Here is a 144,179-nt window from a genome sequence, read left to right on the forward strand (position 1 = left end):
AGCTGTTGCAGCAACCAACATGTGTCTGTGTGTAAATTGACATTGCACACTGTTCCGCACACCATGACACATGTGGTATCGGATGTGAGGTGCACATGTATGCATGGGACACGGAGTAGCGTGACAAGGACATGTCTGCATCCTCACAATGAATGTGTGGTGAGTCATGACATGTGCACCTTCATGGCAAGGTGTGTGGGCTGTCCTAGTGTAATGTCATGTGACCTGTGGCTCTAGTGTCCCGCTACCAGTCTCTGCAATCGGCATCCTACTTCTGCTGATGTGTGGGCGTATGTCACTCCTGTCTTGCGTCTGGCTGTTCAATTGCACTGGGACACAGCTATTCCCATGGCATGGCATGGGGAGGTTCTCAATCTCCGTGTGTAGCTGGGTCTTGGTAGGAGTGTCACCTGGCAGCCATACGTGTCCTGGGCATGTAGCACATACCTGACTCCCTATGTAGCATATGTGTATTGACAGATTTACATGTGCTCAGTACATATGAATTGTTGTCGTAGTGCACTCACTCTTCCTTGTCACTTCCTAATTACTGCAGAGCGCCGCCTCTTGCCCGACCAATTCCGGACTTGGCTGCCATGCGGGAGAATGACAGCATCCGTTGCTACCGCTTCACCCAACCGTTGATTCTGGAGTTGACGGCGAGACTGGCACCACACCTGCAACAGCAGCACAGGTATCATACATTTTCTTGCCACGGGTACCTTTCAATATACCATAGCTCATGTTGGTGGCATGTCCCAGAGCATGTTCTGCCGTGTGCTGCATGATTTCTTAGAGGCCATGTTGATTCACCTGGATGACTTCATCAAGTTCCCAACCCCTGAACAGTTGACTGCGGTCAAGCGTGGATTCTATGCCCTGGGAGGGATGCCCCATGTCATTGGGTCCATAGATGGGACACATGTAGCTTTGGTACCACCACACGCACGGGAGGTAGCGTACCGCAATCGGAAGCACTACCACTCCATCAATGCCCTTGTGGTGTGTCAGTCCAACATGGTGATTTCACATGTCTGTGCTCATTTTCCAGGATCAGCACACAATGCCTACATCATGAGGCGTAGCAGGATGCCTGAAATGATGATGCAGCTTCGCAACGAAAGAGCATGTGTTGTTGGTGGGTACAGTCTGTCTGTCCTGTATTTTGCATAGCCTACCAGCACGACCGCTTCCCCAGTTCTAACCATGTCCATGTGCTTCCCATGTAGGGGACGCTGGCTATCCCAACATGCCTTGGCTGCTCACACCTCTCCGCAACCCCATCACGCCGGCCCAGCTCTGCTACAACACCGCCCATGGCCGGACAAGGCGAGTGATAGAGAGGACGTTTGGCCTGCTGAAGAGCCGATTTCGGTGCCTCCACAAGACCGGCGGCGCGCTCCCATATGCCCCTGCGAAGGTCTGCAAAATCTTCATGGTCTGCTGCATGCTGCACAACATGGCAGTTGAGAGAGCTGTGCCACTCATCCTGGATCAAGATGACGAGGACCATCCACCCGTGGAGGACGAAGGGCTTGGCAATGGGGCTAGTGATGTGGAGGATGTGGAGCCGCAAGAGGACATCCGGACTCGGCTCATACGTGACTTCTTTGCTTAGTGGTGAGTACCAGTGTCTGAGTGTGCACGCAATGGTCCCCGTGTGGCATGTGTTGTGATGTGTGTCTCCACCTGCATGTATGGCACGTGAGTCAGAGGTGTGTGTGGGTGTGTCACTGGAGTGATGGTGGCAGTGATGGTTGTATTTCCCCAGTCATAATTGTGACCTAGCATGTTGTCATCCATACATGTGTCGAGTAAATGCACATGCAAGTGGCTGTGCTTTTTGTGGCTGACTTCTTGTGTGTCTCTCTTCCCCAGGTACTTGCGCATGCCGTCTGCTGGTTGCATTGTTGTGGCACTGCTATTCCTCATGGACACGTGATCGTGGGCTGACTCAGCGTTACAGGCACGGACATGTTTGGAAGTCTCCATAGGGTAAGGGATGCATCAGGGGTGTTTTGGGTGTGGCAGTTGTTCACGATGTATGCACACTGCCCCTGTCGATGTTTGGTTCCTCTGCAGCCATGTTGCATCACCATGGGACACGACATGCAGCTGTGTACACCTGAATAGATGGTCTGACTGGTTGACAGTCATCAGTGATGGGATAGTGGATTGTGATGATGGCATCAATGTGTGTGACACTGCCCTCGGACACATACGGTTAGCATTGGCTTGACATGGTGTGGGACTTCCACATCAGCGGATCTATGGTGTATGGCAGGCTCTCCGTGAGCAGCTGTGGGTGTTTAGCTGTTAGCCGACAATTGTGTGCCAGTTCCATGGCTAACACGCATTTGTGCTGCAGAAGGGGGGTGCCAGTGTTGGACCCACATGTTACTCCACAAGATGTGTTCATGTGTACTTCAAGTTGCCTCTGCAATCCCGAATACATGACTAATAAAGGTGTCTCTATGCCTCCAAGGTGCCTCTTCTCAGTCAATGCTGGTGTGTTGCCACGGTGCATCCAGCATGTCTGGCATGGTTTTCCCTGATAGTGGCTATGTGTCAATGTGTCGAGTAGCAAGATGCAAGCTGTGTGTGTGGGCTGAGACTGTGTATTGGGCATGATGTCCATGACTGTGTGGGTATTGTGACATGTGCCATCCCCATGCATCCAACGTTGGCCAGGCCCCCATTCTCTGCATCCACCGGACTCAGGCTTGCAGGACATGGTTCTGCCACCTGTCTACACATACCTGGGTGCCCCCCAGGACACTCCACATGATCCCTGACCTCTGCGCATGACTGTTGCTGTACTCAATGTGTCTGTCAGCACGGTTGTGCGGCCACCCCCTCAGCTGGTTGGGCCCATCACGGGTGTGTATCGTGCTCCATGTCTGTCTTGCCTAATACACTGTGACCCGTGTGTCCTGTGCCAGACTCAGGCCCCAGGGTGTGGATGGTTGAAGTCAATAGAGAACTCAGGCATGTTTAGACTTTACAACACACATATAAGGTAATAATGCAACCAGCAGGCATCTTCTCTTCATGGTGTGATTTTTTATTTGGGGGGGGGGATAAAGTGAGGGGCTTTCCGGGAGTTTGGAATCCAAAGTTCAGTAGGGGAGTTGGTGTCCTTGCCATTGGGAATCCTCATAGTCCATGCCACAGTCTTTGTCAACATTGGTCAGAGAGTGACCAGCAGGGCCATGTGGCAGAGAATGTCTCTTGATGCTGTGATGCTGTTGCTCCAGTGGGCCAGGTGCCAGGCCAGGTGTCCTGGGAGATGGTGATGTAGCGCCGACCCTCACGGTCCTTTCCGTGGACGACCCGGCCTCCTGCGGGGACCCTCAGCAGCAGGCCGTGACGATGTTTGGGATGCTCCGTCGGATGTCTCCTCCTCCTCCTGATCCCTCCCTGTGGGTGGTGATGTTCTACGCCGTCTGGCACAGGGAGGGTTGCCCATGTTGTCGGCCATCCGACGGAGTGTATCATGAATCCCCTGGAACACCGTCACTTGCTCAGCCTGTCTGTCCTCCATCCTCCGTTGGTGTTGCAGTAGACAGGCATGTTGCTGGGCCTGCTGGGTCTTTATCTCATCGAGGGTCCCCTTGATCTCATTGAGGGTGGACACAACCTGGGCCATGCCCGTGGTGTCCTGCAGGTATGTGTCCATGATGTTACGGACATGGGCAAATACTGGTTCCCCCGCCAACTGGTCAGGCTCGCGCCTCCGCCGTCCTCCACTCCCACCACCCCTGCCCACTTGCACCTGGCCTGCCCTTGTGGGTACATCGGGTCTCCGGGACCCCTGAGGGGTGGCATTGGCGTTGTCGCCTGCCTCCTCCTGGGTGCCCGGACACCGTGTCCCTCCTGGCCAGCCTGGCTGCATGGTGGTGGTGGGGCAGGGATCCTGGGTGTCTCCTGGGATGTGGCAGGAGTGGGGGTGGTGGTTGGCACAGTTGTACCTGACGCAGGTGCTTGGACACCAGAGGTGCCAGGTTGGTCGGGGTCGTCCACAGAGTGGTGAGAGTCGTCGCTGCCGGTGGGATCGGGCTCCCGCAGATCCGGGTCCTGTGAGTCTTCCCCCCCAGTGTTGGGGGGTGAACCACGACGTTGACCTGTGTGTGAGAGAGACAATGTTAATTTTGGTCCATGCAACATCCATGTTTCATCAGTTTCACAGTTGGCACTTTTCCTCTTGGAATTAGGATCTGTCTTGCATTCCACTCACAGTGCACTTGTGCATGGGTGTGTCCCTTGGGCACCACTTTGGCCCCTTTAACTATGTGTGGCACAGTCTTACTTGCTGTGTCAAGTGTGACTGCAGTCAGCAGTGGAGTGGGCAGGTGTGGTGAGCCATGCATTGGCGCCTTCCGTGTAGCACTGTACATGTGCACATGGAGTGGATCCACACACTTATATAATGCAGGTAGCTGTCGTTGTGCTCGTGCACAGGTTGTGACATGGCCCTGTGTTTTGCCATGGAGAAGAGGGGGGGTTCTGGCACTGGCCACCCTTGGCTACATGCACGCAGTCTACCTGCTGACGAGCAGACATTCCCACACACCACACGGCTGATGTGCTCTCCCTGTGTCTCCCTCCCTCTCTGTCCCCCTCTCCCTCCCTCTCTGTCCCCCTCTCCCTCCCTCTCTGTCCCCCTCTCCCTCCCTCTCTGTCCCCCTCTCCCTCCCTCCGTGTGTCAGCCTCCTCCCTCTGTCCGTGTCCCTGTGTCTCCCTCCCTCTCTGTCCCCCTCTCCCTCCCTCCGTGTGTCATCCTCCTCCCTCTGTCCGTGTCCCTGTGTCTCCCTCCCTCTCTGTCCCCCTCTCCCTCCCTCCGTGTGTCAGCCTCCTCCCTCTGTCCGTGTCCCTGTGTCTCCCACCCTCTCTGTCCCCCTCTCCCTCCCTCTGTGTCCCCCTCTCCCTCCCTCTCTGTCCCCCTCTCCCTCCCTCTGTGTGTCACCTCAGCCCAGCTTCCTAGGCACACACTTTTGTCAGATCTTTGGATGGCCCTTGGCTTGTTGATGTGAGTTTGTTTCTGATCTCCAGGCACCCATTGGGTGTAGTGTCTGTGTCTGCGCTGCTGCTGTGGGGGTGTGTGCTGCCACTCTTTCACAGTGTTGGCTGTTCATTAGCTGATGTCATGTGCAAAAACGTGCCTTCACCCCCATGTCTTAATGCAAGGCATCCGCCATTTGCTGGCAAGTCTTTCCTGTGTGGGGACACACTGTTTGTCTGGCTGTGACCTAGGCCATATGGGCAGAGGGCATTGTTGTCTGCTTCTGAGTTGCACCATGTGAATTTTGGGGCCCACCCTCCCGCCATCCGGGTTACCGTGTCATGTGTTGGTGTCTTCTGTGGCCTGTGACTTGACATTGTCCAGCTGGGTGCATGGGGCATGGTGGCGGCAGTGGCATGTGCGTGTTCATGGCGTGTGGTTGAGTCATGCGATAGCTTGGGGTGGTTGCTTGTCTGTTAGTGATTTTGGTTCTGGATGACGTTCCCCCCATGTGAGGTGCGTTGTTTGTGTACTCACCCGGGTCTCGGAGTCCTCCTAATCCTTCGACTGCCTCCACCGGCTGTATGGCCATCACCCTCTCCTCCCAGGGCTGGTAGTGTACAGGTCTGCGGGAGGGCCCTCCTCCAGTGGCGTTGGCCTGGTTGTGTTCCTCCAGCATCTTGGCTCGGACCCTCCTCCGCAGATCGTACCACCTGGATTGGCATTCCTGCCTGGTCCTTCTGGTGTCCGCAACAGCATTCACAGCATCGATGATGGTCTGCCACATAGCTGTTTTTGCTGCCATGCTGGTGTTTCTGACCAATGTTCCAAAGAGCTGTGGCTCGACTCTGAGGATTTCATCGACAAGGACCTCCAACTCTCGGTTACTGAACTTTGGATTCTTGGTAGTGGGCATGGTGAGGGGTGTGGGTGTGGATGGTGGGGGGGGGGTGTGTGGATGGTGGGGGGGGTGTGGATGGTTGTGGGTGTGTGGGTGTGGTGGTGCAGGTGTGTGTGTGAATGTGATGAGGGGGTGTTTGTGAAGGTGGTTGTGTGAAGGTGTGCAAGTGTAACGTGTGGTGAAGCTTGTAGTATGGTCCTGTGGTGTCTGGCAGCAGTGAGTCTGTTGCAAAGGCTCATGGTTTGTGTGTGTGGGCTCTTTGCATTGGTCCATTGGTGGGTGTGGCTGTGTTTGAAGTTTGGGTGGGTGTGTTATAAGGAGTGGTGGTGTTTAGGGCCTCTGTTTGTTTTTGGCAGTTGCAGGTCAGTGAATGTGTTTTTTTAGTGTTTGTTGGCCATGTTTAGTGGCTTTGTGCCTTTCGAATAGTGTATTCTTGTGTTGTTTTGTTTTGTCCTGGTTGTGTACGTGCGTTTTTAGCGTGTGTACGGTGTGTACATGGGCCATTTGGTTGTACGGTGCTGTCCTTGTGTGTGGCTTGGTACGACTCGTACATGCGGTTGTGATGTTGGGGCCTGGGGTGCGCTCTGTACTTAGGAGGTTGTGTTGGGGGTGCGACTGGAACGTACTGGGGTGTACATTGACGGTGGTACGACACGTACAGGGGTGGGGGTACGACTGGAACGTACTGGGGTGTACATTGACGGTGGTACGACACGTACAGGGGTGGGGGGGTGTACATAGACGGTGGTACGACACGTACAGGGGTGGGGGTACGACTCGAACGTACTGGGGTGTACATGGACGGTGGTACGACACGTACAGGGGTGGGGGTACGACTCGAACGTACTGGGGTGTACATGGACAGTGGTACGACACGTACAGGGGTGGGGGGGTGTACATAGATGGTGGTACGACACGTACAGGGGTGGGGGTATGACTGGAATGTACTGGGGTGTACATTGACGGTGGTACGACACGTACAGGGCTGGGGGTACGACTCGAACGTACTGGGGTGTACATAGAGGGCGGTACGACACGTACAGGGGTGGGGGTACGACTCGAACGTACTGGGGTGTACATGGACGGTGGTACGACACGTACAGGGGTGGGGGGGTGTACATAGACGGTGGTACGACACGTACAGGGGTGGGGGTACGACTCGGACGTACAGGGGTGTACATACACGAATGGGGGTGTACATACACGGGGGGTACGTCTCGGACGTACGGGGGCGGGGGGGAGTGTTGGGCGCGTATGCGGGCACATGTCTCCATGGTTGCTATGGGAGTTCGGTGCGGACGGTGTTTGTGCCATACGGTTGTAACATCGGACGCACGGGATGGATCGTGATTCCTCGGTCGGACTTCACCTTTCACATTTGAACGGTACATCGTCCGAGGAAGTGTCAGACACATTTTCCGACCCGAGGACGTGTGGGAAATCATTCCCGATGCGGTTCGTATGGACTTTTTACCATGCGAATCGTGATTGCCAGTTCGTACGGCACTTGTACGATTCGTACGGTAAAAAGACCGGATACGAGTCGCACGGGGAAATTTTTTACCGGATCGTAATTGGCACCAATGTCCGGGCAATGTCTTCTCATCCATACATCTATTGCCTGTGCCTTTTGTTTGTTATGAAGACCAATGGCATTTAGTGATATTATCTTCAGCTCCTCTTTATACATCTTGGTTTCTGAAAAAACTGCATGCTCCATCCAGAATACTTTCCTGTGTTATTGACATATGTATCACTAAAAACAAAAAAAATGGCTAGGGAGCTAAGGCTGCCAATATTCTTCCCCCAGCGCGGACAAAGTGCATCGTAGGTTGCCTGCAAAGTGACATGTGCATTAAAATAACTTTCTTACATGACATTACAACCTAATATTGCCGCACTGAGGATATGGAAAATGACAGATATCTCCCATAGAAAAGTGCATTGTACATTGTGCAGTGAGAATGTGTTGTGTGCCTTAAGTTGTCTTTCCATCTTGATAGTCTTGCCCTGTCCCTCCTCTACTTCTTCTTCTCTTCTTGTTATAATTACAATGTTTCAAGTCCCAACATGTCCGATCTCTCTTGACCGCAGCCAACCTTAAAAAATGAATGACCTTTTATACCCTTGCTTACCCCCCCCCATCCCTGAAAGCCCTGACCCCCAGCCCCTGATACCCCTTGTGGAAGGATTGCCCAAACCTCCTTTCCCTAAACCAGCTTGGACTTGGTGCCTTTGAGCTGCACCTATTTGCACTCATACCTAACTCCCCCTGGAATCTGTTTCCAGAAGGGTCCCACGCCCCCTCAATATGCCTACAAATTGTATAGTACAGCACACTTTATTGCCTAGACAATCTATTGAATTGCAATCTAATTAGATATTTTCATAAGAAGTCTCTGAGAATCCCTGACGTCGCTAAACGAGAAGAATTTGCCCTTTGCCAAAGCCTTAAGCTTGGCTTGTTGAACAATGGATGCTTGAGCACCCTTAGCCTTAAACATATCAATAATTTATACAAATTCTCTGCATCTCCACACCGCAATTGCAGACAGATCTGAAAATATTTTAAATTGGGGCACTTCTAGGGTCAAAAAGGTTCTTTTTGCAATAGCCGTGTTTAAAATGGGTTCATTGATACGATAGTCTGCGAAATGTAACACCATTGTACACAGATACTTTGCATTCACATGTTTCTGAGTCGAAACCCTATGAGCTCTAGTAATAGTCAAATCTCCATCCAAATCTGGCATTTCTTTCTTCAAAAGTGTCTCAGACCATTTCAGTACTTGAGTATCCTCACTCCCCTCTGGGATGACCACCAGTCGGAGGTTAGATCGTCTATTATAGTTTTCTAAATCCTGCAATTTATTCTCAATCTGGTTTTTACTTTTCTCCAATTGAATGACCTCCTGCTTTATGCTTGCAGCCTTGTCCTCCCAAACTGAAACTCAATTCTCTGCCTCTTTCAATCTTTCTGGAATAAGGGTCATGTTTTTCTCCATTTTTTAAAGTCTTTTTTAGAAGCATTGCTATTTCATGTGCTTGCGATGCTTTTAAGTCTCTCATCTTTTCGAGTATGGTATCAAGTATGCTTTTTACTGACCCCCCTCTCTTACTTCTCTTGTAATAAGGCTTTATTTAATGCCTTCTTTCCAGTCTCTGAGGAAGGCCTTTGTGTAGCTTCCTGGGTCAGAGCTATAGAGCCTACAGATGGACTAGTATGTCTTGTGGTTGCCACCAGCTGACCCTGTGCTTGGAGAGCTGCCTGGGGCTCTTGTTGTAATTGTGTTTGTGTTAAAAACAAAGAATATTGCTTAGGACAAGCCAAGTTGATGCTTTCTGTTAGACCATTACTATTGCCATGCAGGCTGTCCAGAGATTCTGGATCTATAGATAAGTTTGATAACTGCAGCTCTGAAATTTCCCCCCCACTCTCTGGCTCAGGGCCTTTCTCATTTTCTATTTGGTTAATAGCAAATAGGGTCTTTGCCTCCAGCTCCATTCTCTGTTGAGTGTTACGTTGCACCCTGCGCTTCATCTTTGGAGCTGGAGTCACGGAGTGGACTTGACTGGCTCAGTATTACAGATTTAGTACTAACTGTTTTGTGCTGCAGGGTGTGCATAATATGGTGCTGCAGTATTGAGAATCATTCATTTATTCAATTTATGCCTGCATGCTTATTGCCGGTTTGCTCAGGAATAAAATCTTTTGCAGCAATAATCCCAGTACTGCTGGTTGCTCGATTGCTCAGGATTAAAAATAACCCAACTGGAATTGAGCCCGTCCCGCCTCGAATACTCTCTGCGGTGCGCTCACCTTCACTCCAGAGGGTTACATCATCTCTTCAGCGTATGCCTTGTCCATTCTTTCCAACCCTTTACGTTTTTTTCTCCCATTTGAATCTGGCCTCCAGCAGCATCACCTTGCTTCTCCTTGCTGCTGCTGCTTCTCGCCTGTCGTTCTAGCTGTTTTCTCCAAAATTTGTTGTTGAGTGAATTACTTGACTGCGGGAAGTCATAATTGTGAAACCACAGCTAGAGCGACTAGAGCCTCTGCAGTATGTATGTCCATTGCTTGCACTCGACTAACGGGTTCTGGGGGCGGTGTCGAGGGGGTGCACTAGCGGCAGAGTGTGTGGGAAGCATCTGCCGTCATCCCCCCACTTTTGCACGTTGGTGTAAGTGTTTAAAATGATTATGTCATGTTTTGCCTCAAAAATTTAAATTGGCAAAGCGTGTGTTTTCCGCAGTAGCAATAGCCCTCTGCTCATGTTAGGCAGTTTGCGCAGGCACTGTCAAGGCACCTAACCTGTTAAATCTTCAGGCAACATGGAACCATTGGTGAACACCCGAAATATCGATTCCAAAATATCGACTGCCCAGAATATCGAAGTTTAAATATAGAGTGGACAGAATATCGAATAATCAAAATATAGATAGGTCAGAATATCGAAATTGGGGTACAAAATATCGATTTCCATAATATAGAATTTAAAAATATAGAATTCCAAAATATCGAATTTTAAAATATAGATTACCATAATATCGAATTTTTTTTAGTGTTATGTATGGTAGTATATGTGTTAAAATTATGTATTATTTTTGTAATGTATGTTTAAATTATTTAAACTAATGAATGTTATGTAATTTAATTTTTGCGTAATTTAATTCCGTAGCGGGTTGTGGGTTTATAGGGGAATAGGGTGGGAAGTAATTTAATTATGCTTAATTAAATATTAATTATATTTATATGTTTTGATAATTAATTGATTGATAATTAATTATTCATTGGCAATTAATTTTTATGAATTGGTAATTAATTTATATTAATTGATTAATTGATAATTATGTTAATTGTATTTTTTATTATTAAGAGCGGGTTGTGGGTTTCTAGGGGAATTGGGTGGGAAGTAATTTAATAGTAATAAAGTAAATAATAATTTTTTTATTTATGTGTATCGATAATTTATTGATAATTAATTATTTATTGGTAATTAATTTCTATTAATGGGTAAATAATTTGTATGAATTGCTAATTAATTTTTATTAATTGCAAAATTATTTTTATTAATTGATTAATTGATAATAATGTTAATTGTATTTTTTATTATTGGGAGTGGGTTGTGGGTTTATAGGGGAATTGGGTGGGAAGTAAATTAATTGTAATAAAGTAAATAATATTTTTTTTATTTATGTGTATTGATAATTGATGATTAATTATTAATTGGTAATTAATTTGTATTAATTGGTAATTCATTTTTATTAATTGCTAATTAATTTTTTTCAATGGTAATTAATTGTTATAAATTGGTAATTATTTTTCATTAACTTTTGATTGGTATTGATAATTAATGTAATCTTATTTTTAAAAAAAATCTTTACTTTCCCTACTTTTGCACTCACTGGAGTGGGAATAGTAATTTTTACCCCTACGCTATCCAACGCTTTCTCTACTGTTGCACTCACTGGAGTGGGAATAGTACATTTTACCCTCTTGCTATCCAACGCTTTCCCTACTGTTACACTCTTTGGAGTGGGAATAGTAATTTTTACCCCTACACTATCCAGCGTTTTCCCTACTGTTGCATTCACTGGAATGGGAATAGTAACTTGTACCCCTACGCTATCCAATGCTTTCCCTACTGTTGCACTCACTAAAGTGGGAATAGTACATTTTTTCCTCCCGCTATCCAACGCTTTCCCTACTGTTGCACTCTTTGGAGTGGGAATAGTAATTTTCACCCCTACGCTATCCAACGTTTTCCTTACTGTTACACTCACTGGAGTGGGAATAGTAATTTTTACCCCTACGCTATCCAACGCTTTCCCTACTGTTGCACTCACTGGAGTGGGAATAGTAATTTTTACCCTCCTGCTATCCAACGCTTTCCCTACTGTTAAACTCTTTGGAGTGGGAATAGTAATTTTTACCCCTACACTATCCAGCGTTTTCCCTACTGTTGCATTCACTGGAGTGGGAATAGTAATTTGTACCCCTACGCTATCCAACGCTTTCCCTACTGTTGCACTCACTGGAGTGGGAATAGTAATTTGTACCCCTACGCTATCCAACGCTTTCCCTACTGTTGCACTCTCTGGAGTGGGAATAGTAAATTTTATCCTCCCGCTATCCAATGCTTTCCCTACTGTTGCACTCTTTGGAGTGGGAATAGTAATTTTTACCCCTACGCTAATCAGTTTTCCCTACTGTTGCACTCACTGGAGTGGGAATAGTAATTTTTACCCCTACGCTATCCAACGCTTTCCCTACTTTTGCACTCACTGGAGTGGGAATAGTAATTTTTACGCTCTCACTATCCAACAAAATCTCTACTTTTTTTATTTACATTACTTTTATTATGTTTACATTTTAAGCTTTTTTATAATATATTATGTATGTTTTATTTAATTGTTTTTAATATTTAATTACTTTTATATTATTTTTAATACATTTAAAAAATTCGATATTTTAGCTAACTATATTTTAACATTCTATATTTTGGAATCGATATTTTAGTACTTACCTGTTTGTAGATAGGGAGTTGATATTCTGTCTTTTTAAATTTTGGCGTCGATATTTTGTGTAGTCGATATTTTGTCTCTCGATATTAAGTCACTGAACTGGACCCATTCACTCCTCTTTCAGGCTATCAAGGTGGAACACCAAAAATGAATAGTGAAGAACCCAAGAGCCTCTCATGGGGAAGGGGGTATGGGAAAGGAAGAACCTGGTGTTTAAAGTGTCCCCTTTACACTTTCAGTTTCGAACCTCTTTGGAGAATTGATCAATCTTGACTTTTGTCTTATTTCACTTGCATATGTATTACCCGTTGCATAATCCGTGGACAAACAAATGGAAAAACATTTCCATATTTTCATTGTATTGAGTAAAACATGGCAAACATTCTCTTTTATTTTTGGCTGCATCTAGCGTTCACTGTTTTCGGAACTGGGTTCTCTTTCTCAGAATTAATTCTAAAAAATAAAGTGCACATTTTTTCCTTTCACAATTTGAAGCAGCAATTTTCATGAATCTTAAATGTGTTTTGGCAGTTGATTTTACCAGATAAATCTTTAAATTATCTCAAACTTTTTCCTTGGCAGTGGAGCACTCAGCCCTCAGTGTTGAGGGTGGGAATATAAAGTAGGCTGATGATGACGTGATGAATACTTCTTTAAGCAGCTCAGTTTGGGAGCTGCAATTCTAAAAGGAAGGTCCCTGGAGTCTTTGGGTCAGGATGGACTTTGCTCTCTGTCTGCAGTCAGCTAATTATGGGTGCTCCACTCCCCAGGAGCACACTTGGCTTCTCTTCCTGGTCAGCTTTGCCTACTGCCACACTCTCTCCTTTCCTCTCTGAGCAGGAAGGCAGGCTTCTAGGTGCTAGAAAAGTCCCTCAGCTTCTCCAACAACTCCTTAGTTGACGGTTGCTCAACGCTGGTAGACAAGCTGTCATGCAGACACCAGCCCTGCACATAGAGCTGTTGTTTGATTACTCTGTGGAGCACTTCCATACTTGATCATGAATAATTTAGAATCGGGGGCAAGGGTCTCACATTCATGCACATTTTCCAGATACATATTGTGGATCTGCTGTCTAAGGTTTTAGGATGTGTTAATGTGGTTCTCTTTTGATTGATTTGATAAGTCACTTTCACTGTCACTGCCTTGACTGATATATGTCTTATGAAATGCAACCAAATACAAAAAGCCTTGGTCAGACCCTTTCCTTCGCCGGTGAAAGACCCTTTCTCATCCCAGTGCCAACAAAGTCTGTGCCAACTTGTTCTCAATTTGAAACGTTAATATAGTGGAGGACAAGATTCACAGCAAGATGATTCTAGTTTAGAAATATTCCATGATGAAAAGTGCATGACTCTTGATGGAGCAGGATTTCACAAAAAGAAACCTACTCGATTGAATACCCCCCTAATACGTACTAACAGTAAGTAGTAATAGAAAACTAATGTGCACCTTACATAAACACAAGGAAAAGTTACTTTGCGTATGCATGCACTAACGTGAAATAATATATGAAAAAACTAAAATCACATTTATATCATGCTTCGAAAGAAATGAGAAAAAATTGCAGGACGAGGCCGCATGTGCATTTTGTAGTTTACATGTTGCATCTTGCTTTGAAATAATAAATAATGATGCTTCCGCTTAAAAGCTATGCTATGAGAAATGCTAACAGGGAATAGTGCAAGGGTGGGTGGTAAACAGTGAAAATTACATTGTCATATAATTAATGGATGTTCATTTTCCATTTGCTATAGTGACCTGGACGAGACACCATATTAACTTAACTTGGCCAGAAAAGGGAGGGGCAGGATAAATGAGTGGAATTGATCTGTCAAAGGCACACTGAAGCGCTGAGCACAGCAGAAGAAGAGCAGGGGTTGAAGGCCAATGTGATGACCGTCTGCCAAGTGATGTGCCTGACCATGGTACAAAAGGTCTCTTTCCGCAGACATTGCTCTAAATGATGTACAATTGCAACATAAATAAAAACGTGTGAACGGAACCATTATGAAATCATGGGAATGGGTGTAGAAAAATGCATATGCCCAAACCATGAATGAAGTCACGTGGAGTGACAGAGCCACCTCCTAAACCCTCCAATAATCTGTCTAGTTTAGTGAAATGTTTCAACTGATGTGGCGCAGGCATGAAGGTTTTAGGGTATAACTGGGGTGCCTTTGGGGGTGTGGTTAAGTTAGGCTGGCTACAGAGAGAGAGGGAAGATGCATCGCTGTCCGTCGGTTTGCAGAGAGGTCTAGCTGTTCCTATCCTGTCCTATTCCTGTCCCTGTAATCTTTGTTCCCTGTCTCTATTCAAGGAACCCCCACCATCACCTTGGCCAGGGTAGTGGTTTTCTTCAGACCTTTAGATTTGTATTAATCTGACCCGTTCTTGAACAATGACCTGCAATGTATATTTATCTCTAAAACGTTAGTCTCTTCACCTATCCACTCCGTCATAGGTGTATTGAAACTTAATATTTAGATGAAACTATTGTCTCTTCATCTATCCCCTCCGTTAGATGTATTTTGTTTCCATTTGATTTTGCTGAAACTGATGTATTTTAATCTATCTACTCCTTCATGCATAATGTCATTATTGATTGATGAGTTTGTCTCTATCATATATTTCTGATGTATTTTTTTGTGAGTTCATTGTTTGCACTTGTATCAGTATGCATTGAGCATTTTTACCATTTAATTTGAGATAAAGTTTTATTAACTATACTGAGAGTCTGTGATTATTTAGCTGACTGAATAGTTAGTCAGATAATATTATCATTACCATCGACTATTCACCTAATTGGTTCATCGACCAAATAGAGGGAGAGCTGATGTATTAGCTAGATGAGTATTGGGGGATATATCACATGTGTAATAGAAGAAAAAGAAATCGAAAGTACATAAATTGACCCCAGCGCATCAGGGATTTGGGTGAATGCGTATGAGCCATTGTTCTATCATATTATTGAGTATTAATCCCTGATCGGGTATTGGCCTTGCGCTGGATCACTCTTTAATGGTCCTTTGCTGCTGCAACTAATTACTGAATTTTAATTCTCGTCTTTTCCGATGAGATGGTTTAAACGTGCTTAGTACTGCAGCGCTTGTTCATTGTGCCTTAATTTTCCCACTGTTTAAAACAGTCTTGGAAACTCCCCTCCGTATGTGAGATCCACCTGTCAAAGATACCTTAATAATGAATTCCTTCCATTGTGGTAACAGAGCACGATATGCCTCCATTAAATATTTGTACATAGTCTGTAGCATTTATAAGAGAACATATGTCACTCCGTAATCAATCTCACACTATTCTTCCAATAGCATAGGCTGTCTATCAGATGGTATTAAATTCACTGGGTCAGCCCCTTACCCACTGCTTGTTGAAACTGGCTTTCAAATTTTGTATCAGCCAACGTGACTTCCCTTGATGCTAAAACCTTAGAATCATGTGTACAGGAGAAAAAAGGAAAACAAATAGTAGGTTCCTTAGGGGACAGTTTTTAAAATGTTATCATTTCGTCTTGTGCTACTCTATGCTAATTGCACTTTTATATTACTTTCCTATTAACTTTTTCAATGTATTGTGTGTGAGCTTCTACTCAATGAGTTGAAAATGCTGGTATCTCAGCTACACGAGTTTCATTGTCTCAGACCTTACCAACAGAGATCAAGTGATAGCCTTTGGTTTGTTTACTTCTCCTGCCATCAATAGAACCTGCCAGGTGCCCGAGCCATGTGCCCATCACTGTATTCACCTAGCCCCTAAGCCAGACCAATAGATCCTTTTTATTTGATCAAACTGTCTCCATTTGTACACACATTTGGATAATACTTAACTTCTGGTTAGACTGAGTACCTTTGATGATGATTTTATCCCACAACGCTATCTCTTGGCAGCCAAAGAGTTAAAGGGTACTCACTGGATCATGTTGAACGCAGAACAACAGAAAAGCTTATCAGTGGTGGCGACACTGCTTTCTGGCGCCCACATAAGAATAAGGTGCCGATCACGATCCGGTAAAAAATGTCCCCGTACGACTCGTATCGGGTCTTTTTACCGTACGAATCGTACAAGTGCCGTACGAACTGGCAATCACGATTCGCATGGTAAAAAGTCCATACGAACCGCACTGGGAATATTTCCCCACACGTCCTCGGGTCGGAAAATGTGTCCGACACGTCCTCGTACGATTCACCGTACAAACGTGAAAGGTGAACTCCGACCGGGGAATCACGATCCATCCCGGGCGTCCGAATGTACAACCGTATGGTGAAAAGACCGTCCGCACCGAACTCCCATAACAACCATGGAGACGTCCAAACAGGTGCCCGGTACGCGCCGACCCCCCCCCCAGCCCCCGTAGGTACGCGCCGACCCCCCCCCAGCCCCCGTAGGTACGCGCCGACCCCCCCTGTGTGTACACCCGTGTACGGTGCGTACCCCCCCGTGTACGCTCGAGTCGAACCCCCCCGTGTACGCTCGAGTCGAACCCCCCCGTGTACGCTCGAGTCGAACCCCCCCGTGTACGCTCGAGTCGGACCCCCCCGTGTACGTTCGAGTCATACCCCCACCCGTGTATGTACGGTGCGTACCCCCAGCGCTACGCGCTGGGGGTACGCACCGTACATACACGGGTGGGGGTATGACTCGAACGTACACGGGGGGTATGACTCGAACGTACACGGGGGGCTTCGACTCGAGCGTACACAGGGGGGTACGCACCGTACATACACGGGTGGGGGTTCGACTCGAGTGTACACGGGGGGGTACGCACCGTACACGGGTGTACACACAGGGGGGGTCGGCGCGTACCTACGGGGGCTGGGGGGGGGTCGGCGCGTACCTACGGGGGCTGGGGGGGGGGTCGGCGCGTACCTACGGGGGCTGGGGGGGGGTTGGCGCGTACCTACGGGGGCTGGGGGGGGTCGGCGCGTACCTACGGGGGCTGGGGGGGGGGTCGGCGCGTACCGGGCCACCTACTCTGGTCGATTCACGCCGTACTTCGCTTTTGCGGCACTTTTTGGGTGCCGTGAAAATATTGCCGTCCGGACTGCTGTCGGTTCGAATCGTAATTCCTGGTTCGTGAAACGCTGCCTGAAAGCGTCCCGACGTCACGTCGCAGCATTCCCGGATCACATTCGTATGTATATTTTCGTCGGTCGGTGTTTTTTACGATTCGTACGGAAATGGTGTTTCCGTGCGAATCGTAATTCCATGTTTGTAAAGTTTTACAACCGGGTACGAGTCGGACGGGGAATTCGCTCCGACCGACGGTTCGTACGCGGTTTTTAACGGATCGGAATCGGCACCTTAATGTATTACTTACCTTCTACCTACCTAGACTTACCTTGCGATGAAGTGGTTAGGCTAATATAGTGGATGCATATGATATAGTGGTGGTCTAACTTTGAGGTAGACCCTCCTTCATGGGAAAGTACAGGCAACTAATTGAAACATCTCCCTGGCATTACATTTGACATTGGGGTGAACTAATTCTCATCTCTGCTAATTGGCCGGGTTTAATAGGAAGCATACCTTATAAAATTGAGACCGCTGAGAAATGTTAAAGGAGATTAACTTTGTAAAGACCTAAGAAAAAAATATAAAATAACATTGGGTAGTTAAAGATGGGGTGATTTACTTTTCGGTTTTAACACGAAAATTCTAACAAATTATGGAAAATCAGGTGAAATTATTTGGAAATTCACTTCTGTCATTTAGTACTGTTGCGGTTTTGTGGTCAAAATATGGCGTAAAAAGCACAAGTGGTATGAGCAACAACAGCTAGCATTCTGACCATTTGTGTTATTCATGCGTGCATGCAATAAAAAAAATCCTGTCAAAGCCACGTAATTAGATGATATAGCACAATGGTGTAATTTGAGGAATTCTGCATTACAAGTGCAACATGAAATTTCCCAAAACGAAAATTGTGAAGGTATAATTTAAATTTCACCCAGGCCTTGTTTAGGGGAGTGGAGGAATTCCGCTAAAAATAGATTTATTGAATTTATTTAAGGGATCAAGTATTCCCTGCAGTACATTATAAGGATATTGAAGTCACAAGGAGCTCCTCAAACATATAGCGTAATGATACCCAAGGCAGAGACCTTTATAAGGTTATGGACTCCTTATCAGGTTTATAAAGTTATGGAACTTCTAATCATGTTGTCACGGGGTCTCTCACGTCTCCCAGAACAGCGATCCTGGGGATATGGAGGACGACCCATTCCCCGCTCATGACGTCCCTTCTATTCTCTTGCAGCTGTCTCATCCCTTTACGGCTTCTACCATCCAAGAGAAAGGGTGTAGCGGTGCCTTTAACCCTGAAAACTTCATGGAATTACCACCCGCCCAGAGAGTTTATTCCATTCCAGTGTTTCCACCTATCACGGCTAAGGACGAGGAAACGGGGAGTTTAAATCCCGAAACCAGCGATTGTTACGGCCGAGTCAGCACTCGAGGACATGCCGACAGAACCAGTGGAGAACGATGACCCCTTTGTAGCCTCCCAGTGCCGATCTTTGAGGACCACCTACTTTTCCAGTGATGCCGAGACTCACAGAGCCAACCCGACTCCAGAGGAAACGAGAACACCATCCGAGGTAGGTTGGAGGACAGGAACGACCAAGCAAAGACCCCGTGCAGAAGCCAACCACGTTCCAGGAGGAGCATGGCTCACACACGTACGAAATCGCCTAAGGGGCCTTGGAGGGAGGTGGGTGTCTGGTGCCAGTAAAATCAACTCCTAATAGAGGGGAGGGAAGGGTGACTAGCATGGCCCTAACAAAACCCCATTCACTGGTGAAGGCTTTAGTAAGGTGCAAGTATCCCATCATTCCCCGTCTCATCGCTTCGTAAGCCCCCGAAAGGGTCACTCATTCTAGTCTTTCTTTATCTGAGGCACTCCTGAAGAGAGACGGAGAGAAGCTGGAGAATCCGCAACACCGGTCAAAAGGAAAGAACAAGAGAATCAATGTCTTGTGCATAAACTTTCCTTAACAACTACTTTGAAATAAAGTAGTGGAAGAAAAGAAAGTAACCGCCCCCTCTCATTATTTCGCTAATTTCATACACATGTTTAGTGGGGTACTTTATCCCATATAATACATGGTCACAGCATTACCATTCCAACAAACCACTCAAAACCTTGGTGTGTAGCTCCGTTATATGAAAGAGTGTGCATGTTTGTAAACTTGAAGAATAAAACAGAAAATTAAACTGATCAAACATCTGCTAGATATTTGCTGCAAAAAGATATTAGAAAAAGTTAAATACAAGTCAGTTTTAAAAGAAAAGCTGCAGTGGCTCAGAATGTGTAGAACATGCAGAAAGATTCTAACTTTTCTAGAATTATTCAAGGAGTGCAAAAAATGAACATGTTCTTTTTGCTTGTCACTGTAAGCTAGTTAGATAGAGCAGAAGAAAGAAAAGCAACTTTTTTTTTTACTGTAAACAGCTGCTCAATGACTTGACCTGCCTTTCAGCTTGCTTCTGGCAGCAGGAATTGTGATGTCAGAACTCGACTGTAATAACTTGTTAAAGTTCCGATCTGACATCTTTTCTCTATAATCAGTGACTGGGTGTGTCACAAGTCGCCGATTTTAAAGGAATTAGAGACCTGCATGTATACAGGGATTGCAGAATCCCATGTATTATATGTCGACTTCATCAACCAAATGATAGGAGAGTATATATGGAGCATTAATGGCTTCACAGAAAATGATTAGACACAATGAAAAAATTATCCTTCCCTTTCCGAATTAGCCTGCAAGAATAAAGTGCAATCTTTTCTTAAAATTGGGTGCTTTGGTCGAATGACGTTCATAAGCAGATAAACAGTAAGAAATTGACAATTTGTCCAGGGGGCTGGTCATGTTTGCAATGCTGGCCAATTGTGTTAATTTGTCAGGTCTATGTTGGTTTATCTTTCAAGGTTGTCTCAAATGTTCATCATTTTAGGGCTATACCTCAGACAAAAAAATAGCATACACTGTTTATAAACTCTGGGTTCAGATAGTCTAAATGTTTACTTCAGAATTGTTCAGCATGTCAACCACTCAGTGGGTAATTTAATTGTATCAATGATAGAGGGACGTAATTTATTTATTAGACATTACAAGAGTTATCATCAATAAAATAACAGAAGGGCTAATTCTGAACCTCTGTTGCAATTATAGAAAATAAAAGCAACACTAATAAGGTTAAATGCTGTGCCACTGTAAACTAATAATTCAACTGCACATTTTGATAGCTTCTATTAAGGTGGTGAAATTTGTTGGCTCTCAGAAGCTAGCAAATTCCTTTTTTATCTTAGAGTGATGCAGCCATTAGGGTGATTAAAGTGGCCCTAACATCAGTCTCTTACATTCATAAAAAATGCTTATTTGTACATTTGTCTCCCTGACTAAAAACAAACCTGAGGATCTGAATATGATTTTCATGTGAGGATCCTATATCACCATTACATATTTAAGAACACAGCGGGCTATATGTACGAAGCATTTCTTAGGTCGCAAATGGCCCGATTTGCAGAATTGGGCCACTTGCGACTGCACAAATGCCTTTAGGGATTTACAAAGGCCAAATTGCAATTCGGTATCCTGTTACTGAATCGCAATTAGGGTTTTGCGATTCGGTATTAGGAAGGAGCGTGTCCCTTCCCAATATTAAATTGGAGTGGTATATATGAATATTTTGCAACCAAAATGGGGTCACAAAACATTTGCAATTGACAACCATTTGAAAGTTTTCGGTAACTCATTCACAAATGTGAAGGGGTCCCCAAGGTACCCATTCCCCTTTGAGAACGGTGAAGAGACATTTTTAAGGGCAGTGGTCCAGTGCCTACTCTTAAAAACACAACTTCCAAGTTTTATTTCTTTCTTTTTAAATGCATCTTGTTTTCCTTTAAGGAAAATGGGTTGCGTTTAAAAAAAACAAAATTGCCTTATTTGAAAACAATAACAGACATGATCGTCTGCTGACCCCAGCAGGCCACCATCCCTGCCATAGCTGCAATTTCTAAAGGATCACAAATTGCGACGTACCTCATTAGGTCTATTTGCAACCCACTACTAATTGCTAATGAAACTCAAAAGAGTTTCATACATTGGGAATAGCGATTTCCTAATTGCGAGTCACAGGGAATCATAATTAGGAAAGCGTTATTCCTAACTTTCGTACATTTAGCCCAGAATCCTATTGGGTATCTGTTTGGGAAAGAACAAAACACAGTATTGTTACTTTTGAGGGATAGATTTAGAACACATAAGGATATTTGTTCGCGCCCCCACTGCATACAACAACTTTAATGGAGCTTGTTTTAAAAAAAAAAAAATGACAATCATCTTATTATTCAAGTAATTCCTTTGCATTCCCAGACATTTAGGGACCGCAAAGCGGTACAATGCAGCATAAGCTATTGGACAAGCATCCATGCAACCCATAGCAATTCTAGATCCAATTTTCTTTGAAATCGTGGAGTTTTTGATGTTTAGGAAAAGACATAAGCAGCTCTATAACCAGACCTCTTCCCTTGTGGAGGTGGATTCACTTTCAGAGTATCATTGTCACTTTGGTAAGGCCCCTAATATCTGGGCTCTGTTAATGGCTCGGTTCTTAAAAGTCCACTAAGCCCTTTGTCAACATCAGAGGAAGCTACATAAGATTTGTTTGGTGTTGAAATCAAAAAACGAAAGTACAGTTTCCATTGCTTACAAATTGCACATAAGTAAAACGTTTTAGCAAGAAGAAGTGTATTATTTAACGTTTTAAATTATATTTTTACTTGTGTAGGTACGGAGAAGAATACTGAGTTTATTGAAATTGCAAACGATTTAATTGTGAAGTGAACAATTTTAAAACAGAGTGGATTGTTGCAATCCTTCTTTTATATTCTGTAAAATATGTAGGGTAAGAGCCTGGCGGCTATGCAACAACTATATGAGTAATGACATGCTGGTTACAGCGGGAAAAATAACGATATGCATCGATTTTGATACATTCCTCTAAAGGATGTTCTAAATCAACAAAATATGCAACCATATATGCAAATCATGGATTGAAGTTTGCAATTTATTGATTTATGCATCCTTTGTGAATCAGCGAAGCATGTTTGGCAAACATTCTCTGGAACCATTTGGTGCCCGCAGCTGCCATGGAGGGTGGATTATGTTTTTTGGGCTTCCACTCGGAAGTGTTTCCAGTCTTCACTGTGTCTGAAGTTACTGCTCAGGCTTTCTGAGTTAGGTTTCAATTCATGCCAAGAATAACATTTCCAAAGGTTACCAGTGCCGTGGCTTGCGTCTATGGGATATGTCCCTCTCCTTTCCATCCATTCACAAAACAGGAAGATACCTGAGAAAGCCTCACGTACTTCAAGAGGTCGGACATAAAAACTGCTTTACCCTAACTACAAAAGGTAAAATGTAAATTCATTTTCACCGTTCTGCAGTTTAGTTCCTCTCGAAATGTAAACATGAGGGATGCTCTTGCCTGGCAGAGGCACAAAACATTACATTAATTATAAAACTGGTAAAATAGTTGGACGATTAAAAAGGATGGCGATGTACTAATTCCGACCAGCCAAAGCACCGCATGACTGCAGCAGCAAAGGCCTTTAAGTACTATGGGGCCAGTTAGGGCTTTAAGTGAGGGGGGGGGGGGGGGGGTCTGTGAGGGCCAGTTAGACATACAAACTAGAGGCAAAAAGCCATAGCAAATTTCGTGCCAACTTTGAAATCAGTATTTTATTGTATGACCCAACCTACTTACTAATAGATCTGCTTCCAAAATAAGGAATTCAGGAGGTAGCAGACTGACTTGCCTAATTATTATTCATTAGGTAGATTGCATTTTGTGGTCCACTGTAATTGGCTACAGCAGGACGCCATTCCTGTTATTGTATCGTTAGACGGAAATCTTTTTATTTTAAAACAGAATGATTTCCTAAAAGGAAGCGGGCTGCTTTAAAAATAAAAAATCTGTTTTGGAAAATTTCAACGAGAACAGGCAGTTACCACCTGGACCGCTGATTAATCCCGCTCTCTGAAGCCGCTACCCCTATTTTCAAAGGGGGCGGGTCTCAAAGGGGACCCCATTGTCAATCGGCTACCACCCTAAATTGGAATTTGGTTAAAGATTAATAGTTTGCAATTGAAGTTACAATTGTAAACAATTGATGCCTTTACTACCGACTCGCAAGATCCATTTTGCAAGTAGGAAAAAGATGCCACTGTCGCAAAATAGTTTTTGGACTCAAGCAAAAGTGATTTAGATGTTGCAAGAACTATAATTTTTCAATTTGCAGGATTTGAAAACACTAAATAATTTAGTGTATCTGGCACGTAATGACTTATTTCTGGAAAAGCCAATCAGCTTAAACCTTTTATAGTAATGTAATGTAAACGGCATTTCTAAAGCGCACTGTTACTCCAAGGAATATCCTGGCGCTCTGCACCTCCAGTGGGATGTAGCTGAGAGAGCAACATTAATCTTGCCTAAAAAGCCATGTTTTCATTTTCACATCAAATCATATATCACCAAAAGAAGATATCTTTGACCATATGTGAAACAGTCAGTCATTGGGAAATCCCTTAAGTCCGTAAAACATACCATACTAATAAGGCTTCACAGAGAGTAGAAGCATCTGGGCTCTCACTCAATAAATCAGCTCACCGCTTGCATGGAGTGCCCCGAAAATCTTGAGTAAAAACATACATCAGTTACATAATGCTGCAAGCGGCCTCCCAAGGTCTGTGAATGACCAGTGAGCCAGGTAAAGTTCCGACATTTTTGGTTCTATGGGAACTCTATCATTGAACAAGTAAATAATAGTAATTCAGCTGTGTCAAAGAATGCAATATTAAAATGTTTTTAGCTATTCAAAATTCAAAATGTATGTCGAGTGTGCTAGTGACTTACGCATACGCTGTTATCAACTTTGCTTTAGAGAGGGATCTCGAACAGCACTTTCTTCGAGCACTTACTGTTCTGCACCCATTGTTGGAATCCGAATAGTACAAAAAGTATGGCTGATGCAAAATGTTTCCCTCACCTGTACGTGCCATACTATTATCCCACTGATAGTGTAAATTGCTTATTTATACCTGTTCTACTTATCACTGTACTAAGTTGTAAAACGATCTGTCACCCTATGCCCATGAAATAAATAAACAAAGAGGCCGATTGTGTGACATGAGAATGCTGAACAGGTATCATTGCAAATATTACCCAAATAATAATTCCCTTGGAACACCATAATATAATATAATTTTAATACATAAAAAAATACACTGATATCACTTTCTTTTGGTTAGCTTGCAATGAGAAAGTGTCTAGCCTCCAGAACATTTAACACCCAGAATCCTGGAATTGGTCCCTTGAAGAGTTTGCCATAATGAGAACCAATAGCATGCAGCGGCTGGAAATTGGACTATCCGTTCATGATGGAAAAGCAGGGGCATGGGATGAAAATGTGCAGCCTAAAACATTTTGGACCTGAGGTTTGATATGAAAGGCCATGTACCTGTTTGCCCAGTGTTGCTGGAAATAAGAGGCACAAGAAAGAACATCCCATACTCTCTGTGGCCATCTTGGGTCATTCTGGTTTTGGAGTTCCCACTAGATCTCATCACTTGGTTGAAGCCCTTATATAAGATGACACCTGGAGCCCTTATATAAGATGATGCCTCACCCAGATTAAGACACTTGTCAATGTGGTTTCTTCCAGAGGATAGTAGAAGGTCCATAAGAGTGCTTCCATGACTGGATTTAGACAGAAGCCTGCTTGTAGAATTTGGGTTCAGGACATAAGCATGCTCATTTTCAGGAGACCAGGAAGGTCGTCTCATGTTTGGGAATTGAGACACATGCTACTTTAATTAAAGGTTTAATAGAAGAGAGAGTTTCATTTTCCTGTGTGGTGCCACCAAACAATTGTATATATTGAGTGATGTAAGAAGGTGAGTTTGTGTAGAAAAATATGGAGTCAGCTGAAAGTCAAAATGATTAAAGTCATGATGAAATATCTTCGTAAACTCAGCTGTAGAATAGTAACTTTGTGAACCCTTTTACTGGACTTTCAACCCGGAAGTATTGGCAGCCATCTTGGGACTCAGCTTGAACTGAGAAAAAACATATATATTTTAAAAATACTGCTAAATCAAGATAATCATGAATTTGTGACAACATTTTCTTTTTTTTATCAAGCACAGGCTCCCGCTATTGTTTTAAAAAACTGCTGGGTGGGTCGGGTTCCAGGGGCGTATCCTAAAAATAGGAGAGGGTGCACAGGCCCCCCCGTCTAGTGCTTATGAAAGCCCCGGGGACTGCCACGTCCCCGAAGCACTTCTTGTTATGTATGCGTGCGGGCAAATATGCGTGCAGAGAAACATTGAAAACTTTGGTTTGACAGACAGGGTGCTTGCTTTCAGCAGCCACCTGTCTGTCAAAGAAATGCCAGTTCCCGTATGAGATGGGGAGCTGGCAGGGACCACGTGAACCTTCAGGCTCCCCCTGTGGTCTCCAATACACCAGAATAGAGAGGCTGGGCCTCAGGGATGGGGTCTCATGGGCCGAATTTGGCCAGGGAGGGGAGCCATGCAGGCCCTCTCCCCATCTCTAAATTGCCAGGCCTCAGGGGATGGGGTCCTGGGGGCCATAAATGGCCCGGGGAGGGGGCCGCACGCCCCCCTTATACTATTCTTTTATTTTAAAAGGGCAGGCCCCAAGGGATTGGGTCCTGGGCCAAAATCACTGATAACATCATCCACAGAACCACTCACACACCCACTCACACCCCCATACAACCTCTCGTATGCCCTGTAAGATACCACCACAGCCACTCACATACCCATTCACAGACCCATACCAGTACTCACACACCAACTCACTCCTCCATACAGCCACTTACACACCCACTCACTTGTACAGCCACTCAAACAACCATTCACTCACCTATACAGCCACTCATACAACCAGTCACTCACCCATGCAGCCAGTCGCATAGGCACACACTCACCCATACAGCTACTCACACATCCATTTATTTTCCTACACAGTGACTCACACAAACACTCAATCACCCATGCAGTCTCTCAACACAGCCACTCACTCACCCATACAAGCACTCACTCACACACCCACACAACCACTTACATACCCATTCACACATGCATACAAGCACTCACACAAGCACTCACTCACCCATACAGCCATGCACAAAGTCACTCACTCTCCAATACAGCCACTAATACACCATCTCACTTAACCAAACACCCACTCAAACAGCTACTCACCCATACAGCCACTCACTCATACAGCCATTCAGACGCTCAGCACTCACCCATACTGTTGTGTGTCGATTTAGATACCGTGTATAGGTTTCCCTGTCTTTATATAGGCACAATTTGCATTGCCCATATTTAGGCATAGAAATCCTACCCTTATTTAGGCGTTATCCATGCTAACCAAATACAGACATGGCCACCTATATCCGTTCATCTACGTCACATGGAGTTCTTGGAAAACCAGACTCTTAAGCCTTTAGGACTTCCCCTTGCTTGGATATTGATTTCTCCAAGAACTCATTTATTATGCATGAACATCTATTCCATAGGCGTTCTTCTGCCCGACTTTTACGTCAATACTGGCATTCCTAAACACCTTCAAGGTATAAATATACCTTCACTTACCATGGCAAACCACGGTTCGGCTGCCTACTTGCACGACGCAGCTTGCACGGCAAGTCCGGAAGGACGTCAAGTCCCCGCCTGACACACTGACCAGACGCTGTCATCCTCCTCGCAGCGAACCCAGCTCAGGTGTTTCTGACTCACCTTGCGGGGTGTTAGAGATCGAGACTCAGAAAGAGATTCCAACCTCACTCATTCTAAGGTATGGAGCAGACTAGAACCTAGAGGGACTTTTGGCAAATCTTGGCAACTATAGATAAACTAGACTATAGACAAACAGCACCTACTTCTTACCTCGTACCACACTTAGGTTAGGTACACTGGGGTAGAACTAGCTAGAAGCATCAGATGAGTATTAACATTTTAGCCTGTGTTATTTATGTATGTATTTTTATGAATATCTGTCATAGCTACAAACCATGCTATTGCAGTATTATTTTATCTTACTGCTAACGCTGTACATATTTTACTTCGCATTCTGTCTTACGATTGTAGCAGTTCATATCTCTTGTAGCTTTACTACAGTGATCTAATGAGCAACTAGAGTGCTAACATTCTGAATTTATGGCAAATGTGTGACACATCTGAATGCCTTCTTGATGGAATCAAAGTAAAAAACCGAAAGTATTTCCTACTGAGGAGACTGTAGTGAATGAGGAAATTAGGAAACTTCATAACAAATAAGTCTCCCGAGGTGGCCACCAGAGACAAAAGAGCACAAATGTAGCACAAATATCACCCAGATGTAGCTCAAGTATAGCCCAATGACAGAATGTCCCAGAGTACTCTAAAGAACAACTTGAGCGCTAACAGTCTTATTTATGACAAACATATTGCACACCTGAAGCCATCTTGATTGGAATAAAGTGGTAACTCTTAAAACATTTAATTTAAAAAGGAACAAAATGAGGGGGTTCATTTTGCCATAGAAAGTATGACTAGTGCTGCAGAAAGAAAAATTAGGGTACATTTTGAGTGACTTCTCAAATCCTCTTCTATTTCATTAAACCATTCTGACATGCAGACTGAAACATGCACTTTCAATACCAGCAGCAGACTTCCGTGGTGAGCTGTAGCTTTACTACAGTGATCTAATGAGCAACTAGAGTGCTAACATTCAGAATGTATGGCAAATGTGTGACATATCTGAACACCTTCTTGATGGAATCAAAGTAAAAAACTGAAAGCATTTCCTACTGAGGAGACTGCAGTAAATGAGGAAATTAGGAAACTTCATAACAAATAAACCTTCCAAGATGGCCACCAGAGACAAAAGAGACAAAATGCAGTACAAATATCACCGAGATGTAGACCACATGTAGCCCAATGACAGAAGTGTGCAAAACGGTCCCCAACGTTGTATAGAGGCCCCGGGGGATGGGGTCCCCAGGGAGAATCGAAATTAGTAATAGGTGCAAATTATTTTTTTACGGGCAAATTAGAAGTCGCGTACCCAGCCCCCTGTTGTGCACGCACTGGGTGCGTGACTCCTAACGCGTCGAACACGTATATGACGTCACGCGCAAGCGCGCAAGCGCGCAAGCGTCATGTAAAGTAATACGTATGTGTCGCGTATGCACCTGGAGTCGCGTACCGGTCGCATAGCAATCGCACAGGAAAATACGCACCTATCGCACATCCTACGCAGATCCTACACAACAATCCTAAAATGGCAGCTAGGTTCCGCACAGTGATCGAGAAAGGTAGGCTTTAGGTGCGCAACTCCCCAAAAAAATTTGAAAAAAAAAACCAATAAAGAAAATAATATAAATATATAAAAAAAATATATAAAAGAAAAAAAAATTAGAGTTTCACTATTTGAAAAAACAATCCATTTATATTAAAAATATATAATGTAATTTAAAAAATAAAATATGCAAAAATAAATAGTTTAAAAAATGTAGAAAATCAGTATCAAAAAATAAATATAGCTATTATTACATTTAAAAATTGTCATTTAAGAAATCTTTGAAATTCACTGAAAAAACCATAGGTTTCAGACATGTTATAGTTAGCAATTAGCATTTAAAAAACCTTTGAAATTCACTGAAAAAACCATAAGTTTCAGATATGTTATAGTTAGGAATTAGCATTTAAAAAACCTTAGAAATTCACTGAAAAAACCATAGGTTTCAGGGATGTTATAGTTAGCTGGACATTTCACTCGTACAAAACCATTGAAAATCCTCAGTTATAGTTAGTTCTTCTAACTATAACTCACGCGCCCGCAAACCACTGCTAATGATGTCACATATTAAATCATTCAAGACATGGTCAGTGACATCACTGAAGACATCACTGATGACATCTCAAATGACATCACTGATGACATCACAGATGACCATCTAGTAGATGTAATATGTGACGTCATCAGCAGTGGATTGCGGGCACGCAAGTTACAGTTAGTAGAACTAACTATAACGGAGGAATTTCAATGGTTTTGTACGAGTGAAATGTCCAGCTAACTATAACACCCCTGAAACCTATGTTTTTTTCAGTGAATATATATATATATATATATATATATATATATATTTCCCAAAGTTGTTCTGCAAGTGAAGACGCACTCACGGCAAATCCGATTCACAAGAATCATTTATTCAGAGGGTCCGGTACAGTTGTGTTCTCGATTAATGACACCTACGCGTTTCAGAGCCCCCTGCTCCTTCTTCATGGGTGAAAGCGAACCTGCAGGCAAACTACAAAGTCTTTATACAGTTCCATGCTCCAATCATTGCCCTCTGGTGGGTTTTACAGGTGAGTACCTTTGGTGATGCATGACGGTATTTGTAGTATGGCAGCCTGACCAATTCAAACCCTTCGGTGGGTTGCCTGCTAACTGCTTGCTGTTAATTAGTATATTTCACAGCCCTCTGGTGGGCCTCAGGAAAACAATTGCCCGGTAATTTTCAAGGAAATGCCATGCCTTTCGAAGTTGGAACAATCCCAACTCCTGGCCTCATATTCCACACTGCATGACGGTGCGATCTTCCGCGGCCAGAACATGCCGCGTAAACATTTCCCAAAGTTGTTCTGCAAGTGAAGACGCACTCACGGCAAATCCGATTCCCAAGAATCATTTATTCAGAGGGTCCGGTACAGTTGTGTTCTCGATTAATGACACCTACGCGTTTCAGAGCCCCCTGCTCCTTCTTCATGGGTGAAAGCGAACATGCAGGCAAACTACAAAGTCTTTTTACAGTTCCATGCTCCAATCATTGCCCTCGGGTGGGTTTTACAGGTGAGTACCTTTGGTGATGCATGACGGTATTTGTAGTATGGCAGCCTAACCAATTTAAACCCATCGGTGGGTTGCCTGCTAACTGCTTGCTGTTAACTAGTATATTTCACAGCCCTTAGGTGTCATTAATCGAGAACACAACTGTACCGGACACTCTGAATAAATGATTCTTGTGAATCGGATTTGCCGTGAGTGCGTCTTCACTTGCAGAACAACTTTGGGAAATATATATATATATATATATATATATATATATATATATATATATATATATATATATATATATATATATATATATATATATTATATAGATTGCTGGCTTCGTCTCCACAACATCCAGATTGTCCCAGAAAAAGACGAACATGGACCCAAGGTTTCTGGTGCAAAGATGAGTTTATTGGTTGCCCCGCACCGCCGCCATTACACTCGGACTCTCAAAGTCCTTGATCACATTACATACATATATATATATATATATATATATATATATATATATATATATATATATATATATGTATTGTCTACTGGCGGTCGCCAGTAGATAGTTATAGTTAGGACCGTGTTTCCATAGGAAATCCGCAACATTCTATTTGGAATAACTTTGGCGCCGGTTGACGAATCCTCGCGAAATTTTCAAATTAGGTGGGGCGCTCCGCTCCGCTCCTACCCTGAAAGTCTCGGGGGGATTCGTCAAGCGGGGGCTGAGAAAAAAGGGGGGTCCCAAAACGTGTTTTCCCCATGCAATTTCCCATAGGGACCTTTAGTCCAAGGTAGAGCCCGAACGGCTGAACAGAATTACTTGAAATTTGGCAGAGAGGTAGTCCTCAGCTCATGGATGTGCCTTTTGCATATATGGAGTCAATCTGTTCAGTAGTTCCTGAGAAAATCAAAAGTAAAATCATATATATATGTGGGCGGAGCCTAACCACACATCTCATCCTGAGATCTGATCGGCTGTCAGCACTTCATCCAAGAAGTGTTGGCAGCCATCTTGGGACCAATACACATGATAGCACCTCATTAAAAAGCATTGCAGTTAATAGAAGGTTTTAAGACTTTAGTTACATTATAAATCATTTGTTGATGGTACCATACTCATTTAAGGAATTGTGGTATGTTCTAAGGTGATTTCACCATGTGAAAAAGCCTTCTGCTGGGATATCATGATTGAGAGAAAAATATTTTCTCATGCTTTTCCCACAGAGGTTTGGAAGGTGATCTATAAGCTAAACTGAGAGCTTATTTTCTGTAAATTCACATTATCGATCTCAGTCATGTGAGAATGAAGTCTGACATTCTCAGTAAAACATGTACATCCAACAAGGGCAGAGACTGTCAGTTGATTCCTTTGTGTTCTACTGCAGCTTCCCAGAGTGTTCTAAAGAACAACTAGAGCGCTAACTGTCCTACTTATGATAAACGTATGGCACACCTGAAGCCATCTTGCTTGGATTAAAGTGGTAACTCTTAAAACATTTAATTTAAAAAGGAACAAAACGAGGGGGTTCATTTAGTGCTGCAGAAAGAAAAATTAGGGCACATTTTGAGTGACTTCTCAAATCCTCTTCTATTTCATTAAAAAATTCTGAAATGCAGACTGAAACATGCACTTTCAATACCAGCAGCAGTTTTCCCTGGTGAGCAGTAGCTTTACTACAGTGATCTAATGAGCAAAAAGAGTGCTAACATTCTGAATTTATGGCAAATGTGTGACACATCTGAATGCCTTCTTGATGGAATCAAAGTAAAACACTGAAAGTATTTCCTACTGAGGAGACTGCAGTAAATGAGGAAATTAGGAAACTTCATAACAAATAAGTCTCCCAAGATGGCCACCAGAGACAAAAGAGCCCAAATGTAGCCCAAATACCACCCAGATGTAGCCCAAGTATAGCCCAATGACAGAATGTCCCAGAGTGTTCTTAAAAACAACTAGAGCGCTTACTGTCTTCATTATGACAAAAGTATGGCACACCTGAAGCCATCTTGATTGGAATAAACTGGTAACACTTAAAATATTTAATTTAAAAAGGAACACAATGAGGGGGTTCATTTTGCAAGAGAAATTATGATTAATGCTGAAGAAAGAAAATGAGGGCACATTTTGAGTGACTTCTCAAATCCTCTTCTATTTCATTTTTATTTTTTTGTTTGAGCAGATTGGAGAGATACAAAATAACACATATTGCGAGATTCGAGATAATAAAGCGTACAATAGAGTTTTGAGGATGATCAGATAATAAAGTCAGCGTATTGTATATTCTACTTTCGTTCCTTTAGGGCATTAACATAAGAGACAAAAAGAAAAAGAAGAAGGTTCTTTGAGGTAGGGTAAGTCAAAGCAAAAGAGTTGTATATGTAGACCTTATGTATTAACTTGGAGATATATTTAGGCCCTTTGCTGCTCATACCAATTTGCTATTGGTGCCCAAATTTGCTCCCCATATGACCGTGATTTTTTCCCTCTAGTTCTGTAGATAGCAAGTTCTTGTTTGTATATTGCTAATAGTCTGTTAAGCCATCCATGGAAAGTTGGAGCGTCAGAATCTTTCCATCTTGCTGCAAGAATAATTCTATAAACAGCAGTGCCTATGTAAATGGCGGGAATTTCTAAATTGCTAAGACCTAGGGACTCATCATACCCTAGCAAAAACAGAGTGGTTGATGTTTTTATTTCATATCCAAAAATTTCGGCCCAGTACTCTGTAATGCTTTTTTTGATCTGATCCAATTTGGGACATTCCGAGAACATATGTATAAGGTTAGCGGGTCCGAGTGTGCATCTGGGGCATTTATCATGTGTTGTCTTACCCCAGGTAAATAATTTGAGCGGTGTGTAATACAGATTGTATATAGTTTTGTATATTTGGGCCTTAAGGTTGGAAGCAAGTAGGACTTTAGAAGATAAATGTAGAGTCATATCTATATCAACATTGGCGTTATTCAATTCGTTAGCCCACCGAGTTTCTGTATATTCAAGGTCATCGGGGTGATTTCTTATAAAGATATCGTATATATTGCTGATTCTGGTTGATTGTTTACCTATAAGATCTAGAAGTGGTATGGGCTTAAGATCCATATATAGTTCGGTATGTCTAAGAGTTGTATAAATTTGAATACATTTTAAGTAGTCTGAAGGATGGATTTGATATTTGACATATATTCTGTCAAATGTTGTTTTACCGTCACTATCTAGCAAGTCGCCAATAGTTATAATACCTAAATTCTCCCAACGTCTGGTTATGTTATCGTTAAGGTAGTGTGGTATTACTGCGCTATGCCATAGAGGTGTGTATTTGGTATACTTTGAGATTTTCAGTGTTTTAATGATTCTATTCCAGGTTTTATAGGCGTCTGTAATAGCTTTAAATTTTATCTTTTTAGATTAAGAAGGTTCTACTTGTTTCAATAACAGGCCTCTGGCTTGGCTACCCATCATTAGCTCGTAAATTGATGGTAAGGATGGTGGGGATTGACCTTGGTCGTTATTATTGTTGGGACAAGATGTAAGTAAAACCGTCATTTGTTGTAAGATGGTTGCCCATAGGTAATATGTTAAATTAGAAATTGCTAAGCCACCTCTAGAGGATGGTAATGTTAACTTAGTAAGGGCTCTCCTGATCTTCCCGTAATTCCAAATAAACGAGGATATTGCTCTGTCTAATGTTTTCATTATATCGTTGCGAGCAAGAAGGGGGATAGCTCGAAACAAATATAAAATCTTTGGTAGAATCGTCATTTTAACATAGTTTCCTCTACCAATTATGGAAAGATGAAGGTTATTTACTCTGAGTAGGTCTGTTTTTATTTTTTTAACTAGAGGGTCATAATTAAGCTGATTAATTTCATTAATTTTTGGCGAGATGTTGACTCCTAGGTATTTTGCATTACTAACTCTATATTGGCTTATAAAGGGTGTATTATCGGTACATATAACCATGGTTTTGTCTTGGTTTAATGAATAGCCTGAGTATAGTCCAAAAAATTGTGTGATTTCTTCGATTTCAATTATAGCCTGTGTGGGATTAGTTGTTACAACCGCTATGTCATCGGCGTAGGCGAGAACTTTGGTGCTATAAATGCCTGTTTTGATGGGTTTAATCACAGGTGATGTTATTAGTTTGAGAATTAGTGGATTGATATATAAAGCAAATAATAATGGAGAGCACGGACAGCCTTGTCGCGAACCTCTCTGAATGTTTATATTGCCAGACTCGCACCCACCGGTCATTACTCTTGCAGTGGGGTCAACATAAAGGGCTTTAATAGATTTTATGAATACCGGTCCAATGTTGTTAGTGGCTAATTTTTCCCAGAGAAACTGCCAAGAGACCACGTCAAAGGCTTTCTCAGCGTCTAAAAGGATCATCGACATCTGGCCGCCCTCTATTCCCATGGTGTCAAAGAGGGTGATAGCTCTGCGGGTATGATCTGTGGTACTCTTGCTAGGTATGAAGCCATGTTGCCAGGGAGAGACCATATGTTCGATGATCCCCCGTATACGAAGAGCCAAGTGGGGTGGTAGGGCTTTTTCTACTCTGGCTCCTAAATGGTGGAATGATCTTTCTTTGGATCTCAGGTCGTTGCCTTCCCTACAGAGATTCCGAAGCGCCCTCAAAACTTGCCTCTTCCTGCAAGCCTATGTGTAAGGTGGTATACTGATATTTTTATCTCTTTTTAATAGGCGCCTTGATACCTGCGGGTTATTGTCTTGCGCAATATAAATTCTTTCAATCAATCAATCAATCCTGTTCAAGCGATTAGCAAAAATCTTGGCGTATGTTTTTGAATCTGAGTTGATCAATGATATTGGCCGGTATGAGGTTGTTAGTTCTGGCGGTTTATCTTTTTTTCTAAAAATGGCTATATTCGTTTGTTTCCAAGATTCAGGGGGTTTGCCATGCCATTGTATCCCGAGAAAAAGATCATGCAAAAACGGGATGATTAGGTTACCCAGAATTTTATAGAGGTCTAGGGGGATTTTATCTGGTCCAGCTGCTTTTCCTAGCGCTAATTCGGCTAGAGCTAGCTCTACTTCTGTTATGGAAATTTCTTTATCAAGTTCTTTTTTTGTGTCTTCGTCTTTAGTTCTAGCCAAATTTGTCTCTCTAATCCAGTTATCTAAGAACTTCTTGGTATCGGCAGTTGTCCGCTTATCTTCATTCTGATATAGTTTTTGGTAATAGTCATGAAAACATGAGGCTATATCCTCTTGGGTGGTATGTTTCCGCCCGCCATATTCAATGGTTTGGATGGAATTACGAGACTGTGATTGCCGAGTTCTGAGGGCAAGGTGTCTTCCTACATTCTCTCCAGTCTCATAGATTTTGTTTCGATTTGCTTGGAGAATTTCAGCTTCTTTTTGCGTTAGGTCATTATTAATCTCGGCTTTAAGCACTAAGATCTTACTAAGGGTGTCTTCAGCCTGAGCCCCATGATGTAACTGGTTAGCATGTAGATGTTCTAAATCTATAAGCCTATTTGTTAGTTGTGTATGTATATTTTCTCGTTCTCTTTTGCGGCTAGCTACAAAAGTAGCAGTCTCGCCCCTTAATGCGGCCTTGAAGCTATCCCATACATTATACCGAGATGCACTATATTGGTTGATGTCAAAAAATTCTTTGGTCCATTGTCTGATATGAGTTATGTATTCTTGATTAACAAGACGTTTATGATCAAATGTCCATTGTCGATAAACTTTCTTGTAGCTGGGGGCCTCAAATATTATACAGAGTGCATTATGATCTGATATTGTCTTAGGGGATTTAAAAATGAGAGCATTTAGAGCAATGTCCATGGTTGTAAATATATAATCTATACGTACATATTTTCTATGAGGATAAGAAAAGTATGTATATCCAGGATCTATTCTGTTCTTGAGAGGCCATATGTCTTGAAGATTATAGCTGAGAATCAAATTTTGCACTGCCCTGAATACTCTGGGTTTTCGGCCGTTGTGGGTGTATTGGGTTGATTGATTGAATTGATTGAATTGTAGTTGGCCTATCGTTAGATTTAGGTGACCTCATAAGATTAAAGTACCTGCCCATGATACTAGTTCTAATTCTAGTTCAATGAATAGCATAGGGTCATCGAGATTAGGGCCATTGATAGAACAAATAGTAATTCCTATATTGAGTTGAACAATGGCCCATCTACCATGGGGGTCAGCTTTTTTACGAGTTGAGGTACCCAGTCTTGTTTTTGCTAAGATTGTAACTCCCCTCGTTTTAGAGATTTGAGTAGTTGTGACCAATGTATTAAAGCCTGGAATTTTTATTTGATTTATCTCTCCTATAGGAATATGGGTTTCCTGTACACATATAATATCCCATGCGTTTTGAATCATTAATTGAGTAAATTGAGCCCTCTTTCCCTTATCGTTGAGTCCGGCCACATTCCAGCATCCTAATTTTAGCTTCCCCATTTTGTTATTCTAAGTTTTAGACAGTATTCGTAGATCATAAAAAGAGTTTGGCTGTTTCTCAGTGTTCCTTTAGTATTCTTTCGTCTGCTCATTTTACAATGCATTTTTGCTCCCCCCTCCCTTCCCTCCTTCCCCACCCATGCGCCAACCCGCCGCCCTCCCCAGTCCCCAGCACCCGGGGACCCCCCACCCCCCCAAAAAAGGCAACAAGACTCCATAAGAGTCTATGATGATGGATTAGCATTGTCTGACCAAAACTATCGGAGGATGCAACCCGAAGAGGAAAAAAAGAAGAAAAAAAACCAGAAGAATTACGAGGGGAAGATAATAATCATAATAAAGAGGTTTGAGAAGAAGAAAAAAAAAATCAAGTGGTTCTCTATGACATAGGCTATTGTAGCGTAGTATACAGTTTGATGATTCATTTTAAGCTCTCTAGGTATTCTTTGGCCTTGATTTCAGAAGGGAAGAACTTTATTTGTCCACCGTAAATTACTTTTAGTTTGGCCGGATTGTTCAGGTATACCACTGCTTTCTTTTCTTGAAAGGGTTTAATAAGCTGTCTGAGTCGCCACCTTCTTTCGACTGTGAAGTGGCAAAAGTCAGGGCGTACGAAATATGAGATAGAATCCTTACTACGATGTTTATCCGGCGTAGCTTTATCAGATATAGCTTGTCGAAGCAAAAAATTCCCAAAATAGACTAGGATTGCACGTGGATATTTGCCTACCGCTGCTGTGGGTTTAAAGGTTAGGGGAACTCTATGGGCTCGCTGTATCTCATTGTTCCAATCCCAGGTTGCAAGTTCGGGGAGGGTATCACGTAGCAGCTGTATAACAAAAGATCGACAGTCTTCTCCTTCTGCTTTTTCAGGCACGCCAAGGATGCGAAATTTATTTCTTCGAAGCCGGTTTTCATAATCTTCCAGTTTCCATCTGATATCCTGAAGTTCAGCTTCATGTGCACCCACTCGCTCATTTGTTGCAGCAGCTTCGGTTTCATTCAGCACAATCCGGTCTTCTATATCATTTAATTTTTCAGTGAAAGCGCCCATCGTTTTTGACAGCTTGCGAACTACGCCTTGAACTTTCTGTAGTGCAACTCGTGCCTTACGACTGTCTTTTGATGTCTCTTCCCGATGAGATGCAATAGCTTGTAGTACTGTTTCCATAACTTGAGTCAGTGTAGCCCCAGAAGCCCCAGAAGAGCCAGACTGTTCACTGTCAGGGACTTGGATTGAAGATGAAGCTTGAGGCGTTGTGTTCACATTCTGATTTTGATTTAAGGTCACAACAGTCGGGCTATAGTCCCATGTCAGTTCATTTGCTCCTTGATGGTCTCCCCTTTTCTTTTTAAGTATCGTCCGCCTTCTATCTCGTTTTTCTTTAGGGGGATTAGGATCTGATTCTGTGCTTGTATTCGAGTCAAGGTCATTCTCAGCTTCATCAATCTCATCATCTGTAACACCTGACAGGCTGATATCCTCTGAAAAGGAATAAAAATCAGTAATGTCCTTATCAGCTTCCAATGTCTCGATGGGGTGAGTTGGCTGGTCGTTTGTTGCGCTACTGGATATTTTTGCGCCTTCATTCCAGGTTGAATCTGCACCCTCCTTCTCAATCACCTTCCCCTCAGTCGTTATTTGGGGCGTATTATTGCACTGCGATAAGACTTGATTTAAGTCAGTGGTTAAACCCGTGCTTAGGGGGGTAATATTTGTATTTGTATTTGTATTTGTATGCAGCTCCTTAATCAGCACGGGTATATAGCTACAATCCTTGTTGTTATTGCTGTGGGCGCTGGCAGGCCCAATTGAATCGCTTGGCCCAGCGATAATATCTAGAGTTTGCGCCAAAGTCTCTGGGGGGTCTAATGTCTCTATGGCATTTGTAACAATATCTCTCACCCCCCCTAGGGAAGCACTAGCGCGGGAAACAGAGGCAAAGGCAAAAGCAGAGTGAACCGTTTGTCTTACCGCAGTAGCCGTAGTGTCAGACCCATCAGGAGTGAGAGCAGCCTCTTGCCTCTCTATATATTCCGGTGGATTCAGGTTGTGCGCTGCCTCCGTCTGTTCTGTGGTGAACGTCGAACCATCCGATCCGTCCGATTTCTCTAGCTCAATTCCGGCTACTGGTGTAGCGGTTGCTTCGGCAGTGGGAGCAAGTTGCTCCTTCGACAAGAGTTGCTGTGCTGGGTTACCGTGAGGTCTCTGGCTAGCGGCGTGCTGCATCATTGAGATCACAGTAGGGACAGGGGCAGGGGCAGAGCCAGAGGAAATTTTGCTGAGAGTCGGACCTCTCAAAGCCGGCGTTTTTTTTGTTGAACCACTGGGAGGATACCTGCTAGTCGTGTCTTGTTCGCGGAGGGCTTGACGCGCTGCTCTTGTCTTGGCCGCTGCAACGGCAGCCGCGTTCTTTGGGGCCATTGTACCCTGGGTGGCGGTTCGTTTGGCTTGTTCAATGTGCTCAGTACTGCTCTCGGGGTACAGCGGTGAGAAAGAAGGCTGCGTGCCTGGAGAGCGTGGAGAGGGGCGGTTACCGGCCAGTATCCGTAGTGCAGCGTATCCGATGATCGAGGCGAGCAGTGAGAGCGGCGTTTTCAGGATCACATACCCGGCTGGTACGATTACAGGTTTGGCGGGTTCAACAAGTTCAAGAGGCTGCATAGTTCGGTCCAGGTATTAGCACTTAAAATTCATTCTTCCGTTACGATAATTATAGTTTCTTAGCTACATCCCCCGTAGAGCTGGTCGAGCGCTGATACCGGCGTCTAGCCTGACGCCGCCATCTTGCCTCCCGATAGAAATGCTAATTTAAAAAGGAACAAAACGAGGGGGTTCATTTAGTGCTGCAGAAAGAAAAATTAGGGCACATTTTGAGTGACTTCTCAATCCTCTTCTATTTCATTAAAAAATTCTGACATGCAGTCTGAAACATGCACTTTTAATACCAGGAGCAGACTTCCATGGTGAACAGTAGTTTTACTACAGTGATCTAATGAGCAACTAGAGTGCTAACATTTAGAATTTATGGCAAATGTGTGACATATCTGAATACCTTCATGATGGAATCAAAGTAAAAAACTGAAAGCATTTCCTACTGAGGAGACTGCAGTACATGAGGAAATTAGGAAACTTCATAACAAATAAATCTCCCAAGATGGCCACCGGAGACAAAAGAGCCCAAATGTAGCCCAAAATCGCCCAGAGGTAGCCCAAATTTAGCCCAATGACAGAAGTGTGCAAAACACTTATTATTTTGTGTTTTTGCAGTGCAGACTTGTCAGGTATTGGAGTGCTTTACATGAGCATTGGTTACATCACACAAGAACAAATTCATTTTGGTTGTAGACATGGGGAGACATGGGGAGACTAAGTGATTTGACCAGAATCACAGAATGTCGAGCTGAAGCAGAAACTCCAACCTGGTTCCCCAGTTGCAAAGTCTGCAGTTCTGGAAGTAACACCACATCCTCTCCCCTAAGTGCAACATTTAATCAAGTGGTCAACTGGATAAAAAAACATAAAGATAACAAATGATTTAAAAGTGCTTTGTCGCTATTTGAAAACTCAGAAAATATGTCCCTATTTTAGTCTTTTAGAGCACTAACCATAATTTTGATGCCAATAAGACCCTCTCATATATGTAATTTCTAAAGGAAATGCATTAGGTATTACAGTTTTGATTACATCAAGATGACGTCAGGCGTTCCACACTTTTGTAATAAATATAGAATGTTAGCAATCTAGTTGTTCATTAGGATACTGTTGAGAGGCAGAGGCCAGGGGCACGGACACTGAAAATTGAAGGCAGGTAGGAGGGTGCAAAGGCAACAATTTAACCACACTGAGCATGCAGGAAGGGCCGTGGCAGCACAACAGACTATGGAGGGCAGTGGAAAGGGGGGCAGGGGCAACAAACCAACAATACAGGACTTGCAAGAGAGGCTGTGGCAATGTAATAGACCATTGTGGGCAGAAGGAAGAGGCAATGGTAGTACAACCATACATGCCAACAGACCCGATTCAGCCAGGAAACGTCCAATGTTTTTAAGCTCAAATGGGCTTTATTTGATCAGTCTCCTGTCTACAATCTCCTCTTTTTCAATGTAACTCAAAGGGGAAAATCAATACCCCAGTTTTTTTTCAAAATCTCCCTCTTACCAAGTTCAAAATGTTCGCAAGTATGGTACATTGGATCATGGAAGGAAATGGGGTAGGGACATGGACTTGGATAACAGAGGACAGGAGGGACATGGAGAGGTGCACCAAACTGACACTGCAGGGCAGGCATCAGGGTTTGCAGCAGCACAATACGCCACACAGGGCATGCGGGACGGGAGTGCAGCACAACAATCCATAGAAAGCAAGAGGGAGGGGACAGGACCATGCACATGGACAACAGAGAACAGAGGGGCAAGAGGCAATGGTAGCTAGCTGACCATAATGGACAGACAGGAGAGAAAGCTGCAGCATAACAGACCATAAAGGGCAGGAGGGACGGATCAGGGGCATTACAATGGAACAGACAAGCCAGGAGGGAGGGAGTAGGGGTCTGCACATGTAAACAGAGGGCTGGGGGCAAGGGGGCAGGGCAGGAGCAGCAAGATAGCCATGGAGGTCAGGCAGGATGGGCGCTAGAAGCAAGACACACCATGAAGAGCAACAGTGAGACTGTGATGGCATACACACAGACCATGGAGGGAAGGTGGGAGGGGCTCAGGGGCAGCTAACTGACCATGCATGGCAAGTGGGAGGGTTAGTGGCAGGACAATAGCTATGATGGGCAAGAAGGAGGGTGCAGGGGCATGCACAAAGGACAATGGAGGATAGAAGGGAGGGTCAGGACCTGTGCACAGACAAGAAAGTTCAGGGGAAGGGGCCTCACAACAGACCGCACGGGGCAGGCAGGAGGAGCAGTTGCAGCACAACAGACCAGGGAGGGCAGAAGGGTGTGGCAGTACAATGGACCATGTAGGACAGGAGGAAGAGGATAGGGGCATGGCATGTGGACAGGCAGGGTGGAGGTGGCAGGGACAGGTTACAGTCATCTGACAATGCTAGGCAGGTGGGAGGGGAGTGGCAGCTCAACAGAACACTCAGAGTAGATAGGAGTGGCAGGTCCATGGAACATGGTGGGCAAAAAGGATGGAGCAGGGACATGCACAAAGCCATCGGAGGGCAGGGGGAAGGAGAATAGGGGCAGCAAGCTAAGCACAGAGTTTAAGCAGGAGGTCAATGATGGGGCATAGAATTGGGCAATGGAGGGCAGGAGAAGTGGACTGGTACATCATACTAAATTGAGGGCAGTGGCAGCACATCAGACCATGCATGGCAGGAGGGAGGAGGCTAGTCCATGGATTCACACAACAGAGGATAGGGAGGAGGGGGATGGGGCAGCAAGCTAACTGTTCAGAGAAGGCGGGTATTGGGAACTTTATTGTTTTTAAAATGTGTGTCTGTGCGAACTACTTAAAATATGAACAAGTATGCAGCATAATCTCACTTTTATTCAGGAAGAAGAGGACGTTTGTGACTGTGACTCCGGGCTCACTTGGCAGAAACACCCCCTGACCCTCCACCCCCTATCGCAAAATGTAATGCCCGTGAAAAGGGTAGGTGAACACAGTGTTATATAGAACATAGTCCTGAGAGCACGATTGAAAATGAAAACTAGATATAGTATATGGTATAAACTATGCACCAAAAAGTGTGATATAAGATGAACCGGGCGTGAAATATAATATGCAATACATTGTGCGCAATGACAGATTCATTGGCGAGCGTGAGATAGCACAGGCACTAGCGCGTGCTATGCGATATGCGCCTTGGAGTGTAATATGCACAGGGCAGTGTTGTGTAACCTAACTAGTCTCTAAAGTTGTAATATAAAATATGTGCTGGGGAGTGTAACGTTGCATATGCACTGTGACAAAGATATGGATCCCAGATTGTAATATGTATGGCATAGCACTGTGCGTTATAACATAGGCATCGAGGAAGGCACGTTAGATGGGGCAATATAACCCGTGCGAAGACAAGTGTGGCATGACATATTCACGGGGTGGTGTTACAGTGCACATGGGCTAGAGAGTGTCATAGCATATGCACTAGCTAGTGGAATACAACACAGAGGTGTGTGGCACTCAGCAGGCAATGGTGGGTGTAACACAGCATTGGGCTCTGCCAGGAGCGCGCTGTGACTCTCAAGTGATGTTCGTCCCCTTTCCAGAGAGTAAAATAAAAAGTATTACACATCCGGCAGTGGATGTGTGTTTTATTAACCGTGAGGGGGGTTTCATGCATAGTTTTGGTCGAATTTTTGTCGAATCCCCTTTGAATGGCTTGGTGTGCATGTGTATTAAATGTGCCCGTCAATAGCTACCCATGTTTGTATAAATAAGCGACAAGGGTGTCTACCGGGATTAGGCATGGTAGGGCATCAGACATGTCAGAGCTTCACTAGTGGTGTAAATACATTCCACGTGGATTCATTGTATGCATAGTCGCCTTTTAATGAATATCACGCAAATCGTCATGGTGATATGTATGTACGGTTTGTCCAGCATGTCCTAGGTGTGTCTATAAATATATATTTTTTAAAAATAATAAAAAACAGTGGCCGGCCCTGGGGATTGGGGTCAAAAAAATATAATTAGGAGACAGGCCCTGGGGGATGGGGTCATCAGGGCCAATAAATTAGAATAAGAAGGGGAACCACACAACCCCCCTTCTTAAAAAATTAAAATTAATAAAAGACTGGCATCGCGCCGGAGGCCCCGCCCCCTCCTTGCAGCACTCTGCAAACGCGCCCCCTGGCGAGTTGTAAGTTGGGGAATTAATTCCTCTTCAATACTGAGGGTCCCTGAGGGCCAACTAGCCCAACAGGCATCTCCAGTATGCGCCAGGGAGCTGCGCTGCAGACAGGTGTTCTGAGGCCAAGCCCCTTTTCACACCTCTCTGCAACGCAGCTCTGTGGCGCTTACTGGAGGTACCTAGTGGTCTAGTTTGACCCTAGGGACCCTTAGGATTCAAGGGGACTTCATCTCTCAACTTGTAACAGCCACAGGGCGCGTTTACACAGTGGTGAAGGGAGGGGACGGGGCCTGAGGTGACGTGTGCAGACACGCACTATGGCACGTTTTAAATTGGGGATATAATTTCCCTTCAATACTGAGGGCCCCTGGGGGCTAACTAGCCCACCAAGTGCTTCCAGTAAGCGCCACTGAGCTGCATTGCAGAGAGGTGGTCCAGGCCGTGCCACTTATTACACCTCTCTGCAACGCAGCTCTGTGGTACTTACTGGAGGTATCTAGTGGGCTAGTTGGACACTAGGGACCCTCAGGATTCAAATGAACTTAATCTCCCAAATAAAAACGGACACAGGGCGTGTTTACACAGTGGTGAAGGGAGGGGACGGGGCTTGAGTTAACGTGTGCAAAAACGCCCTGTGGCCTGTTTTAAGAGGTAGTTTTAATCCCCCTGCCCTATTATATACTAGGGGCTTACAGAGGAGGTCATGCTAATCACAGGGGGACCCCAACGCATAATGTTCCCTAGTGTATGTAGGTGTTTTCACTGTATTCTAAGTTGCTTTTAACATAGCACTGGCTCTAGGACTGGTTAGTCAGACTCAGTTACCACCAGTATCAGTCTGAAAAAGTTGAGGGTACAGGATGATTTTGCAACAAGGCTTCTTTCTGCTCTTCTTTTTGTTCTTTCTGCACATTATCCTTCTTCCTGCACTTTTCTTCGTCTTTGAGGACTTCTGTTGCTTCTTTCTGCACTTCTTTTTTTTCTTCCTGGGCATTTTTTCTTCTTTCTTCACATGTCCTATCTCTGTAGGCATAGTTAGAAATTAGCATTTAAAAAACCTTTGAAATTCACAGAAAAAACCATAGGTTTCAGGCACGTTATAGTTAGGAATTAGCATTTAAAAAACCTCAGAAATTCACGGAAAAACCATAGGTTTCAGGGGTGTTATAGTTAGCTGTACTTTTCACTTGTACAAAACCATTGAAATTCCCCCGTTATAGTTAGTTCAGCTAACTATAACTCGCGCGCCCGCAATGCACTGCTGATGACGTCACATATTACATCACTCATGACATGGTCAGTGACATCACTCATGACATCACTGATGACATCTCAAATGACATCACTGATGACATCATCCAGTGAATGTGTGTTTTTCTGAAAATTAAATATGTTTTATATATGTATATCTCAAGGTCGATGGAAGAATAAATGGGTATATAAGTGTCTAAATGGATGATTTGTTTTTGAAAAATTGATTGTGTAACAGACTGATTAAGTGTATCATAGTGAATACATGGCTTAGTGAGTAATGTTTAAATATGTAAATATCTGTATCAGTCTCTCACTTTGTGTATAAGTGGCTGCATGGGTTGGTGAGTAGCTACATGGGTGTCTATATAGGTTATTAGTTGGTTTTTTGAGTATCAGTCTGAGTGTCTGCATGGTTCGGTGGGGGGTATTACATAGTGCATAGGTGCATGAATGAGTGACTCACTGTTTGTATGTGTTGAAGACCGCATGTGTGCAGGACTGTATGAGTGGATGAGTGTGTGTAAGGGTGTGTTAGTGAGTGAATGACTGTCTCAATAGTGTCTTTATGAGTAATACATATGTTTTAAACTAGTATATGTGACTATTGGTGTATAAAAGTGAGTATATGTGAGAGTGAGAGATTGAAAGGGTTCCTGTATGAATAAGTATGTGTTTCCATAAGTGATTGTTTAAAAGACTAAGTATGTGTAAGTTTCCGTAGAAGTAAGTGTGGTGGTGTGTGTATAACTGTATATGCAAGTAAATGTATGTTTGATTCTTTATTAGCATGAGTGACTATGTGTGTGAGTAACTCTATGGATGAGTGGCATTGTGTAACAGGATGTATAGGTGTATGAGTACATATGATGAGTGAGTACATGTATGAGTGACTGTATAGGACTGTTGGTGAATGAGAGGATGTGTATGTGGATCTTAGAATTACTGAAGAGGTTGTTGTAACTGGTATTGGTATGTCCATTGTTTTGAAAATTTTAGTCTCTATTTTTGAATGTGTGTATCAAAGGTTATATTAGGGTGAGAGGAGGTCTGCCACTCTATCACAAGGATGATGTCATCGGTGATGTCATCAGTGATGTCATTTGAGATGTCATCAGTGATGTCATGAGTGATGTCACTGACCATGTCATGAGTGATGTAATATGTGACGTCATCAGCAGTGCATTGCGGGCGCGCGAGTTATAGTTAGCTGAACTAACTATAACGGGGGAATTTCAATGGTTTTGTACAAGTGAAAAGTCCAGCTAACTATAACACCCTTAAACATATGGTTTTTTCAGTGAATTTCTGAGGTTTTTTAAATGCTAATTCCTAACTATAACGTGCCTGAAACCTATGTTTTTTTCTGTGAGTATATATATATATATATATATATATATATATATATATATATATATATATATATATATATATATATATATATTCAATCCCAATCCTGGCGACAGCAAACAGTCAGGCACAGACTCCGTGAAGTAATGGCAAAAATAAAGTTTAATCCAAGCAAAAAGCAAGACGCGTTTCGACGGCGAACCGCCTTGGTCACTATGTCTTAAACACACTTCTGTGGCACACAAATACGTTTCTTTACAGTTGTCAGGGCAACCACAACTATGTCATCATAGACATAGACAAACACTGTGTCGTTTTTGACATGACATAGCAAAAACATAAGAAAATAAATAGCATGACAGTTGTGCTGGAAATAAATAAAAAAGGGAAAGAACACGAGCAAGAGATACATATATTAATGGCATACACATATCGGTGAAAAGAATGATGAAGTAACGTGTAAGGCTAACTGATAACTGATCGTGTATCAGAACGTCCTGACTACAGATGTAGACATAGAAGAAGCATAGGAGTGCCTAAGGGAGCTCAAGGAGTAAAAAGAAGTCTACAGCCTGAATGAAAGGTCGGTTTGCTTAAATAAATCTACAAAAAAAATGTGTGAGATACCCGAGATGGAAAATAAGGACTCTGATTGATAGTTCCCCACCCGGGTGTCTGAATCGATGGTATATATTCCAAGTGAACAGTAGGGTCGAAAACAGACAGGGGGTTGGAAAGAAAGTTATGTGCAGTACATGTGTAGACATAACGAAACAAAGAGAGTCTGTGAATATCAGTATAATATCAGCGGGTAAGTAAATTAGAAAATTTAGAAATTTAGAAAATTATCGCCCAAGTGGGCTAAAAGGTGAGGGACCTATTGAGTAGACAGCCAAGACCTAGTTCTCGGGTCTTAGTGAAAGGTGCTCCCTAGGGCAAAGGTTTATAAAGTGAAAACAGGACGTGGATAAAGAGAGAAAAAATTGAAAAGAAAACATGAGGGTTGCAGAAAAATGTAAAAGCAAAGAAATACGTTAGAAAAACATATATTACATGATGAGAAGAAAGTGTGGATAAAATGTGACAGAATTAAGGACAAAGGACGGGACGGACAGCGAGGGACAGAGTTACAGGTGTACAGTTAACGCTTCATCCGCATTCATTCCATTGGGAATTTTAGAACTGTAAAGGATGATGTAGCGTGATTTCAATCTTCTAAGGGCTAGTTGTCTATTGCCTCCCCTTGGGTTTTTGGGGATGGTGCCTTCCACATAGAAAGAAAGATCTTCTGCCTTGCCTTTGTGGACTGTGTTAATGTGTCTGGCAACGGGATAGGTAGGGTCGTTGTGTGTGATGGCTCTCATGTGTTGCAATATGCGAACATGCACAGGGTGGATAGTGCTACCCACATACTTTTTTTCACATGTGCATGTTAAAACGTATACTGCAAAGTCTGTTTTACATGTGTAATGCCCTCTGATTACATATGGGGATTGTCTAAACGGTAAAGCAACTTCTTTGGTATTTCTGCCATGCTTACATGCCTTACATTTGGCGCATTTAAAGAAACCTTTAGGTAATTTTAGCCAAGAGCTCTCAGATTTAATTCTGCTAGGGGCGTTGTTAACTATTTCCTGTCTCAGAGATTTGGCTCTTCTAAAGGTGATTTGGGGTTTCTTGCTGATGGTTGCACCAAGAACGGGGTCATTCCTGACTGAGTAAAAATGCCTGTAGATGATTTTGCGAACTTGGGCATGGTAGGCATTAAAACCAGTGACTAGTCTCGGGGTGTTGATGGTAGAACACTCTTTAGTTGCTACAGGGGTAGCTGTCCCTATGGCTAAAAGCTCTTTACGGGTTTTGGTTGCTACTTTAGATTTAGCTTTTGCGAGGGTTTCTTGGCTGTATCCTCTGAGAGCTAATCTATTACACAGTTCACCTGTAGTTTCTGCAAAACCAGCATTAGTACTACAATTGCGTTTCATGCGGAGGCATTCAGCATAAGGTATGCTGGCTTTGAGGGAGGTGGGATGGAAACTATGCGCATGGAGTATGGCGTTACCTGCAGTGGGTTTCCTGAAGGTTTTGGATTGTAGTTTATCTCCTTCCACAAATAGCTCAAGGTCTAAGAAATGTATGCTCTCTCTGCTCATGTTACAGGTGAAGCTAAGATTTAACACATTGTTGTTGATTTCTTCAGAGAAAGCAGTAGCGCTTTCTACAGAGCCTTTCCAAAGTATAAATATGTCGTCAATATACCTGATGTACATTTTTACTTGTTCTGAGAAAGCAACATGATGTTCCTCCTTGAGTACCTGCTCCTCCCACCAGCCCATATGCAAATTAGCATAGCTGGGGGCGAAGCAGGTACCCATGGCAGTGCCCTGCAGCTGTTTGTACACCAGGCCATCAAAAATAAAAACATTGTTTTCCAAACATATTTCAGTCATCTGCACAATCATCATGGAATGCTGAAACATTGACATAGGTCCTCTGCCTAGGAAGTGGTGAAGTGCTTTAAGTCTATCTGAATGTCTAATGCTAGTGTACAGAGAGTTGACATCCAGTGTCATCATCAGATAGTCTCTTTCCCATTTAACATCATAGATCTTTCTGAGGAAATCTCCTGTGTCCTTAATGTATGCAGGCAGGCTGCACACGAAAGGTTGTAAGAAATGATCTATGTATCTAGAAGTGTTTTCCAAAAGTCTTCCTATGGCAGCAATGATGGGTCTTCCAGGGGGTTCCACTGGATTTTTATGGATCTTGGGGATCAAGTATAGTTGAGGTAGTGCTGGGTAGTCGCATTTGAGAAATTCAAATTCTTGTTTGGTGAGAAGGCCTGTACTTTTCCAGTCGTAAAGAGCTTTGTGGAATTTTTCTTTGATTCCTACAATGATATTTGGGCTCACACGGCTGTAGCAATCTTTGTCATTCAGTTGTTTGAGGGCTTCTTTGTTGTATTGTTCAAGGGGCCACAGGACAACATTGCCTCCCTTGTCTGACCACCGAACCACCACATCATGTCTTTGTTTGATTTTGTCAATCAACTCATCGTATTTCTTCATTTTGTTGCGGTTGCTACTCGCAAAAGTTTTGCTGCTGTTGAGTGCCAATTCTTTTAGATCTTTGATGACATTTTCAGCAAATATATCTAGGCCATCTTTTGGCATCATGGGTATAAATGTCGATTTGGGTTTGAAAGATGTCTTTATGGTATTGGATACTGGTAGTCCTGATGTAGTTGCGAAGTCAATTAGTGATTCAGGGTTCTGGGTGTTTTCCATATAAACTAGGTCTTGAAGAAGAGCCATGTCTTTGACTGTCAATGAGTAAGGATCAATTGGATTTGAGTTGGTGTTATTTAACTGATTGGAAACCTGAGAGAAATACTTTTGGAGTTTGAGATTTCTAACGAACTGAAACAAATCAACTCTGGTTTGGGCATAGTCAAAGTTGTTTCTGGTACAGAAGGTGAGTCCGAGAAAGAGAATTTTTCTTCGTCTGACGTAAGCTCCATTTTAGTAAGATTAATCACTGTGTTTTGTGTATTTAGGTTGGCACTCATCTCCGTTGTTGTATCTGTGTGTGCGTGTGTTTTTGTTCGGATTGTCTTTTACCCCACCGTCTGTTTTTTCGTCTCCTACTTTTTGACTTGTTGCTGTTTTGCCGCTGTTGTTCCTTTGCGGTCTCGGCCTTAAACTTGTAAGTCTCTCCAGCCGTAAAAAACCAAACTCTTGTACTACTGTTGGCGCTTTCGATTTCTCTCTGCTGGCAAGTTCCGCATCCGATTCAATTTCAGAGCTTAATTCGGATTCACTGGGAATGAGTGTGGTTTGGGGTGTTTCACATGTTTGAGAGAGTTGCTGACGGCAGATGTTTTTGAATTTCCTGGAAAACGTGTAGATTTTGCCGCTCATGTAATCGTTTCTATCTCTCTGAAATTTCACAGCTTTTCTCTCTTTGATGGTTTGCTCATATTTAGAGAGTCTTAATTTCATATCGCTAAGTATTGTGGTTTGGGGTGTTTCACATGTTTGAGAGAGTTGCTGACGGCAGATGTTTTCGAATTTCCTGGAAAACGTGTAGATTTTGCCGCTCATGTAATCGTTTCTATCTCTCTGAAATTTCACAGCTTTTCTCTCTTTGATGGTTTGCTCATATTTAGGGAGTCTTAATTTCATATCGCTAAGTATTTTTTCAAGTTCATCTTGTCGTGGGGATTTCTGCAACTCTATAAATAGGGCCTTGATCTTTAGAAGTAATGCTTCTCTATCGCTTGTAGCATACTTGATTAGGATCTGCAGCATTCTGCTTGATGAGTTGGAGCTGTTCTCTGCCCACTCCTTAAGCATCTCAGGGTTGGGGTTTTCATATGTTGGCGCCACTAAGATTCTAAGGCCTCTCGGGACTCACCCCACATCTAAGTATCTCTGTAGCGATTTACACTCCCACCATTTGGATATCTCTATTTTGCGTAATTTTTCCAGTTCGTGTGTAAGTGTCAAAATATCATTATTAGGTTGTTGCACGGTATCTCCCGTTGCCTTATACATTGATTTGGCGCTGCTGTCATCATCACAGAAGATGTCTCTCGCTGCCTCCTCCCGCTCTTTCTCCCATTCTGCTGCCATTGTTGGATGAGTACTTCTTTTTGCCACTCACTGCTCACTATGGAATAAATATGTATGTGTATATATGTGTATGTATGTGTGTGTGTATATATCTATCTCTCTCTCTCTCTCTCTCTATATATATATATATATATATATATATATCTGTAATGGATTCCGCCTTTCCTGGAAGCTCCGCCCGTAGATCGGTGGCGCGTGAAGCCAGTAAGGCACAGCTGGCGAACAATTCTGATCCAAAAATGCAATAATTACGCGCTCTCAGGAGTACATGGAGGATATTTAATAGAGGTACAGGCTACGCGTTTCGGAAGACAAACTTCCTTGATCACACGAGGAGCCGAAAACAAAACACCCATTACATAGTGAAGGGTACTAGACATAAACATAGGACAGCATAGCAGCAAGTGTACTTCCGTGATTAGAAGTTTGTCGGCCATCTTGTAATGTCCACAGGTACATACATGCATATAATAAATGAAACTGACAATAATGCATATAGGTGCATAGTGCACCAGAAAACATAGGAACTCCTAGTTTACAATAGCTGTGTACAATCTGTTGCTATTTCCTCGTAGTGAAAGGAAAAAGTAAAGAGAAAGATAACGGGATAAGGATAACCGCCAAGTGGCTTAGCGCAACTGCATCTAAAAGCCCTAAATCCATACTCCCAATGTACCAGCAAGTGGAATAAACAGGATAGAAATCCAAAACAAAGCTGAAAGCTATACTAGCTCACACAAGAAGATGTAAATATGTGGGACGACACTATGGTAAATAAAACTATTGTAAATCTCACGAGCCGTACCTTGTCCAACTTAGAGAAGCAAACGCTATGTCTAGGTCTTACCTTTTGCCCCACTGCCATCTTCGATTATTCCGACACGAGAATAGACATTTTTAAGTTTATAAGGAAGTTAAAACTGAAAAAATGGCATGAACTGAAAGGGAATATGCAGGATAATGCCAGGGTCATGACTACCACTGAACAAATTGCCCTTACGATAGCTGATACCAATATGCTGCTCACCATGCAAGAACTTGAACAGAACACTGAAGGTGACAATATGAATGGCAATCATGAAATCCAAGACATTGTTATAGATAGAGCAGCTGTTACACCTTTCAAACCCCGTTCTATCTTTTATCCGAATCTCCCACACGATAGTGTGGATACTTTTCATGAGGTTGTCACTAAAGCTCTCATTGAACATAAACATGAGAAATCCAATCATAATTTTGTGTGTGGTAATCTCACATTTAAACAAAGATCTATTATCTCATCACTAGCAAATGACAAGGATATCGTTATCCGCCCGGCGGACAAGGGAGGGAACATTGTTCTACTTAGCAAATCCATGTATATAACGGAAGCACACAGACAGTTGAAAAACAACAGATTTTATGAAAGAACCAACACCAAAACTTACAATGACAGTATATTGGTTACCTGGGAAAAACTATCAGCCTGGCAAAGAGAAGGAATAATCACGTGGGAGGAATACTTATATTTAAAGAAAGATTATCCCAAACTTCCGATTATATATTTCCTCCCCAAAGTACACAAAAATCCTACTGTTCCCCCAGGGAGACCCATTGTTTCATCTGTGGGAAGTGTTTTCGAAAATATCTCGAAGTATGTAGATTATTTCTTGCAAAACTATGTTACCAAACTCCCCTCATTCGTTAGAGATACTAAAGACTTTTTATGTAAACTTGAGAACATACAATGGCAAACCAACTATATTTTCATCACTATGGATGTTTCCAGCTTATATACCATCATTGATCATGATCAGGGGATTCGTGCGTGTACCCACTTTCTGAATGAGAGAAATATCATGTATTCTGAACATACTAAGATGCTCATTGATATGATGTTACTATGTCTACAGAATAACATTTTTATGTTCAATGGTGAACTGTTCAGACAGACCCTAGGGACCGCCATGGGTACTTGCTTTGCCCCTAGCTTTGCTAACCTGTTTTTAGGCCTATGGGAAGAGGAGGTGAGAAAAGATGTTGACCTCTCTCAGCACCTCAAACAGGTTAATACTTGGCTCCGCTACATAGACGATCTTTTTGTAATTTGGGAGGGGAGCGAAGAAGAAGCAGTCGAGTTTATCCAGCAACTCAATATTAACACACTTAACATTGTATTGACATATAACATCAACAAGGAGGAAATAGATTTCCTCGATGTCAAAGTTAGAGCTGTCAACAATACACTTGAGACTAAACTGTTTCGGAAAGAAACTGCAGGTAACAGTATCCTACACGCTCACAGTCACCACCCTGAAACACTAAAGTGGAGTATCCCTTATGGGGAGTTACTGAGAGCTAGAAGAAATTGCAGTACTGATACGAACTATAAAATTGAAGAAACGATCATGCTGGATCGGTTTAGAGAGCGCGGTTACCCTAAATGGGTACTAGACAGAGCTGTCTCTAAACTTAAAGATATAGACAGAAAGAGTACCCTGGAAACTAAAGAGAAGACTGCAGAATCTTCAGAGACACGAGTTATTCTTACTTACAACAGTAGCTCAAGCAGAATAAAGAAAATTCTCAATGACAACTGGAATATCCTTAAAAGTGACAGTATAGTAGGTCCTGCTATTAGCAATAGACCGAAAATCACATATAGGAAAGGACGTAGTCTAAGAAACATCCTGATGCACAGTGACATATCTGAACCACACCTTACATCCATGCATAACCTCAAGGGTTTTTATCCTTGCGGTCACTGTAAGGCTTGTAAAACAAGTAATATGGTCAACGAATTCAGTGTACCACACACTCCCAAGAAAAATACCATATCACAATTCCTCACGTGTAGTTCCACCTATGCCATATATGTGTTAGTCTGCCCATGCCAGAAATGGTATGTGGGGAGTACTACTCACATGGCCAAGAAAAGGGTCCTAGAACACCTCAGGGCCATAAACAACAAAGACAGCCATTACCCAGTGGCTAGACACTTTGCTTAGTATCATTCATCTAATAGCTCATTACTCAAGTACTTTGTTATTGAACAAGTAGTGGGCAGTGGAAGAGGTGGTAACAGGGAGCTGGTACTCAGAAAAAGAGAATCCAAATGGATCTTAAATCTCGAGACAAAGTACCCGCTAGGGCACAATATAGATGAGGAGTTAGCAACACATCTTATGGAACAGTGACATGTTTCTTTCTCTCTGCGCTCTGTTTGCCACAATTCAAGATGTATAGTTTGATGTTTTTGATGTTCATGAATCTGTATATGCTGCATGATACAACTGTAATTGTCATTTTTCTACTATATTATCTTTTTAACTTTGTTCTTTCTCTTTCTCTTCACAGGAGGAAAGGAAGGGGCCCTTTGGGTATTCTCTACACGTCACGGGTCACCTACCCTTTTCTTCCCTATCCTAAGAAGAAAACATCACCATGTAGAGATAAGATTTACTACTCACTTTTTTTCACTGTATTTTGGATAGTGCTTTCTATCCTTTTGGTTTTGTTGTTGCCAGTACTGAGACTAGTGCTAGACTTGGGTTTGCATCTGTGATTCTATCCTGGATCACTTGCTCTTCTGAGCAGAATGAGTGTTATAACCTGTTGGGACATTTTATCATTACTGCAGCATTAGGCCACTTGGCGCTAGTATAGCTTTCAGCTTTGTTTTGGATTTCTATCCTGTTTATTCCACTTGCTGGTACATTGGGAGTATGGATTTAGGGCTTTTAGATGCAGTTGCGCTAAGCCACTTGGCGGTTATCCTTATCCCGTTATCTTTCTCTTTACTTTTTCCTTTCACTACGAGGAAATAGCAACAGATTGTACACAGCTATTGTAAACTAGGAGTTCCTATGTTTTCTGGTGCACTATGCACCTATATGCATTATTGTCAGTTTCATTTATTATATGCATGTATGTACCTGTGGACATTACAAGATGGCCGACAAACTTCTAATCACGGAAGTACACTTGCTGCTATGCTGTCCTATGTTTATGTCTAGTACCCTTCACTATGTAATGGGTGTTTTGTTTTCGGCTCCTCGTGTGATCAAGGAAGTTTGTCTTCCGAAACGCGTAGCCTGTACCTCTATTAAATATCCTCCATGTACTCCTGAGAGCGCGTAATTATTGCATTTTTGGATCAGAATATATATATATATATATATATATATATATATATATATATATATATATATATATATATATATATATTCACAGAAAAAACCATAGGTTTCAGGCACGTTATAGTTAGGAATTAGCATTTAAAAAACCTCAGAAATTCACTGAAAAAAACATAGGTTTCAGGGGTGTTATAGTTAGCTGGACTTTTCACTTGTACAAAACCATTGAAATTCCCCCGTTATAGTTAGTTCAGCTAACTATAACTCGCGCGCCAGCAATGCGCTGCTGATGATGTCACATATGACATCACTGATTACATCATCCTTGTGATAGAGTGGCAGACCTCCTCTCACCCTAATATAACCTTTGATACACACATTCAAAAATAGAGACTAAAATTTTCAAAACAATGGACATACCAATACCAGTTACAACAACCTCTTCAGTAATTCTAAGATCCACATACACACCCACTCATTCACCAACAGTCCTATACAGTCACTCATACATGTACTCACTCATAATATGTACTCATACACCTATACATCCTGTTACACAATGCCACTCATCCATAGAGTTACTCACACACATAGTCACTCATGCTAATAAAGAATCAAACATACATTTACTTGCATATACAGTTATACACACACCACCACACTTACTTCTAGGGAAACTTACACATACTTAGTCTTTTAAACAATCACTTATAGAAACACAAACTTATTCATACAGGAACTCTTTCAATCTCTCACTCTCATATATACTCACTTATATACACCAATAGTCACATAAACTAGTTTAAAACATATGTTGTTACTCATAAAGACACTAATGAGACAGTCATTCCCTCACTAACACACCCATACACACACTCATCCACCCATACAGTCCTGCACACATGCTGTCTTCAACACATACAAACAGTGAGTCACTCATTCATGCACCTATGCACTACGTAATACCCCCCACCGAACCATGCAGACAATCAGACTGATACTCAAAAAACCAACTAATAACCTATATAGACACCCATGTAGCTACTCACCAACCCATGCAGCCACTTATACATAAAGTGAGAGACTGATACAGATATTTACATATTTAAACATTACTCACTAAGCCATGTATTCACTATGATACACTTAATCAGTCAGTTACACAATCAATTTTTCAAAAACAAATCATCCATTTAGACACTTATATACCCATTTATTCTTCCATCGACCTTGAGATATACATATATAAAACATATTTAATTTTCAGAAAAACACACATTCACTGGATGATGTCATCAGTGATGTCATCACTGATGTCATTTGAGATGTCATCAGTGATTTCATAAGTGATGTCACTGACCATGTCATGAGTGATGTAATATGTGACGTCATCAGCAGTGCATTGCGGGCGCGCGAGTTATAGTTGAACTAACTATAACGGGGGAATTTCAATGGTTTTGTACAAGTGAAAAGTCCAGCTAACTATAACACCCCTGAAACCTATGGTTTTTTCAGTGAATATATATATATATGTACATATATATATATATATATATATATATATATATATATATATATATATATATATATATATATATATATTACCTACTGGCGGTCGCCAGTAGGTAGTTATAGTTAGGACCACGTTTCCATAGGAAAACCTCAACATTCTATTTTGAATAACTTTGGCGCCGGTCGACGAATCCTCGCGAATTTCTCAAAATAGGTGGGGCGCTACGCTCCGCTCCTACCCTGAAAGTCTCGGGGGGATCTGTCAAGCGGGGGCTGAGATAAAAGGGGGGTCCCAAAATGCGTTTTTCCCATGCATTTTTCCATAGGACCTTTAGAACGAGCTACAGCCCGAACGGCTGAACAGAATTACTCAAAATTTGGCAGAGAGGTAGTCCCTAGGTCAAGGAAGTGCCTTTTGTAGGTTTGGTGTAAATCTGTTCAGTAGATTCTGAGAAAATAGCCTTTGAATCAATATATATATCTGTAAGCGCGCAGAGTGCGCGCTGGGTGCGCGCACCTTGCCGTGCGCGAGCGCAATTCTGATTGGTTGTTAGATCTTAGTAAACATTCGAATCGGTGGAAGTCAGGAAGCGGCGGCCGCCATTTTGGCTATCGCATAAAGAGGAGGTGATAATCAAAGGGGGAGCAGTTGAAAAGGGGGCAGAGTGGGTAGAAATAGACCCAGTAGGCATTGTAAGGGGGTCAAAGTAGGACCTTGTAGGGCAAAAAAAAAGAATATTATTTTGTAAAAAAATATCGCCGAGTGCGCGCACCCTGCGCGCACCCGGAAAAAAAAATAAAATAAAAGAAATTTAAAAAAAATTGCATTTAAGTGTTTAGATATAAGGTGGCTCTAAAAAGAGCCCTTGTGTTTATTGTTTGTTTTTCGGTACCTACAAGTAAGTACCGACGCAGAGTCTGAGGTTCAAGAGGAAGACTCTGTTCCCTTCATCATTGAAGTGCACACCATCTCCTCTATAAATGTCTTGCATGTCGTAACGCAAGTTGTTGTGGTAAATGGAACCCATACCATAGTCTCTGAGGAAAGCAGAAATAGATTTGTTGACGTGCTTCCTTGCTTTGTCAATCTGCGGACAAAATTGGTTGGACCAGTTCCACTTTTGCCTTTGGCATATGTTAGAATATACAAAGGCAGTTTGTGGAAAAAGCGACATCAATTGCACAAAGGTGTCCTTAATAAGCATTTCCAAACCTACCCCAGTTAAAGTGCCTAGATCATTACCACCACAGTGCACAATAATAAGGTTAGGCTGTGGGAGATGTTGAAAGGTTTTCACCAAAGGCATTAATTGGTGCCACTTTAACCCTCTCTGACCAATCCACTTGATGTCTACATTTGGCAAAGCAAGGTCTCTCACCATACCTCTTTTCTCTGCAAATTTTTCACTCCAGAAGACATAGCTGTGTCCTACAATCCACACTGTGAACATCTTCAAAGGAGATCTGGATGCACTCAGGAGGTGTAATTCAGTAGAATGGTAAAAAGAAATGAAAGACAGTTTGGAAATGGAGGCATACATATTTTTTATTAAAAAAAAAAGAACTGATTGGCTGTTTCATACCATTCTACACTAAAAACTAGGCTGTATGTGTAAAATAATAGAAGCATGTTTTGTATTGGTTCAGAAAAATGTGTTACCAAAGAACAGTACTATGGATTTGCTGTAAGGTTTGAAAAGTCAAGCACTCTTGCTCTGTGGAATTGAAACATTGTGTGGCGAACTTCTGACCTAACTCCACACAGCAGTGTTCCATGAGCTGTTGCTATGGTAGCAGGCAGAAGTCAAGTTGGGGGAAGGGAACTAGGCAGAAGTGAAGTAGGGGGAAGGGTACTTTTGGAAAAGGGTTGGTTTTCAAGCAATAGAAATGTGTGATTACATTTGAAAAAAAGGGGGAAGCAGTGAGATTTGAAATTAACATATATATGTGTGGAAAAATAGAGGGAAAGATTGCCATTATCTGGTTCTGCTGAGTGCAGAGAGGTGTAGAGAACAGAGGTCCTGGCTCTGATAATGTGCTGTGGGGTTGAGGTTTCAGTCTGTAATGCAAATACATTCAGCATCACTAAGGCTGGTTGCCCTTGCTGGAGTGTAGGCAGTCACCCAGCATACACATGGTTTGTGGTCTGAAAAAGCAGTCTGGACATGTGCATTTAAAAAAATCTGAAAAGTGGATTCATAATGTGTCAGTCTGTAAAAGTGATTTTCACTTGCCAACAAAAAAGAGCAGTAAGTGTGCATTCAAATTGGCAAAGATTTTTCGTTTTGTGACTAATGTGAAAACATGACTCTGTGTGCAAATAGGAATTACAGGAAGAGATTTGTTGCGTTTTGCTCTGGTGATTTCACAGTTGCATTAGTAGGAAAAAGGGGGAGTCTCTCAAAAAAAAAAAAAAAAAAAGAAAAAAAAAAAAACCTTGGGTGCGCGCAGGGTGCGCGCACCTCAAAAAAAAATGTAAAAAAATTTTTCAAAAAAAAAATTTGTTTGGTTAAGTTTATAAGTGGCTCTTAAAAGAGCCCTTGAGTTAATGGAGGGAAACAGGAAGAGAAAAACGCAAAAAAAGAAAAAACATCTATGGCCTAGTGCATGAATGCGCATCAAATTTTCTCTGAAGGAGATCAAGACTGGTCTCCCCCACAGAAATAAGAGAACCGCAATCAGTGCACCGTGTGGACAACCTCGCCAAACAAGGTGGACCAACAAGAGGTAAAGAAACAGGTGAAGGCACCATCGCAGCTGAAGTGCTCCCCTGAGCTGCCGAAGATGTGCTCGGCTGAGCTGCTGCTGATGTTGTCGGCTGAGCAGGTGGAGGGTTTTCTCCAGAAGCTCGACGATAAGATGCTGGGTGCATTTTGTAAACATGTCTCAACATAGTGTGAATGCTAAAAGAATATTTCTTGTTAGGATTCCCACGAGATAAGACTTTTTTACAAAGTACACATGTAACTTTTGGTGCATTTACCTTTTTCTCATTCTCAGGAAAAGTAAAAAACTGCCATACAAAGCTGTCCTTCTGCTTCCTGTTCCTCTGCCTCTCAAGAGTGTCCTGCTCACTGTCTGAAGTAGGTTGCTGTTCAGCCATTGTCTCTCAACAACAGAATAGCTCCTTCTCCAAAGGAATCAGAACTAATAATGAGGGGAGTAGGTGTGGTTTGGGAAGAATCTGGAACAGAAAGTACTTCAAACCAATCATAAGTGATGATTCTTGATCACATGACTTGCCATGAGGGGATTGGGTGTGGTATTGAAACAATTAGAAACTGAAAGTAATGATAACCAATAAGAAATGTTGTTTTATTATGTATAAACCCGAGGTGCGCGCACTGCGCAAGCTCCGTGCGCGCACCCCGTGATGACGTATGCACGAACGCGTAAACGCGCAGGTGCATACGTCATATACGCGCACCTAGCGCGCATACGTTTAACACGCGTATACGCGACCGTTATTGCGTGTAATTTTAGCGTATGCGGAAGTAAACCGCGTCGATGGCGTAGGACGCATGCGTACGTACGTACGCATACGTACTGGGTGCGCGCTCCCAGCGCGCACCAATAAGTATATTTGCGTACGTAAATAACGTACGCCGGAATTCATAAAAAACATACGAAATAGTACTAGGTGCGCGCTCAGAGCGCGCACCCCAAGAATATATAAATAAAAAAAAAAAAAAAAAAAAAGAGGACATTAAATAATTAAAAAAATTATAAAAAAAAAAAAACCAAATTGAATTATTTAAAAAAATAATTTAAAAAAAATACAGATAATATATAAATGAATATAAAGTAATTTTATTTAAATAAAAAAAAATATCTTTAATTAAAAATACATAACTTAGCATATAAAAAACCATACAAATTCTCAGAAAAAAACATAGGTTTCAAAAACGAAATATTTAGGGATTAGCATTTAAAAAACCTTGCAAATTCACTGAAAAAACCATAGGTTTCACACACGTTATAGTTAGGAATTACCATTTAAAAAACCTTGCAAATTCACTGAAAAAACCATGGGTTTCACACACGTTATAGTTAGGAATTAGCATTTAAAAAACCTTAGAAATTCAGTGAAAAAACCATAGGTTTCACACATGTTATAGTTAGCTGGACATTTTACTCGTAAAAAACCAATGAAATTGCCCCGTTATAGTTAGTTCAGCTAACTATAACTCGCACGCGCCCGCAATGCACTGCTGATGACGTCACATATTACATCACTCATGACATGGTCAGTGACATCACTCATGACATCACTGATGACATCTCAAATGACATCACTGATGACATCATCCAGTGAATGTGTGTTTTTCTGAAAATTAAATATGTTTTATATATGTATATCTCAAGGTCGATGGAAGAATAAATGGGTATATAAGTGTCTAAATGGATGATTTGTTTTTGAAAAATTGATTGTGTAACTGACTGATTAAGTGTATCATAGTGAATACATGGCTTAGTGAGTAATGTTTAAATATGTAAATATCTGTATCAGTCTCTCACTTTGTGTATAAGTGGCTGCATGGGTTGGTGAGTAGCTACATGGGTGTCTATATAGGTTATTAGTTGGTTTTTTGAGTGTCAGTCTGAGTGTCTGCATGGTTCGGTGGGGGGTATTATGTAGTGCATAGGTGCATGAATGAGTCACTCACTGTTTGTATGTGTTGAAGACAGCATGTGTGCAGGACTGTATGGGTGGATGAGTGTGTGTATGGGTGTGTTAGTGAGTGAATGACTGTCTCAATAGTGTCTTTATGAGTAACTACATATGTTTTAAACTAGTATATGTGACTATTGGTGTATATAAGTGAGTATATGTGAGAGTGAGAGATTGAAAGAGTTCCTGTATGAATAAGTATGTGTTTCTATAAGTGATTGTTTAAAAGACTAAGTATGTGTAAGTTTCCGTAGAAGTAAGTGTGGTGGTGTGTGTATAACTGTATATGCAAGTAAAAGTATGTTTGATTCTTTATTAATATGAGTGACTATGTGTGTGAGTAACTCTATGGATGAGTGGCATTGTGTAACTGGATGTATAGGTGTATGAGTACATATGATGAGTGAGTACATGTATGAGTGACTGTATAGGACTGTTGGTGAATGAGTGAATGTGTATGTGAATCTTAGAATTACTGAAGAGGTTGTTGTAACTGGTATTGGTATGTCCATTGTTTTAAAAATTTTAGTCTCTATTATTGAATGTGTGTATCAAAGGTTATATTAGGGTGAGAGGAGGTCTGCCACTCTATCACAAGGATGATGTCATCAGTGATGTCATTTGAGATGTCATCAGTGATGTCATGAGTGATGTCACTGACCATGTCATGAGTGATGTAATATGTGACGTCATCAGCAGTGCATTGCGGGCGCGTGCGAGTTATAGTTAGCTGAACTAACTATAACGGGGCAATTTCATTGGTTTTTTACGAGTAAAATGTCCAGCTAACTATAACATGTGTGAAACCTATGGTTTTTTCACTGAATTTCTAAGGTTTTTTAAATGCTAATTCCTAACTATAACGTGTGTGAAACCCATGGTTTTTTCAGTGAATTTGCAAGGTTTTTTAAATGCTAATTCCTAACTATAACGTGTGTGAAACCTATGGTTTTTTCAGTGAATATATATATATTCAGTGAAAAAACCATAGGTTTCACACATGTTATAGTTAGCTGGACATTTTACTCGTAAAAAACCAATGAAATTGCCCCGTTATAGTTAGTTCAGCTAACTATAACTCGCGCGCCCGCAATGCACTGCTGATGACGTCACATATTACATCACTCATGACATGGTCAGTGACATCACTCATGACATCACTGATGGCATCTCAAATGAAATCACTGATGACATCATCCAGTGAATGTGTATTTTTCTGAAAATTAAATATGTTTTATATATGTATATCTCAAGGACAATGGAAGAATAAATGGGTATATAAGTGTCTAAATGGATGATTTGTTTTTGAAAAATTGATTGTATAACTGACTGATTAAGTGTATCTTAGTGAATACATGGCTTAGTGAGTAATGTTTAAATATGTAAATATCTGTATCAGTCTCTCACTTTGTGTATAAGTGGCTGCATGGGTTGGTGAGTAGCTACATGGGTGTCTATATAGGTTATTAGTTGGTTTTTTGAGTATCAGTCTGAGTGTCTGCATGGTTCGGTGGGGGGTATTACGTAGTGCATAGGTGCATGAATGAATGACTCACTGTTTGTATGTGTTGAACAGAGCATGTGTGCAGGACTGCATGGGTGGATGAGTGTGTGTATGGGTGTGTTAGTGAGTGAATGACTGTCTCAATAGTGTCTTTATGAGTAACTACATATGTTTAAAACTAGTATATGTGACTATTGGTGTATATATGTGAGTATATGTGAGAGATTGAAAGAGTTCCTGTATGAATAAGTATGTGTTTCTATAAGTGATTGTTTAAAAGACTAAGTATGTGTAAGTTTCCGTAGAAGTAAGTGTGGTGGTGTGTGTATAACTGTATATGCAAGTAAATGTATGTTTGATTCTTTATTAGCATGAGTGACTATGTGTGTGAGTTGCTCTATGGATGAGTGGCATTGTGTAACAGGATGTATAGGTGTATGAGTACATATGATGAGTGAGTACATGTATGAGTGACTGTATTGGACTGTTGGTGAATGAGTGGATGTGTATGTGGATCTTAGAATTACTGAAGAGGTTGTTGTAACTGTTATTGGTATGTCCATTGTTTTGTAAATTTTAGTCTCTATTTTTGAATGTGTGTGTCAAAGGTTATATTAGGGGAAGAGGAGGTCTGCCACTCTATCACAAGGATGATGTCATCAGTGATGTCATCAGTGATGTCATTTGAGATGTCATCAGTGATGTCATGAGTGATGTCACTGACCATGTCATGAGTGATGTAATATGTGACGTCATCAGCAGTGCATTGCGGGCGCGCGAGTTATAGTTAGCTGAACTAACTATAACGGGGCAATTTCATTGGTTTTTTACGAGTAAAATGTCCAGCTAACTATAACATGTGTGAAACCTATTGTTTTTTCACTGAATTTCTAAGGTTTTTTAAATGCTAATTCCTAACTATAACGTGTGTGAAACCTATGGTTTTTTCACTGAATTTCTAAGGTTTTTTAAATGCTAATTCCTAACTATAACGTGTGTGAAACCCATGGTTTTTTCAGTGAATTTGCAAGGTTTTTTAAATGCTAATTCTTAACTATAACGTGTGTGAAACCTATGGTTTTTTCAGTTTATTTTTTTCGTTTTTTTAAATGCTAAGTTACCTTACGCCATTCGTGGCGTGCGCGCCCACTTAACGCCACCAAAAGCACAGGGGGTGGGGTCAATGTGGATAGTGGTTTTTTATTTCGATTTTATATTTTTATTATAATTTAATGCAATTTTTTTTTATTTCATTTTTTGTAAGCCTTTTTTTAATAATTTATGTACTATATCCTGCATTATCGAAAGGTTTTTTTTTATGCATTTTTTTCCGTGCGCGTACAGTAAGCTGACGCTACGCGCTTGTAAAATACGCGTACGGTAAGCTGACGCTACGCGCTCTGGACGTAATTAGTGCAGCGCGCCTACGTGATACGTGCGTGCTGTACGCGTATACCCGGAAGCAACGTCGCGGTTACGCAGGGGCGTGTAATGCGCATGCGCGATACGTGATACGTGCGTGCCGTACGCGTACACCCGGAAGCAACGTCGCGGTTACGCAGGGGCGTGTAATGCGCATGCGCGAAAGTGACGTAAGCGCTGCGTAAGCGCACCGTAAGCGTCACGTGCACGCACGGTAGGTCATGTGACTTACAAAGAACACTTTTTATTGGTTGAAATTACTTTCACTTCCAGAAACTTCCCACACCACACCCATTCCCCTCTTTACTGCTTGAAAGAACACTTTTCATTGGTTGATACTACTTTCAGTTCCAGATTCTTCCCACACCACACCCATTCCCCTCATTTCTGCTTGTGATTCTCTAGGAGCAGGAGCTGGATTGACATTGGGATACAATGGCAGAACAGCAGGGCTCTTCTGAGAGTGAGGCCAGCAGCACCACCATGATCCAGAGAAGGAGGAAACAAAAGACTTCTTTTGTATGGGAGTATTTCACTTTTCCAGAGGGGGAGAAAAAGGTCAATGCTCCAAAGGTCACTTGCATACTTTGTGATCGTGTTTTATCAAGAGGAAATCCAAGTAGGAAATATTCCTTTGGAAATCACTCTATGATGAGACACCTTCAGGACAAACACCCAAGGACCTTTGCTCGACATACTGGAGAAAACTCTTCAGTAAGTCACCAGAGCCCAGCCTCAGATGCTCAGCCGAGTACATCATCGGCAGCTCAGCTGAGCCCTTCCTCTGTTGTTGGAGCATCACCTTCTTCTTTTCCTTTGGACATCAACCCTCGATTTGCGAGTGTTGAAATGAGGTGTACAAAATGTGGTGGTCTTATTGTTTTTGGGGAGGTCAGTCTTCCCCTTATTAACAATAAGATAGACCAGCATGTTTGTAGACGCTCATAATACTCCCATTCTTTCTTTCCTCCATCCCTGTATGAACCCAACGGCTCTTATAAGAGCCAACCTTACCTCACAATTTTTTTTATTTTTTTTTAAGCTTCCCTTTTCGCAAAAATTTTTTTTCCGTGCGCGCACGGTACGCGTAATTCCGCAGGTCGCCGTGCGCGTACGCTACGCGCATACGGCGATTTTTCGAAAAATATATTTTTTTTATTTTTGCCCTTGAGGGTCCTTCGGGGACCCCCTGACCAAGGCTAGGGGGTCAGGAACTGTCGAGCCTGCCCCCTTTTCACATTATCCACCTTTTTTATTCACCCCCCTGACAGTTCGAGAGAGAAAATGGCGGCCGCCGCTTCCTGGTTTCGACCGATTCGAATGTTTACTAAGATCTAACAGCCAATCAGAATCGCGCTCGCGCACGCCACCGTACGCGTACCGTAAGCTTACCGTAAGCTTACCGTAAGCGCACGGTAAGCGCACCGTAAGCTTCCACAGATATATATATTGATTTAAAGGCTATTTTCTCAGGATCTACTGAACAGATTTACACCAAACCTACAAAAGGCACTTCCTTGACCTGAGGACTACCTCTCTGCCAAATTTCTAGTAATTCTGTTCAGCCGTTCGGGCTGTAGCTCGTTCTAAAGGTCCTATGGAAAAATGCATGGGAAAAACGCGTTTTGGGACCCCCCTTTTATCTCAGCCCCCGCTTGACGAATCCCCCCGAGACTTTCAGGGTAGGAGCGGAGCGTAGCGCCCCACCTATTTTGAGAAATTCGCGAGGATTCGTCGACCGGCGCCAAAGTTATTCAAAATAGAATGTTGAGGTTTTCCTATGGAAAAGGGGTCCTAACTATAACTACCTACTGGCGACCGCCAGTAGGTAATATATATATATATTCCATCAAAGCATCCAAGCATTTAGGGGCGCACTCTCAACAGACTGTACCATCCGGCATTCACATATTGAGAATATCCTGCAATGCTGCTCTGATACCTTTCACCGACCTGACGCGTTTCGAGGCTTCCTGCCTCTTTCTCGAAGGTCATATGCATTTGAAAAACACAGGTGGTTCTCATTTCAATATTTATTAGCGCTAAGTGCGCGCAATGCAGGTTGGACTTCGTAGTCCTGGACTAAGTAGTCTCTGAGAACAAATCCTGTAGTAGTTTCAAAATTTAAAAGCATTTTCTTTACCCTAAGTGGGCTCCGGAGCAGCAGGCAGGAATAATTCGTCACAGTCTGTTGTGCCGCAAAGGGGGGTCTCGGACAGTTCCGACCCACGGCCTTCCTTTCTCTCTGGAATGTTGCTGCCCCCCACGGTAGGATTGACCGTGTAGTAATATTCCATCAAAGCATCCAAGCATTTAGGGGCGCACTCTCAACAGACTGTACCATCCGGCATTCACATATTGACAATATCCTGCAATGCTGCTCTGATACCTTTCACCGACCTGACGCGTTTCGAGGCTTCCTGCCTCTTTCTCGAAGGTCATATGCATTTGAAAAACACAGGTGGTTCTCATTTCAATATTTATTAGCGCTAAGTGCGCGCAATGCAGGTTGGACTTCGTAGTCCTGGACTAAGTAGTCTCTGAGAACAAATCCTGTAGTAGTTTCAAAATTTAAAAGCATTTTCTTTACCCTAAGTGGGCTCCGGAGCAGCAGGCATGGACGTTGGGGACCGGAGGGAGTCTGTATCACTGTATTTACGGGGTCACCTGCCGATACACGGCCCCCCCTTTGCGAGGTATTTTCAGCGCTCACATGAGTAAAATGGATCCTGCTGCTTTACCAACACTATCTGGTGTATGCTGGGAGAGGTAGTCGTTTATTGGACTGCATCTGCCGGGACTACTGCAGGGTCAGCTGATCTCCCACCAATGGGAGTACCCAAGTATGTTCAAAGAGGGGAGGAGGTGACAGCCGGTAATGAACAGCATCTGAGGAAGGCGAGGGTGCCGAAATGCATAATGCTGTAATTACTCGTGAATAAAGTCTCCCGAATTGAACCCCGCTGTGTCCCTGGATTACTTCGATGCAAGTGGTCGTGTGGCATATTTTCCGCGTCTGCCAGGAACGCGGTACAGGGACCTGTTCAACAAGCGTCCAGGGACTATAATGGCAAGGAGAAAGTGTTATCAAGGTATTGATTTTTCCCCGGACCGCCTCAGAAATGGACCAGGGCAGAGGCCGCTGTCAGTGACAGACCATGATCACATGGAGAAGCGGGTTGAGTTCCTCCCGCTTTACGGCCCGGATCTGTTTCCACCTTTGGGGCATGGACGTTGGGGACCGGAGGGAGTCTGTATCACTGTATTTACGGGGTCACCTGCCGATACACGGCCCCCCCTTTGCGAGGTATTTTCAGCGCTCACATGAGTAAAATGGATCCTGCTGCTTTACCAACACTATCTGGTGTATGCTGGGAGAGGTAGTCGTTTATTGGACTGCATCTGCCGGGACTACTGCAGGGTCAGCTGATCTCCCACCAATGGGAGTACCCAAGTATGTTCAAAGAGGGGAGGAGGTGACAGCCGGTAATGAACAGCATCTGAGGAAGGCGAGGGTGCCGAAATGCATAATGCTGTAATTACTCGTGAATAAAGTCTCCCGAATTGAACCCCGCTGTGTCCCTGGATTACTTCGATGCAAGTGGTCGTGTGGCATATTTTCCGCGTCTGCCAGGAACGCGGTACAGGGACCTGTTCAACAAGCGTCCAGGGACTATTCTGGCAAGGAGAAAGTGTTATCAAGGTATTGATTTTTCCCCGGACCGCCTCAGAAATGGACCAGGGCAGAGGCCGCTGTCAGTGACAGACCGTGATCACATGGAGAAGCGGGTTGAGTTCCTCCCGCTTTACGGCCCGGATCTGTTTCCACCTTTGGGGCATGGACGTTGGGGACCGGAGGGAGTCTGTATCACTGTATTTACGGGGTCACCTGCCGATACACGGCCCCCCCTTTGCGAGGTATTTTCAGCGCTCACATGAGTAAAATGGATCCTGCTGCTTTACCAACACTATCTGGTGTATGCTGGGAGAGGTAGTCGTTTATTGGACTGCATCTGCCGGGACTACTGCAGGGTCAGCTGATCTCCCACCAATGGGAGTACCCAAGTATGTTCAAAGAGGGGAGGAGGTGACAGCCGGTAATGAACAGCATCTGAGGAAGGCGAGGGTGCCGAAATGCATAATGCTGTAATTACTCGTGAATAAAGTCTCCCGAATTGAACCCCGCTGTTTCCCTGGATTACTTCGATGCAAGTGGTCGTGTGGCATATTTTCCGCGTCTGCCAGGAACGCGGTACAGGGACCTGTTCAACAAGCGTCCAGGGACTATTCTGGCAAGGAGAAAGTGTTATCAAGGTATTGATTTTTCCCCGGACCGCCTCAGAAATGGACCAGGGCAGAGGCCGCTGTCAGTGACAGACCGTGATCACATGGAGAAGCGGGTTGAGTTCCTCCCGCTTTACGGCCCGGATCTGTTTCCACCTTTGGGGCATGGACGTTGGGGACCGGAGGGAGTCTGTATCACTGTATTTACGGGGTCACCTGCCGATACACGGCCCCCCCTTTGCGAGGTATTTTCAGCGCTCACATGAGTAAAATGGATCCTGCTGCTTTACCAACACTATCTGGTGTATGCTGGGAGAGGTAGTCGTTTATTGGACTGCATCTGCCGGGACTACTGCAGGGTCAGCTGATCTCCCACCAATGGGAGTACCCAAGTATGTTCAAAGAGGGGAGGAGGTGACAGCCGGTAATGAACAGCATCTGAGGAAGGCGAGGGTGCCGAAATGCATAATGCTGTAATTACTCGTGAATAAAGTCTCCCGAATTGAACCCCGCTGTGTCCCTGGATTACTTCGATGCAAGTGGTCGTGTGGCATATTTTCCGCGTCTGCCAGGAACGCGGTACAGGGACCTGTTCAACAAGCGTCCAGGGACTATTCTGGCAAGGAGAAAGTGTTATCAAGGTATTGATTTTTCCACGGACCGCCTCAGAAATGGACCAGGGCAGAGGCCGCTGTCAGTGACAGACCGTGATCACATGGAGAAGCGGGTTGAGTTCCTCCCGCTTTACGGCCCGGATCTGTTTCCACCTTTGGGGCATGGACGTTGGGGACCGGAGGGAGTCTGTATCACTGTATTTACGGGGTCACCTGCCGATACACGGCCCCCCCTTTGCGAGGTATTTTCAGCGCTCACATGAGTAAAATGGATCCTGCTGCTTTACCAACACTATCTGTTGTATTCTGGGAGAGGTAGTCGTTTATTGGACTGCATCTGCCGGGACTACTGCAGGGTCAGCTGATCTCCCACCAATGGGAGTACCCAAGTATGTTCAAAGAGGGGAGGAGGTGACAGCCGGTAATGAACAGCATCTGAGGAAGGCGAGGGTGCCGAAATGCATAATGCTGTAATTACTCGTGAATAAAGTCTCCCGAATTGAACCCCGCTGTGTCCCTGGATTACTTCGATGCAAGTGGTCGTGTGGCATATTTTCCGCGTCTGCCAGGAACGCGGTACAGGGACCTGTTCAACAAGCGTCCAGGGACTATTCTGGCAAGGAGAAAGTGTTATCAAGGTATTGATTTTTCCCCGGACCGCCTCAGAAATGGACCAGGGCAGAGGCCGCTGTCAGTGACAGACCGTGATCACATGGAGAAGCGGGTTGAGTTCCTCCCGCTTTACGGCCCGGATCTGTTTCCACCTTTGGGGCATGGACGTTGGGGACCGGAGGGAGTCTGTATCACTGTATTTACGGGGTCACCTGCCGATACACGGCCCCCCCTTTGCGAGGTATTTTCAGCGCTCACATGAGTAAAATGGATCCTGCTGCTTTACCAACACTATCTGGTGTATGCTGGGAGAGGTAGTCGTTTATTGGACTGCATCTGCCGGGACTACTGCAGGGTCAGCTGATCTCCCACCAATGGGAGTACCCAAGTATGTTCAAAGAGGGGAGGAGGTGACAGCCGGTAATGAACAGCATCTGAGGAAGGCGAGGGTGCCGAAATGCATAATGCTGTAATTACTCGTGAATAAAGTCTCCCGAATTGAACCCCGCTGTGTCCCTGGATTACTTCGATGCAAGTGGTCGTGTGGCATATTTTCCGCGTCTGCCAGGAACGCGGTACAGGGACCTGTTCAACAAGCGTCCAGGGACTATTCTGGCAAGGAGAAAGTGTTATCAAGGTATTGATTTTTCCCCGGACCGCCTCAGAAATGGACCAGGGCAGAGGCCGCTGTCAGTGACAGACCGTGATCACATGGAGAAGCGGGTTGAGTTCCTCCCGCTTTACGGCCCGGATCTGTTTCCACCTTTGGGGCATGGACGTTGGGGACCGGAGGGAGTCTGTATCACTGTATTTACGGGGTCACCTGCCGATACACGGCCCCCCCTTTGCGAGGTATTTTCAGCGCTCACATGAGTAAAATGGATCCTGCTGCTTTACCAACACTATCTGGTGTATGCTGGGAGAGGTAGTCGTTTATTGGACTGCATCTGCCGGGACTACTGCAGGGTCAGCTGATCTCCCACCAATGGGAGTACCCAAGTATGTTCAAAGAGGGGAGGAGGTGACAGCCGGTAATGAACAGCATCTGAGGAAGGCGAGGGTGCCGAAATGCATAATGCTGTAATTACTCGTGAATAAAGTCTCCCGAATTGAACCCCGCTGTGTCCCTGGATTACTTCGATGCAAGTGGTCGTGTGGCATATTTTCCGCGTCTGCCAGGAACGCGGTACAGGGACCTGTTCAACAAGCGTCCAGGGACTATTCTGGCAAGGAGAAAGTGTTATCAAGGTATTGATTTTTCCCCGGACCGCCTCAGAAATGGACCAGGGCAGAGGCCGCTGTCAGTGACAGACCGTGATCACATGGAGAAGCGGGTTGAGTTCCTCCCGCTTTACGGCCCGGATCTGTTTCCACCTTTGGGGCATGGACGTTGGGGACCGGAGGGAGTCTGTATCACTGTATTTACGGGGTCACCTGCCGATACACGGCCCCCCCTTTGCGAGGTATTTTCAGCTCTCACATGAGTAAAATGGATCCTGCTGCTTTACCAACACTATCTGGTGTATGCTGGGAGAGGTAGTCGTTTATTGGACTGCATCTGCCGGGACTACTGCAGGGTCAGCTGATCTCCCACCAATGGGAGTACCCAAGTATGTTCAAAGAGGGGAGGAGGTGACAGCCGGTAATGAACAGCATCTGAGGAAGGCGAGGGTGCCGAAATGCATAATGCTGTAATTACTCGTGAATAAAGTCTCCCGAATTGAACCCCGCTGTGTCCCTGGATTACTTCGATGCAAGTGGTCGTGTGGCATATATATATATATATATATATATATATATATATATATTACCTACTGGCGGTCGCCAGCAGGTAGTTATAGTTAGGACCACGTTTCCATAGGAAATCCGCAACATTCTATTTGGAATAACTTTGGCGCCGGTCGTCGAATACTCGCGAAATTTTCAAAACTAATGGGGCGCTACGCTCCGCTCCTACCCTGAAAGTCTCGGGGGGATCCGTCAGGCGGAGGCTGAGAAAAAAGGGGGGTCCCAAAACGCGTTTTTCCCATGCATTTTTCCATAGGACCTTTAGACACAGCTACAGCCCGAACGGCTGAACAGAGTTACTTGAAATTTGGCAGAGAGGTAGTCCTCAGGTCAAGGAAGTGCCTTTTGTAGGTCTGGTGTAAATCTGTTCAGTAGTTCCTGAGAAAATAGCATTTAAATCAATATATATATCTGAGCCAGCTTACGGTGCGCTTACGGTAAGCTTACCGTAGGCGTACGGTGACGTGCGCGAGCGCAATTCTGATTGGCTGTTAGATCTTAGTAAACATTCGAATCGTTCGAAACCAGGAAGCGGCGGCCGCCATTTTCTCTCTCGCACTCTTAAGGGGTGAAGAAAAACAAAGGCCAAAAACATGTAATGGGACTGTTTAGACAGCTCCTTACCACCTAGCCTTGATTAATGGGTCCCCACACTTCCCCCATGGGCAAAAATCCATTTTTATTTTTTTACGAAAAATCGCCATTACGCCATTACGCGTACGGTAAAAAACAAAAAAAAAAAAAATAAAATTATCCCCACTCTCCCCACCCCGTGTGCAAATGGTGTCCGAAGTGCACCATTTGTGCATGGCATATAATTTAGTGTAGAAAATGTAAAAGCTTACCTTTCACAGCGAAGCGCATAATATGTCCTCCATGTGCGCACGGTGCGCGAAGCGCATCGTGCGTACATGGCCCATCCAGCGTAACGTGGGCACGCGGTGCGCGTAGCGCACCGCGTGCCCACCCTGCGTGCACGGCACTAACTGCGTAAAGTGGGCGTGCGGTGCGCGAAGCGCACCGCGTGCTCACTGTGCGCGCACGGTGTGCGAAGCGCACTGTGCGCGCACGGTGTGCGAAGTGCACCGTGCACGCACGGAACAAACTGCGTTAAGTGGGCGCGCACGCCACGAATGGCGTAAAGTAACTTAGCATTTAAAAAACCGTACAAATTCACTGAAAAAACCATAGGTTTCACACACGTTATAGTTAGGAATTAGCATTTAAAAAACCTTGCAAATTCACTGAAAAAACCATAGGTTTCACACATGTTATAGTTAGCTGGACATTTTACTGATAAAAAACCAATGAAATTCCCCCGTTATAGTTAATGCAGGCAACTATAACTCACGCAACCGCAATCCTCTGCTGATGACATATGTGTCTTTATGAAAAAAAAATATTTGCAATATATGTATAGCTAAAATTTAATGGAAGAAGACATGGGCAAATAAGTGTCTAAATACAGTATTAGCATCAGCAGAGGATTGCGGTTGCGTGAGTTATAGTTGCCTGCATTAACTATAACGGGGGAATTTCATTGGTTTTTTTATCAGTAAAATGTCCAGCTAACTATAACATGTGTGAAACCTATGGTTTTTTCAGTGAATATATATATATATATATATACACAAATACATATATATAATATTCCAAAACCACATTCCCTTCACATAGAAAATACCAGGACTCACTGGGATGCCTTTCGACTTGATTACGGTATGGTTTGAGTGACAATGCATCCGGTTAGCCAAACATGCAGCAGTCAATAGTGAGAAAGGACCAACACGGCATAAAAGGTCAAGGCAAACAGCTTCCATTTGCGCCATTTTGAAATGTCTTACACGTATGATATCGATCTTGTGCCTACTGAACATACAATATATGTTATTGCTTGTTGTCAATTAAGTTAAGATGAATCTTCATTTCAGTTTTTTGGCTACAAAGTGGGAATGGCAAACAGTTATCAGCAATAAATTCTATATTTAATTTACCCAATATTAGCCCATATTTCTCGCTCAACTCATAAATCAATGTCTTGACCTATTTGACAAAACAATCCAGCCCCAGTGGACATTATGGTCTAAAAACCAACATCATTTGTGGAAAATGCATTTATACATATATCTCCTAATTCATTGACAGTCAACATCCTGTACATGATGTTCATAGAGAGACCTAGCCACCATGATTGCGTACTTAGTTCGCCTACTAATTCAATTACTTTCAGCCAATGTTAGCCCATATTTTTCACCTACCACATAAATCAACATATTGACATATTGACAAAACAATCCAGCCCCAGTGGGCATTGTGTTCTAACAACAACATCATTTATGAAAAATGTATATATATATATATATATATATATATATATATATATATATATATATATATATATATATATATATATATATATATATATTTTTTTTTTTCCACACAAGTGTCCCGCACGGAAGGAGCACCTTTCCAGCCGGTGCACACGTCGAGATCAGGACACGATCTCGGTATTAATTCCACACAATTGAAAAAAGACGCGGCACTCCTCTCGATGATAGAGATGTTGGTTTAATCTCAGATAGTAACCCTCCTACGCGTTTCGAACCGTAGTTCCTGGTCACGGTAGACTGTTACAATGGTCCCTTTTCCCTTTCTTGGTTTTATACAGTTACTTTAAAATGCCATTAATGTTGCATTGTGGGTGTTGTAGTTAAACAAAATGCAAAATATACGGAATTAACATCATTCCTTACTGAAAAGTGCTACTTATACAGATAAAGTGGGTATTGTTACTTCACTGTCTTACTAAGTGTATAGAATTAATTGCTGAGTGCAAAACACCTACAGTGCAAGTGATTGATTTGTTTATATACAAATAATGTGTCATTGTAAATGGCAAATATTTGAGGCTGAGTGCCCATAAGTGCAGCAAAGTCTGCTGTTATGTGTGTCTGTATGGATACAAAGCAACCTGTAAACACAAATTAGTATACAGTTTCATGAGAAAATTGTTGTTATTATGTCATGTGTGTGTGATAATACAGCGAGATTATTTACTGATACAGTTCTAGCCAGATGTTACTGTTATTGAAACGTTGTGGTGGAGTTGTATATAACAAAAATGGTTGATGAGGTCTATAAATGTACATAAAGTTCCTCGTCCCCATTGAGGCCCCACGGCTGTTTCGTTTTGAACCTCATTATTAAGCGCGATTCAAGTCTGCGTAATTTTTGGGTGCGATTGCCACCTCGTTCACTTAGGGGCACTGTGATCAGTCCCGAGTACTTTATGTCCAACCATGATTTTCCCACATGTAGTGACATATGTCTGGCTATTGCATATGTCGTGTCTTGGTTCTGAATAGCACGCACATGTTCTAATATGCGCTTCTTGAGGGGGCACGTTGTACTACCAATGTACTGTTTTCCACAAAAGCATTGGAGGAGATACACTACAAAGGTGGATTCTACAACGAGGATACAGTCATGCTGATATTGCAAGAGGGGAATTGAAAATGAAGAACAAAAGCAGAATGGAACTGTTAACCAACTGTGAGAAATCAAATGTGACAAAAGGATCAACAGAAGACAACCAAACACGCTTGATACTCACCTACAGTAAGGAAACTCCTATGATCAGGAAAATACTCAACAAATATTGGAACATACTACAAAAAGATCCCGACATTGGCATGTCTATAGGAGAACATCCACATATATCATACAAGAGAGCGCCTAACCTCTCGGATCACTTGGTACGGAGTCACTTTGTAGCCACAAAACCTGAAACCTGGCTACAATCAAGATCGAAGGGCTTCACCAAATGTCTGTCTTGTAAAGCCTGTAAGATTGGAAAAAACCTTAAAAACATCAATGATCCGGCTGGTAAGAACTTCCAGATAAGAGAGACCATCACATGTGAATCCACCTTTGTAGTGTATCTCCTCCAATGCTTTTGTGGAAAACAGTACATTGGTAGTACAACGTGCCCCCTCAAGAAGCGCATATTAGAACATGTGCGTGCTATTCAGAACAAAGACACGACATATGCAATAGCCAGACATATGTCACTACATGTGGGAAAATCATGGTTGGACATAAAGTACTCGGGACTGATCACAGTGCCCCTAAGTGAACGAGGTGGCAATCGCACCCAAAAATTACGCAGACTTGAATCGCGCTTAATAATGAGGTTCAAAACGAAACAGCCGTGGGGCCTCAATGGGGACGAGGAACTTTATGTACATTTATAGACCTCATCAACCATTTTTGTTATATACAACTCCACCACAACGTTTCAATAACAGTAACATCTGGCTAGAACTGTATCAGTAAATAATCTCGCTGTATTATCACACACACATGACATAATAACAACAATTTTCTCATGAAACTGTATACTAATTTGTGTTTACAGGTTGCTTTGTATCCATACAGACACACATAACAGCAGACTTTGCTGCACTTATGGGCACTCAGCCTCAAATATTTGCCATTTACAATGACACATTATTTGTATATAAACAAATCAATCACTTGCACTGTAGGTGTTTTGCACTCAGCAATTAATTCTATACACTTAGTAAGACAGTGAAGTAACAATACCCACTTTATCTGTATAAGTAGCACTTTTCAGTAAGGAATGATGTTAATTCCGTATATTTTGCATTTTGTTTAACTACAACACCCACAATGCAACATTAATGGCATTTTAAAGTAACTGTATAAAACCAAGAAAGGGAAAAGGGACCATTGTAACAGTCTACCGTGACCAGGAACTACGGTTCGAAACGCGTAGGAGGGTTACTATCTGAGATTAAACCAACATCTCTATCATCGAGAGGAGTGCCGCGTCTTTTTTCAATTGTGTGGAAAATATATATATATATATATATATATATATATATATATATATATATATATATCACAATTCATTAATAGCCGATGTCCTATACATGATGTTCATACAGAAAGCCTTGCCTCGATGCATGCATACTTTACTCGCCTAATAATATCCTGATGAAACTTTTCTTAGCTTGGCTGAGCTCCTGATCTCACTTCTATAATTGTGATATTCAGCTCACTATTCCTTATATCTCAATTGTGCTTTCTACCTATGTACACACACAGAACAAACAAAGGAAAAAAAGAAAGAAAAATATACATGAAACTGTATATATGAATTTTCTAAAAAAGCAACATTGCAAATTGCATACGAAAAATGGGATTTATACAAAAAGGTAACAATTATTTGACAGATTCCATTCAATTTAAAAACTGGAGAAAACATATACAGAATTCCCCTATCATTCCACAGATGGTAGTAACTATTGACTTAACTGTAATTGTTCACCTTATGTGTACAATTTACATATGTTACCACTATTTAAGATAAGTTCTTTTTACCCTAAATGTAAAGCCAATTCTTCACTGGAATTCAGACCTATGGGCGTCAGAGTTTCAAAATCAATTACATATTAAGACTCAAGGATTTTCAATGGTGTTTGTCTATCACCTCCCCTTTCCTGCGGTTTGACTGCATCTAGAACCACAAAGGTCAGTAGTTTCTCTTTCTGTCCATGTAATTCCTTGAAGTGACGTGCCACAGGGTAGTGTTAGTCATCGTTGATGCTCCACCACCCACTTTTTTGCTCTGTTTATGGTGCTTCCTATATAGTATTGTCCTGGTATTTTCTGTGAAAAGGAAATTTGGTTTTGGAATATTGTGGAGTACCGGGGACCATCCAGGACCGCCGTGAGCATGAGTACAAGCCCCAAACCTCCGGACTGTGTGTGGTTAATATATATATAGAGGTCATGTGATCAAGACCGGTAACGGTCGAAACGGGTAATGGCAGATGGAGTTCACTAATTGAATAAAACAATTATTGCACAGAACTATGATCTGCACACGCTTTTCCTTGGAGGATTGAAGGACTGTTTTGGGGCGAGAAGTTTGGATGGATATATATATATATATTACCTACTGGCTGTCGCCAGTAGGTAGTTATAGTTAGGACCACGTTTCCATAGGAAATCCGCAACATTCTATTTTGAATAACTTTGGCGCCGGTTGACGAATCCTCGCGAATTTTTCAAAATAAGTGGGGCGCTACGCTCCGCTCCTACCCTGAAAGTCTCGGGGGGATTCGTCAAGCGGGGGCTGTGATAAAAGGGGGGTCCCAAAACACATTTTTCCCATGCATTTTTCCATAGGACCTTTAGACACAGCTACAGCCCGAACGGCTGAACAGAATTACTTGAAATTTGGCAGAGAGGTAGTCCTCAGGTCAAGGAAGTGCCTTTTGTAGGTTTGGTGTAAATCTGTTCAGTAGATTCTGAGAAAATAGCCTTTAAATCAATATATATATATCTGAGCCAGCGTACGGTGCGCTTACGGTGCGCTTACCGTACGCGTACGGTGGCGTGCGCGAGCGCGATTCTGATTGGCCCTTAGATCTTAGTAAACATTCGAATCGGTCGAAACCAGGAAATGGCGGCCGCCATTTTCTCTCTCGCACTCTGACAGGGGGTTGAAAAACCAAGTGCAAAAACATGTAAATGGCCCATCTAGCGTAACGTGGGCACGCGGTGCGCGAAGCGCACCGCGTGCTCACTGTGCGCGCACGGTGCGCGAAGCGCACCGTGCGCGCACGGAACGAACTGCGTTAAGTGGGCGCGCACGCCACAAATGGCGTAAAGTAACTTAGCATTTAAAAAACCGTACAAATTCACTGAAAAAACCATAGGTTTCACACACGTTATAGTTAGGAATTAGCATTTAAAAAACCTTGCAAATTCACTGAAAAAACCATAGGTTTCACACATGTTATAGTTAGCTGGACATTTTACTGATAAAAAACCAATGAAATTCCCCCGTTATAGTTACTGTAGGCAACTATAACTCACGCGACCGTAATCCTCTGCTGATGACATATGTGTCTTTATGAAAAAAAAATATTTGTAATATATGTATAGCTAAAATTTAATGGAAGAAGACATGGGCAAATAAGTGTCTAAATACAGTATTAGCATCAGCAGAGGATTACGGTCGCATGTGTTATAGTTGCCTACAGTAACTATAACGGGGGAATTTCATTGGTTTTTTATCAGTAAAATGTCCAGCTAACTATAACATGTGTGAAACCTATGGTTTTTTCAGTGAATATATATATATATATATATATATATATATATATATATTTTCAATGAAAAAACCATAGGTTTCAGGGGTGTTATAGTTAGCTGGACTTTTCACTTGTACAAAACCATTGAAATTCCCCCGTTAGTTCAGCTAACTATAACTCGCGCGCCCGCAATGCACTGCTGATGACGTCACATATTACATAACTCATGACATGGTCAGTGACATCACTCATGACATCACAGATGACATCTCAAATGACATCACTGATGACATCACTGATGACATCATCCAGTGAATGTGTGTTTTTCTGAAAATTAAATATGTTTTATATATGTATATCTCAAGGTCGATGGAAGAATAAATGGGTATATAAGTGTCTAAATGGATGATTTGTTTTTGAAAAATTGATTGCGTAACTGACTGATTAAGTGTATCATAGTGAATACATGGCATAGTGAGTAATGTTTAAATATGTAAATATCTGTATCAGTCTCTCACTTTGTGTATAAGTGGCTGCATGGGTTGGTGAGTAGCTACATGGGTATCTATATAGGTTATTAGTTGATTTTTTGAGTATCGGTCTGAGTGTCTGCATGGTTCGGTGGGGGGTATTACGTACTGCATAGGTGCATGAATGAGTGACTCACTGTTTGTATGTGTTGAAGACAGCATGTGTGCAGGACTGTATGCGTGTATGAGTGTGTGTATGGGTGTGTTAGTGAGTGAATGACTGTCTCAATAGTGTCTTTATGAGTAACTACCTATGTTTTAAACTAGTATATGTGACTATTGGTGTATATAAGTGAGTATATGTGATAGTGAGAGATTGAAAGAGTTCCTGTATGAATAAGTATGTGTTTCTATAAGTGATTGTTTAAAAGACTAAGTATGTGTAAGTTTCCGTAGAAGTAAGTGTGGTGGTGTGTGTATAACTGTATATGCGAGTAAATGTATGTTTGATTCTTTATTAGCATGAGTGACTATGTGTGTGAGTAACTCTATGGATGAGTGGCATTGTGTAACAGGATGTATAGGTGTATGAGTACATATGATGAGTGAGTACATGTATGAGTGACTGTATAGGACTGTTGGTGAATGAGTGGATGTGTATGTGGATCTTAGAATTACTGAAGAGGTTGTAACTGGTATTGGTATGTCCATTGTTTTGAACATTTTAGTCTCTATTTTTGAATGTGTGTATCAAAGGTTATATTAGGGTGAGAGGAGGTCTGCCACTCTATCACAAGGATGATGTCATCAGTGATGTCATCAGTGATGTCATTTGAGATGTCATCAGTGATGTCATGAGTGATGTCACTGACCATGTCATGAGTGATGTAATATGTGACGTCATCAGCAGTGCATTGCGGGCGCGCGAGTTATAGTTAGCTGAACTAACTATAACGGGGGAATTTCAATGGTTTTGTACAAGTGAAAAGTCCAGCTAACTATAACACCCCTGAAACCTATGTTTTTTTCAGTGAATATATATATATATATACATGCGAGCCAACATGATGAACTGTGAAGTCCTTTATCGATTGTTGATGTTTACCTTTGGACGAATAATTGAATCCATTATTTAAAGGTCATGTAATGTTTAACTAACTGACACTGACGAAGGCCAGGGTGCCGGAACGCGAGTGTTAGCGATCTTTTTGGAAACGGAATAAAAGAATTTTTTTATATTGGAGCCGGAGTGCGCAGCATTGTTTCTGTGGTGGAGACTTGGGTGATTGAATATTTTGTGTGTTGCCGTCTACACAAACTGTGCGCCCGCACTCTGGAGAGCGAGGATATTGGGCGATCTTGTGTCTTTGCTGCAGTTTGAAAACCTCGCTCCGCTGCCACCTGTGATTGGCACCTCGAAATGCGAGACGAGAGCTGTGGTGACTAACGCACCAAGACGCAGCCGACGCGGAGGTGGATGCTTGCATGGTGCCGAAGCAGAGGATGTCCCGGTGAGTCTCTTGTGTTGCGGCATCCCGAGCAAGTTAGTACAGTTATTGGCGGCAAGTGTGTAGAGCTTTGGCAATTCATGCCAGAATTTGGTGATAATATTTGAACATTGCTGTTTCCAAATTGAGAATGTTTAGTGATGCCGAAAGACAGGAAGCGGCGGACTTGGTGTTTAAAGGCACCGTGTTCACGCAGCAAGCGGACGGAGGCGCAAGCACCGATAAAGGGCCAGATAATCTCAATGGATGGTTCGTGAAACTAGAGCGCACATATGAGAAAGGTGTGAGGAAGTGGTGGGAGGCCACTTCCCTCCAGAGATATCTTGAAGTGGGACGTATACCGAGGGGTCTGCGAATCTACACGATCCCCTTTTATGAAAATCCGGATCCCAATCTTCTTAAGGACTGGGCAGACCATACAGTGGCATCATCGAAGGATATGGTCCAGATTCTAATTACTTATGCGAAAAGCGATAGAATCAAATTATTGCATGAGATCAAGGAAATTGAAGCTCACATTGCAACTTTTGAAGAACAGACAGAGGCTGACAACTTCAGAGCAAAAACGAAAACTAGGCTTATTTCGTATGAGAACAACATAAAGCGACACAAGCAAAGTAAATTTGCGAGAGACCAACAGGACTATGAGTCCGGTCGTGTGCTGACTTTTGCGAAAAAATATGATGCACCAAGGAAAGCACTTCAAACAGCAACACCAAGAACAAGGCAGCAACACCCAAGGGTCACCTCAGAGTCAGAAATTGAAACTGACCATTCTGAAGCTGAAAATGTCCCGAGAGATTTAGAAGCCAGCACAAGTCAGGAACCAAATTTTCCCAAGGAATACGAAGTGATGAAAGAATCATGGAGGAGATATCCACAAAGAGCGAGACCCCCAGAGAAAAACATCATAAAACCAGGAGAGGGGTCAAAAAACAGGAGAGGAGGAGCCACCCCCGGATGACAAGACGCAAACGGGGAAACAACCAAAAGTGAATGAGCTGGCTGTGATCAATTTGTCATCAAGAACATTGTCTGACACCGAAGTTGAAGTTCTTAAGATGGGGCTTACATTCTTCCCAACATCGGAATGGGACTACGTGCAGACACAAATTGATCTTTAGCGCTTTATACGTAAATTAAAACTGAAAAAGACATTCATCCTACGTCCAAGTATACCTGGATCTACAATGACACATGATGCAACAGATGAACTCACAGGGCATGATCTTGAAGCTCTACAAACATTGCATGCACTATGTATGGATACTTCACATGATGGGTCTAATGATGAGAATAAGAGGGTCAACAACTGAATGGAAATAGAACAAACATGTGGCAAAAGTAGGTTTAAAGCAAAATCAAAGTTTATCCCCAAAATGCCTTTTGATGCCATTGACTGTTTCCACAAGACCATGATCAAAGATCTAAATAAGTTGAAAAGTGGGATCTCTCAACAGAAAAACAATTGCTCTTTCAATCTTTCTAAAGTACAGTGGGCAGCAGTCAAGGCTCTTAAAGACGACACCACCATCACAATAAAACAATCAGACAAAGGCGGAAATGTGGTGGTAATGGATAAAGAACTAAATAAGGAGGAAGCACTAGGTCTTTTGGGGGACAGGACGAGTTACACAAAGGTTAAAAGAGACAGATATAATAACAGTGTACTATCGTTCTATGATTTGCTTGAAAAATGGAGGCTAAGTGGTATTTTAGAAGAGGACGAGTTTCGGTTCATGAAGGTGGACTGTCCCGTGTTGCCAACATTTTACCACTTACCCAAGGTGCATAAAGATGCCCACAAATCACCAGGGCGTCCCAAGTAAGGAAAGCCTGCTGGAGAAAGCTTCCATTTATGTAGACCATTTTTATTTCCACTGGTTAAAGATTTAAGTTCTTTTGTGCACGACACAACGGATTTCATTAAGCGTGTCCAAGACATACAGTGGGAACCTGATTTTCTGCTCATTACCATGGACATAACCAGTCTGTACACTTGCATAGCGCACAATGGTGGGCTTAAAACACTCCAAGACTTCTTAAAAACCAGGCCTTTTAAGTTTGAGATGCATAATAAGATGCTACTTGAAATTGCAGAATTCTGTTTATGCAATAATATCTTTTTGTTTGGTGGCCAGCTTTATTTACAAACACAGGGGACTGCCATGGGCACGTGCTTCACCCCCAGCTACGTGAACTTGTTTGTGGGCTGGTGTGAGAAGCATGTGGCCTGGTCAGATGACAATGAAGAATGGGTCGAGAAAATTGCCCTATGGGCACGATATATTGATGACCTATTTATTGTCTGGTAGGGCACACCGGAAGAAGCAGCACAATATATCAGAATTCTCAATGACAATACACTAAAGTTGAGGTTCACGAGTTATATGAGTAAGACTGAAGTACCTTTTTTAGGTCTTACAGTGTTTGTGTCAAATAATAAGATATGTACAAAACTTTATCCTAAACCAATGGCCGGAAACACAGTCTTACATTGTAAAAGTCAGCATCCTCGAAGCTTAATCCACCGTATCCCCTATGGGAAGCTATTAAGATTGAAGAGAAATTGCACCCTCTCTGGTGACTACACACAAGCAGCAAGTGAGTCCTTAGGGAGATTCAGGCAGAGAGGATTCAAAGACCATCTGCTAAATGAGACGCCTTGAGGGTACAAGCAATTTAGAGGAAGTCACTCTTGGGGTGTCAGAAAGTGACTGAAACCCAAGAAAGATACGATGTAGAAAGTATAACTCTGATTCTAGGATTTTCCAATGAGTCAGGTACCATCAGAAGGCTGGTTGAGAATAACTGGAATGTGCTACAAAGAGACAGTATAATCGGTAAATTGGTACCAGATAGACCGCAAATTACGTACAGGAAAAGTAAATCTTTAAAAGATCTCCTAGTACTCAGGCACTTCACAGAAACAAATTGTAAGATTACAGTGGTAGGTTTTTATCCATGCACTTCTTGTAAGGCATGCAAGAATAGTGCTAAGGTAAAAGAGTATGCAATTCCAGGAAGAAAGTGGAAGCGTAGTATTGATAAATTGATGAACTGCAACACGAGCTTTGTTGTTTTTTGTCTGGTATGCCCGTGTGATCTTCAATATATTGGAAGTACTATCCATCCCGCCAAAAAGCGAATATTGGAGCACACACGGGCAACCACTAACCATGATAGTGCCTACCCAGTGGCGAGACACTTCCCGGAAGTGCATGAATCACAATGATATTTTTGCCTGGATCATGTCCCAGTGACAGAAAGGGGAGGAGATAGGGTGAAACTGTTGCATCAGCTTGAAGCAAGATATATCATCGAGCTTCAGACACATACCCCAGGGGGGCTAAATATGGAAGAAGAACTGTGGTCTTCATTGGTTAAATTCGTGTATGGATAAATTAAAGGAATTTGAGCGCCTAGTTTGAATGAATTATACGGGCGCAGCCAGATCTAACCATTCATTAACTACCCATTAATTCTATACACATGGTTCATACGTAAACTGTCTTCCCCATTTATAACAACCAAAAAATATTCATCTTGTCTAATCATGTTAAGTCATTTTTGAAGAATCCTCCCTAGCTAAGAAATTGCTTGAAGGATCAATTCTTTATTTTTTATATTATATTTAGTTTTTTCTTTACATTTTTCTCATTAGCAGCACTGATAAGCAACGTTTATTCATCCCTATGAACACTGTATGGTAATCTTGGTTTTTACTTTCAGTCTATGTGTAATAGTATGTCTCATTACATGTTCAATCATGATAAGAGAGTAATAGCCCATTTGGGGGCTCAATTTTGCAAATTAACATTGTATGGAGTAATGTTTTAATCCTATTAGGAGCAAACATGAATGTTCTGTTAGTATTCATAGGAATTGAAATGTCTATATGAATTTTCCGAATGATTTCATAATCTACGGAGGGAAAGGGGCGAAAGAAATCAGATTTAAAAAATAATTCCCTTTTGTTCAAATTCCGATTTATTCTAAACTGCGGAAAATACAAACCATTGGACTGTTTGTTAATAACTAAGTGAAATAAGTACAGGTTAAGATGGCCGCCATGTTAATGCGAGCCAACATGATGAACTGTGAAGTCCTTTATCTATTGTTGATGACTACCTTTGGACGAATAATTGAATTCGTTATTTAGAGGTCATGTAATGTTTAACTAACTGACACTGACAAAGGCCAGGGTGCCGGAACGCGTGTGTTCGCGATCTTTTTGGAAACGGAATAGAAGAAAGTTTTTATATTGGAGCCAGAGTGTGCACATGCTAGATCGCTTTAGAGCCAGGGGGTACCCAAACTGGGTACTACGTAGAGCTAAAGAAAGAGCAGATGGAGTAATAGAGCTTCCACCATCTCCGGAAGCTAGCGAAGACAGTGAGAATAACACCAGGATTATCATGACATACAACTCTGATTCCAGCAGTATACAAAAAATCCTGACTAAGAATTGGGAAATTCTCAGATGTGATACCACCATTGGAGACAGCATTGCCACAAGACCTAGCATCACTTATAGGAAGGGTAGAAACATCAGGGACCAACTAGTACACAGTGATGTTACGATATATCCCAAAAGACAAGAACATGGTCTCAAAGGCTTTTTTCCCTTGTGGCCATTGAAAGGCATGTAGAAATAGTACATTCTGCAATAAGGCTAATTGCAATGGGAAAAATAAAGAAATCAGCCAATTTCTTACCTGCAGTTCCACCTTTGTCATCTATGTGATTGTATGTCCGTGCAAGCTCTGGTATATAGGCAGCACCACCCTCATGGCCAAGAAACGTATAGCAGAGCATTGCCGGGCAATCACACATATTGATGAAAAGAATCCGGTGGCCCGCCATTTTAGAGACAAGCATTTCTCGAACCCTGCACTTCTGAAGTTTTTCATTTTGGAACAGATCTTTAGCAATCCCAGGGGTGGTAATCGGGTTCTTAAACTCAGACAGAAGGAGTCCAAATATATTGTGGACTTTCAGACCAAAAGCCCTGGTGGGCTGAACCACAATGAGGAACTGGCAATACATTTGAGAGGATAATTAGCAGCCTTTATGTCCTGTGTAGCCTTTTCAGCTTTTTATAGAGCTTTTTAAAGTATTTTAGTCCTATTTTTCCATATTCCATCTGTGCATCAGAAATGAAAATACTGCACTGTTTTATTGACGATTGCATTATGTTATCAGTTATTTATTTTTTGTCTTTCTTTTTTCTTATTCACAGGAGGAAAGGAAGGGGCCCAGACACTGGCACTCACTGTCCATGGGCAACCTACCCTTTTCCCCCCGTCTTCACTGAGTAAGGTCGACTGATGGGTACAGTATGATAATGTACAGGAACTCATTATTGGACTTGTGGGCTCAGCTGTTGTGTACTTTGATTGCCTCATCTTGGAGTCTGTGGGCACTTGCCCTACAAATAGCTATTTCAGGACGGACTAAGACTAGCCCTTTACATATTTGCATTCATAACTCTGAGGGCGGTTGCCTTTCAGTTGTATTCTGCTTTGCATTGCGCTCCAGAAGATTGGTAACCTTCCGCGGATTCCGTGCATGCATTTCTAGATCTTTTGTGTTACTCTTATGCACACGAAAAGGCAGCTCTAGATTACAGGTATTTCCCTGCGCCGTTTTGCATGTGTGGTATACTAACGCATGCGAGGGGAACAATCAACTGTAGACCCATGATTTTTACGATGGCATATAACTTGAAGACAACCTTGGACAAATATTACATTATGTATTTATTTGGTCTATTTTACATTACATCTTTGTCTTACATGTGCATTTAAAAGTAACTTTATGCTGTATTTTCCAAGTAAGCGTATCATTCCAACATGTCAGGCACGTATTTTGCCATCGAAGCTTGACATATGTACTTTGTCGCTTCTTTGTGTTCATTATCCTCAACTTTATCAGCCACCATTGTGTGTGCACCAATTTCACGTGAACAAGGCTTTGCAGTAAGCCGAAACGCGTAGTGAGATTAAGCACCTTTATGGAATTGGATTGCTGTGTAGTCCTTTGATTATGAGAGTGCATTGATTGTGACTTTTGGACATATATATATATATATATATATATATATATATATATATATATATTACTTCAACCAAGGTTGCAGGTGTCCCGCGTAGCTCCAAACCGAGCGGGCGTCTCGTTAAGCCAGCACCTGCAAGCTGGCAAACATAATCACCAGGCTTCCTCCAGGTAAGAACAAAGTACGAGACAGCTCCGGGATAGGCTTCAATCTGACTTTAATGTTTTTAAATGCTCTATGTGCAACAACCTTGAAACGCCCGGCAGACGCGTTTCGCTTAATTAGCTTCCTCAGTGCCAGTTTCAAAGGTTAAAACAATATCCTGGGGGTCTGATGGAATAAAGCTGTTACTGTGGCCACTCCCAGTCAGGTGATCACTTGCCCCTCCTCCGCTTCTGAGGTTGCAGGACATCTCGTGCTCCACTTCCCAGGCCGCTGCATGCTGGGAGTCGAAGTCCTCCATGAGTGCCCATACAGTGAAGGGCCTCTCAGACATCAAGTGATGTCCCAATCCTTGTTGGTTAGTGAACCCCACTCCTGCACACTTAACTCGGGGGGTACAAGTCAGTTTGGGTCTCCCTTTTCAGGCATTAGATTCTGCCTCCTCTCTCCCCATGTGCCAATAACCTCCTGTTGGAAATGCGCAGCACCGGGGGGTGACGCGTCGTAGACAATACTTCAACCAAGGTTCCAGGTGTCCCGCATAGCTCCAAACCGAGAGGGCGTCTCGTTAAGCCAGCACCTGCAAGCTGGCAAACATAATCACCAGGCTTCCTCCAGGTAAGAACAAAGTAAGAGACAGCTCCGGGATAGGCTTCAATCTGACTTTAATGTTTTTAAATGCTCTATGTGCAACAACCTTGAAACGACCGGCAGACGCGTTTCGCTTAATTAGCTTCCTCAGTGCCCGTTTCAAAGGTTAAAAACAATATCCTGGGGGTCTGATGGAATAAAGCTGTTACTGTGGCCACTCCCAGTCAGGTGATCACTTGCCCCTCCTCCGCTTCTGAGGTTGCAGGACATCTGATATATAATCAGAGAATGAAAAGGAAAAAAGGAAAAAAGAGAAATTGCTCGGCGCAAGTTCTCAGTTCGCTGTTTTCCTTTCAGGCAATATTCCACACATTAGATAATGCACTGAGAAAAACACACATTGCATCTTGAATGTCCATGTAAATCCTTTTTATTGCACGTCCTTCTTACGGACACTTGTGTAAAATCCAATAAAATAAGATGTCTTTTTAATTGCTGTGTTACAGGTGTAGGTTTATTGTTGATATGAAGTCATAGGATAAATAGACACAGCATATAATCATGTAAGCAGAATCCAGTATAAGTTCCAGTAAAGGTTAAGGTAAAGGCCCCACCGGGAGCAGCTGCCCTGCTGCTCAGCCTCCAAGGTAACTGACAAGTACACTTAAACATACACAGATAGAATTCCAGATGACATCACAGAGACAGGATGAGCAGCAGAGTACAAGAGACTAATAAAGGACAAGAAAGAGAGACGAGCAGGGAGAAGCAGAATACAACAACTTGAAACAATTAATCTTCAGTTTGTAGAATATTGGTGTCAAAAACCATCAAATACTTGGGTATAACTCTTCATCAACATGCAGTGGTATAAACAGCCAAGCCAATATTTGTTTTGCGAAATTTTCGCTTCTTCAGGGCTTAACAAAATTTGTTTGAGAGAGATTTCTTTCCAATATCATGATAAGGGGTTCTCACAATTATTCGTGACCTAATGCTTCATCCAATAGTTTCCTTCAATAACATATATGTATACACATATATGGCAAAGGCATGCATGGTAAAAGTGCATGTGTAGTAAAAACATGTGTGGTAAAGGCATTGAGCGATAAATGTTGCAAGTAAAGGCCTTGCGTGGTAATACCTGTGTTGTAGATGCTGTTTTCCATTACACTGTGAGACTTTGGATTCAGAATGCCAATGAGTAAAGAATTCTCTCATTAACAACTCTAGCTTATTTTCATAAATAGGTCACTTTTCCTGTCTTTACTCTGTTCTTCTGTGATACAGCAGTGTCCCAAGCCACACTGGTTGCTGCCGTCTCATCCAGTATTCAGCTGAATTAAAAATTCCTAGTCTCGAAGCCCCAAAGACTTGCTTAGCCTTCATAACAGCCTGGACCTGTGGTTCAAGTCCCACCACTACTCTTTCCTCTTCACGATTGCTCCAAGGACCCTGCCAGCTATTAATCAGCATTGTTGTTTGGTTGGTTTGTTATACAACTTACCTAACACATGTGTCTTTGAAGGTTTGGCATTCTATGAACCAAGAATATCCCTACAAAAATTGGAATTCACTCTTATGCATTCTTCTCTTTAGACAATGTGAGTTACATTAAGGAGTAAGAAAGGACAGACCTTTTTTATGGGGGCAAATATCAATGATAAGGAAATAGTACTAATTACTTATTTTGAAAATGACTTCCATTTCCTAACCCTATGCTTGCAAACGGGGCCGGAATGGGAACCGAAACCGGCCCTGGCAAACTGCTCGGCCAGCCCCCCTGAAGGGAAGGGGTCACAGCTGAGCTGTTTGACAGTGTCGGTTTCGGACGATTATCTTACCAGGGGCCATTTTGCTGGCCCCTGGTAACGAAAACAACCCCCCGGGGGCCCAAAACAGGCCCACACCCTGGCGGCCCACCGGGGAAACACCCGGTGCCCACTATAGCCAGTCCGGCCCTGCTTACACATCCTCTGCAACGTGGAGTCAGCGCAATTATAGTAGGACTACGGGAAAAGACAAATGCTAGAAAGGTATGTGAATGCCATAAACTTCCAAGAATAATCTCCAAAACTCTTAGAAGGGGTTTAGAGATATTCCTGGAAGTTTTGTGAATCAGGTGAATCGCCCAGAATCTATGCAGCAGGAAGGTGTATCCTTCACCTCCAGAAATTTGCAAATCTCTGCTGAAAGCAGGCTTGTCATTATCCAAGCCATCATAAAGGTGGCATTTGAGCAGGTATGCACAAGTAATGCATTAACTAAAATTGCAATACTGAGAAGATTGGCATGACCTCTGCAGTGCAACTTTTTAGAATATCATTATTTGAATAACCACTTTACATCCTATTTCGGCGATTTAACCTTAATGAGAACTGCCAGGGAAATCAATTTTAGTACTGCCATGTGTGAATGCCTCACACAGCTTTAATCTGAAACAATTGCTGCTTCAATCTTGCAGCAGGAAACATGCAGAAGGAGCCATTATCATAACTTGTTCTTGAAACAGTAGTTTATAATATTTTCTTTAGCTGAAATTATCACGTGATCATGGGGTAAATAAAGATATTTTTCATCTACAGAAATTAATCCATAAGCTACACCATGTGCAAAATAGATTAGCTTGGGTGTCACCTCTAGATCTGCAGTGGGACTATTCGGCCAGTCTCAAGCTCTCATAATAGTAAGGAGAAGGAATCCTTTTGCATGGGTGCCCAACGTAGCTTCAGAAGGGCAGGACCCTGGCTATATTTTCGGATAACCACTGACAAAGTAAGTGTGTTCCGTTTAGTATAGTGAGTAACTTGAAGCAATATCACTAGCAGAAACAAGTCCTGTGCTCCTTGTGCCACTGGGACCAAGCTGCGCCCATCTGAAGAGGCTGAATACGGCTGAGATCGGTTTCAGGTTGCTTGTGTTTCTGCTTAGAGAGGACCGGCCTTGGCAGTTCAGGCTGAACTACTTCTTTTGGGGCAGGGCCAAGACTGATTTACATATGGTGGAGTCTAGTAAGAGGGGGCATGGTGGGCAAAAGAACCTTGGGTTAGAGGGCTACCTCCAGCGATTGCCAATGGTTATACACATTGTAAGCATTACACTGATCACCTTTTGTGTTAAACAATGTATACCCACTTTTTGGCACGGTGAAATTGATCCTGTTCATCATATTTACCAAGAGCACAAGTGCGCCCCAGCAGAGACATTTTAAGGCATGGGCAAAGTGGGCACTGACCCAGGTCCCTGGCCAGGGCCGGACTGGCCGTAGCGGGCACCGGGCAGTCCCCCGGTGGGCCGCACGGGTGGGGGCCGGTTTTGGGCCCCTGGGGGCCGGTTTTGTTACAGGGCCGTTTTTGCAGCATAGCTGCAAAATCGGCCGATAACCGGCCCTGGCAAAGAGCTCGGTGGCACTCCCCCCACCCCCCCGGAGGGGGCCGGCCGAGCACTTTGCTGGGGCCGGTTTTGGTTCCCAGTCCGGCCCTGGCCCTGGCCTTTCAGGGGGCCCTCCCTGAGCGAGTCTTGCCCTGTTAACCTTGAATAATTCTTTAACAGATTGTTTTCCATAGCGTTTTGCTTTTATTTATTTTTAGTGTGGGTAATGTGTGACAGTCTGTTAAAGACATTTTTCAGACAAATGTGTTTATGTTTCATGCAACATCCCTAAAAATGTTTCTTTTAGATCCAAACAGTATCTCAGATATGAGAAATGAGAAGGGGGTAGCAGAGATTATTTGCAGTAATATTAGTGAGCTGCTGTTGTGTCACAATATTGAAAACACACACCACTATCCCTGAATATTAAATGTAAACACATTTAGAATTTGGCCCAGTGGGCCTGTGCACTATCAGTGAGCTGGCCAATGAGGGCATGAAAGAGTTCAAACTGGATCATAAATTCAAAGCTGTACAGAACCAGGGCCCCTAAAATATGTTTGGCCCAGGGCCCCCAAAATCCTTAAGACGTCCCTGCGCCCCGGGCATTTCAGATTCACGTTGCTAGTGATACACTATCCACACGCTAAAAACGCCCGGAACTGCTCGAAAACACACACGAGGATTCAGAAGTATTAGGAACTGCTGCTTCCTTTAAACAGATGTGCCGGGGTCCACTGCTTGTCTATTCACCCACTGGAAAGCTATAAAGATTCACTGCCACGGAGGTAAGCGCGTGCAATGCTGCGCGCGGAATACAGCCTTTGATGCAAAACGTCTACCACGTGAAGCGCGAGCCTCCTGCCGTGGTGTCGCTGTACGGCTGCGGACATTAACCGCGTTTCGTGCTGTGCTACAACTAACAGCAGGCTGCCATAAACGAGGCGTTCATAGAACACACCAGGATGTATGTGGAATTTTCCATCTCTCGACTGGGAAGGTGAAGGAATAAAAAAAAATAATAATAATAATATGAAGCGACCATTCATTTAAGAGCTGCGCGGCTGCCGGCTGTCATGGAGCAGTGGATGTGTGCATAAGAACGATTTTCGAGTGCAGTAAAGTGTTTGCTGCTAGTCCAAGGATCTACAGAATGTTAGAATTTGCTTGATTATAGGGGTGAGCGAATTTTCAGCAATTCGGTTTTATAAATTACGTGAAGGTTTCTTCCCATACCTCTGTTTTTATGCAAGGTAAGGCTGCCAAACGTGGTTTGGCATTAGGAAAAGCTTGCAAAATACCTACTTTATTGGGAAAACTTTCCTACAAAAACTAAGTGCAGAATTTTATAACTTCACACTACTCTTGTGGAATTTAAGGGGTTTTGACCATAAGCGTCCGTATTCTAATTTTTGTTATAATATCGATTTGGACACAAACAGCAGTTTATGCGCTAATGAGTTTTATATGAAATGCGTTAATATTTTGTGTGAGACTACCACATCCAGGGGCATATGAACAAAGCATTTTTGCTGTCAGAAATGGGCAGATTCTCAGAATCGGGCCTTGGAAGCGCAAAAATGCACTTTGATTCTATAAAAGCACAATTTGCAACTCAGTAACATGATACTAGATCACAATTTGTGTAAGCGATTCTGTATTTAGAAAGGGCATGTTACGGCGTCGCTTCCAAATACATAATCGCAGTGGTATGCGTGAATGGTTTGCGACTGAATTACGGTTGCAAAACATTCATGTTTTACTGACACCTCAAAGGAGGTGGTAAGCATTCACTCCCTTGTAAATGAAGAAGAAAATATTTTTAAGAGCAGTCAGTGCTCCCATGGGCCACTGCTTATTCTTTAAAAAATGAAACATAAAGGTTTCATTGTATTTTTTGAAATGCATCCTTGTTATCCTATAAGAAAAATGACCTGCATTAAAAAAAAATTGATTAATTAGATATTTTTTTTTGCAGGGTTTTATATAGCGCGAACTCGACCCAAATCCAATCAGGTATCAGAGCGCTTTACATAGCACCAGGTACGTTACATTAGGACACACATTCATTCTTTGTTAGGCACGGGGAGATTAAGTGATTTGCCCAGAATCACAGGATGTCCAGCGTCATTACCGAGACTCGAACCCAGTCCCGAGGTCGAGCGCCCTAGCCGTTACGCCAACTCCAACAAAGGTGGTTTATTAAAAAGCAATCACAGACATGATGGTCTGCTGATCCCAGCAGGCCACCATCCCTGTGATGGCTGCAATTCCGAAAGGGTCACAAACTGTGACCTACCTCATTAATATTCATGAGTCGGTCACTTTTCGATCCACCAGCAATAGCTACTTGAAACTTGTACGTTTTTGTGCTTTGGGAATTGTGATTTGCTAATTTTGATTTGGTAAAAACCGCAATTATGAAATTGTGATCCCTAAAGTCTGTACACATGGCCTCCAGTTTCCCCAGGACACATTTTGCCAGGTCAGATCTGGTGGAACCTGTTCCGGGGAAATGGACCAAATTTTGGAATGACCCGCAGAAATTGATGTGATAAAAATGCTTTTCTCCAATAATATGCATTTACCCAGTGAAAAGGTGGTACTCATATAGTAATATTGCAACCTGAAATTACTTATCCATGTAGTATTGTTAAATTGTGCGTACAAAATTACAGATGTGGGCTTTATGTGACAAGCAGAATGTGGGCCTCGGTCATCATTTTAGTTTTGCTCCACTTTAAATAAAGATGCTGGTCAGTGTTTTAAATGGAAATATAGAAGTGCTGGTACTCACTGCCAGATTACCTGTTTGTTTCCAAAAAGTGCTGGTACTCTCCCAATACATGTACTGCAGCAGTGCTGAGAAATGCAGCTACTCTCCCTTTCAAGTTAAAGTGGTGCAGGGACTCAGAACCAAACAGCACGTGCCCATTTCAGACACTGTTGCTGGTTTCAGTCCAGCATTTCAGTATCAGGCAACATATTTGTGAATAACATCCATGACTAACTCAAGGTTTTCCAAAGATGAATAACAAGCTTGAGTCTCTTTGCCACTAAACTTTAACAAGACTGATTATGAAAAATGACCCGATTTATGTGCTTCAGAGTCCATGCTAACAAGAAACACCCGCTGCATACTAAGGGGCAGATCTACAAGATAGTGACGCATCTGTAGAGATGTGTCACTTTCTCTGCGCCAATATGCCAAATCCTGCGTCACCATGGAAGCGCCGTATTTACAATACGGCGCACCAAGGCACAAGGATTGACAGATGCGTCAGAAATTCTGACGCATCTGTTGACAGAAAAGTCACGCATTGCTGGAGTCGTGTCGCAAGCACGATGCAACTCCAGCAATGCTCAGGACCTCCCTATGCCTAACATGCTGCGTCAATTCTTATGCCTGCTTCAAGCAGGCGCAGGGTTTTGACGCATCATGGACGTAAAAGTGACTCAGTGAAATCTTGTAGATTTCACTGTGTCACTTTTACGGGGCTTCCTGCGACAGAACGCCCACCCTGCATACATTAAACTTGAAGCAGGTTTAATGTGGACAACGTGACGCATCTCCCTAGATGCGTCACATTGTAAATGGGCCGCAACTTTTACGCTGCCGCTGCATCCCAAAAGTGACGCAACAACAGTGCAAAAGTGACGCAAGGGGCTTGTAAATCTGCCCCTGAGTCCTGGGGCAGTGCTACTGAATGATCATGTGGTAGTGGCATCTGAGCAGAAAATATTAAATCAGTGCAGCGTCAATGAGGGTGTATGCCATAACGTGAGCGTGGGGAGAGCTAACTTACAGTTTGCAGTGCGACATGGTTTTAAACTTTTAAGTGCCATATCAAGTGGTAAGGCTCCAGGACTAATAAATGGCTGTTTATAACTGGAACGTTAATGGGAATTCTTTACCTTCAGCTGAAAACATAATACGATCTGTTAAAGTTTGCACACCAGCATACAATCAAAACACAGTAACACTACAGCAAAACACAAAATGTCAACAGAAAAAAACTCAAGTCACGCCAAATAAAATAACAACAGAATACAGCACCACATGGCAAAACAATGTGTTATTTGGTGCTGTTGTGTATTTATATCGCAGCTGTATCGGTCTTCTTTAAATGTAGAAATACATTCTTGCCACATATTACCACCTCCAAAAAAATCCTGAGTTCATTATGTGTTTGCACCATTCATTTCCTTGTTTACCACCAAGGGTATGGTTGACGCCAACATTAAAAAGTTTTCTGATGGCTAAAGAAAACAGCTGAATTGATACTCTGTTAGTGCACAGTCCATTGTTCTTCAATTTATAACTGCGGTGGGGCCATATGATTCGTCTTGCAATTATCAGAAGAAAGAGTTAGTGTATTCGCAGAAAAAGAGACAGCCAAACTATAAAACCCCACTCTAAGCCTATCATCCGGAGTATATGGGAACTTTGTAATGCCAGTAAATACGATTATGATTGTTTGAAGTTAATCCTCTAAAAGCAGATTACCTAGATAAACATATCTAATCTAAAAGATCTCAACATTTGCCTTTCATGAAGATACAGAGTGCCTAAAGAATGACAAACATTATTGTGCATTAGAATCTTGTGTTGTCCGTCAGACAGACTTCTAGAGGGTTCCTCACGTATTTGCTATAAAATGTGTGCCTTTCACATTATGTTCGAACTGAATAAGCAGCACACGAATATTTTCATTAACTTTTCGAATTATATCGTTCGGTGATTTGCTATATAAAACAATTAGTAGGAGAACTGAGTCCAATTCTACTTGTAATAAATTATTGTATGACACAAGAAATGTTTGAAACCCTGTTACATAAATTCATTCGCCATTTTTGTTCAGGTTCATTGAATCTAATTCATGAATAAATATGAATGGTAAAATTCGCTCTGTTTCTCTCTCTCACTGTTTGACAGACCTCGATGAAACTTTCCCAAACGTCTTATCCACCTCAGCTCCTTCCTGAAACGTTTTGGGGTGATCCTTGAAGCAGGTGCCCAAAAAACGGGGGGGGGGGGGGGGGGGGGACCCTAAGTACGTTTTCCCCTTTTGGTTTTCCATAGGAAAATAAAGGAATTCACCAAATTTAGCGGAAAGCTAGATGTTGACCCAGAAAGCATGCTTTTTGTGATTTGGTGTAAATACATTCATTAGTTTTTGAGGAATAAGGTTCAAACTGTATGAATATATCAGGCTACAGAGGATCCACAGACCCAACAGATCTAAAGATTAGATGTGATTGGCAGCTCCCACATCAACAAAGATGTGACGGCAACTATTTTAGGGCTCGGGAACTCAGTCTCCTGTCTTCTAAAAAGTATAAAAATACATCAAATACATAATGGGTTGGAAGGTAGGGAACCTTGCCCCTCGGCTTGGTGGGGGGTCACGAGAAGAACCCCCTTAGGTGAAAAGTGTAATAGTTGTTTCAGCTGTATGGTAGATCTGCGTTATTGGTAAAAAAAAATAAGGACAGGCTCCCGTCCTTTTCAAATATATGTCCCCTGAGGTAAGTCAGGGCTCAGGGGGGTCAGCACAACTACCTTTTTGGGGAGGGGATGTGTGGCCTCCCTCCCGACCCTCTAGATGACCTCGGTGACCCTATCCCCAGGACTGTTTTTATATTTAGGGGAGGGGTCATGAAGCCCTCTCCCTAAACCTTGCCCCTGGAAATCCATCTCCGGGGCCCAATGTACAAATTTGGGGAAGGAGGGTGTGTTTCAGATCCCTCTCCAAGAGTCATAATAGGGCCCGGGGATCCCTTCCCCCAGGGCTAGAAGAGAGCAATGTCTCGGGGACCCCATCTCCTGGTACACTGACTTGTTCACTGCCCTGGAGAATGCAGGCAGGGAATGTAAATGTAATATCCTGCCCACACTCTCCCGTGCAGTGAACACAGGTTTGCTTCTGCTCAGCAGGAGAGAGAAAACATCTGTTCCAGCCTGCATGGAAGCAAAGGCTCAGAGCAGTCCTGCCTCACCACCCACAGGATGAGTGATGGCTTGGGGGCCGGTAGGAGTTGCTGGGGCCTTGGGGCACACACTGCGGCCCCCGACAAGAAAGTGCCCTTCTAGGTAAAAGAAATATAGCTGGCTCCAGCTGGAAATCAGAATGAGTTCTGTCTGGGAAGTAGTCAAGGACTGGGAGGACATTGCGACTCTCCCCTGGGCCCCCAATATTTATTAACGGTGTGGGTGCCCCAGGTGGCACCGGGGGGGGGGGGGGGGCAAGGAAAATAATGGCTTGGTCCATCACTGGCACCCAGTATGGGCGCTGGATGGGGAGCCGGCGGCCGTGAGGTCCTTGGGGCTCCACCGTTGGACCCAAAGTTGATTTAAACTATAGATTCCTGGGTGAGACCAGGACTCTCAAAAACAAAAATAAAAACTAAAAAAAGAATAATAAATTAGCTACAGGAGATGCTGATTTATTATTCAATATTCCTGGCAATGATTGTCTCATCATTCCCTGCAAGGGTTTTTTAGTAATATTTTTGATCATTGTGGTGCCCCTCGTAGGGGCCATAGAACCATCAAACAATTTTTTAATGTTGCCGGAGGGCTGTAGTAAGGAAGTCTTTTGGGTCATTTAATCCATGATCACAGGAGAGCTTACCATTATTTTTAATGCACTCTGAGCTGGAGCAGTATGCTCTTCAACTGGAGTGCACGGACACCTGTGGTTGGTTCTTTGTCTGTGCTTTGTGGTTTAAAAACAGGTTTAAAAAAGACTCATAGATATGTTAATGTTTTTATAAAAAATGCTTTATTGAAATTATTTCATTACAGTCACTGTTAAAGATTGCAATGTGTGAATTTATGAAATTTGCATTAGACTATAGTCATTGGTGACTTTAAATCAAGACAATAGTTTTGATTTAAAATGTTGATTTGATGATCCCTTGATAAAGCCAATAGTCACGCTTTTTATATTTTGGTGTTCTGAACCTTTGACATAGCTAGTAGGTCTGTCTTACTTAAAATGACACCCTTTATAATGTTACATGACATTGTCAGTGGTTGGGCCTCCAACCCCACGCTACACACATGTGCCTGTGGGGTTGGGCGCATGGCCTGACCTCATGCTACGCAAGGGCTCCCGACTCCTGGGGCAGAGAACTGGGCACTCAAGGAGCCGGGTGAAAGTGAGGGCCTTCGGCCATGCATAACTTGGGGCTGGGTGCAGGGCCTGTACCAAAACCCCTGAGGGCACCCATCCATGGACATAACTCGTGCCCTCATAATGCACTGCTAATGAACTCACATATTAAATCAGCCATGACATGGTCCAGGACATCATTAACAAATTCACTACAACATCTGAATGGACATAATTGATTACAAGACTGTGTATAGTGGGGGTACGAGTCATAGTTACTTTAGGGGATGAGTTGTAGTTGCTTGAGATAACTGGTGAATGTCAGTGGTTTTGTTAGTTTAAATGGTATGTTTTAACTGACATTTTCAGCTAACTATAACATCCCTTTGACCTTTGATTTTATTAGTATATATATAGATATAGATATAGATATATATATAGATAGATATAGATGGATAGACAGATAAGATAGATAGATAGATAGATAGATAGATAGATAGATAGATAGACAGACAGACAGACAGACAGACAGACAGACAGACAGACAGACAGACAGACAGATAGATAGATAGATAGACAGACAGACAGACAGACAGACAGCCAGACAGACAGACAGACAGACAGACAGACAGACAGACAGACAGACAGACAGACAGACAGACAGACAGACAGACAGACAGACAGACAGATAGATAGATAGATAGATAGATAGATAGATAGATAGATAGATAGATAGATAGATAGATAGATAGATAGATAGATAGATAGATAGATATTACCTACTAGGAGTCGCTAAAAGGTAGTTATAGTTAGTACCTACTTTCCATAGGAAAGGCATTTTTTGTTTTGTCAATAAATTTGGCGTCGTTAGATGAATCCTCGTGAAATTTTCAAACTAATGCGACGGTCACATCAGCTGCTATCTTGAAAGTTTTGTGGTGATTCATCAAGCATAGGCCAAGAAAAAGGGAGGGGGTACCAAAACATGTTTCCTCAATGTTAATTTCCATAGAGATTTTAGACACGACTGCAGCCTGAACCGCTGAACAGAATTACACCAAATTTGGCAGGAAGGTAGCTCTTGGTCCAGAAAGTGAAATTCTTGTGAATTGGTGTGATTTTGCTCAGTAGTTTTTTAAATTGCAAGGGAAAACAAATTCCTTTACATAGGGATGCGGATTCTCCGAGGATCGGACAGTCCCTGTACTGAAATATGATTGGCTGCCAACACTTCAACCAGGAAGTGTTGGTAGCCAACTTGGAACTTGGCTTTAACCGAGTCCCAAAAAAACATTACAAAAAAGATGAGGGGCAGGGTAGGAATACCCTTCCCCCCTAGGCCTAATGGGAGGTAATGCAATGAACTCGCCTGGGCCCAAAATACATTTTTTTCTTACATTGTTGTGGCAAAAATCATGACGGTTTGCGAATTTGAGGCAAAATTGTAAAAGAAAGTGTGGTCTCCCACACTTGTTTTCTCTATGCACCCCCCTAGGCTGGGCCAGGTCCCAGAGAGGGGGATTAAGATGAGGTCATATTTGCACTGCTCTTCCAGACTCTTGCATTGTGGCTGTGACCCCCCCAGATCCCCAGAGGACACAGCCTGCTGTACAAACAGAGACAGCCCAGTCATGGTTGTTCATGGACATAACTGAAGATGTGCAGTTACCAGGATATGACCCATACCCTATCATTACCCTGCTCACCTACTGCTGTCATGGACTCTCAGAGGGTGGAGACACAGTGATATGGAGATGCTTTCTGTCATGGCACCCTCTAGGCTCTACTAACCCAGGCACCGTAGTCCCTGGGGACGAAGGAAGCAAAGGTGATAACCTACCGTACACCTGGACTTTTCAGAAAGGAAATCCACCCCAACCCTTCAAGGCGCTTTAGGTATCATCTGGTAGATGAAGGGTGACTGGCAGCAACAAGCGGGGTGACTTGCCGCTAAATTGGGAGAACAACTGTAGTCTATGAGAGGTTGAGGGGCTTCATCTCACACCTGATGCCAGGGATAGAATTGCACTATACTGAGGTCATACAGAACTGGAGCAGCAAGGCACTAGGGTTGGTGTGTGAGTGCAGCACTTGTGCTTTCTGCACCTTATCTGTATTGTATGTTGTGAAATACAAGGACTTATAGGCGCCACGTAGTGGATGGCTAATACCTATTTCAAAGTGCAAGATGATGGCACTTGTAGGTAGGGTGCGCATCTACTAGAGTGAATATGGCACCCCACAGGCCATGAGCTCTACCCTTCGGGAAAGAGGGGTGCCTCTCTTTGAATCCACACACATGAGAAGGAGAAACCACTTCTAGGTGGGACACTCGCGTTCCTGGAGCAGGGAGCCCCGCATTCCATGTACACAAGTACTCGGTTCCCCACGCAGCTTATCCCCACATTCCCTGCGCAGAGACCATAAAGGCCCCACATTATATGTGCAGATAGCACTGCAATCTGTGTGCAATGAGAATTGATCTCATGTGCGGACAGTAGCAGGTTTCACATTCCCTTTGCAGCAGGATAAACATCCCCTGTTCAGAAGACCCCACCTTCATTGTGCCGGAAGCAGCAGGGTCTGCATCCCACATGCAGAGGTCAGTGGGCACCTCTTTCTTTTTGCAGCTGGCCCCACAGCCCTGTCTAGTAGGTCTCACCTTCCTTATGCAGAGAGTAGGGTCTGCATCCCACAGTGACCCTTTGTTCCATGTGCAGTGGACAGTAGCCCTTGTCGGATCTTCTTTTCATGCATGCCACATTCAGGCTGGCCGACTGCTTATGTGTGGCCATGGAGCAGGCCCATGTAGTTCATCTTCCAGTACCTATTCATGGCAGAGGCCAGGAGCTAGCTCTCCAATCGGGCTGACTCCTGTTGATGCGAGGTCCCCCTCTGATGACGGGCCTCCTAAAGTTCAAGGTAGTCAGCGTGCAAGGAGGGCTGGATGCAAAAAAGTGGATAGGTAAGCAGTATCTGGGTTTGTGAGGCCAAGAAGTGGTTAGTTGTGGGTGGTAACACTGAAGCACTTTATAGCGCAGCTCGGATAATAGAGGCATGCAGAGCTTCCATTCAAACATAAGGTATTTTACAGGTGTAGAAGAAAGTTGGGTGGGCGAGGGTCTGACAGTCTCTCTGTCGGACTGCTTCAGGAAGAGGCATGCAGAACAGGAGTTTTAATCACAAAAGACAGTGTGATAATCACACCCACCCTCCATATCTCTAAGCGGGACAGCTTTGTGTGTGACTAGTGGGAAGCATTTCAACTTAAAACCGGAGAGAATGATTGGGATAGCATCAATAAAACATGTCTATCTGATCTAATGAGATTGTGAATTTGTTAGCTTAAATTTTCCACAGGTCTGCTTCCAAAATCTATAAAATAGGGGTGAATAACTTGAAAGAAAGGCGAGCCTTGTTCAGTCATTTCAAATATTGAAGTTTGTGTAATAGAGAGTCTGAATTAAACAGCGTGTTGTTAACCCAACAGGAGGGTGTTGTGCACCCAGCGACTTTGGATTTAGTTTCTTCTTTGTGTGTTTCTCTCTGTGTCCATAAATGTTGTCCACATCAGAATTGTTTGCATTATAGCACATACAACATACCATCCTCTGATCACTTTGTAAATCCTTCACTCTGTATGTCAAATGCTGTGAAGTGCTGTGCACATGTTTTGAGGTTCTCACATACAGCTCGAGCCGTACTTTTCTTTATGGGTAGGATTTGTCACGCCTTGCAATTCCTCTTCCACCCCATGATCCCTGGCTGCAGGTATCTGTCTGTGCATCCTGCATTAGGTTTGGTGTGTTTTTAACAGTACTGTCTCAACTCCCTGTAGGAAGGTGGATATCTGACTATGGTTACCCCCAACTTTTTGCCTAGTGTCTAGCTGGTTTTTCGACTTAGTTGGCCTGAGATCCTGCCATTCAGGATCTCAGCCTGTCTGCTCTCTCGGTAAAATGGACTCCATGTACCCTAGGTACATACACAATTGGTAAGGATCACCTTATTGGACCCTGTACAGTGTACCCTAGGTACCCAGGGCATAGGTGTACCCTAGGCCTCCCAGGGGCTGCAGCATGTATTATGCCACCCCTGGTCTGGCCTTCCAATTTGACACAACTGGCTGATCACTCAGCTGGGGTAAGTTGGTATACCCACCTCTTACTTAGGTGTAGTATGCCTATACCTAACCTTAAATGGGACACATGTTAACCTATAAGTCACTCCTAAGGCAGGCCTTAACAATCCTGAAGGCAGAGTGCTTGGTTTCATGTGAGATGGTGCTCTGGCATGAGCTAAGCCTGTCTGCAGTGGTCGGAACAACTTCCTTCTACCGTTTCCAGATATCGCCATACCATATACTCTTAAGCTCATTATGAACCTCACGGTTAAATGCTATCTTTGGTTTGGCTTTATCAAAACATGTCGAGTAAGGTGTCATACGAATTGGAATACTAACCCCTCACCAATTCTGGCGACGGGGTTAGCATTCCACCCTTCTAGAGGGACACGACATGTACAGAACCTGAAACCCGGGTAAAATCAGACATAGCCTCAGCTCCACAAAATGGACGCTGCCACCACAGACACAAGTCTGCCCTCCTGCTGCTGGGAGTCCTTCCAGCTTGGGAGACATGGACAAAGGGTTTCCTGCCAGGGAAGGTGCGAGCACCACCCCAGACAGGATTTTGTGTATTGGTCAGGTAGGGCTTGAATAGAAACAGACATGCCTGAGGCTCACAAGGAGCCTCGGTGCATATGCCAGTTCAAACCGGTCCTGGGGCACACCAGCCCCAGACCTGGGGCGAGCTGGACAAAGGATTGGGGGTGTAACCACCCCCCTTCCTGGTCCCACCCTTAGTGAGGGACCTAGCAGGTAGTCCGGCCCCTAGAATCCGCTTAAAGGTAGGAGCTGTGTCCTAAGACTTCAGACATCCTGGAATCAACTTGAAACTAAGAAGAAGACGGGAACTTCGATGTTCTGCTGCACAGAAGACTGAAGGAAATCTCCCCTATGGTCAGGGAGTGACCATCTTGCTAACGCAAGCACAATCCAGCACATCGACGTCTGCTTTGCCGCCGCCTCCTGCCAGAGCCCGAGCCCGAGCCCAGAGACCAACAAGGACTGGACCTCCAGACCTCTCACCACCCGATCCACAGTCCCTGCAAAGAAGGAACCCGTGGAGGCACCGAGACACGTGGAGCCAGCCATCTTGGAAGACACTCGACAAGCTGCAAGCGCGACAACAGAGGCTCCCTCTGAGTTGTGCTTTGGGTCCTGAGAAGCCCAACATCCGAGCAGCATCTGCACCAAAGGTGAGCCCTCCAGCATCTCCACAATCTGCGTGGGGCCCCTCTGCACTTCGCGACTCGACGCGCCTAACCGATTACTGGTCCGTTGACTAGTGGCCATCTTGGCGACCATCTTGAAAAACTACAACACTGGTCTGGTTGCTCCAGACTGGCCCCTGCTTCCCTCCAAAGGAGCAGCCCCTCTGACCTTGCTGGTCAGAGCTAACAGCTTTCTTCGATTCATGCGACTCCTGCTTTTGCCAAGGCTTGTTTGCTTCTTCTGAGTCGCCGCACCGCCGACAGCGCGAGCCTGCGTGGGACAGCTCGTGAACCGACTCCTGGACGTCGTCGACCTTCAGGGACCACGTGGCTGCAGAGACAAGCTACACCTCTTTGCCTGTTTGCACCCGACATCGCCTGGTACCTACCTGGTGCCACGCCGGTCACTGGCTAGTGACTGTGAACACTGTCCCCTCTGCTTACAGGTCTTCTACAACTCCGATCCATCCTTGGATCCACTGCATCTCTTCTGGACCGACCGCCTGCAGCATCTTTGTCATCAGGCTCCATTGAACAGATAGACGAAACCCGACGCACTTCGAGCCCTATGCACCTGCTTCCTGTGGGTGAGGTAAAGCTGGCACTCCAGTGCACAAGTGTAGAGTAACATCTCTAATGTCTAGGTTTGAAGTCTTAAGTTCGTAGTCCAACCAGAAGACCCTTCTAGCAGTAACTTTTGAACATTTACGCACCCATTGAAAACCTATGGGCGCCCGCGTGTAACTTTTCTCTCTGCACACGCGACCCGTGGACCTCCTGGTCACTAACTAAAGTTAGCTCCTTGTAGGCCCAGCGATTCTAGAGGCCCTAGGCCTTCTCCCTTTCCTGTTCGTGGTACTTATACCACTATTTTAGTATATGGTTTGAGTGGCCACCAGGGCCTATCCATATAAAGTGCAACTTTCGTATATTGTGATACTTTCTTGTATAACGATTTGTGCTCCTGTGCTCATAAAGAGTCTAGGGGATACTTTGAGTAATAAATACATATATATTTTGAATATATATCTGTGTGGTGTCCTTTCATTGGTATAAAGGAGGGTTACATGTGGTAAAACAGCTTGCTTTACATGCCTAAACGAGTTTAGCCTGAAAGACTGCTTAGCCTACGCTACCACTAGGGCAGCTGGTCCGAACAGGTTGACTTACAACCACACCATAAGGGTTGCTTGGCATGGTACAAGGTGGTCACTTTAACTAGTGAACATCATATACCAGGCCAACGTCTCACACTCCCTATCCAAACCAGAGCCCCCTGCCTGCAGACATCCCCATGCTATGAAATGTGACTGTGCTACATGTGCTCTGACCCCCGCTCTTCCACCTTTGACTTCAAACACATAATTTGTTCGAATGTCTTTCTGCTTACCATACTTTGTACATATTGCCATGTGCTCTTACCCCTCTCCACTCCAGTGCAATACTGCCTGTGCATTTCCAGTTTTGTGTGCTTATTGTAATGACTGATGTGCGTACTTGCTCCAATTCCCCTTCCCACTGCCATGGAGGTGTCCTGCCGTAGGGTGTATTCCATATACCCTCATTCCCCCACATCCCCACTCAGTGGTGGAGAGATCACTATGTGGTTTTGTATTCACTGTGCATGCTCTACCTTTGCCTGTTAGTGCTGGGACCCCTTTGTGGTTTTAGATTAGTGGCTGACCCCTCTGCATATGGGTATCCCCCTCTCCTGCCCATTATACTTGTTCCTGGGTGGTATTGCACTGTGCAAGATGTAGTCCCTGTCCCATGTCCCTGTGCTGTATTGAGTGTCTGCTGTTGTGTTCTCTAAACATAATGTATCCTAGCTTCCAAGGAGTGCAGTTGTCTGTGGCACAATATACATGCTGTGACCCACCTCTCCAGTGCGCAAGTGTTAGTTTTATTTCCTGCGAACATACTGGGTCTTCCTTCCCCATGAGGTGCAGCTGTCTCCATGTGGTACTGTTGTCTGAGTGCATGATGTCATGCCCTGGGTACATGCTCCCTCCCTGTATGTGCTGTGGCAGGGATTCTGCACAAACAGTGAACTATGCACAGCAATATGGGACCTTGGTGTTTAGGGACTGGGTCTTCCTACCACCTTAGTACCCTCGAACCCAGGACCGACTGGCTATAGGGTCTCACTTGCTCTCCTACTCACTCCCAGAGAAACAAATGATTAGACACTCAAGAACACAACACTCCCAGATCTCTCAGGAATCATGGTAACAAGACACACCCTTTCGCTCACACTGTTGTACTTGTCCACAATAAGATCTGACAGAGACACGAAACAGTTTAAAATACTTATTTTAACTAACGTTCCCTAACATGCAGTGTAAGTGCCACAACAAGTAGCAAAATGCATAGTACAAATATAGTCAGCATAGCAGCTAGTCTATATATCATGAAGAGAGATGTCATCCTAGAAAGACAGTGGAGAAACAACTATAGTGCCTAACCTCTCTCCTCTGGCTAAGAAGAAGTATTATTATATAACAGAAGATCTCTGGGCTTTGTCAGCAGACCCCCTACATCTGCCTATAGATGGCAGATCTACATCATAGGTGCTGTCTCGCTCTTCTCTCTAGAAGTGTCCCTCTCCAAGTGTGTCCTACCTATTCGTCTATTCTAATAAAACCCAAGTACATTTGTCCAAACAACAGCTGCAGCAGTATGTTTTGTCTAAGCGCTAAGGTCTGGCTAGAACAAAATAATAAGGGGCATTGTTGTTCGACCATGCCCATAATGTTCAGTCAAAATCCCAGGAACATGCAGAGAGTGAACACAGCGATGAGTTCCCATGTGAAAGCAGTCTTTGATACAATACAAAAACAAAGACGTGTAGCAACATGCGCAAAAGCAGCAGGCAAACTGCGACGTGCTCATGCTAACTTAAGTCTGCTGTTGGTCCAAGCAGAGGCTTGCAAAACAGACACCTACCCATGGCACATTCCTGGTCATGGGCCCTCATTGTACGGATTAACAGATCATAATCCATGGCAGTGCGTGTGGTATTGGAGATGCACACATCCAGGGCCCATTGAAATGGGCACCGGAGGCAGTGGAACACAGGTTGCACACAGGTGAAGTAGGCATAACAGAAGGTCAGCCCATAGTCGATGGCAAAAGACGTCACTGGCATTGAACCAAAAAGCTGCCACATCTGATCACGGTATAGTGGCAAATATACCGGGTTTGGCAGTTCCACATATCGAGTAGCCATTGTGCAGCAACAATGGGAGAACCAGCACACTACAAATCGACAGCAGCACCAGGGGAATCCCACCGAAGGCACTGGAAAAAATAGAAAGAATAAAGGCTGGTATGATTCCAAAAATAATTCAAAAGGAAGAAACAAGGCCGGATCCCACGAGTTAAAAAAAGTGGGCAAGGCCCGCTGTATCAGAAGCATTAAATATTTGATGTATTAATTCTCCAAAATGGAGTGGGAGATTCTTGTTTATTAATGAGTGTATCTCACTTGCGGTTCTTGCCACTTGCAATTCGAAGGTCTCTCTAGCTGATGTGAGAGCATCTTCTTGTTGAAACAATAGCAATTTGAGTCTGCTTAACTTGTTGAAATCTGTTTACAAAGTTGGAATGAAGGCCAAGAGAACTATCTAAAATCCCATGCGGGGTGGAAACAGGACATTGATGGAACATGTAAAGCATTGAGAAACTGTTACTATGTATGGGACTCCTGCCCGTAAGCCGCAGCAGTCGTGGTTATTCAAAATAAGATAACTGCCATTAGAAAGCAAAGTTAGCACAGGAATAATAGCTGGGACAAGGGTACCTATTAAAAAACAAGCCAGATTAGGTGCCAAAACGTTGCAGGCTCTGTGCACTTTAACTTGTTTACAGACTAGGGAATGTCCTACTGTGGAATCGCAGTTCTCCCCTGTAAGGAAAACTTCCTTATCTGTGCACTGACATCTATAGGTGAAAGGTAGCAACCATAATTCATTAATATAAATATTGCAGAGGTGTTCATATCTACCAATCGGGTAGTGTTTCATGCAGGTCGTGAACTGAAAAAGTGAGATGGGCATTGAAACAAACCCATGCATCAACCATATGTAACAATGTGTATGTTGCGTCTTTCATGGCCTTTATTTTCTGTTTATCAGTCAAATTAAATGGCAAAAACAGTGCAGAAGCATTCAAATAATCCCATGACATTTTTCCATTTTTGAGTGTTTGCAAGGTCCAGGCAAACTGCATTACAGAATATAACTGATTTTAACCATGATACCAAACAGACACTTCCTGTTGAACAATATAAATGACAGATGATACAATACTATCCAAAGTATATATATGGGAAGACAGTGTGTTAATACTGTTATTGACCACTGTAAGAACTTTCTCTAAATTAGCTTGATCAATTTGGCGCGGACGCACCGCAGCTTCCATCTGCGACAGTTTCCAAAGCTCATTGTACGCTGAATAAATAAAACGTTTTGTGTGAGGGGGCTTTGGACCTAAAAGAAAATCAGCCAAATTTATATCACCTGACAAAAAAGAAAGGTGTTGTTTCACAGACGACATTGTGGGATGTTTCAACCATTGGTGACATAATTTACCTACAGAGTATGTGGTAACTGAATGGGATTGTGGAAAACGAGGATCAGGTCTGCTTTGTGTAAATCCTTTTGTTGTATTCAGGAAACATAACTGGCATGCATTGGAGCTTGTTGGCCACGCTAACCATCCCAAGGGGTCAATATTAGAAGAGTTAAGTGTGCCATTTTGAAACTTGACAGCTAAATCATCGATTGTGTAATTGGTGTGTGTCATTCATGTATCATATGTAGCCAATAATGGAATTGAGGGAATATTTAAATTTTTAGCCGTGGCTAAACCAAAACAGGTAGTCTGTTGCACCGTGTCATTTAAAAATAACATTTGAGACAGTATCAGACAAGCACAATGCAATACAATGCTTCAATTCCTTTCACTTGCCAATCTTTAGTACCCCAAATGGATTTTAAATCAATTGTATCCTTCCAATGATCGTCTCCCTTTAGGGACAAATCATCCCTAAAGGACAGATTGTAACTGGAAAAAATATATAAATTTACTCTTTTGACTCTTGGAACTCCCCTGTAATTGTGTCAGGCAATGCTCCTACTCGGTATAATTAAAGCACAGTCTCAAAGTATTGGTCTTATGTAAAATATTATGGCCATAATGTTGATAACTGAATAAATAAGCATAATTTGCAGATTTCAAATACAGGTCTTCAGTGTTGAAAGCAGCATAATAATTCAAATCAGAGAACAGTGAATGAATGGCATGAACATCCCAGTCATCAGAGTGTATGTCTGACAAAACCACATCTCCTAAGGAAACACAGAAAACGTATGGAATGTTCAAAATTTTGGTCGGGCCATGGATATTGTATGAAACTTTATCCCATATGATATCCATCAGCAACAGGGAATGCTGAAATATTGACAAAGGCTTGGTCTCTTTTCCTGATATGTGACGATGTATGAGGGGCTAAAAATCCATCTACAAAGTTCACAGCTGAGCGTTCAGATAAATAATGGCCATTAATCAAGAGGAAAAACACAGTCACAAACCCATTCCACATGAACACGAACACCATTGTCAGCACCACCCAGACATACGTCCATGGGGGGACTAGGTAAGTCTTCTTGAACCAGGAGAAGAAAAGACTGGTACGTTTAGGGGTCACTGCCACAGAAGATGACAAGAAAGATGTGTCAGAGGAAAACCTAGTACGGTGCATATAATAACCACTGGACCCCAGCTGAAACAAGGGGGGATGTGAAGTATTGGATGTTTCAGCTATGGCACTCTAATGAATGTCAATTATGACTTCAACTGGAGGAGAAGCATACTGAATATCCGCAGAAGTGGATGTTGAAGGTAAAATAGGTAATAAATCAATTGACGTTTCCATCTCCCCTCTGGTTTGCTGGGGAGTAGTTGAAGAGACAGAAGCCATCGGATTCAACAAAAGATCCTGGCGTGGAATGCTTGGAGGCATACTATTCAGTATCAGCCATATGGTGTACCTTGACATGATCTATTGAAATTTAATGATTTTCCTTATGATCAGGTTAAGGAGGCAGGATCACAGTACGGGTGCCTTTCAAGGACTCTGACCGGTGCACGGTAGGAGGGACCAAATTCCTTTTGTTCTCCACCTTTTCTTTGACCAGATCTCCAATTTTATGAAGCCAGCCAGAAACAGGAATCGGCACTGCTGGATCTGTGGTAGACGGCAGCTGGGCTTTCGCTTGTGAGTCACGAGCATTTTGTAGATCCTGTTAGAATGCACAATGATTATCTGCGTCAAAGGTTGCGGCAGCCGCCAAAACTTCTAGACCATCAAGGTCTGGCCCAAACATTTTAATGCCAAAGAGCATTTTGTATGGGGTCCGCCCACACAGAGATCTTCTAGGGAGATTATTGAGTTCATGTTGGGCACCATAGAGATGAATCAACCAACCCCCTGCCAGTACCTAAGACTCTCGCTGTCAAAGATTTCTTTAAGTCACTGTGCATCCGTTCCACCACAGACTTGCCCTCCGGCCGGTGCCACAAGCAAATATTCCGACAAAGACACGCAAATCTTTAATTACAGTTCGAGCGTTAGCACTACGTTGTGGCCAAACCCAAAGGAATCTAGTGCACAAATCCACTGCAACCAAGATGTGTTTAAATGGAGTGTGAGATGTTAAAGGACCGCAGAGATCAAGATAAATGCAGCCAAATGGCTGACTGGAGATAGAAAGCTGAGTATGGGGTGGACGTGTAACATTAGAAGGCTTAATTTGTTGACAAATGTCACAAGAAAGAACATGTCTGTTGATATAAACCATGCCACCAGAATCATTGCTGTAGATGAGACACAGTTGCCCCGGCATGCTCAGAAGCTACACCTTCATGAACGACAATGATCAAAGAAATTCTGCGGTCCTCATTGGAAATCGGCTGATCCCCAAAGGGATAGTAGCAAATGGGACTTGATCGGAAGACAAGTGGTTTGAATACTGCGAAGGAAAACCCTGGGGAAACTCTGTTCCCTTCTTCGTGGCTGCAATAGCTGCTAGAATATCAACATCAATTTTAGTCATAGACCTAGTGACTACTGTTACTGAACAAGTGGCTACTGCAGATTAGGCTGTCTCATCAGCCAGCGAATTACCAACGGCATGTGCTCCCACACGTTGATAGCCCAAAAGTATGGATAACATGTGTGAGTGGCAAGCGCTTCTTAAGCATTTTATCCTTAATTGCACTACCTTAAGAATCACACAAATTATATTGTGTCCAGAAAAACAAGTTTTCATTGAAGGATTGTACACAGTAAAATGAATTGTACACTATAAGCATAGCAACTTCGGGATCAGCAAATTCCAGGGCTGAAACCAAAGCACGTAGCTCCGCCAATTGAGCTGTGCAATCTGCTAGAGACTGTGTGTGCACCAAGGAGGATTTAAAATTCCCATCAACAATCTGCCCTGTGACAATCGCACAGACGGCAGAATAAGCATGTTTAGAGCCAATGGTGGGCTGCGCAGAACCATCTGTGAAAATAATGCATTTATACTGATCAAGTGGGAGTAACGATTAAGGAGGAGGAGTCAATATGAGACTTAGTAAAATTGAATTTGTAACCAAAGTTTGCAAAATTTGTAATAATGCGGTCCACATGAAGAGATGCGGATGTAATTCATCATCTGTCAAGTAAATGTCATCAACGTACAAGAGGGCATCTGGATCAATCTCATGCAAAAGGGACACTATGCGTGTCATACACACACCAGGCCTAATCTTATATCGCATAGGCAATCTCACATATCGGCGCTGATTGCCTAACGCACTGAATGAACTCAGATCACGGCTCTCAGGAGCTAGAGAGTGGATGAAAAAGCCATTGCAAATATCCAAGGTGGTTTAATATTTTTGCGAACAATGCTATTCATTAACGCAGAGCTGTGTGTTCTGAACCACAAAGGTACGAACATGACCGTTCAAATGTCTGTAGTCTACGATAAGATATGATAAGAACTGTCTGATTTAAGTATCGGAAAAAGAGAAATATTCATTGATGAAACACAGGGCTCAATCACACCCTGATATTCCAATTGGGGCAAGATTTCACTTACGGACGCTTTAGCTTCTCATTTCATTGGATACTATGGTTGGGGCTGAGGTGTGGAACGCAAAGGAAGCACATGAACAGGGGAATCCTCGTCCCAACCTGCCTGATTGTAGGCATAAGTCATTTTGTCGTCGTCAGGAACATATTGTGAAAAACTTGGTAAAATTACATCATCTCCTCTAGAGGAAGCTAGTACAAATGGGGGAGGCCAATCAAACCTTGGAAGTTCACTGAAAAAAACAAAGGTTACAGGGATGTTATAGTTAGGCTCAGAATTCACATGCACAAAACTATAGAAATTCAGCAGTTATAGTTACCTGAGGTAATTATAACTTACGCCCCTGCAATGTACTGCTTATGACCTCACATATTACATCACTCATGACATGGTCAGTGACATCAGTCATTACATCACTGACAACCTCTAAATGACATGACTGATGACATCATCTATAGAACCACTCACACACCATCTCACACTCCCACACAACCTCTCATACACCCACTCATACATACATCCAACCCCTTACACTCCCAATTACTCATCCACATAGCCACTCACACACCCACTCACAAATACAGATATCCACACAGCCACTCACTTACCCATACACCAACTCACACAGCCACTCACACACCCATACAGTCACTCACACAGCCACTTATCACACAGCCACTCACACATCAACTCACTCGCCAATACAGCAACTTACACACCCAGTCACTCACCCATACAGCCACTCAACGGTTACTCTTCAATACAGCCACTCCCACACTCACTCAAGTAACCAAACACCTACGCAAAGAGCCATTCATTCACCCACACAGCCATTTACACACACAGTCACTCACTGTTATATCTGGCATCCTTGGCATGGTTTTCCCTGACTTTTTCCCTCTACCACCTTTGTTTTTGATGCTATGCTGGATTTCGTTTTTGCTGGTTTAGATGCTTTGGCCACGTTGCCACTGCTGATCAGTGTCAAAGTGCAAGTGCTCCCTGTGTAAATTGTTATTGTGATTGGTTATCCATGATTGACATATTTGTCTCACCAGTAGGTCCCTAGTAAAGTGCACTGAGTGTGCCAGGGCTGATAACTCAAATGCTACTAGTGGGCATGCAGCACTGATTGTGCCACCCACATAAGTAGCCCTGAAAGATGTCTCAGGCCTGCCACCGCAGTGCCTGTGCACAGTTTGTTAACTGCCATGTTGACCTGGCCAGTGCACCCACTTGCCAGGTCTTACCCTTCCCTTTTCTTACACATAGGACACCCCTATGGTAGGGCCAAGGTACCCCCCTGGGCAGGTTGCAGTGTATGTGAAAGGTAGGACATGTACTGGTGTGTGTAACATGTCCTGATGGTGAAATACTTCCAATTTCGTTTTTCACTATTGAAAGGCTATCTTGCCCATAGGACTGAATGGGGAATGCCGTGTAACAGTTTTAAAAGCATATCTTCCCATAGGCGTAACATAAGAAATTCGAGTCTAGTATCCCTGAACTCAGAATTTAATAACACATCTTTTAGGAAGGATGTTTTTTAAATTCTGTGTTTGAAAATAGCACTTTTAGAAATGGCCTATTTTCGTGTTCAACCTTTCTGTGCGCCTCTGCCTGTTTGTGGATTGACTATCTGGCTTGAGAGTGACAGGGGCTAGGGTGGCTCCAGGAGTCTGGGTGAGTCATCACTAGGCTGAATAGGCTTATCTGCATTTGCAGTGGTGGGAGGAGTAGCACCTGGGCCTGAATAGGGCTGTGCCTGCCTTCCACAATTCTGGCTCCAACCCTGTGGTGTTTCTGATGGCCCTGGCCCACACTAACAAAGGAAGAAGTTGTGCACTGGCAGAGTGCACCCAGAACAGGTTTGGACTGGGTCCAGGACCCCTTACACCTAGAAGACTTTTGGGGTATAAATATGAGAGCTGAAACCCCTGAACTTTAGATCATCCTGGAATTCAAGAGGGACCTTTGCCGAGGAGAAGAGCTGGAGAAACTGAAGAGAAGGACTTCCCTTGCTGTGTGTTCTGGGACTAACCTGCAGTTGCTATTCTGCCAAGGAAAGGAGAAGGACTTGGCTGTGTGCGGTGACCCCTGCTTGAAGAAGATCTCCAAAGGCCTGAGGAGAGCTGGCCTCCTGTTTTGAAGTCCCAGGAACAAAAGGACTTCACCCCCAGCTCCCCTGAACTCTGCGGTGTGAGTTCTGACCTACCTAGAGTTGTAGGGCCTCTGGAGGTTGTTTGCTGATGTTTGGGAGCTGGAAGAAGAAGAAGCATGAAAAGAACTGCAGAACCCGTCGCATCGCTCTTCTTGCGGCAGGTTTCACCAGCGCATCTTGACGGTGTGAGTTTTCCATCGCATTGCCGTGCCACTGCGAAGATCGCTGCAGCGCCTGTCGCCACAGCAAGAATCCACGCATCGAGGGATCGTGGCTGAAGAGGGCCTACGTCTCGTCTCGCAACGCCGCCGCATCGATCGCCGTCACATCCCAAAGATCTACGCATCGTACCTGTGCGAGACGCTTTCCTGACACATCACCTGCGAACCGGAACCGGCACGAAGACTCGACGCATCACTCCCCCTATAGACCGGACTCGACACAACCTGTCCGCTGCGTGCAGCGGGGCTATCGCATCACTTCCCAAGGGCCTCAGGAGTGTGGTCTCTCTTTGTTTTCCGACATTGCAGCTGTTTGGCTTGGGAACTTTTGTCACATCTACAGGTACTTTGGTGCAAAGTCACGCATCATTAGATTTCTACGGTACAAGTTCTTAAACCCTTTTTAAAGTCATATTTTTAAACTGTGTATGTTGGATTGTTGTCATTTTGGTCTTGTGTAGTTTAGATAAAGATACTTTATTTTTCTAAACTGGTGTGGTGTTCATTTGTGGTGTTTTCACTGTGTTACTGTGAGTGTTGGTACAAATACTTTACACATTGCCTTTGGGAGAAGCCTGTCTGCTCGTGCCAAGCTACCAAGGGGGAAAACAGGGGTTATCTAAAGTGTGTATCCCCCTTACCCTGACTAGAAGCAAGGGTCCCTATTTGGTCAAAGGTGCCTACCTCTGCCAACTAGAGACCCTCAGTTCTAACACTCACCCATACGTTACAACGCAATGCCATTACTACGCAAGTCATTACATCACCTTGCAGTAGATGCCGCCCTAACATAAGGAATAATATAATTTACTATTCCAACACCTTTCCTTACTGTTGCGTAGGCTGGAGTTGGAATAGTAAATTATACATTCCTGATGTTACGGCGCCATCTACTGCAAGTCGATCTAATGACTTGCGTAGTAATGGCGTTGTGTTGTAACAACGCGGTCGTTGTAACAACTGCGTTGTTACATTCTGCGTAGTAAAAGCACGCGTTGTAACGTGCTATATTCACCCATACAGTCACTCACACAGCCACTTATCCATACAGCCACTCACCACCCACTTACCAATACAGCTGCACACACAGCCACTCACTCACCCCTACAGCTACTCACTCACCCACATATTCAACCATATAGCTATTCACACACCCACTTATTCGGCCATACAGCCACTCACACATCTACTCACACCCCCATACTGCCTCTCATACACCCTCTAACTCACGGATACACACAATCACACAGCCACTGACATAATATATGTTTGAAATAGTATCATCCATTAGTAGTACACAAGGTATACTAATTTAACTTTTGTAGAACCTCAGTATATATGTTTAACACTCACAAACGATTACAAAACACTCACAATCACTGGATGATGTCCTCAGTGGTGTCATGAGTGATGTCATTTGGATGACATCGCAACCATGTCAAGAGTGATGTAATATGTGAGGTCATAAGCAGTGCATAGCGGGGGCGTGAGTTATAGTTAACTCAGGTATGTGCAAAAGTACGGTGGTCATGTCCTGGTGCCATTATGCAGCTGCCACCGGATGTAGGGCATGACCTTCAGACATGCATTGTACCCACCCCCGTAGAATCTGAATCTGTGGTTCATGGCCACAGTCTATATGTACTAGGCTATAGAGACACACCCTGCACTCAGGTTCCTTGACCCAAGTGCATGCATTTCGTCCAGTCTCTTTAGCTCCGGAGCCCATTGTGCCTGGGCATTCTCCCACCCCCATAGCTCCAGGCTCCACTACCTTAAGTTGTACACAGTGAGCTCTGCGCAAACACTATACTTATGTTCCATGAATATAAAGATGTTTCGAGTTGCTATTCACTTAATCTGTTTTTTCCCTTTCTGTGCAGTTAGAGGCCCAAGTCTTTGGTTCTCTCCCCTACCGTGCTTTCTTAGCTGGGTATTATCATTCCCAGTAATCCTACTGATATTCTCGAATTCCAGTTGTAATTAGATGCAGACATATTAGCAAATGAACAGTGAACATTGTTTCCAGGTAATTGAGCCGCAAGTTGTGCATGCCATACTTTACTAATAAAAAAAGTTTACAATGGTACCAATTAAGAGGAAAGCCATACAGTGTGTCACTATTTATATTGCTTCCATGTCACAAACACAAGCTGTTTAATCCCAAGAAATGTTACTCCAGCATGCCGGGTTTGTATTACGTTGTATCAAATTTAAATGGATTTTAATATGCATGATTCTTTTTTCTGTGTTCTGTTGATGTTCTATTGAATAACGCCATTGGTTTCCTATGTGCCTTTTATCTTTAGTTAGAGTTGGATGGTTACAGTTAATATTATTCTGTCAAACAGATGTGACATTTAATTTTACTTGAGCCAGATGTGAAGATGTGAAGTTGTTAATTTACTTCGATAGAACCTGATTTAATTATATATTTTTGCACATTTATTTAATAAAGTGGCGGACTGTTTTTAAAGATTCCTTACCTACGAACCTTCCTCGCGAGTTCACATTCTTTAGCTGCTGTGGAGCCATTTGTTAAGTGCCCTAGGAGGCTTCAGGACACTGGAGACTGGGTTTTATTTTCTCATTTTATAAGTCGAAGCATTTGATTTTTAGAGACCTACATAGAACTTTGTTAATCATTTTTTTGCCATAAATCTTTGCCAGGATGTTACGTTATTTTATTTTATTTATTTTTGCCACTTCATTTCAGGAGCAAAAAGCAACACGCATTGGTGAAACCAAGAGGCCTGTGTTTAATGTGGTAGCACATGCAGTGTTGGCACATTAAAGAAAGACATGAAATGAAAGGTTGGCTAGACTGAAGGTACACTTCCATTCTGTACAGTCCAATTTTCTATTTCTATTTCCAATAAATGTTTCATGGAAAGGGGGATTTTCTTATAGTCCTGTGTTTTCCATTAGATAGAAAGAAAGAGCAAATTAGAATGAAGGCTTCCTTGCAGCCTGACAATCTTTGGACATAGAAATGCAAAGAGGAAGGTAGTGAAGGTAAGGGCACTTTGAGAATAGCCCATTTTTTAGGTCAAGCTCTGAGCCAGCGTGCAACCGCTGCTCTGGGGTTGATCTGTAGTAGTCGAGTACAGGGGAGAAGCCACGCCCACTTCCCCGCCCATCTTTTTCAGTGGCTTGTGTCTTTGTTGTTGCTATATGCTGCCTAACGATTGGTTTATAGGCTTGTTAGTCCCTCCTTGTGCCAGCCATGATGTCATTTTTATCCTTCCAAGGCTACTGGTCCCTTTACTTCGAGTGTTGCACGGTGTGTGTTATTTAGATTGTGAGCACTATTTTCTTCCTGTGTCTTCTCCCCCCCTCCCTCAGTCCATGCCTTCTTGCCCAACCTGCCCGCACTCCTGTTGTTCGTGCCTTCTCACCCCCCTGCCCCCCACCCGCACTCCCGTTTGCAATGCAATAGGTCTCGCGTAAATGCGAGTCCTATTGCATTGCAAATGCTTGTTCTTTCAGAACTGTCTCCCTTCGGCATTTATGAGAAGCCACTGGGAAGAAAGAAGGAGCGCATTGGGATGGACTGAAATATAAGATGGTGGCGGGCAGCAGTAAATAATTACCCTGGGAAAGGAGGGAGTTGGGGAGGAAGCGAAATGGAAGAGGGCGGGGAGTTGGTGAATGAGAAATGGCTGAAAGAGTCAGGTCGAGAAATGGTTGAAAAGGGTGTACAAAAATCCCATTCTATGTATATTGTTAGCGATAGTGTCATTGACACCAGTGCTGTCAAATCCGACACACACTAAATTACACTGAATAGATGCATGCAAAGGAAAAGTCAGCATGTGAATACCTGAGGCAACAGCAGTTTTGTTTAAAGAATGTTATGTTGCAGGTTTAGTTGGAACAGTAATGGATTAACCTACGGGTGATTCAAGGACAGCCAGTGATAATGTGACCTAAGCTGGCTACCTGCCTGATTAGTCAATGAGGACCATGAATACACACATCTAATGCTGAAACTTTGGGGGTTTATCTCACATCTTTAAACCATAGTCCAGGAAAAGACTTCAAACATAGAGGCAGAGTGTTACCATGCAAGGCTCCTGTTGCTCAGCTTATAACTGCCCTTGGGAATAACGGGGCACCATTGTTTTCATTCCGGGGCCCTGCCGTAAGTACTCCTGGGGTATAACATGATGCCCCCATTGACTCTTTCTTGTGGCTGTTTTTCGCACCAAAGTCCTTTGGATCGCCCTGTAACTCCACCTGCAATGCAGAACAAGAGAAAATAAAACATTGCAACACTTGCATTACATCAGTAATCACTTACAAGTCAATATGTATAAGAGGTATGGAGGGTTTTGCTGTGCTAGCTCGCCCAAAGAGGGTAACCCCTTCGGTCCCAGAGTATTTAAGTAGTATCCTGCCCCGGAACTGACTTGCTGAAATTGTTTGGCTTTCCTCCCAGGGCTCAAGCACACCTCTCTCAAGATTTAGGGGGATAAAGCAGTGACGAGATGTGCAGCCTGGCAAGGGCATGCCGACTAAGCTGCAGTGGCAGTTGGTTACATACAAAAATGGTGTGGCACACAGTCAAGCTCACAGATCTGCACACACACACACATCCAGTGACAGAAACAGAGTCTAACAATGACACACAATCAAGATATATTGTGAGTATGGAAGGCACCACATTTAACAAATACAAAATAAAAGTTTCAATTACCTTAGCGTGCAGCATGCCCTCATGTTCTCCAGGCCGTGGCTCCGACTCCTCCGAGCTCAAGGTGATGTACCACAGCAAACATCCTTATTCAATCCAGAGGCTGCTCTCATGCTGTTAATAGTATGAGTGAAGCATCTGTATTGGCTGTTGCTGGTTGGCTCAGTGCTCCAAAAGGCACTGGAGGCCTGTGCCTGGGATAGTTTGAATTGTGCATGTTGGGCTTGCCTTAGCAAGCCAGCCAGCAAAACCAGCATGCAAATTTCAAACTGAAGGTCCACTCCTCATTGCTGCCAATCAGCAGCAAGTACACACTGGCCCTGCATCACCCTCACTCTCCATTTGGCAGAAAGCTGAGACAATAAAATAGTAATAACATCTTTTTTTCTATTTTTCAAGCTTTCTGCACAATAGTGTTTAGGGGGGTGACGCTCCTCCTCTGGTATAGAGGAACCTCCACTGCTAAGCTGCTGCCTGCCAAATAGTCGCCCTGCCTGTGATGCAGGCAGGTGCAGACCTAAAAATGCCACATTTATATTGCTTATCAGCACCCATAATTTCTCATACATCAGATCAAGCATGACTCCGTGCATATGATGATAGATTTTGTTTTATGTGACGATAGATCACCACATGTACATTGTAAAAATATTTCTACGTCTGTGAAAGTCATTGAACATGTAGAGTCATACAGCTGAGGTCAAGGAACTACGAGGTGACTTGCAATGTCATTTTTAATGTAAGGTTGGTGGTACATTACCCCATAAAACTACTAGGTCATTTAACTTCCGTAGTCTCCATAAAGGAGTTCAATACATGGTAATTCATCACGTCCTGTTTTTGTTTTGCTTCTGGGGCTCTTATTTGCTTCCAGTCCAAAAGCAAGGATACAAGTTACAGAATGCACTGCATACATATGCCAGGCTGTGTGATGTGTATCTTACTGACTTAAGAAAACAGGAGATCAGCACCAAAAATACATAGAATTTGAAATGCCTAGGGGAGAGTGGCGATTACAGTGCACACGCATGGTCTATGTTGGCTTCTGAACAGCCATAATATACAACAGTCCATTTGTATATGCAGAGAGCAGTGTCATTAAAGTGCTAGTGCCTCTGCCACTTGTACATACCCCGCAGTATGTATAAGACTACGTGGGTCCTAAGGTGCAGTTGTGTCAGATTAATTGCCTATAGCAATGTGCAGGTTGGAATATAATGAACATAGCGGTTTGGGAGTTGGCATGGGGAAGTTGGTTCTAATAGGCCTTCTTTATACCTAGAGAAAGCATGCTTGGAAAGTTTTTTGCCTTCCCCGTTAGGGTACACCCCTACTTCGCCTAGAAGTTACTTTACTCAGTATGGGGGGGTTAGGTACAAGTGCAACCATCAAAAGCAAAGGGCATTGTGGGTATTAAAGTGCAAATGATCATTGTATAATTTACAGGGAAATTGTTTGAGTTGATTTTACAAGGGTTAAAAGCAAATGGTATTTAGAATCTTTTTGGCCTCAGTGACTCCGCCGCAGAGCATCCCCCTATGCCGGGTGAGTTTAGGCCAAATGAACCCACTGGTTTTAAATTATCAGCTCAATGATAAGGAAGGTCACTCAACAATGCCAACTAGTTCCTTATCACCGATTTCTCCTCCCCTACTACCACTGAATCTTTAACAACAGCCTTTTTCCCAAACCTCTGAAGGAATTTCACCATTGCACAGTTCAACAAGGTATCAGTTTGTTCAAAACAGCAATCACTACCTCCCTACAGGACCTTATTCCTCGATTATTCAATTTCCTGTGCAGTAGCACATGCCGATCTTCCAGAACAGAACTATACAAACAGAGTACATGGAAAATGTCTTCCGGCCCTTGTTCACATAGCTGGCAGATCTCTTGTCCTTCACTTCTTTTCCTTGGAGGGTAATGTCTTAAGATAGGTAATATCCCCATCCTCTATTTCAGGATCTGTTCCTTAACCTAATTGCTGTAGGATTCACTTAGGTAGCACTGCCTGGTATAACTATGGAGTTTTATCCATCCAAGTCTACGTTTGGACAAGCTGGCTTTATCCGCAACCATTGAAAGCAGGTGCATGCTGGATTTAGTCAGTTTTTTAAACTGCAGGTGGCTGAGAGGTGAATCCTAGGCCCCTGATAGACCAAGAGTGCACATGGCTTGATGCAGATATACCCATGCCGGAGAACTTGGCCTGTCTTCCAGTTCAGACCAGAGATGATAGCCTAGTGAGCCCTCCGGTGCCCTTTTTAGTCTGTGAAAGCAGATCGTGAAGGCTGTCTTCCAAGCCAGTGATTGTTTGGAGATGCAGGACTCCAGCCTGGTTTGGGCCGGTGATGTGTATGATGGTAATTGGAAGATTGACCTTTATACTTTTAGTACCATTCTGTCCAAGATGCCCTGTCCCTTCCTCTGAGGGCCTCGCTTCCATAGGTCAGAGTCGGGAGGACCTACAAGATCGTTGTAAGCGTTGGGCTTTTTAATTTATTGTAGGAAGACCTCAATGCATTGCCTTTCTTCCTTATTTCTTCCCATTGGTCTCTGTACCATCCTTTCCCATTGAATGAACCCCAAGATGCTTGAAGCTTTTTACCATTTCAATGTTTTAATTTCCCTAAGAACCAGGTGTGCTTCTGTGACCTTTTGCCTTGAACTGCTAATATTTCGGTTTTCTTCCTATTAATAGACAGTCCGTTTACTACTGAGTAGGCCAAAGTTGCAACAAGAATGTGCTGCAGACAAACCTTGGTTCTACTCATGAGGACAAAGATGTCTGAATACAGGAGGCTTGAGAGGATGGTACCCCCACTTTGGGTGGGTGGGAGTTAACTTAATTTAAAATAGGAGAAAGGTCTGATATGAACAAATTTAACAAAGTTAGGGCCAGAACGCAGCCCTGTTAAGGCCTTGCATTGATATGACTGCCCAAGACTGGTGGGAGCCATTCCCTAGTTTAACTCTGACCCACGTATCAGTGTGCAGTAGTTCCAGGGCCCTTAACAGGCCGTCCGCAGTATTCACGTTGGTCAGTTTCCTCTAGAGCCTCCCGATCAACCCTAATAAGTGCAGCTGTTTATCTTCGCAGCATCTTTCAGTATGGAGAGTGCCATGATGTATTTCTGGTGAAGCCAGTGTGGTTTGGTGGTATGATGGTGTTCACCTCTGCCAAGTGCTGTAGCTCTTCAAATAGTACTCCTGCGAAGTATTTAACGTCATTGTCTATTTAAGCCACTAGGCAAAAGTTTCCAGGATCCCTTTTGTCCCCTCCCTTAAAGATTGGTGAGAGGGGTTAGTTGAGCTGCCCAAATCATCCTTATATATAGCTGGCAGGATTCCATTCGGGCCCGCATCCCTTCTCTTCATCTCTTTGCAATTTGCCTCTGGATGGTACATGTGGTGATAATGCACCAGGATGATTTGTGATCCTTTTCCCTGTGTGGGGTTGACAACATTTTAAATGGCTCTGAAACTTCTGCATGAGTATATGTATATTCTTCCTGCACATCAGGATTATAGTGGCTTAAAAGAAAGTGATAACAGGTAGCCTCCAAGATGATAGAGGTTGCCACTCTTGGAAGTGTCTGGCCATTTCTGTTCATGGTCTGCCAAAAGTTGTTTTTCCTGATGTCATACAGCAGTTTTACCCAAAAAGAGTTCAGGCACTCCCATTGTATCTTTCACTTTAATCTTTTTAGTTCTTTCCTCATGTCCCTTAGGTTATGCAGGCTTTCATGATCCTTTGGTGACCTTTTTATAGCACACCAACATTGATTAACTTTCTTTTTTGGTGCTCCTTATCAGGGGGCTGCACCCCCCCCCCACCCCTGTGAAGGGTCATCCTTAAATTCATGACATTGCCTGTTGTCCAGGAAATGCTTTGCATGTTGATTTACAAAGTTATTAGTGAACCTTTCCCAGCTAGTCAAAGGGTTTTCTCACACTGTCTGTATAGATGATACTGCTTGTTTGGCTCCTTGAAACTGTTTAGAGAGGGAGGCAGCTGTACATCTAATGTGTATGAGATTAATTGTATTAGCCTGGAATTCCTTGATCAGTCAAAGGTGCATGGTCTTCCCGATCTATTTCCAAGGCTATCTCTTGTGATTGATGATCGCTTTCCAGTCTCTCTCTGAAGCCAAAAGCAGTGACAGCCTGCAGAAGTGGAAGACTTACAAAGGTGTAATCAATCAGGTATGCCCCAAAGTAGGTTAAAAAAGAAAGACCAGGCAGTTTATCAGGGGTTAGGCGAACATTTAACACTCTGAGGCCAAGGTGTGACAGGGTGCCTTGTAGTATCTGACCTCCTTTGTCTTCTTTATGCCACTTGTGAGTTTCTTGATTGGGTGTCATCCAAAGTGTGTCTTGTGCCTCTATAACCTAATTTGTGGGGAGTGTGCTCATCAGCCACATGTTACAATTGCCTGAGACATTCAGTTCATTGTCATGCCTTTGCATCCTTTGACCCAAAATCAGGTCTATCAACTTATCAGTCAACTCTGTCCTTGATCTTGCGTTTGGATGGATATAAATATTCACCGTTGTGATTTTCTTAGACAGGCTATTTTATATTTTAAGAACCATGTGCCAGATGTACGACCCTTTTTTTGCGGCCGCAAACGGGAGATCCTCTTGTTTGAGACCGCAAAAAAGGGTAATGGTATGTACAAATGCTATTTTGCGAGTCACCGACTCGCGAAATAGCATTTGCGACTCTAGCTATTAGGAAGTGGCGTACCTTCCTAATAGCGAGTCGCCATGTACTATTGTTTTGTGACCACATTTGCGGCCACAAAACAGTCACAGTTTACCACCTACTTCAAGACCCCAGCAGGCCACCATCCCTGTGACTGCTGGCCATTCCAAATGAGGTCATAAATTGCGCATGCCTCATTAATATTAATGAGGCATGCAATTTGCAACCCCATTAGGAATCGCAAACAGTGTCTGAAACACTGTTGTGCATCTCAGTTTGCAAGTAGCAAATGTGACGCAATTTGCGAGTCGCAAATTGGTGGGTCGTACATTTGGCCCAATTTCAACTACTTTTAAGCCACCCTCTTTGCTTTCCTGATCCAGGCATTCAATTGCACTTGCAGCAGATACATATATTTCGAGCTCTCCCTTTCAGCACCCATGCTTATGTGTTTTGATTGCAGGGACAAAGAGATTAACAAAGCCCTCCAGATGAAAACCTCCTTTGACCAAGTCTCTTGCAGAAGCACTACTTGGAATAAACAAAGTTATTGAAGGGTGTCAGAGTCTTTCAGCAGGTGGGCCAAACCATTGATATTCTTGGAACATACCCTGAGCCCCTTATCGGTATGAGGAGCTGGATAGCTGTTTTGTCATCTTAAAAGTCTGGTCATGTTCAGAGCACCCGACAGCCAGCCCCATTCAGCTGCTGCCTCTAGGCTTGAAGCAGGCTTACCAGAAGGCCTTCCCTCATTTTGCATTGTAGAGCCTGGGGATTTGCTCAATGCATTTCTTAAAAGAGAATAGACATTTCTGGGTCAAGTTAATGTTAGTCCATCCTTTCTCAAAGCCTCCAGGACATACAGATATCTCATACTCCTTAACGGGGTGATTATTATCTCCAAGTTTCTGAGAGTATTAGTCTCCTTTAAGAACTTCTGAGCCAACATGATAGTACCCCAAGTTACTTTGGTGGTTTCCTTACGCTGTCCTGGATGGATTAATTCTATTGAAACAATATCTTATGATATGACGTCACCAAGGGTGTCAATAGAATTGATAAGCTTGAGGATGTTGCCCCTGTTTAGGATGTCAAACGGCCCCTAGAAGTGTATTCCAGATAAAGTAGCATGCAAACTACTTCCTGTGAGTATCTCAGTTCTTCCTTAGGTCCAGCATATGGCACTGACAATATGGTACTCTGCTGTTCCGGGAGCTTACAGCTCCATTTTCCCTTGTGGGGTCCAGACCTTGACTCAAATTGGTGTGAGACGCTTGTGAGGTGATGGAAACGTTCTCAGCTCTGGCGCACATGGCTTTGGCCTCTATTCCTTGCTGTGTTCAACCTTTATGGTCAGATGAGGCTCCATGGTGATATTTGTCTGTGTTCTAACCATCCCGTTCTGACAGACCGTCCTGGGGATGGCTTTTAGGGTCTGATTATTTACCGTGACTGGTTCAGGGAAATACAATGGGGCTGCTTTCTGGGCAATTCCTTTACTTTTGGGCGTTTTTCTACTGACTTCCTGCTCTGTGTCCATTGCCTCCGGGGTCTCCCACATATTTAAGGCAGTTACTTGTTTGTGAGGATTTTGTTCTTTGGCAAGTGAGGGTGATCGGTTTCTTGTGTTAAAAATTTGGTAGGCTGCCAAACTTCTTGTCTGAGGACGTTTTTGTTGTTGTGGCCCTTTCTTTTTTTTTTTTACCCTGTCTGTTATTTGATGATCCCTGCAAGGCCCTTGTATGCTTGTTATTAATGCTGGTGAATCCCCGGGATCAATTCTAGCAGCCGCCACACATAGGATCATATCTTCATTACTTTCACCCCAAGGAGTTCTACTCTGCGTCTTCTCAGCCTCCCTTGTTGTTACCCCCCTTACAGCGCAGTCATGCCCCATCTCATATATGCAAGATGTTGCTGATTTTTCTTGCAAATGTCCTAAACCCTTATTAGGCCTTTCTTTAACCATTTCCTTTAGATCGGTGACTAACAGCGACATTGTCTCAGGAAGTGTTGACACCTTGTCCAAGATGGGAGAGCAGTTGCATCCATGTCCAGCACCCTGTGTGCTTGCCTGTGATCTCTTTATCAGTTATTTAAGTTTGTGATTTTCTTATAAATTCCTGCTACATACATTGCTAGGGTGTTCAGAAGGCTCATTTGTATGTCCATTTTGTTTGCCTGGAAATGTATGGCTTCTACTGAACTCTACATTGTTCTAAGCATGGATGCCCAGAAAGCTCCTTGGGGCTCATTCATTGTTACCTTTTGAGATAGGACTAGCGATTGTCAGTGCTTCGTTGCCATACGAAGCAAGCATATTTTCCCATTCCTTAAAGCAGAGATATGAAAGGTCTTTTCTTAATCTCCTGAATTTTCATCGGTTCGGCCTTTCCATTTCTCAGCTGTTTCCTGAGTCTGTTCACATCCTTTCTGACTCATTCCACTGGGTGGCAATGTAACACCCATGGAGTTTCCATGTCAGGCTGGGCTGTCACAGCAGCCTGCCTCTCCATTGGCCAGGGCTGCCTCATTTCCGGGTAATTGTCATTTCATTTCTTCCTCCTCTAGCTGGTTTATTAAGTTGGTCAGGTCATTCCCTCCCAGCAAGGAGTTGAGCGATTGCATCAAGGAGTCTTCCACAGTCTTTGTTGGCCTCAGTGACTTAAAATCAATCCTCTTCATTGTCTCTAGTGGCTCTTGATGCAAAAGACTGAATTTGATGCTTGGACAGTTTGTAGTGACTACTTCTTTACCCCACCATTCTTTTCAAGTTCATGCTTGGAGGGGAGGGTTTTTGGTTAGCACTTGGACCCTGTAGCTCCTTACAGATTCAGAGTCCCTACACCTGCTGGGGGTGGTCAGGTCATTTGAGTAATGGTGTACAACCACTATGGGACTTAAAGGGACAGGTAGCCCCTAGATTTTGAAGTTACTTAAGAATATTGCTGCCCTGCATTGTTTAAAAAAATTATACATGGCCATTATTTTAGGTTGTGAGGGTCCCAAGTTATCCCCTCTGGAGGATTTTGAGACATCCAGGTGCATATTTGTTATGGTATGCTGAGGTGTTAATGGAGCACCGCCACACTTCGCACTGCAACTCTGGTCTCACCGACGACGACGTTCGATGCCCCCACCCAGCTGCTGCTTTCACCGGGACCTGTGGGCATTTCACTTTGCACCTCCTCGCTTCACACCGTCATCCTGGTATCCCCAACGACGCTGCTCCACACTGACCTCGACACCGCTGATTGCACTGTGGTTCATGGGCACAACTCGTAAGTTACATGATGCACCACCCTCATCCCGCACCACAGCCATGGCCCACCAAAGCCGACGCCATCAACTCCGGTTCGTGAGCTGACGACAGCACTTCAGCAATGATGATGCCGCTGCCTGCACCGTGACCTGCCAGCACCACGAGGAGCACGGCACCACTTCGCACCGCAGCCCTGGTCTCACCAACGCTGCTGGGCGACCATCCCTGGGCTGCTGCCTGCACCACGACCTGAGGACTCCATACGCCGCACCGCTGCACTTCACACCGCAGACCCAACGCCCGCCGACGCCGCTGCTCCCGACTTCAACCGCAAGCAGTTCCATCTGTAACCTGCGTGACTTCAAGGGCCCGATGACATCTGCACCGACCTCCAGAACCGACGCCTGCCGACGTCGGGTCTTTGGAGCTCAACTAGAGGTTGCTAACACCCTGCATTTCTAAAAGTCCTGTTTTGAGAGTCTTCCCGACACAGTAGCTGGCCCACGATGCCGTGGTCAGCCAGAACTTTTTGGATTTGTTGTTCACAACACCGTGATAACCCCGGACGGAGCTATCGACTTCTAGAAACTGTATTTTAAGTCTATTTTTGCTTATTGATATTTCTAAGAATTGTATAGTGGATTTTTATCGTTTTTGGTCTTGCTTTGCACAGATAAAATATTGGATATTTTCCTAAAGTGGTGTGGTGTCCTTTTGTGGTGTTTTCACTGTAATACTGTCGGTTTTGTGAAAATACTTTACACACTGACTCTGAGATAAGCCTGACTGCTCGTGCCAAGCTATCAAGGGGATGAGCAGGGGTTATTTTAATAGTGTATCCCCTTTATCCTGACTAGGAAGAAGGGTCCCTATTTGGACAGGGTAACAACCTGCCAACTAAATACCCCCATTTCTAACACCACCCAACCTGTTATTTGCGTTTGTATCATCTACTGATATGTGCAGCTTTTCTTGTGAACATTCTCTTGATCTTTGTAGCAGTTAAACAGAAGGAACACATGCAGCTCAGTGAGGGTCCGTTATTGAAAGAATTTGTCACCACACATGTACATGTTTTTCTCTAAATCAAAAAAATGCAATACATAAAAATACAATATTTTCTTTCATCAGGATCAAAGTGTTATATCCCTTTGGTCTAGATGTATGGATTTTTTCCTACAGTTTATTTGATGCCTTTGTTACTGAAGAGCTACTGTAGGCCCAACTCTCTCCAAGGGCTCATATTCACCTGTCTGCATTATTTCATGGGCTCTGGCATCAGAGACTGTCTCATAACAGCATCAAAAAGAAAAGTTCTATCATGTGTATGGGACAATGCGAGACAGATGGTCTGGCATTTTATTGTCTTGCAAGTTTGTAAACCTAAGCCATATGTTTTTATAGGATGAGGAAACAGCAATATTCATTTTTTGCATCTATCAATAATAATAATTATTGTGATGTTATCGAGCTAATCACTAATTTCAACGTTGTTCATTATGCCCTGCCGACTGCGCAAAGTCCTGATCCTTAGTAGCAATTGTTTTTCGTGCCGCATTTTGTGAGATGCCTTTTTAAAAAGAAATCTGTGTATCATCTTTTCAGACAAAATGTAGCTATATATTAATAATTCGGAAAATGTATTGCCTTAACAAGTGATCGCACCTTTAAAAGACAAGAACCAGCTAAGTGGCTCTGCAAATTATTTTTATTGACTGTCCCATTAAAGTCGCTAGTTTAGAACGAAAAAATAATATCATTAAAATCCGTATATTCAGGAGTAAAAAACATGAGAGGGAGCGGCCATGCCACACTTAGCTGTCTGGTCATACAAAAGATAACAGCTAAAAACAATAAATAAAAAGGAGGAAGTAGTGTCTGAAAAAAATGCAAATAAATTAACAGACATTGACAAAGGCAATAGGTCTAACTTGCATTTTTAGTTTTAAGGCTGACTTAAATAACAATAAGAAAAATGTAATAGAACATTTGGCATTCCTGAAATACAAGAAGAACCCACTGCAATTGCCGCTCTTTAAACTTTGGGATATGCAAAGGATGATGAGTGGCTGGAGAGAGATGGCAACATATATCCAAGCATCCCAAAAAAATAAACATTGATCATCCCTGCATAAAAAGAATGAATTTAAGTTGATATCCCTGAAGAGAAATGGGCAAACAAGGTGGGTATCCACTTTTTTGTGGACATTCCAAAGAACGGAAAGCACCTCCACCATGAGGCTCAGCAAACAGTGTAACTAAGCTCAGCTATTCTACTCAACAAGGTGTCACCGACCCAGCAGACCAATCAAAGCCCAGGAAACACACTTAGGCTTTGTAAATGCATAAGGTTAATGCCTTCACCAGTCTGTGCACCGCTGTGTCTGTTCATGTGTCTCAATGTTTGTCTGTGGGTCTCTGCTGCTAGGCCTACGTGTGTCTTGAGGCCTGTTAGCATGGTTATGTGTGCCATGTCTGAGCATGCCTACAGTTAAGGCGACCACCCTGTGCTATGGCATGTGGCTGTCCAAGATGGTGGACTAAGGGGAGTCCCACTTTTATTCCTCCCAGTTCTATTGTTACCTCCGTATTAGGCATGAAGCCGTGAAGCCTTGACCAGGGGTCAAGGCCAGCACTCTCCCCAGCAGCTCCGCCTCATGGTCGCTCCGCTCCGAGTCCTCCTTGCAAAAGAACAATTGATGGACAGAATGCAGAACAATGTCATACATTCACCCCAGTACAGAGATCTGGGTCTAAATCCATCGTTTTTTTGCTCACCATGCAAAAGAATGATGAGCAACCCAGATCTCTTGACTGGGTGAATGTTTTGATCTGTTCTGCATTCTGTCCATCAATTGTGTGTCTTTTGCTTCCTCGCCCTAAGTGCGGCGGGTATGCCCAGACGTGGGTCCTGGGCACAGTGTGCCACTGGAATGAAGCTATCCTGGCTGAAGAGGGGTGAAACCCCCGAAACCGGTCCTAGGATGCTTTTTTCTGGTCCAGGGAGGACCTGGCTTGGCACTTCGGGTTGGACTGTTTCCATGATGCACAGGGTCAAGACTGATTTGCATATGGCCAGGTCTAAACTGGGGTGGCATGGTGAGCAAAAGAAGGATGGATTTAACCCAGATCTCTTGACTGGGGGTGAATGTTTTGATCTGTTCTGCATTCCGTCCTTCAATTGTGCGTCTTTTGCTTCCTCGCCCTAAGTGCGCCAGGTATGCCCAGACGTGGGTCCCGGGCTCCCTGTGCAACTGGAATCAAGCTATCCTGGCTGAAGAGGGGTGAAACCCGCAAACTGGTCCTAGGATGCTTGTTTCCGGTCCAGGGATGACCTGGCTTGGCAGTTCGGGCTGGACTGTTCCCATGAGGCACAGGGTCAAGACTGATTTGCATATGGCCAGGTCTAAACTGGGGTGGCATGGTGAGCAAAAGAATGATGGATTTAACCCAGATCTCTTGACTGGGGGTGAATGTTTTGATCTGTTCTGCATTCCGTCCATCAATTGCGCGTCTTTTGCTTCCGAGTCCTCCATGAGCAGAGTTCCAGCTGGCAGCCCACCCCTGCGCCTTACGTCAGTCCGCTCCGTTTCCCGCATCTTTTCCTATTGTTTTTTTTTTTAGTTTAGAATGCCTTATTGAGATAATAAACTAAGTAGAACATCAGTACAAAGTCAGGTAGCAAGAGAATAAAAATGAAATGTATATGTAACAATATAACTTTAAAAAAAAAAAAACATCCTCGAAAGATAAAACCTGTACAAAGGGTCGATGCATTTTAATCTTTTTAAGAATAAGGGAAAAAAGAAAGAGAAGAGAGAGAGGGAAAGAAAGAGGGGGGAAGGGAGTATAACAAATGTTAAATCCAATAAGAGGAATAAGCAAAAATAATTAGCAATATGAATGATAAAGAGCTGAAAATTAGTATCATGTATACAAGCAACATCAATTATCCAACCTGGAAAGAAAGGATGTTAGTGGTAACCACAACAAATCTTTTTTGATCAACACAGCAGTAGAAGTGGTATATGCACGATCTAGCCTGTGATGATGACAAAGCAAGTTCCACCAAACTTGAAACAAAATGTTTGAAGTATCCTTCCAGTTGGTGGTTATAATCTGAAAAGAAATGGCTAAAAATAAAACAATAAATTTACCCACATTACTATGAGCGACCCAGACAGGCGAATACTAGCTACCCAAAAAAACATGTATAATATCGAAAGGAACATTAGTCGATAACATTTCATTCAATTTCAACCATATACAAGACCAAAAAGGGCAGTGGAAAAACATATGAAAAAAGTCACTATTCTCGTGAGAACAAGACCAACACTTCGGGGAATCTAACAATTTGAATCTATATAGGTCTGTAGGGGTAAAAAAAAAGTCTATTATAAAATTAATATAAAGTCTGCGTTGTGCTAGCGGTGAGTGAGGAAGTGTGAATTTGTGACCAGATGGAGTCCCATGTGTGAAGGGAGAGATCTAGGGCCAGGTCCTTTTCCCATAGAAGCTCCAGATTGGATTTGATTCTAGCCTTAACAGGACAGGATAATATCTTGTAAATAGCAGCAGCTTTAAATTGAGTGGAAAAATCAAGAGCAGGAGAGGTAGTCTGGTCAGGTGTAACAATAGAGTTTCCCAGGGAAAAGAGACGATTAAGAGAGTCCTTAAGCAAAGAGTAGTTAAAGGCGTGTGAATAAGAAATACCATAAGAGTTTTGAATCTCCAAAAAGTCCATAAAGGACCAATCCTTCAACAGGTGTTCGGGTGTGATAATGCCTTTGTCAATCCATTCCTTCCAAAATAGAGCTCTATTGTTGATCTTTAAATGCTTATTGTACCAGAGTGGAGTGCGTGAGGTTAGATCTCCAGAAGAAAGATGGGTATTAAGCAGAGAAATTGTGAGTGCTTTGGAATGAACAAAAATAGGAGAAGAGAAACACTTTGGGGGTTGGGAAAGGCGGTAGCTGAGGAGAAAGGAGAGTGTTGAGCCCGTTCTAACGAGCTCCATGCCATTATAGGTGTGTCTGTGGGCTCAGATAAAAAGGTCCATATCTGCTGCAGGGTAAATGCGTAATGGTAAAGTCTAAGGTTAGGAAAATTGACTCCTCCCAATCCCTTGGATAGTTGGAGACGAGAAAGTGAAATCCGGGGCTTTCAATTGTTCCAAAGAAATTTGGACAAAGAACTATTAATGGTACTGAAAAAGGAATTTGGAAGAGAAACAGGAAGCATAGAAAGATACAAATTGATAATTGAAAGAAGCATCATTTTAATTGTGGCTAATCTACCCCACCAAGAAAGGAAAAGTGGAGACCAGCTATCAGTAAGAGCAGAGAGTTTTTTAAGTATATCAGCAAGGTTAATTTTAATAGTTCTCCTAACATTATTAGCATAAAGAATGCCTAAACATTTGATTCATCTGGAATTCCATTTGAAACCTGAATCGTGAAACATATAAGGAAGGCAGAACTTATTTAAGGGCAAGACTTCTGACTTGTCTATATTCAATTTATAGCCAGAAACTATGAAATAATCTGTTAAAAGGGAAAAGAATGCCGGCAAGGAGGTGGACGGATTGGAGATATACAACAAAATATAATCTGCATATGCAGTAAATTTGATGTCAATTTTATTAAATTTAAAACCCTTATAGTGTGGTGAGCATCTAAGTTTTTCTAAGAAGGGCTCTAAAGCAAGAATAAATAGGAGGGGGAAAGGGGACAACCCTGTCTAGTCCCCCTAAGGAGAGCAAAATATCTAGATTGACAACCAGTCACCCAAATGGAAGTAGTGGGGGCAGAGTATAACAGCTGGATATATTTAATAATAGGAGGGCTAAAACCATGTCATTTTAATGCACCAAAGATAAATTTCCAATTAACCTTATCAAACGCTTTTTCAACGTCTAATGTGATAGCGGTGATAGGTAAGTCAATTTTAGAGGCCAGATGAATGATATTAAGAAAAGGTCTCAAATTGTCTGTGATAGAATGTCCCTTGATGAAGCCTGATTGGTATATATTGACAAGGTCGGGGATTACTTTATTGATACGGAGGGCAAGTAATGTGGCAAAGATTTTACAGTCCGTATTGATCAAGGAGATGGGCCTGTAATTTTTACAAAGAGAGGGGTCCTTATCTTTTATGGGTATTAGACAAAGCATTGCCTGGGTAAAAGAACCTTGCGATACACCGATGGTGAGAAAATGATTGATCAATGAGAGTAGCTGAGGGACCAGAAGTGATTTAAAATGAAGAAAAAATCGAACAGTAAAACCATCAGGGCCCAGTGTTTGTCTTTGGGCAAAAGAGTAATTGCATCAATGATCTCCTGTTCCAAAATGGGAACATTCAAAGATGTGAGATCAGTATGATTCTCAGGGGATTTGGGAATGTTTTGGAAAAAGGAATCAATTTGATCGGGGGAAGGGAAGGACTCTGGAGTGTAAAGGGAAGTGTAGTAATCAGTGAAAAAATCGAGGATCTTAGCACCTGAAATATGCCGAACTCCAGAGTTATCCGTAATAGCCACAATTTTGGATTTTTGTTTTTTGATTTTGAGATAGTTGGCTAAAGATCTACCTGCCTTGTTCCACCCACCGTACATTTTCGCATTGAAGTTGAGGAGATTATTAGAAGCAGAGTCCCAAGACTGTTTATTGAATTGTATTTTTGCTTTAATAAGATTTGACAATGTGTCAGGACAGTTGGTAGTGAAATAGTTATGCTCTAAAGTTTTAATTTGCTTCAGGAGAGATGTTGAGTCCAAGAAAGCCTTCTTTTTTTCCGGGACACAAAGTCGATTATGAAACCTCTGGCAGTAGCTTTAAAGGCATCCCAAATAAAATAATATTGAAAGACAAAGGAGAGATTATTCTTAAAAGATTCTTCAGCAAAAAGTGTGAATTGTTCGACAAATTGAGAATCCGGAAGAAGGGAATTGTTAAAACGCCAACGCCGGGATGTAGGTGTAGATGAAGGATATTCCATGTCTAAAATGACAGGGGCATGATCTGAGATGAGAATGGAGCCAATCTCTTCATTAGTCATGAATTGCAAGGCTGGTTGTGTGAGAAAGATGTAGTCTATACGAGAGTGAGATCTATGAACGGGGGAAAAAACTAAAATTCTAAAACATCAGGGTGAGAGGTTCTCCATGCATCTACCAGTCCTCTAGAAGTAATAACCTTATGAAAAATCTTTTGCATCTTGTTGGGGATATATTTGGTTTGAGATTTCCAGTCAAGGAAGGGGTCCATAGATTGGCTACAGTCACCACCCACAATCAAATTTTCAGCGGCATGGGAGGAGAGAAGAGTAGAGAAATCATTCCAAAAAGATAAATCAATACAATTAGGGCCATAAACATTGCAAAAAGAGAATTGGGGATTATTGACTTTAGTGTTTAAAAAAAGCCATCTACCATTTGTATCTTTAAATTCATTTTGTAGGAGAACATTCAATGATTTATGAAATAAAATGACTACACAGTTCTTGTTATTCACAGCCGGGGAGCAGAAAATATCTCCTACCCATTGTTTACGTATTGAAGGCACATCTTGTAACTTAAGATGCGATTCTTGCGCTACAAGACATTTCAATTTAGCAAGGTGAGTCAAAACATGTTGTTTCGTGACAGGATTGTGAATACCTTTAACATTCCATGAAATGATACGGAGACCTTTCATCAATAAAAAGTATGCAAAATTAAACAGGAGGAAAATATAGCACCTAAAGAGTGAGGAATAAGAGAGATGTGAAGGACCACCAGAAAGAAAGATACACCATTGAGAGGGAAAAATGGATATAGGTAAAGAAAAACCCATACATACCAATAAAACATAAATAAAAGAAAATGACCAAAAGGAAGGAAAATAGAGAAGCTTGCTTGATGTAACCATGGAAATAAGTGAAGGAAAGAACAATGGAATTGCGTAAAGGGAAAGTGGAAAAATGTAAGTACAATAGGGACAATGGCGGTCCACAAGGGAAAAAGAAGGAGCGAGAAAAGAGGAAAAATGAAAGGAAGAAGAAAAGAAAAGTAGAGCATAGTCGCCCAATAGGAGTTATCAGAGACAAGATGACAGAAAGCCAGATGGCTTTCGTCATAAACCTCAACAACAAGAAGAACATTAATGAGGGAGGGGGGTGGCGAAAAAGAGGACAGCCACTCCAGAAGGGGGACACCAAGGGGAAACAAGTCAATCATACTATAACAAGATAGAGATGAGGAAAAAATCCAAAGACAATATAGTAAACAAGTAAAACAAAAAGGAAGGGAACTTACCAAACATTAGGGAAACAATGCAGCGGAGTGAGTCAGACATTACAGACAAAAGGATAATGTGGGTGTGAACGTCAGCAGCAAATCTGCACAGTGGGGACCTAAGAGACATGGAAGAGAACAAACAAGAAAACAGTTAAGGCACACACACTTCCTATTAAAAATCTAAGGAACAAGAAAGAGAACAAATAACATAACAATTAAGGTTTGCTCAGTTCCATAAGTTCTCCTTTATGAACATGAATGAATTTCCGAAGGTCAGCTGGATCATAAAAAGTAAATGTTCTGTCCTTGTAAGTCACTTTGAAAAAGCAAGGATGGATAAGACCATAACGGGGCTTATTTGAGTGTGGAGAATCCATGGTGAGATACCGTGTGAAGCGTAACAATGGATATAATCTCTTAAAGCAAAAAGAAAACTCCAAGGTCACAATTAGTACAGTCCATGAGAGAGTAAGTCCGCAACCCTCGTGTAAAGCCTGGCAAAAAGAATTGATTAACTGAAAATTGCCGAATAGCCACAGTGCCTCCGGCCTGAACAGATGCTGTAATAAATTTGACCACAAGCCATAAGCAGCACGACACTGCGGATCAAAAAATACAGGAGAGTAGAGCAACCAGCAAGCATGTATCCAATGTAAAAAGCAGGTACCAGGCAAGGTCAGTTAACTGTAGGCATTACAGTGCAAGGCCAGAGACTGTGCGCATTTGTACAATGCTGCAAAGGGACTGTGCAAACATGTCCTTATTCTGGAGGTCTTACTTTGACCTGTGAAGTTATAAATCTTCAGCTAACCAGGACAGTTGCAGATTAGAAGAATTTTCCTTTTTAAATTGATGAAAGATCTTGGTCTTCAACAAAAGTAGAAATATAAATGACAAAATATTCAAACAGCTCCTCCCATTTCATGGTAGATTGCACAGATTCAGAATGTTTGTAAGAGAGAAGGACATCAAATAGTCCCAGAAGCCACGGACAAAAATTACAGTCACCATCAAGTGAAGAACTAAGGGGCAGATTTAGAAGCCTGTGCGCCACCGTTGCGTCACAGAAGTGACACAGCGGCGGCGTAAGCCATGCGCTATGTTGCGCCTTATTTACAACGTGACGCATCTAGGGAGATGTGTCACATTGTAAAGCCCTGCACCACATGAAACCTGCGTCAGGTTTCATGTGGGCGTTCCGGCGTGGGGGGGCGTTCCGTCGCAGGAACGCCTCGGAAAAGTGCCTGAGTGAAATCTACAAGAATTCACTCAGTTACTTTTCCGATGCCGCTGCATCAAAACCTTGAGCCTGCTTGAAGCAGGCGTAAAGCGTGACACAGGCGTAAGGCGTGATGCACCATGTTGAGGATAGGCCAGGTTGGAACATTGCTGGAGTTGTGTCGCGGGCGCGACCCAACTCCAGCACTTCGCCCACCTTACGCCTGCAGATGCGACACGCATCTGTTTATCCTTGCGCCATGATGTGCCGCATTGTAAATACGGAGCATCTGTGTGGTACAAGGGTAAACTTGCGTCACGCATCTTTCCTGGCGCATTACTGCTGATTTGCAGGGATGCGCCAGGAAACGTAAATCTGTCCCTAAATGTTGTGTAAAAATAAGAGGGAAAAACAGGTCGATATGGTAGGCAATTAAAAAGCAAATGCCTAATGAAAAATAGGTGCAAAGACCCCAAAAAGCTGCATTGCGACCCCGAGAAATACCGCGTCAGGAATACATAAAATGGCGGCCGCGTTATAAGGAAGCACTGAGGTGAGGCAGCGTAGAATAAAAAAAGTGTTTAACAGACAGTTTCCCGGTCTGGAAACTTGCCTCAGCAATCCAGGCAGTCTCCGACGCACGAAGTCATCCTTTCTGTGCGGTAGCGCTGAGGAAAAGAAGGTCCCTTTGTCTCCGAGAGTTGCTTGATGTCACGGAGCTATTCAGGTGGCGGCCATATTGCATCGCCGCCGCGCGCGCGCCTATATCTTTTTCTGTTGTGAGTGCTGTATAATTCCCGCTGTATTGTATTTTACTCTTGCTGTATAATATCCATTTTCCCGCTGTATTGTAGCCTTTTCCCCGCTGTTGACTGTATTTTTACTGATTTCCCGCTGCTTTTGGTCAGTTTCTTTCCCCGCTGCTGCTGCCCTTGCGGCCCTGCCCCTGACACAGCCCCGCTCCTGCTTCCTACATCTGCTCCCTCCCCCCTCCCCTACTTCATGGCGACCGCTATGCGGTCGTGCCAAAGGCAAGCCCGTCTGCGCCCATCCGTGACCTGACCGCGGCCTGTGCCAGAAACCCTGGTTTCCAGAGCTCCCTCCTCGCGCTCAACCCCGGAGGACACCCTGACTGTCGAGATCCTCGCTGAACACCACCCACGGACCTTTTTCCTGCAGACACTGCCAACATTCCTGCACCACCCTCAGCTCCGCCACGTCTGCCGCAGGGTCACGGAACACCCACGCCACTGAAGCCCTGACATGCATCCTCCTCAACATGCGCTCTCTCCACAGACTGGCTGTAGAGATCTGGGACGTGATGAACACCCTCATGCTGGACGTCGCCTTCTTCACTGAAACCTGGACTACTACCTCCTCTGGCCCTGACATCGCCACCGCAGTCCCTGAAGGCTACAAGATCCAGAGGAAGGACCGCCCAGACCACCCAGGTGGAGGTCTCGCCATCACACACAAGACCTCCCTCCAACTCTCCACCTCTAGCATGAACGACCCACTCTCTAACACAGAACACCTCCACTTCCAGATCGAGACCTCCCCCAAGACCACGCTATGCAGCACCCTCGCCTACAGACCCCCAGGACCCCGCTCCCCAGCTACAATCGAAATCACCAACCTCGTCGAACCCCAGGCCATCACCTCCATGGACTACATCCTTCTCGGAGACCTGAATTTCCACCTCGACAACCTCAGCGACCCAGACTCCGCCACCCTACTCGACAACCTCTCCAACCTCGGACTGAAGCAACTCATCAACACCCCCATGCACAGAGCAGGACACACTCTCGACCCCATCTTCACAGTAGGATCAAACGTCCACTCCAGCCACACTACTCAGACCCCCTGGACAGACCACCACTGCGTACATTTCACCTTCAACACCACCACCGTACCCATACCGGAAACTGGAGTAAAATCACTGAAAAACTCCTCAACGCAACCCTCCTCCAAGACAGACGCCAAATACGCAGCCAAAGAATTTCACAGATGGATCTCCAGATGCGCTAACAAGATCGCCCCCCTCTGCCACCAAGCCAAACAACACGCCCTAAAGGCTGCCTGGTTCATCACCGAACTTCAAGTCACCAGGCGCACCTGCAGACGCCTTGAGAAGACCTGGCGAAACCGAAAAACGACAGAAGACTTCAACAACCACAGGAGCGCCCTGAAGAAGTACCACCAGCTCATAAGGAACACCAAACAGACCTTTATCAAGAGAAAAATCAACGCCAACGCAACCAACGCCAAGAAACTCTTCAACGTCATTCCGCAATTCGCCAAACCCCCCAGCGAGGCCACGGACGTTACTCCTTCCCAGGAACTCTACAACAAGCTCAGCTCCTACTTCCTACTGATCAAGACCATCAACGACCTTTTCAGCGACCAGACGGCGTTCACCACCCCTCCCCCCTTATCACCATGACCATGATGAAAACCCGATCTGGAGCCCCCACGGACCCCATCTACCAGAGGGCCACCACCACCATTGCCCCGAACTACGACAGACCATCAATGGTTCACTCCAATCCAGCATCTTCCCCGACATCTGGATGCGGGCTGAAATCAAGCCCCTCCTCAAGAAACCCACAGCCAACCCAACAGACCTGAAGAACTACCGGCCCATCTCCCTGCTCCCTTTTGCCACAAAAATCACAGAAAGACTCGTGAATGCACAGCTGACCACGTTCATCGAAGAATACACCATCCTAGACGCCTCCCAGTCTGGATTCCGCAGCAACCACAGCACTGAGACCGTCCTCCTCGCACGCCACAGACGACATCCGCATGCTACTCGACCAGGGACACACCGCAGCCCTCATCCTTCTAGACCTCTCCGCGTCTTTCGACACTGTCTCACACCACACCCTCGCAGCCAGACTACACGACACCGGGATACAAGGGGCTGCCCTCAACTGGATCCGTTCCTTTCTCTCCTGCAGAACCCAGAGGATCAGACTCCCCCCCTTTGTCTCTGAACCCACAGAGATCAGCTGCAGAGTACCACAGGGATCATCGCTCAGCCCCACGTTGTTCAACATTTACATAGCCCCCCTCGCCGCCATCGTCAGACAGCACGGACTGAACATATTATCCTACGCCGATGACACCCAGCTCATCCTCTCCCTCACAAAGGATCCCGATGACACCAAGATCAGTTTCCAGGAAAGAATGAAGGATGTCGCGGCTTGGATGAACGAAAGCTGCCTGAAACTCAACACAGATAAGACAGAGGTCCTCATCCTGGGACCCTCAACCTCCGCTTGGGACAACACGTGGTGGCCCTCCGCCCTCCGAAGCACTCCCATCCCGACAGACCATGCACGGAACCTCAGCATCATCCTTGACTCCTCCCTCACTATGACTCACCAGATCAACGCCGTCGCCTCCACCAGTTTCAACTGCCTCCGGATCCTCTGAAAGCCCTCCAAATGGATCCCCCCCGAGCACAGAAAAAACGTTACCCACGTACTCATAACCAGCAGAGTGGACTACGGAAACGCCCTCTATGCCGGCATAAAAAGGTCCCTGCTACACAAGCTCCAAACCATCCAGAACGCCGCGGCCAGACCCGTGCTCCGGACACCTCGGCACGAACACATGACGCAACACCTCCGCAACCTACACTGGCTCCCCGTCAAGAAGAGAACAACCTTCAAGCTTCTCATCCACACCTACAAATCCCTCAACAACATCGGACCCAAATATCTCAACAAGAGAGTACGTTTCCATGCACCCAAAAGGAATCTCCGATCCGCCGACCTCGCCCTAGCAGAGATCTCCCGCATCCGTAGAAGCAGAGCAGGAGGAAAGTGCTTCTCCTACATCGCAGCCAATACCTGGAATGAGCTCCCAGTCTGCATGAGATGCTCCCCGAACCTGCACGCCTTCAGGAAGGACCTCAAGACCCTGCTCTTCGACTGAGCCGGAGCTGCCCCCCCACGCCTTGAGACCCTCGCAGGTGAGTAGCGCGCTCTTTAAACCCCTGATTGATTGATTGATTTGTTGAAGATTAAGTTTACAGAGCAAACCATAACTTGTGGATGCGCAAGCTTTAATTTGCCATGCAATTATACTTGAGACAAGGCAGGCTTACATGAGTATCGCATAACACTAACTAGACACTACATTCAACTCGACAGACAGCTAAAAATTAATTTAAGATACTGACCTGGAAATTAAAGCTAATGAGGAACATGATCAGAAGACATTGCCTACAATCCTACCTGATCAGCACTGATGTTGCATGTCTGAGGGACACACACTTAACTAAAGCAGAGGGGAGCAAATCCAAAAGAGCCAGAGGGGTCAAGGGCCAGATGTACGACCCGCCAATTAGCGAGTCGCAAATTGCCTCGCATTTGTGACTCACAATTTGTGACTCGCTAATTGGAATGCACAACAGTGTCTCAGACACTGTTTGAGATCCCTAATGGGGTCACAAATTGCATGCCTCATTAACATTAATGAGGCAGGCGCAATTTCCGACCCGTTTAGGAATGGCTAGCATTCACAGGGATGGTGGCCTGCTAGGGTCAGCAGACCACCATGTTGTGACTGCTTTTTTGATAAAGCAGTTTTTTTTTTTTAAATGCAGCCCATTTTCCTTAAAGGAAAACAGGATGCATTGAAAAAAAAAAAATGAAACTACTTGTATAACAGTAATTAACAGTGCCAAGAGCACCACTTCGCTATAATTGTTCTGCAGTTTAAAAACACTACAGTAATACCTGACAAGGAAAATTACCATTTAGTAAAATCTATTTTTAAGTATTATTGAACCAGTCCTGAAGTGTGTCCACATAGCAGGGTACCTAAGACATAAAACAAGTTCACCGTGTAGGTTGAGCTACTTTTTCTATAAGATAGGCCTGAATTTGATTAGGATATTTATTTTGCATTTTCGCCTGAGAAAAAGCTAGAAAGTCTTTCAAAGTTATTTCCTCTTAGCTTTACAAACCTGATTTAATAAAAATTGTGAAATCAGATTTTTGAAAACTTTAGTTGAAAAGTAACTTTATTAAAATTAACTTTGGGATGTCCGAGCCTAAAGTTGTGTAAAATCAGTTCTGGCACTCATTACACCTACAGAGCTAGAATACATATCCTTAGCTGAGGGGATTTAATGAATCGGACTCAGAAGATAAAAGCCTGCCTCTGAATCCAGAAAGATCAGGGTGCTCTTAACTACTGGGCGCTTAACAGTGATTAGTCATCTGGTAGAGGTTAAGGCAACTGGTAGAACAAAGGGAATGCCTTATCACTTTATTTGGTCTTGCTAAACCCAAATAGGTCTGTCAGGATATGCTCCGATTCATTCCCAGGGACCTCAAAGACCCTTTGCCTCAGGAGGAAGAACCTGTTTGTACCCTGAGAGGTGGGAGGAGAGCTCATCTAAACAGAGGAGCAGCTGGGGAGCTGGAGAAGGTCTGCCCCATGGTAGAAATGTTCTGCCTTCTTGAAACAAATTATCCTGTGTCATTTTATAGTAAGGAAAAGAGGAAGTACTGCAAAAGAAGATGAGCGGGCAGGGAGAAATTGATTGGGTGAGGAACATTCTCCAATCAGTAGTTAGTGCACAAGATAAGACTGACACCTCACCCTTACCTCCTTAAACATTACTGAGCTTGGGAATAATCAGCTGAAGAAGAAGACTCTGCTCAATGAAAGAAGACTATTGACTCCTGCTGGTATAAGAGGACACAAGGATGCAAGGACTTCTGGATCCTGCTTACACGCAGGAGTGGCATCAGCTCTCCAAGGGTCAAGTGTTTGGCCTCCTGTTTGCCTGCTCTTGGGACACAAAAAAGCCAAAAGACTCCTGACTCAAAGAGGGCCCAGCTGACCACAGATGACTGGACCCTGCAAAAGCCTTGACTGGAGAGAGATCTAGTGACTAATGGCCTGCAATGAAATGTTGTAGGACTGAGTAGAAATACCTTGTCCAGCAGTTGGAAATGGAGTCATGTTTTCTACATCTGGAGAACAGGGACAAGGTGTTGAGGCTTGCCTTGGGAGGTCGCACTCAGGATATGCAAGAATACCAGGTTTGACCCCATGGAAGCTGATTGCCACACTGAATACAGGTTCTGATAGACAACACAGCAAAGATATTAGGCCTTGTGGAGCCATGTCTAGCTACAGTTCAATTTTGTATTAATCAAAGAGAGAGTGAACTGCACTGGTGTGTGGGGCGTGGGCGTTGTGAGTTTTGGCTGAAACCCTCAACCAGTAGTTGCCAAGGTGGTGTAAGTAATCACCACTGTGGATTTATTATTGAGTGGCATCATCATTGGGTTTCGCACATTGATACTAGCTTCCACAGGTGACTGCCACCTCCAGCTGTGGGAGGGTACTGGTACTGAGCACAAAAAAACTCTGCAAACTCCACGAACGGGGTTCACAGCCCAGGCCTAGTTTTTATATCCTCTGCAGGTGTCTTATCAGGTATCTCATTAGCTAGAATAGGCTTATTGTTTACTGTATTGGACTGAAGGTAGTTGGAATGTAATGAAAAATTGGCTTCGGACACAGAGACTGAGACGGTAGGAGAGATCCTCCTGAACTAGGCAGACAGGACCAATGTTACATCCAAGGATGCCCAGATGGTTGCTCCTTTTGTTCAGCACTGGTAAACTGAGGACTTTACCTGCTATCAGAGAATGGCCATTCTTGATTTGTTCATTTGGTGGGAACTTGAAGTTTCTTTCATGCTTTAATTATGTGTTCCCTAGAATAGTTTGGCAGCCCCTATCCTGACTTCATGGGTAGGAGACTTCCCCTCAACTCTGCTGATTTCCTCTACTAGAGTGTTGAGCTTCATGCTTGACCACTCATTTTTGTTCGGCTGAATCCTAAACTTAATTCATCTGATGCTGAAACCTTCCTCATAGAAATCCTCTTGACACTTTTGAGGCTTTATATAGAACAGGAGAGTTCCTCTTTGGAACCTGCCTTCATGACATTTTGCTTGCTATATGTAATTTTATTTGCATTTTTTTCCTTATTTTATATAAATTTAGACTAGATGATTATTTAAATATGTATGCTCTTGCAATATATTTTCTACAATTTTGCTGATTGATTTAACTTGTAACCTGAACTAATTTGTTATAAAACCCTTAAGGTTTGGACATCATCCTCTCCGTTGTTTCCATGGAATCACTTAGGTTTCACTGTACTTAAAATGTAGTGCTGCTGTTTGCTTCTTTCTCATGCTTTCAGTCAAAAATCAAAGGTTCATACAACTGGAGGGATGTCTTCTTTGATGACTTTACTAGGAGATTGTGATTCAAGCATCGCCACTCCATCACTGCTTTGCATTACTTTGCATTAAGGGAGAATTCCATAGATGGTGCATGGGCATGTTCATGCAATCACCCATGGATTATGATGCAAATTTCTATCTACCAACAATGGTATACAGGGCTTTGCACCAAAACTAACTCTTCCTTGAAGAAGACATTATGAAGAAGATATGCTTTTATTTCTCAGACATTTTCCAACATTGTATGTGAGCTGTACTGTACTGCACACTTCTAATGTCAGAAAAGATTTAAACTTAGTCTACACATAGGAATTTGTACTATGATGCAAGGATGTGTGTGTGGCACAAAGCAAGCTCAAACAGTGCCTGTGCAGGGGGACAGGCACTGTCTCATCTCATGTGATGTAGCAGAGCAACTTTGGGTGCTGAAATGTGTTGTATGATATATTCGTACATCTGCCCTAAAAAGCTCAACAATTTTTATCTGGACTGAACAACAGTCAAATAAGGAAATAAGATTGACTGACCACACCTGATGTCATGGTTTGAATTATGGTGCCTCCAAGACCGCCCTGTGGTACCACATAAAGTCCTGATGATTCAAACTGACAACTGAAATGGCCAATCCATGCTAGCTGTAGGCCTGACATGGCTCTTTTGCCTTCCAAAAAAGAAAATCATTAAAGATTGAATATTTTTGAAATATCAGTGAGGGGCAAAACCAGCAATAGCATAGAACGTATAAAGGACATTGGCATGATAGGCATGTTAACCAAATTGATTTAACAGACGAGAGCAGTTCAAAGATGAAAGTCTAAATTTGATCAAAATTCTATTGAAAGTTTACCACTAGATCATCTACGGTGGTGCCAGGTGGTGTGTGTTATGGATATTAGAGTTAATAGTTTATGTTTCAGTAAAACTGAATTTGCAGAATGCATACTGAAATCTTCAGTAAGTTATTACATTTCTGGCAAGGTGGTTGTGGTGCAGGGATAAGTAGTGCTATTCTGTCCGCAAAAGACAATAACTTTAAATTTCTGAGATAGTGGAATAGAATATTGTTAAGAAGGACCTTAATCACTTTGAGTAGG

The sequence above is a fragment of the Triturus cristatus genome, chromosome 12 (genome assembly GCF_964204655.1).
Source record: "Triturus cristatus chromosome 12, aTriCri1.1, whole genome shotgun sequence".
NCBI lineage: Eukaryota > Metazoa > Chordata > Amphibia > Caudata > Salamandridae > Triturus > Triturus cristatus.